Source organism: Mus musculus, chromosome 18 (genome assembly GCF_000001635.26).
Source record: "Mus musculus strain C57BL/6J chromosome 18, GRCm38.p6 C57BL/6J".
In the NCBI taxonomy this organism is placed as follows: Eukaryota; Metazoa; Chordata; class Mammalia; order Rodentia; family Muridae; genus Mus; species Mus musculus.
The window spans coordinates 64,326,430-64,470,608 of record NC_000084.6 but is presented as its reverse complement, the minus strand read 5'-3'; the positions used below and the strand labels follow the sequence as shown (position 1 = coordinate 64,470,608).

Here is a 144,179-nt window from a genome sequence, read left to right as displayed (position 1 = left end):
ATTTGAATGGCAAATCTGGACCGTCTTCATTACACGTGAGAGGCTAGGCCAGTGACTTTGAAACTGCATGCTTCGTGTGCTTCTGGAGTTATCGGCCAATCGGCTGAGAACTAGAAATGGTGGGTAGTGGCTGTGCTTGGTTACTACTGCAATACAGCTGGTTAACAGATCACTTTCTAGTTTTGTATCATAAACTTATTTTTATGTCTACCCTGAAGTTTTTATTAAAGGAGCAAAGGGAATACCGGTTTCTATTTTGAAAACAGAAGTGTCCTGGGATAATGCTGCTATTTTTATTTTTGTGTCTGTCTCTCCTTCAGTTATGGGTTACCGGTTAACTTAAAACTCCATCCTTGCCAGGTGTGATGGCTCACACCTCTAATCCTAGCTAGAGACAGGCTGGTCTCTATGAGTTTGAGGCCAGCCTGATCAACTTAGTGAGTTCTAGGACAGCCAAGGCTCTAAGTAGGACCCCAATCTCAAAAACAAATAAACCCAACAACAAACAAAAACAGCAACAACAAAACCAATGTGAGGCCTTGAGCTGACATTGTACAGACTTTTCTGTGTTCATTACTCCTTGCAATCCTCTGTATATTTGACTGAAGATTAAAAAAAAGAAGAAGGAGAAGGAGAAGAAGAAGGAGGAGGAGGAGGAGCAGGAGAAGCTTGGGAAACTGTCTATATTCATGTTCGTTTGTTTTTTTTGCTTGTTTGAGCCAGGGTCACACTATGTAGATTATGCTGCCTCGAACTCACAGAGATCTACCTACCTCTGTCTTCTGAGTGCTGAGATCAAAGGCGTGCGCCCCCACTCCCAGTTACTCTTATTATAGGTAAAGCTTCTGCTATTACCACAAGTAGAAGTGCATTTTCTCCAGGACTTAGGTCAGCGCAGTTATGTTCCCAGTTTCTTTGAATATTAATGTTATTATATCTATAAGGAGAAGTAAAAATCTACAGCAGAAACATTCCTAGTGTTGTGTGCCTTAAATACTGAGGCGTACAGGTGTGTATGTGAGTGTGTGGAGAGAGAGAGAGAGAGAGAGAGAGAGAGAGAGAGAGAGAGAGAGAGAGAGAGAAAGAGAGAGAGAGAGACTGTTAAAATACCCAATCTTTCTCCTGCGTCCAGAAGTTTGAATTGTGATTTACTTAATCAGATCTTAGTATTTTCAAGGGATATTTTTATCTTGCTTCGCAAATTGTCCCTTAGCCTACAAATGTCTGCTCTCAAAAGTTATGTAAATTAAAAGTGGTTATTTATATGGCAACAGATGCACTCCTTAGCTCGCTGGTGACTCTCACTGTGTGGTCAGAGCTCAGAGTACACTGCTCTCCTTAGGGCATCTCATGTAGAAGCCCAAGCATTTAGGCTCCTGGGCTGTGCACGGTTCAGGAACCGCATTTCTGCTTTGAGGCCAGTGGTCTCCTTTGCCACTCTGTCTTTTAAACAGGCTCTGTGTATTTCTCATAGCATCTTCCGCATTTACATTCCCCCCCCCTTTAACTACTTCTATAGTTGGTTGACTGTTGTCCACTGACACTCAGGAGCTAACGTGGCTCGCAGAAGCCCTCCTGTCCATCAGAAAACCACGCCCACGTGTGCAGTAAGATCTGCTATGTGCAGTAGGATCTGCTATGTGCAGTAGGATCTGCTATGTGCAGTAGGATCTGCTATGTGAAGGGGATGGGATGCTTTGCTTTCTATTGGGGAGTATTTTTGACTCCCAAGCTTGGATTCTCTTACTTCATTATATTCCACTCATTGACGTTGAACCCAATGATTTTTTTTTTATATATACAAGTTGGATCTTAGCCTGACCAAACAATTTGAGCTAAACTATATCTGTGTCCCAAGTAAGCTTTTTAAACTGGCAACTTAACTGGTTCCTATGGCAAGAATCCCAGGGGACTGGTGATGGTCAGCACAGACCTGTTGGAACTTGTTATGTGCAGGACTGAGAAAGGGGGCCCTGTCAGGATTGGGTTTATAACCTTAGGATTGACCCCAGTGCCAGCTTCCCCAAGCTGGGGAAGAGCTGCGGCTTCATTCTGCCAACCCATTTCTGGACTTTGGGTTGTCATATTCACAGCAATTTAGGAACACAACTTTTGTTTAGAGTGTAGTGTCAGCTTACTTTATTCCAGGGTAATGATGCATCTTGTAAAAGTTGATTAAATACAGGGCCTTTAGACCTCTCAATAGGCCGCTTGCTCTATGATGGCATCTTTAGAAAAGGTGGTTCTGCTCCAGACATAGAATTATTCATATTCTAACACAGAAACTTGGTGAAGTAAAACAGCTCTAAAGGAGAATGCCAGGAACCGGCTCCTCTAGAATGAAACAGTGCCGCGTCAGCATGCTGAGATAACAGCCCACTTGTGTCTGTCTTCCTCACCCCCTACACTGCGTGTAATGAGGCCGATTCTGACCACAATAGGGACGCTTTTCTTCACATGCCCTCCATCATAAGACCTGCTCCTTGCAAGTTCACAATGGCTTCTATTGCGTAAGCTCAGAGCCCTCCCGTTTCTCGGTAGAAATGGCCTCAGTAATCTTTGAAGGTCTGTTGAAATTGATTGCTCTTTAGTGATCTTCATTCGCTGGGTTGTTAAATCTATATGCATTTTAGAGTATTGAAAAGATTGTAATTAGACTGGGTTTCTGTATGGATGCAGCTGCCCACTTTGAACTCACAATTATTGCCTTTACTCGTCTGCATTGTTTCCACCACGATCAAGTGCATCTACTAAATGGCTCCCTTGTCTTTTAGGCAGCAGCTTAAATGCCATTTACAGATACTATAACGAGGTGGGCCAGAAGCCCACCATGAAGTGGAGCACAATCGACAGGTGGCCCACACACCCCCTCCTCATCCAGGTGTGTATGCTCAGGGTAGCCTCCGTCCTCCCAGCACCCAGTGCCACCCAGCTGCTGTGGGGGGTGCTCGCTGAGCCTGCGTTCTCCTGCGTAAACTGCATGCTGCGAGTTAACACCACTCCGTTAGCCTTCTCACTTACCATGAAAAATGACAATAAATGTAAAGGCTAAAAGGGTCAGACCCTTTCCTTTCTTCAGATTATACTGTAGGACCACAATTAGATTTTGAGTTTGTATTTCTCAGCGTCCAGAACAACATTGAGGATTATATCCATTTCTGCTAACTTATATGTCTAAATTGAATGACCAACATATTACTTAAATCCTATATTTTTAAAAATCCTTCAAAAACATCAAAGGATTAAAAACAGTGAAGGCAGTGTATAGGTACATGTTTGGAAACATGAAAGTAAACAGCACTCTAATGGAAAAGTTTTGTACATCAAAAGAAAATTTTCATTTCTCCTGTACACTTACCTTTGTAATAAATATTCTGTCAGTGGGTACTTTTATTCTAGAAGAATCAGTTAAAATTACAATTCAAAAACCATTAGCTTTGAATTGGTATTACCTTATTTAAAAAACAAAACAAAACAGGAGAGTGAAGTTGATTTTAAAAATGAATCCCAATTAATTCAGATAATGTTTTGAGTCTGTAGAAGTTTTTATTTTTGAGTTATTTTAGGTCTAGATATATGAAGTGGTTTGGATTTATTTTGTATTTTATATACTTCATTCATTCTGTGCTCTTTGGCAAATACCTGCAAAAATTGGCAGCACTTAAAACCTGTGACCACTAGATGGCAGTAGACAGCATTAAAATCAGACTGACTTCCCCAGAGTGTTGTCCTATGGGCAGGGAAAGGGTTAAGGCTTGTGCAGGAGTAAAAGAGGTCCCCTAGGGATGGGTGTCGCTGTGGGCTGCGCGCCTGTGTCCAGCGTTCAGCGTTCTCCTGGGTCCAGCCAGAGGTAGCTGGAGCGCCTAAGGCCCAGAATGCTTCTATTGAAGCCGTGGCTGGGAAGGAGGGGTATTGCAGGTCTGAGCTGACATGTGGCACGGGAACAGGGGATCTGCACAGCATCTGCCTGCCCTGATCGCGGGAGTAATTAGATTTGCATTAAAATTCAGCCCTTTGAAAGGGGGAAGCAGAAAGATGGAAAGGTCTCTTAACCGAGGAAGTCTCTGTTCATAAAAGGAAAGGGAATTTTAGAGGCATTTATCTGCCCTCCTGGCTGGTGTGATTGAAGGCTCTGAGAGGTCTTGCTGCTTTCATTTCGCACAGGGGCTGTGCACAGAAAATCCTGCAGATGGGTCTTAGGTGATTTAAGTAGCACTTCTGTTTGCCCATGCCGCTTGAGTTTTGAAGATGGCTTAGTGACTCTCGCAAGCCCTGAGGGATTGTGTTCTTACTTGCAATTTTACAAGCTGAGGAAAGGAAAGGAAGGGGAGGGTCAATCCCCTAAAAGTCTTACATAGACTCAACTAAAAAATAGGACCTTAAATCTCATGTTCCTGCATGTTATCAGTGCTAGTTACTCAAAAGAGTCAATCTTACCACCTTTTCTCTAATACTGATATTTATCTAGCTTTTGGAGGAGTTGCAGTAAATGTCTATTCCAGGTCTCCACATAAACTTTACAGTGACTTTTTTTTTTTTTTAATGTAGGCTGGTCTCTAAAAATTATCCTTTCTGAGCAGTCTTGCTTCCTAGACATTATGAACACTATAAAAATACAGCTTTTGTATCACACAACATGGAGATGAGGAGGAAGGGAGAGGGAGGAAGAGAGCATCAGATGCCTTCTCTGAGTCCCATTTTCTTCATTAGGGCATTTACTTACCCACACTTGCGAGTTCTAGAATGAAAGATATTTTAGTATTCCTAGGGACTAGTTTGGAACTTACAGTATTGACGGAACACTCATATGTATCAAAACTGCATCAACTACAAGCTTGTACGATTCTGTTCTTTAAATTTTATTTGGAAATTATTTCTGACATGCAAAATAACTACAAGATTAAAAAGGATAGTGTGTTGGAGAGCTGGCTCATTGGTTAAGAGCACACCACTACTCCAGATGAGTTCCCAGCAATATGTGCGCACATGCGCGCGTGCATACACACACACACACACACACACACACACACACATAATTAAAAATTAAGCTGCAGAGATGGCTCAATGGTTCAGAGCACTGACTGCTCTTGCAGAGGACCCACAGTTTGATTTCCAGCACCCACATGGCAGCTCACAATCATTAGTAGCTCTAGTCTTAGGGGATCTGATGGACTCTGGCTTCTGTGTGCACCAAGGATACACATGGCACACAGACATACATGCAGACAAAATGCCCACACACACAAAATAAGTAAAATCTTTAAAAATGATGCCGTGAGTTGCCATCTTCTATACCTGTATTCCTGTGTTATTTGTATCACTTGACCTATCACTTACATGTTCTCTGTATGTGTATATATGTGAGATAGATATATATATGTATCTATATTTATATTTTATGTATGTATATATATATATACATATATATATATATACATATACATATATAAACTACTTGGGAACACACATACACAACCTTAAGGTCAGAGCTACTCTCTTAGCATAACTATAATACAAAATTTTGCAGAAGTTTATTTAACACTGATATCAACTTCTGTCTGATTCTCAGCCACATTCAGGTTTTATCAGTTGGCCCATTTCTGTCCTTTGCCACGTTTTCCTTATAAGCCCGACAAGAAATGATTCAAGTGTAAGATGAAAGAAAGTCTCTTCAGATCTGGTGTTTCAGCACCTACCAGTGAGAATCAGCAAGTGCCAGCTAAGAAGCAAGGGAGCTGGTCTGGCGGGCAGAGGTGGGGAGGCAGCAGGACCTGGATTCTAGTCCACATTCACACATATGGCCAGCTAGGCCTCCCGTCAACTGCAGCCTTCCCCCCTGTGTGTTTAATGGGGGCTGCACAGCTCATCATCTGTCATTAGGACGCTTGTGAGGAGGAGTGCTTTGGTACAGACTCTGGACTCGTAAGGAAGATGTCATAAAAATAGAAGAGTATTTTCTTATTTCTCTCCTATTTCTGGCTAATGTATTTTAATGTGATAGGCCTGAAAGCCAAAGTAAGGGAGATTTAGAAAGACCCTGTAAGCTGTTTTCCTGCTAACAGAGCAAATGTGAGGTCTTAAAACAACCTCTCCTTCCCATCTGTGTTTCCTTTCCATCTGGAAGTGTGCCCCGCTCTTCCCGAGGGGAAGCAGCTCCTCCGAGTTCATTTGCAGAGAGCCATTAGTGAGCTTTAGAAGTTTCCCATCAAATTCCCTAGGCCCCTGAAACCATTGCGAGCCATTTTGAAGCTAAACCAAAGCAAAGAGACTGTGATGTTTGCATTTTTTTTTTTTTAAAAGAGATGGGGTTCCAGATTTTGAAGACTGCACTAAGGTGTTTGGTGCAGCTCTCATTTCTTAGATCCTACTTCTGTTCTTTGCTCTCTTCTCACCAACCTCTTCCCCATTCCTGGGGTTCCCACAGTGCTTTGCAGACCACATTCTGAAAGAGCTGAACCATTTTCCAGAGGAGAAGAGAAGCGAGGTGGTCATTCTGTTTTCTGCCCACTCCCTGCCGATGTCTGTAAGTACGAGCATTTTGTTGGTGGTAGAGGACTGGGTCATTTGACTTTCTCAATATGTAAAGTGGATCTGGCTCCGGTCTGTGCTCAGCTCAGTGCAAGCATGAATTCTAAGCTCCCAGCCTTAGCTTGCTCATAGACACTTTCTAAAACCTCCCAGCAATTAATTCAATGCCCAATATCACAAATAGATCTCTTATTAATAGCCTTCTTTAAAACGATAACTGGAAGATTCATTCAGATATTAGAGTTTCTAACAAATGCACACGCTGAAAGAAGCATGCTTCTGCCTGCTGTCTGGGAGGAACACAGTGCGCAGTTTCCTGATACTGAGCTGTGCAGCCAGCTTTGCTCACACTAAGCCCAAACTCTGTCTTCAAACCTTAGCAGAAGCCTGTGCCTGATAGGAAGCCTGTATGGTTTCTGATTTGCTAAAACTAGGGACCACAGCCTGGCCAGAGAATATACAGCAGACAGTGTGTGATCCTTAGTTCATTGTGTGATACCAGCTTGCCCATAAAATGTCACATCCTTCATGCGGGTCCCCCAACAACTAGAACAGGAGCTGTCTCTGAGCCTGTTGCCTGCCTGCCTGCCTGCGGATCCCAAGTCCCTAAATGGACTGCCTTATCTGGCCTCAGTGGGAGAGGTTGTGACTAGCCCTGAAGTGAGTTGATATGTGGGGTTGGTGTGTGTGTGTGTGTTGGGGGGTGTTAGTTGTGGGGGTGACACCCAGAGGGGGACTTCCCCTCCTCAAGAGAAAAGGGGAAGGTGAAATGGGGGGAGGACTTGTGCGAGGGGGTCCTGGGAGGAGAGAAAGGACTGATATGGGGTTGTTAAGTGAATAAATAAATCATTGAAAATTCAAGCCACACATGTAGGGAAATATTCAGTCATATAAATATGACAAAAGTTTGTATCCAGAATACATTGTTAAAATTACTTCTACATGTAAATTACAAAATGACAAACAAATCAATGAGAACATGAAAAAAAAAAAGTCACCTCCTGAGTCACAGGAAACTCGGAAATATCGGACTTGTGTGCTGTCTGATATTTGAAAGGTCTTGGGCACAGTCCCCAGTTCTATCCACTCAGAAGTAGCGTCCCATCCTGAGAACGCTGTTTTCCTAGTCATGGAGGTGGAAGATTACATTTTCTTAGGTGTGAAACACACGATCAATTGGGACCAGCCATCCTCAGGTGGAGGGTGCCACCCTTGGTGGTCACCAGAGTCAAGCCCTGGGCAGCTCACCTGAAGACGCAGCCATTACATTAATAGCAGATAGCTTTAGGGAGAGAGTCCTCTCACTGGGAGCCTGCCTGTTTCATTTCAGTCTCCTTTCTGGTGTCATGCAAATCCTTTCTGAGGGTCCATTCTTGGTGTGATGAGACCTGAGGTACCAGAGTGAAGCTCCAGAGAGGGCAGGCAGATTTACACTGGGACATCCCGCAGCTGTAGTGGTGGATCCTTCCTGCAGTGGTTCTTGTCATACTGTGCCAGAGGCAACCTTGTGTTTCTCTCATCCCTTCTACAATTATTCTTCTAATGATCATTTGCCCACTAGTACTGTCATCAAATATTGTCTTAGTATTTCATTTCACCAATGCAGTATTTATTGGGTGCCTACTGCACACATCAGATGTGAGGATGAAGTAGACAGCGAAGCCTTTATTCCTGTACAATTACAGGAAAAGATAATCAAAGTCTGGGGCCGAGGAACTTCTCTGCCAATGCTCAGATCCAACTGTCATTAGTTTGAAGGAGAGCAAGGGAGGGGTCTAGCCCACGTTCATCTTGTCCCTGTATAGCCAGTGGTGCTTGATATCCTCACAGTGTTGGTGACAGCATGTTATTTTGTCTCTACTGCAGGTTGTCAACAGAGGGGACCCCTATCCCCAAGAGGTAGGAGCCACTGTCCACAAAGTCATGGAAAAGCTGGGTTACCCCAACCCCTACCGACTGGTTTGGCAGTCCAAGGTAGGTCAGCACCTCTGGAGAACATCTGTTTGATCCCTTATCTATAAATGGGAATTTGGGCTCTTCCATGCCAGCAAGCTTTTCTGTATGTTGACTGCTCACTGTGGGCAGAAAGAACTCTGCAAAGAGCAAGCAGACAGAAGGGGAGATGGACAAGTGGTAGAGCTGTGTCAGTTACTATCTGACTTTTAGCTTTAATGAAAGAAAGTGTTTATTTGTATCATCAGGTCAGGCCAGCCTCTAGAAGGATTCAGACCTCAGTATAAAAATATTCAAACCTATCAAGGAGGCCTAAGAGTGACTCTCAGCAGGATGGGCAGATGTGGGCGTGCTCCTAGCGTGTGTTGGGGCCTGATAATAATATGTTGTTAAAGTGTCAGGAGAAATGTTCCATTTCCGTGGTGGTCGTCCTTTCTCATAGGTTGGTCCAGTACCCTGGTTGGGCCCTCAGACAGATGAGGCTATCAAAGGGCTTTGTGAGCGGGGGAGGAAGAACATCCTCTTGGTTCCAATAGCATTTACCAGTGACCACATTGAGACGCTCTACGAACTGGATATTGAATACTCTCAAGTGTTGGCTCAGAAGGTAAGCGGGCCTATATGGCTTCTTAGTCCCATCATGGTTTGTTTTAACAGGATTTTTTTTTCTACAACTACCAAACTATACAAAAATTACTGTTTATGGGGCTGGGTGTAGTGGCACACTCCCTTAATCCCAGCACTGGAAGGCAGAGGCCAGCAGATGTTAGGGAGTTCAAGGCCAGCCTGGTCTACTTAGTGAGTTCCAGGTTAGCCAGGCTACATAGAGACACCCTATCTCAGAAAAGGCAAACAAAAGGAGGAAAGGAAAGAGACAGACAGACAGAGACAGAGATAGATAGACTTAGTGTGTTTGTATATATTATATATTCATCATTTTGAATAATACTTTATAAATTAACTCTATATCAGCAGTAGAGAGGATATTTATGTCTTTATTAAACCATGTTGCCCAGTATCACTGAAACTAATACTTTGTTCGGTCTAAGTTACCGTACCGTCCATCTGAAGGTGAAATCTTTAGTGAAAAGGGCTTGAATCTCTCCCCAATTGTGAGGGGAACTGTTTATCAGTCTAGAATTAATTCTCTACACTTAATACAGTCCTTGGGCGGATACACTGTTTCTGGTTGGGCTTGTGGCCTAGGCGTCTTTGACATTTCAGAGGAGCACAGAACAAACAGGAAGCAGTGTGTGCTGTAATTCTGTTGACCTCTTCAGTGCACTCACTTAATTAGCTGTTTGCTAACAAGTTGTGATCAATCTGACTATTGAAATAACAAATACCACTGTTGGCATAAGATGGATGGGACGTGTCACTCAGGGTGGAAAAAAACTGTTGCTTACCTGTCTTGTAGCTTCTGAGGGCTGGCCCGGAACCTTCACTGGTTTATTGATGTGTTTCTATGCTAAGCTTGGAAGCACGGGGACTCAGGAAGTCCTTTTCTCCCTCTCATCTTGGATGTGAACTCATGGCCTTCCCATAGGTGACTGGTGGAAGTCTGGCTCCACTGAAATCTATTCCCTTTGTGGGACTGGGTGTCGGTGAGGGGCACAGTGGAGAGTGGGTAGGGTCAGCACTGGAACCAGTTGTCAGGTATTAGTGTGTCTCTTGTTACTAGTGTGTCTAAGCCAGTCAAGCATCAATAAGTTAAGGGGAGCCTATAATGTCTAATCACTAGGAGTTAAGTTGTAACTGACAAAGATGAGGCCTCATTGTTCTCGTGGGTTTTATTTACAGATGCTTCTGTTTGCACACCATGACGCTGGCTAATTTTAAACTTGCTAGAGAGACTTCAGTAATAAGAATAAGACTTGGGCTGGAGAGATGGCTCAGCCGTTAAAGGCTAGCCTCACAACCAAAAGTCTAAGAAGAAGACTTAATTAGGATAAGATGTTTGAAAATATGTTTTTTTCTCTATGTTGAATGATAGTTTCCATTCGTTTGTATTATAAGTGAAGGCTATTAGTTACCAAGAGGATTATTAGTGATTAATAAATGAATCCCTGTAGTGAATAAAGAGAACTATGTAACTATCATTATTTTGATATGAAAATATAGCATGCTTAAAGCAACTAACTTTAAAAGTTTAAAAAATGTTTTACTCCAAAATAGAAACAACTTTTTGCCTTTTGCTGATAAAAACAATAAAGTTCTCAGATGGTACCAAACGGTGCCACGTCAGGAGTGGGTCATGTTTCTCCTCTGACCCTCAGAGAGGGCGTAGGTTAATGTTTTCATAAAACACCTTCCTCTTCCCTAAGCGTGTCTGTTTTAATAATAATAGGCTAATGACGTCTTAGCCATACATTTCTGTGATCCCCGTTTTCTCTTTTTAAATATATATCACGTGTATACGTGAGAGTAAATGCAGTCAAATGCCCGTAGCTGTTTTTAGTAAATCCTTGATTAATACTCCTTTGAATTTTTAAAACATTTTTTACTATCGTATGCTGCATGACCATAAACCCTTGTGTTGTTCCATGGACAGATTCGTGGCCTTGCATCCTCCTCGCCCACCCACCCCTGCTGATTACTGACACTGCTGCTCTATTGCCGTGGACACGTGGCGACTTTTTTTCTTTTTAAGTAGAGCCGGTGTTTTCTGATGGGCTTCCCGTGTGGGCTCCTCCTGTAAATGTCAATCTAGAAGATAAAGCGACTGACTATGTATGTCTCCGTGTGGATGGGAGAGAGATGAGCCTAGCCACATACACAGTTCTCTATTATCTGGGAATAATTAATTGGTTTTTTTTTTTTTAACAGGGAAAAAGAATGATACAGAACATACTCAGATTTTTTTCTTACATTTTTTTTCCTATATAAAAGTTTATTTTAAAATCCATTCTACATTGGGTCCAATTTAAAACCAGTATGTTTTAGAGTCCATAAATTAATTTCCTTCATTTTAGCACTTACTTGGGCTCAAAGTAAATAGGAAATTTTTACTTAATCGCAGCAACATTGATGAGATGAGTCTGCAAGGCCTGCATTAGGGAAAGGGAGAAGGACAGAGGGATGTGGGCTTGGATCGCTCCCGAGACCCATCCAGCACACACAGCACTGTGGGAAGGACAGGGCCAGGGGAACACAGGGATACAAGAACAGCCTCTGGTAGCCTGGTCAGTCTGACCATCCACTACCCGACCACAACTGTCAATTAGGAGCCTTCTGCAACCATTCACCATCAGGCTGAGTGTGTTCGTGTGTGTGTGTGTGTGTGTGTGTGTGTGTGTGTGTGTATTTCTGTGCATTTATTCTTTTGTGGCATTTAGTGTCTTTAAAAAAAAAAAAAAGGAAAGGAAAGGAAAAATAAAACGTGTCTGTTTTCTTCCCATTCTCCTTTGATTCAGTGTGGAGCTGAGAACATCAGAAGAGCGGAGTCTCTTAATGGAAATCCATTGTTCTCCAAGGTACCGCAGTGTTACAACCATTCTAGTAGAACACAGCGCAGAGTAGTCCTCTGAGAAACTCCTGCAGAATATTGGTTTTCTCACATATTAGTACATTTAGAGTTCCAATTAATTACAAAACTAAGAGCAGATTTCTTCTCTGCTCCTTTCTCCTGCAGGTAGCCCCAGTCTCCTTAGTTTGCCCACCCACAGCTGCCTAATTTGCAGTCTGCTTCTCAGTGAACAGCTGCGGTGGGTGGGGGAAGAGGATCCACTTTGTCTGTTTTAGCTCGTCCTAAGCTGATGATGTCCAGAATGGGCAGTGTTTTACACTTCTGTCCAGCTCAGTTTAAAAGAAACGCCCATCTGGAGCAATCTTCCCGGGACAAGCTCAGGGAATACTTGCAGGGAGGGCCCTTGACTCCTCGCCTCAGGTGGCTCTGTGCTCTGTCTCGCAGGCCCTGGCTGATCTGGTGCACTCCCACATCCAGTCCAACAAGCTGTGCTCCACGCAGTTGAGTCTGAACTGTCCGCTCTGTGTAAATCCTGTCTGCAGGAAGACTAAATCCTTCTTCACCAGCCAACAGCTGTGACCCTGCCTGAGGACCCGTGGGATTTGCAGATGTGCAGCCTCCAGACACCTGCGGTGGGGACGATGGGGACAGAAGCCACGTTTGTCTGGGCACAAACTGTGATTTCTCTCTTGCCTGTGTTTTATCTTATTTTATCTTATTTCTCGCTTGCCCTATGTAGGCCAAACTGGCTTCCAGTGTGCCTCCCGCTCCCGTTTCCTGGGCGCTAGTTAGCATCACAGACATACAACATTGTGTTCCTTGGAGGATAGACTCGAAATTCTTACTGAGATTTCTATTTTCATATACAAGTATAGTGACTGATCCTGGGGTCAATTTATCAATATGGAATATCTGTCTACTGGGACATCCCAGGAATGAGTTTCACAGTTTTATTTTATGAGTCGCACACAAATTCTACACTTATTGCCCAAAACAACTTCCTACAACATTGTGGTGTGTCTCCTCATGTGCTACCAGTGGTGACTGAGATGTTTACAGTCTTATGGATATAGCTATCACTTAAGTGAGTATTGTGAGTTTATGAAATGTAATTTGTAAAAGAATTAGGCTGAGCGCACAGCTTGGGATCATGTGCTCACCTGCATCAAACACAAAACACGATGGTACCTACTCTTTTCCCGAGTCCATGGCTACGGGAGTGTGAGTGAGTTGGAGCGGTCACCTGGCACTGCTTCTGTTGACAGTGTAGCCACTGTCCACTGCCACTGTGGTGACTGCAAGAGTCTCATCTCCCTCCCTGGAAACTGAAACAAGTGCATGTTTCAAGAGTGCTAAGATTCCCCGGGCGCATAGCCTAATAAACGTGTGCAAGTTCAGTCTTTGCTGTGTACGCCTTCATTTGAGTCCACAGTGCCTCAGGGAAGGGGACTCTGCCTTCTTCCTGTCTCCAGGGACAGTGCCACCAGGAAATGCTACTGATGGATATGGGCTTAGCTCCCCAGGGGCCAGGGAACCTTCCAGTGCCATCCTAATCTTGACTGAGTGCTTATTTTATAAAGTTGACTGTGTCTGATAGCCTTGAATTTTCTTTGTGAATAAGTTCTTAATATAAAAATTACATGGTTATAGACTAGGCCATTTGTAAAACACAAAGAAATAACTAATGTAATAATTATCATTTTATTCTAATCTTTTCCTGCATATATGTGTGTATACACACACACATATATACATACATATATATATGTATATATATATATATACACACACACATACATATATATACATACACATATATATGCACATACACATACATGCATGCATATATAGACATATATACACATACATACATATACACATACATATATGCACATACATATATGTATAGTCTCCAACATATTTCATCATATCAACCTCCTTTCCCCTCATAACTAATTCTTGCCTGAATTTGTAATGAAATGTTATTCTAAAAATGTAAAAACTATGTCAAAGCAGAATCTGCTCTTCTATATTTGGATTTAAATGGATTTGAAAGTCTTTGGGATCCTTGAAGGATTTGTAATAATCACTTTCTCTAAAACTTTGCTCTTCAAACAGAACATTTCTTTGAGTTTTTTTTTTCTGATAGAAAAACGGCTCATGAAATGAAAGCAATTAGTAGGATGCATAGATATTCTATACTCAGGATTTACTGTTAATAGACGGTGAGCTTTAGCCGTTTGATTTGTACTGTCTCCTGAACACAGGAAATTCACTTTGTAATCCAGCAGCGAAGCCTGCTTTCTGCTCCAGGTAAGAGTTTCTTATGCTGATAGCGGCTTTCTAATTTGAACAGCATCTATTTTCTGTGTCTGAATTGGCTCTATCTTCCTAAGTAAGCAGTCTGTACAGAAAGAACAAGGGTCTGGGCACTTTGGAATGTCCCTGTATCCATTTCATCACCTCTGGGGATGAGCGTCAGAGTGGCCTGTGAGGGACTGTCCCACAGTGAATGGACATCTCAGGGCTAGTGGCTCCTGTTGGCAGACAGCTATGCACACAGCCATTATCCCTTCCCCCAGTCCCCTTTCAGGGAACTTGCTTGTCATCAGTCTTGGCTCTTGAGCAGCTTTTCAGATGAAAACATTGGCATGGGGATATTGCGGGAAGTGCCAGCTCACGAGTCCCCGCTGGAGTCTATGAAGCCCCCCGTTTGCCAAGCAAACCCTGAATGAGTTGTCTGGAACTGTTGCCGGCACTGAAGTGGGAGCAGACTGGCCTCTGAGAGGCACTTACGGGAAGCACTGCCTGTGGCATCTTCAACTCCTAAAGATGCGATTCCTTTGACTGCCAACCACAGATAGGTGAGGGTGACATACCAGGGTAGTGTTCAGAAGGACGGGGATCTTTTAGCATTGATGAGTCTTTGAGAGTTGTTATCCTGTCTGTCAGCTGTGAAGTACAAATGTTTGTCATTGTAATTAGCAGTGAACTGCCAGTGCTGTCTCGAGCTGCTCTGTGTACAGACCTGCATTTTTTTTAACTGATCCAGAAGATCTGCGGGTGCTGGGAATGTTCACCCCACTGCTGTCGTTGCGAGAGCCCGGAGGATGACAGCCCAGGGGAAGGGGCTCTCCCGCAGACCTGCGTGAAGGACATCTGCCTCACGCCATGTCGTCAGCAGTGAGTTAGTGTTGACAGTAGAAACCCATGCTTTCACATCTGATGCTTCCTCAAGGTGCGTCGGCTTCCTCAACTCAGCAGCACTGAGCGAGTCTTACTAGTTTCATCATGTCTAGAATTAGTTTGCAACTATCATCTATGAAGAAGTGGATTTTTCCATCTCAGCGTGCCCAGACTAAGCCTGTCAACAGCCCTAAGGTAATATTAGGGCTTTTACATTTTCAGATGATCTTGAAAATAGATTTCCCTCTCTTCCTCTTGAAGCGGTAGAATAGATCCTCTAGAATAAAGTCGCTGCACCTGGCTTCCTTCTTGACTCTGTATTCATACTTTGGGCGTTTAATTCAAGAAGCCACAGTTGAAGGCACACATTTGCTTAGTGTGAGTAGATTTATCTAAACTGTTATCACACCATGAGGCAAGGGAGCATACTGTCCCAAACGCCCAGCAGGGTCACCAGAAAGACCCACAGCCTGCTAGAGGTGAAGATGGCTGTAGTACCTACAGGTGTAGGCTGTACTGTCTGCTCCCTTGTTCTAGGGAGTGACCATTTGTGCTGCTTCAGCTGGAGGGTCAAAGATGAGCTGGTAGCCATTAAAAAAAAAAAACAGCAAGCAAGGGTATGGTCTCTCTTGCTCTCCACCACATCTGCGATTCCTGCTTTGGTGTCCGCTCAGTAATGTCCTAGGACCGGGAATTAAAAGCCAAATAAACCCTTTCTCCCCACAGTTTCCTTTTGCCAGGGTATTTTGTCACAACAACAGAAGCGAGACTAAGACAAGCATGCAGTAGTCTCTGGCCTCACTGCCAGGTCTGTCCCAATCCTGAACACAGCACAGACTGGTGCGTCCCAGTCTTGTGGGAAGAAGAAACTCATTAAGAAGACAGAGTTCTTAGCATTTACTTTGATGTTGGCTACTGGTTTGCTCTAGATTGCTTTTATCATGTTTAGGTATGGGCCTTGAATTCCTGATCTATCCAAGACTTTTATCATGAATGGGTGTTGGATTTTGTCAAATACTTTCTCAGCATCTAACGAGATGATCATGTGGTTTTTGTCTTTGAGTTTGTTTATATAATGGATTATGTTGATGGATTTCCGTATATTGAACCATCCCTGCATCCCTGGAATGAAACCTACTTGGTCAGGATGGATGATTGTTTTGATGTGTTCTTGGATTCAGTTAGCGAGAATTTTATTGAGTATTTTTGCATCGATATTCATAAGGGAAATTGGTCTGAAGTTCTCTATCTTTGTTGGGTCTTTCTGTGGTTTAGGTATCAGAGTAACTGTGGCTTCATAGAATGAATTGGGTAGAGTACCTTCTGCTTCTATTTTGTGGAATGGTTTGTGAAGAACTGGAATTACAATTCAGGTGACAGCAGATGCTGGCGAGGATGTGGGAAAAGAGGAACACTCCTCCATTGTTGGCGAGATTGCAAGCTTGTACAACCACTCTGGAAATTAGTCTGGCGGTTCCTCAGAAAATTGGACATAGTACTACTGGAGGATCCTGCAATACCTCTCCTGGGCATATATCCAGAAGATATTCCAACCGGTAAGAAGGACACATGCTCCACTATGTTCATAGCAGCCTTATTTATAATAGCCAGAAGCTGGAAAGAACCCAGATGTCCCTCAACAGAAGAATGGATACAGAAAATGTGGTACATTTACACAATGGAGTACTACTCAGCTACTAAAAAGAATGAATTTATGAAATTCCTAGACAAATGGATGGACCTGGAGGGCATCATCCTGAGTGGGTAACCCAATCACAAAAGAACTCACATGATATGTACTCACTGATAAGTGGATATTAGCCCAAAACTTAGGATACCCAAGATATAAGATACAATTTGCTAAACACATGAAACTCAAGAAGAACGAAGACCAAAGTGTGGACACTTTGCCCCTTCTTAGAATTGGGAACAAAACACCCATGGACGGAGTTACAGAGACAAAGTTTGGAGCTGAGACGAAAGGATGGACCATCTAGAGACTGCCATACCCGGGGATCCATCCCATAATCAGCTTCCAAATGCTGACACCATTGCATACACTAACAAGATTTTGCTGAAAGGACTCTGATATAGCTGTCTCTTGTGAGACTATGCCGGGGCCTAGCAAACACAGAAGTGGATGCTCACAGTCAGCTATTGGATGGAACACAGGGCCCCCAACGGAGGAGCTAGAGAAAGTATCCAAGGAGCTAAAGGGGTCTGCAACCTTATAGGTGGAACAACAATATGAACTAACCAGTACCCTCCAGAGCTCGTGTCTCTAGCTGCATATGTATCAGAAGATGATCTAGTCGGCCATCAGTGGAAAGAGAGGCCCATTGAACACGCAAACTGTATATGCCCCAGTACAGGGGAACGCCAAGACAAGAAGTGGGAGGGGGGGAGGGGAGAGTGGCGGGGAGGGCATGGGGGACTTTTGGGATAGCATTGGAAATGTAAATGAAGAAAATACCTAATTTAAAAAAAAAACTATGACTTTCAATGCAAAAAAAAAAAAAAAAAGAAAAGAAAAAAAGAAAAAAGAAGACAGAGTTGACACCACAGTGTTGCTGTTGCTTATAGTCCTTTAGGTTTTCAGTTGTACTAGCAAGAGGGAGGTGCGTTTCTCAGAGTAAGGGGCAAACATGGCTTTCACATTTCTAAGTTTATAACCCCCCCAGAAGCTTCATGAATATTATTCATACTCTCTTTCCAATTGTCTCATTACTGAGATTCTCCAGGAGTCCTCCCCGCCACCTTGGTAACTCCTCCCAGTCTCAAAGGTTTTCAGTGACATTCAGATTACATTTATAGAGACCAGTGTCACAAAATTTCTGAGTACATACGGCAAGTAGGTTAAAACAGAAGTTGCTTCGGCTCAACAAGTGAATCACTTCCAGTTAAAATATTTAATGAGTTCCCTACCTGTGTTGTGGCTTCCTGAGCCTACTTTGTAGCGTGCCTGCAGCTAACTCAGACCATAGCACCTGGAGACTTCTGATGCTTTGCCAGCTTCCCTCCAGCTGCTAACCCACCTTTGCCTTCACCTCGTGCTTCTTTGGGACAGTAGGAAGCGTGCAGAGTTACATAGCGCTGGGCCGAGGGCTGTTACATAGCGCTGGGCCGAGGGCTGTTACATAGCGCTGGGCCGAGGGCTGGATGCCCTTGAGAAGCCAACCAGTCTGCTGCCACTTGCTGTGTATCATGTACAGAGGGACACTGGGGGTCATTTGCCTCTTGGGACCGCAGTTGTAACACTGTAGGGTTAAGGAAGGGATGCTGTTGCTTTTTACATAGCAGTCTCTCTACAGGAAAAAGGTGAAGAAAATGATAGTCAGTTTTGTACAGTTTTTTTTTTTTAATAAGACTGCATGGTTGTTTTTAGCTGAGTTAATAGCTTCCATTTTTACCGCAATAAATTAGTCTATAGTGGGCTATTGTTATAGAACGTTGGAAGTACTTTTTAAGATTTTTATTTTTGTGATTTTTTTTCCTTTTCTTTTTCTTTTTCTTTTTCTTTTTCTTTTTCTTTTTCTTTTCTTTAGTGTATGTGTGAGTACATAAGTGCAGGTGCCCACAGAGGTTAAAGACCTTCGATTCCCTGGAGCTGTAATTATAGTGTAAGAGGCCTGACATGGGTTCTAAGAATCAAACATGAGTCTTCCAGAAGAATAGGACGTGCTCTTAACCACCAAGCCATCTCACCAGTCCTGGATGTCAGAGTTAAAAACATTTAGTGGAGCTGGGGTCATGGCTCAGTTGATCAGCACTTGCTGCTCAAACATGAGAACCTGAGTTCAGATTCCCAACTCCCAAAGCAGAGTCAGCTATGGCTGTGTATGCTGATAATCCCAGTGCTGGACAGGCAAATCCTAGGGGCTCATTGCCCTGCTGGTCTAGCAGAATCATGAAACTCTAGTGTCGCTGAGAATCACTTTCTCAAGTAAGTGGGGGACTGAGGATGGCATCCTGTTGACAGCCTCAAGGCCACATGGATGAGTTCATCAGTATGTGTATACAGCACACACGCATACACACACACACACACACACACACACACACACACACACACACACACAGAATGAATATGTATGTTCTGGGATAAAGCTTGATTTGAGCTTTCTTATAAGCCCGTGGGCAGGGATTAGGTTCTGTTTCTGTGTCTTGCAACTTCTCACTCTGATATTGTTTCTGGACATTCACCCTTCATGGGCTGCTTCTACCCACACAGCTTGAGATGTCCCCTCCTTGAGCTGTCCCCCTCCAGCCTCCCTTGTGGTTCATGGGTTCCCTTCAGGTCACGTGAAGACAATAGGGGGGGTGTTTTGCAGCTCAGTGGTGAGTGGAGCTAGCTGTATGTTAGGACAGCCCTGGACTCCATCCCCAAGCTTGGAAAAATGCACAAAAGAGGTTTTAATAGACTTCATCCTGATAATTCATGATAGATCGTGTATTTTTCTCGCTTCCTTTATGCACACGAACGCATACGCATGTAAGAAATGAAAGTGACGGCACACGATGGCTCACAGCTGATGGCTGCTTCTCAGTCTGCAGCAGTGACGCTATAGTAAACTACCGTTACCATAGTAGCATTCAGATCCTGTCACTTATTATTTACTACGTCATTGCTTCGCTCTTTATGGGACACAATGGAGAAAACGTTAACATGGTGTAAAGTTAGTCTTATAGCCACCACATCAATCCTTACAGACCGATGAAGAAATGCTCTCCAGTTGTCTCTAGTTGTTTGAAAAGTGTTATCCAGTTTATCCAGCTGACATTTGGACATATCAATAACTTATCTTACATTTGAAGTACTCACTAATGAGATCAAAAACACCAACACTGGGGCTGGAGAGATGGCCAGTGTGTAAGAGCATTGGTTGCTCTTCCTGATAGACAGGGTTCTATCTGCAGCATCTACCTGGTGGCTCACCGCTGTCTATAACTCCAGTCTCTGGGGAAATACCACTTTCTAGCCTCCTTGGGCACCAGACAGGTACATAATATACTGACATGCAAGCAAAACACCTTACACATAAAATAATTAAAATAATAATAAAAACTAGAACAGCAGCACTTACCAGAACTATACCTGTTGATCAGTTGCAGATCAGTTGGCTACTGAGACAAAATCTTTTTTTTTTTTGTTATGCTTTGTTTTTCAAAACAGTGTTCCTCTGTGTAGCCCTGGCTGTCTTGGAGCTCCCTCTGTAGATGAGGCAGTTGGCCTTGAACTCACAGACATCCACTTGCATCTGCCTCCTTAAAGGCATGCTCCACCACTGACTGGCACAAACTCTTGATAAAAATGAGCAACAGTGGGCTGGAGAGATGGCTCAATTGATGGTTGCTGCCAAGCTGGAGAACTGGAGTTTGATCCTAAGGCCCTGTCTTAGTTAGGGTTTTACAGCTGTGAACAGACACCATGACCAAAGCAACTCTTAAAAAGAACATTTCGGCTTACACAGTATGGCCGGCGACATTAGCTAGCGCTCGCTCAACTCTCCTAACGGGAAAGCAGCGGACTACAAGAGACTGAACTGTATCTGCCTCTATTTCCAACAGACTCACGTTCAACTTTCGCTCACGAAAATAGCCGGGAAAATTTTATTAGTCCTTTTTTTAAAAAAAAGTTAATATAAAATTATAGCAAAAAAAAAAAAAGGAACCTGAACTTTAGTAACACAGCTGGAACAATCCGCAGCGGCGGCAGGAGCGGCGGGAGAAGAGATTTAATTTAGTTGATTTTCTGTGGTTGTTGGTTGTTCGCTAGTCTCACGGTGATGGAAGCTGCACATTTTTTCGAAGGGACGGAGAAACTGCTGGAGGTCTGGTTTTCCAGACAGCAGTCCGACGCAAGCCAGGGATCTGGGGATCTTCGTACCATCCCAAGATCTGAATGGGATGTCCTTTTGAAGGATGTGCAGTGCTCAATCATAAGTGTGACAAAGACTGACAAGCAGGAAGCTTATGTACTCAGTGAGAGTAGCATGTTTGTCTCCAAGAGACGTTTCATTTTGAAGACATGTGGTACCACCCTCTTACTGAAAGCACTGGTTCCCCTGTTGAAGCTTGCTAGGGATTACAGTGGGTTTGACTCAATTCAAAGCTTCTTTTATTCTCGTAAGAATTTCATGAAGCCTTCTCACCAAGGGTACCCACACCGGAATTTCCAGGAAGAAATCGAGTTTCTTAATGCAATTTTCCCAAATGGAGCAGCATATTGTATGGGACGCATGAATTCTGACTGCTGGTACTTGTATACTTTGGATTTCCCAGAGAGCCGAGTAATCAGTCAGCCAGATCAAACCCTGGAAATTCTGATGAGTGAGCTTGACCCAGCAGTTATGGACCAGTTCTACATGAAAGATGGTGTTACTGCAAAGGATGTCACTCGTGAGAGTGGAATTCGTGACCTGATACCAGGTTCTGTCATTGATGCCACACTGTTCAATCCTTGTGGCTACTCGATGAATGGAATGAAATCGGATGGAACATATTGGACTATTCACATCACTCCAGAACCAGAATTTTCTTATGTTAGCTTTGAAACAAACCTAAGTCAGACCTCCTATGACGACCTGATCAGGAAAGTTGTGGAAGTCTTCAAGCCAGGAAAATTTGTGACCACCTTGTTTGTTAATCAGAGTTCTAAATGTCGCACAGTGCTTTCTTCGCCCCAGAAGATTGACGGCTTTAAACGTCTTGATTGCCAGAGTGCTATGTTCAACGATTACAATTTTGTTTTTACCAGTTTTGCTAAGAAACAGCAACAACAGCAGAGTTGATTAGGAAAAATGAAGAAGAAAAAACGCAAAAAGAGAAGACACACAGGAGGTGGTGGCTGCTTTCTAGATGCTGATCCTGAGGGCCGTGCTGACCATGACCACCACCTCGTAGTTGCAGAAAGCCCTAGGTGTAATGATAGTGTAATCATTTTGAAGTGTATGCATTATTATATCAAGGAGTTAGGTATCTTGCATGAATGCTCTCTTCTGTGTTTAGGTGTTCTATGCCACTCTTGCTGTGGAACTGAAGTGCATGTAGAAAAGACCTTTGATTGTATGAATCTTTACGACACTTGTGAAAATGATACAATTTGGTTTATGCACAGTGTAATATTTCTGCAGGCATCATCCAAAATTCCCCACAGACAAGGCTTTCGTCCCCATTAGATGCGGCCTCAGCTGACATCTGTGACTGTTCTATTAAATTGCTGCCAGAGTTTTTACATCCAGTTACCTCCACTTTCTAGGGCATATTCTCTACTAATGTTACTCAAAACCAATTTCTACTTCATACAGGTGTTTTATGCAATGGCAATTAAAGTTTTTCTTCCACAAGTTGAAAAAAAAAAAAAAAAAAAAAAAAGAACATTTCATTGGGGTTGGCTTACAGGTTCAGAGGTTCAGTTCATTATCAAGGCAGGAGCATGGCAGCATCCAGTCAAGATGGTGCAGGAGGAGCTGAGAGTTCTACATCTTCATCTAGAGGCTGCTAGCAGAATACTCACTTCCAGACAGCTACAATGAGAGTCTTATTACCCATACCCACCATGACACACCTATTCCAACAGGGCCACACCTTCTAATAGTGCCACTCCCTGGGGCGAGCACATACAAACCATCACAGAGCCCAAAGAAGTTGGAAGGAGAGAGTCAGCTTCACAAAGTTGCCCTCTGGCTGGCCACCACCATGACACACTCAACCTGCCAAGTCACGCTGTGCACACAAGCTATCAATAAAAAAGGACTTCCTTGGAATGAGCGAGAGAATGCTTTTAGACAAGTTACATTTATGAGAAAGTAAACTCACATTCTTGCTTAGACTGTTGGGTTGTCTCCCCTCAACCCCTGTACCCAGATTTGTAGGGGTGACTATTTGCCAGTCTCCTATACTGCGCCCTGATAGAGTGTTTTCCTAGGATGTCAGAAATGACATAGACATCCTGTTCCCTATGCTCTCTAGATTTCATTTTCTATAGAGGCAGCTCTCCCTGTCAACTGCCTCTTTGGAATGAGAGCTGCTTCAGGTGACTGCTGTCTGAGATATATACTTTTTTAAAGATTTGTTTTATTTATTTCATGTATGTGGGTATACTGTCTCTGTCTTCAGACACACCAAAAGATGGCATCAGATTTCCATTAGAGATGGTTGTGAGCCACCATGTGGTTGCTGAGAATTGAACTCAGGACCTCTGGAAGAGCAATCAGTCTCCTTAAGCACTGAGGCATCTCTCCACGTCTGATACTTTTAATACGATTCCCTTGGTTTCCAACGCATGCCCATGGGCCTGTTAGGGAATGTCTAGACAGTGGATCTTAGGAGGAGTTTGAGTCACGGGGCTGTGAAGGAGTTTTCACACATAGGAAGGGTCTGCCTGAGAAGTAGGCTTTGTTGTTCTTCCCTTGTCACTTGGCCCTGGAAAACTGTCCTGGGGAATACACACAGTAGTTGGACCTTAAGATGAAGCCCTGACTCTGTGTCCTGCTTTTGATCCCCCAGACCCATCCTTCATGTCCCTTCCTCTGAAGGACCAAACCATACACTGCCTGTCTCCACTGAGATGAAGTTGAGGGACTGTTGAGAGCAGGGCTGCTGACTTCTAGCAAACTCGTGAGGCAGCCCAGCAGTCCCCTGGTTCCAGATACACCCTCTCTATAATTTTACTATCATGCCCAAGGGCCTCTGGTTTCATGATTCTTGATTTTTCCTGAAGCAACGCCACTCTTTCTCATACCTAGCCTCTGAAGACAGGGTTTTTTTGTTTTGTTTTGGTTTTTGGTTTTTTTGTATTTTTCATCTCTGTCTTTCTCATGGCATGACAGAAGAGAGAGAGCTGTATCACACTTGCTGGGGGTGTGGCTTAGGTGGTACACCACTTGCCTGGCATGTGTGAGTTCCTGGGTTCAGCTGCCAGTTTGTGGAGGGTACCAGCAGCCTGCTCCTTTCCTTCCTAACTTAACCAAATTCATGAACTGTCTGTGCCTCTTCACACTTGGTCCCAGCCTCCCTGCAGGAGCCGAACCCCCTTCTTTTCCGAGATGCTTTCTTTTGTTTCCTGGAACAACCTTATCCCTCACTGCAATCCCTTGATCCTCTGGAGCTAGGACTATCTCTAGGGATTTTACTCCTGATCCTTTCCATAGCCCATAAAGGCCAAGTGCCAAGCTAGAGCCATTATGGTGTCCAATACAAAAGGCTAGCCTGGTATTACCCACCCCAAAGACCAAACGACTCTTCAAGAGCCTGATCAGACATCTCGTAGCAACTGCGGAGCATGAGGTACAATCCCTTTTTGAAATGCTTCAATGGGTTGCCCCAGACTAAGGACACGCAGCAATCGCTCCTGTCTGTGTTTTTATCCACACTGTCACCATCTGAACCAAATCTCTCTCCATCCTGTTGAAACCTCAGCTGTGACATCCTCAAGTCTAGAAAATCTAGAGAGGTTTGTCCAGGAAGGAGGGCTCCCAGAACTGGGCACCTGCAGGATGGGAACAAACATGCCTTCAAAGTCTGCCCCTGAGCAGTCTCACCTGGGCACAAGACTGGAATTAGCCTGGCACCGATGCGTATGCTTGCCCCTAGCTAAAACTCAATTCTCTTACTTCAGGGGTGGCTTAGAGCCACCAAGCTTGGACATAGAGCAGGTGTACTTGACAATCTAGGACTCTGCAAGAGGTACCCATTTTCTAAATAAGGTGTCAGAAGAGGGCATCGGATCCCATTACAGATGGTTGTGAGCCACCATGTGGTTGCTGGGAATTGAACTCAGGACCTCTGGAAGAACTCAGTCCGTGGTCTTAACCGCTGAGCCATCTCTGCAGTCCCAGGTGTCACCAGTTGTAACTCGTGTTCCTCGTTGGTTTTTGTCCCACTGACATCAGGAGTCTGGGTGCTGGCCTTCACCCCAGTGCATAGGTTTCTTTTCTGAGAGTCTCCAGGGAGGAGCTAGCAAATGTTTAACAAGTGGCTCATTCTTCCTGGGAGAAGAGAGAGCTCTGCTCTGCAGTGTATAGTGATTTCCATCATGCAGATATGCCCACTACAGTCATTCTGGGTCCCTGATCATAGAGCTGGGATGAGATGCCAACTGCTGACTTTACGAGCCAGCACAAGCTAACTTCAACACCACTGCTGATTCTGTTCCCTTCTGTATTTGTGTTCTGGAATGTTCCACCATTTCATTCCCTTGCTGTCCTAAACAGAGCAGAATCCTTGAGACCCCACGGATTAAAGGGGGTGCGGGGGAAGCTAGAAGAGGAACAAAGCAAGTTACTTTCAGAAGGATTCAAGCTGTAGCCTTTCCTGTGACAGAGCTCAGGGAAGCCTTCCTGTGGCTAGTGACCCAGGGCAACCATCTTCAGAGAGGCGTAGGTGCTGGTTGTTATGGGCCATGGAAGGGGCCTGTGTTCTATGTTCAATTCTCTTCAACTTCTGTGTATGTTTGAAATTCCTTCAAATTATCAAATAACCGGTCTGCCCTCCTCCTGAAAATGTTGGTGTAAAAAAAAAAAAAAATCAATTGAGACAATGTGTGTGAAACCACAGCTCAGACTAGAATGGGCTACTCTGTGTGTGCAATGGGGGGCCATTCTCAAGTTCACTGCAACCGTGAATTTTTATGTACATTTAAAGCTATGTGAATGTAATTGATATATTTTATACATGATTTAAACTTACAAAAATGTTCACACTGGTCCTGCCCTTCTAAAGCCTAGATTGCTCACTGAAACCCGGACATGACTTCCTTGTCACGGGATATTATTTTACAATACATTTTTCAATGGCTGCAGCAATGCTAAGAGGCTAAGGGTCAGTTACTGGACTGTTTATTATTTCCATTTTTTTCTCATATTACTAAGCAGTGGTTGGATAAACATCCTTAGAGACAAAATCTTTAGGCATAACCTCAATGATTTCAGAGGAAAGACTCTGAAGGTAGGTAAGTTTTCTCCGACTTACAGATTTTTTTTTGGGGGGGGGAGAAGGATGAACTGTGCTATGTTTGAAATCTCTCTCTCTCTCTCTCTCTCTCTCTCTCTCTCTCTCTCTCTGTGTGTGTGTGTGTGTGTGTGTATGTGTGTTTTTCTGTACATGTGTGCATGTATGTATACAGTAATGACTCAGTTATAAAACAGGCCCAAAGGCCTCTTTTATTTATTCAGCTATCAGACTGCTGTGGTTTCCACGGATAAATATTCTAGAAGGTAGAAGAAGTCTCTGGTTTTTAAAGAACAGTTATGAAAAGCATGGAGTCAGGATACTGTGAGTTGAGCATACACGCGGAGCATCCAGCAACCTAAGAGATCAACTCTTTTGTCTCGCTCTTTCTGTTCCTTATTGCTACTAACTTTGCTCCCTTGCCCTGACAGGCTCATGGGAAGAGAGAAAAGACTCTAACACAGTCGGTCTCTATTCACCAGTAAATTTGTGGAGATTTTGAATGGCAGGAGACATTGGAAATTCAGGTTGGAAAATTTGAGGGGATTATGTGTTGCTCTCACTTGCCCTTTGCAGACCTGCAGGTCCCCAAGTATTGCCCATGTGTGTCACTAATGCCCTCCTGCCCCTGTGGGGCTCTGAGCCGTCCATCACAGCCAGGCATGCCTTGGCTCAGGTAACCACCGTATTAAAACAATTGTCCCTTTACAGAAGGTCAGCAGGGAACATGTTCCTTCCTGTTTGTGTCCTCCTGAAGGTTTTCATGTCCACGCTAATCCACAGCGGGCCTGGGCCAAGGCCAAGATGCCCATCAATATTTTAAAGCAGTGGTGTTATAAAATTTATGGAAGACGCACAAAGGACAAATCCCTGAAGAGATGAGCCCGCTGAGAAGGGATATTGGCTAAAAGGAGATTTCCCACTTTGAAACAGTGTGAGATCAAGTCCCATGCTGAAGAGGCCCTTTCTATGCACGGGGCTCAGTGCTTGGTATGGAGCCTGACCTGTTTTCCAATCCCACCTACAACTGTTAATTTATTTGGTTATCTATTAACGGTCTCCTGGCAGCTTACTTTTATGTTTAAAATTAAGTGCTTGATTGATTATTTTCTAGAACCGTGATGGGCTGTTGTTCTATACTTAAGCCAATCCATTAGTGGGCTCCCTCATTACTGATCTCTCTTGCCTCCCTAGGTTCACTGTGCTTGTGTGTGTGTGAGCGTGTGTGTACCCGAAGGTGGTGTGGGGCTAAGATGGGGTGCAGAATAAAGATACCTTCGTTGTTCTGAAAGCAGAGGAAAGTATAGCTTTCCTTTTACAATCCTGATGGAGTTTTCAGTAATCAAGGAATCATGTTTAGAGAAGGAAGTAGTGTGCCGGAGAATTTTATCGTATCCTTATTTCATATATCAAAATTTTTAGTATAGGCTTCTATTACTGCTCTCTCTCTCTCTCTCTCTCTCTCTCTCTCTCTCTCTCTCTCTCTCTCTCTCTCTCTCTCTCCTGTGTGGTTTTGTTATACTGCTATGGTAGCCCCACACTTGTGATTCTCCTACCTCAGCCTCGTGAATTCTGAGACTACAGGCGTGCGTCACATCTGGCTGTTCATCTTATGTTTAAATATGTTTAAAACCTCTATTGTCATCCTGCTAGAGGCAGTTGATATGTTTCTGTCTTTCTGGGTTTTGTTCCAATGATTGAAGGTTTATTACATTTTTTTTTTCGAATTTGGGGCTTACTAGATATCAAATAGAAAGAAGGAAAGCCCTTGACATCAGGCAGAGCTCCTGACTCTGTGCTTGATTAAAATTCCCAAGTAACTCAAGAGCTTCTTGGTTGCCTTCAGCCCTTGGAACTGTGAAGGGTGGCATAATATTTCCTGAGGTCCAAGCTGGGTCATCTCTGGCCACTCAAAACAACAACATCACAATGTAGGATCTAACCCACATTCTTCCCAGAGAAGCCTGGGAACACGGGAATACCATGTAAAGGATCATTTGTTTAAGAATCTATTCCCCCCTCCCACCCCTGTCCCCACCCCATTCACGGCTTCTGAGAGATGCCAATGTCACCGTGGGGAATAAGCGCTGTTCTGAAGCACGTGGCCCGATAACCTGTCATCTTGGCTCTTCTGTGCAAGGAAGCTGTGGGTAGACACCACCATCCACATTGTTGGACTGGGCTTTAAGTATCAGATGAACTAGGGAACCATGATTCAGTTCATGGGTGTGAAGTACGAAAACATTCTCACCTCCCATCTGCGTGCTGAGAGTTCTGTCTCGGAGCCAGCAGGTCTCTTTGAGGAAGTTCTCCTGTGTCTCAGAGTCTAAAGGTTCATCTGGAGCAAGTATGTATCTTTGTCAAAGTGTGTTCCTAAAAATGTTCAAGGAAATGGAAGTTTTATCGCTCTTAGTACATGGGACTTATGTTGGGAGGTGGGAGGGTTTATTAAAAAAAAACTACTAAAATAGAGAATCTTTCTCTAGGTTGGGAAGATGGTTCAGTTAGTAAAGCACTTGCTATTCAAGCATAAGGACCTCTGTATGCCAAGAACTCATGTGATAAGCTGGGCGTGGTGTTTGCTTGTAAGCCCAGTGCTGGGGAAGCAGGGAGAGGGAGATTCCTGGAGTTTGTTGGCCTGCCACCTTAGGTCCAGGTCCCAGAGAGACCTTGTCTCAAAAACCAGGGAGGAGCAGCATCTAAGGTTAATTTCAGGCTTGTACACACACTCACATGCACACACACACACACACACACACTCACATGCACCCACACACACACACACACACACACACACATCTATACAAATGCATACCTACACATATATACACAGACACACACAAACATACAAACACAGAGGCACACAACCTTTCTCCAACACCCTCTTGATTTAGCAAGTTTGCTCATTTAGATTTTAGACCCTCACCAAAATGTCACAGAATACTTGCTAAGCTCACGCGCACTGCATCCTTCTGACTTTGTGCTTCTATGTCAAATACCCAAGAGAATCGGCTTCCAAGAGGGGATTTGTTTCAGTTCACAGTTGCAGAGGGGCTGGCTTCATCGCTATGAGTTTGAGACAAAGTGAACTGTCATGGTGGAAGAAGAGGCTGTCTACCTCATGGTGGTAAGACATCAGAAGAGAGGGGCTGGAAGAGGCAAAGCAGAACTCACCTTCTAGCTTCCAGGACCTCTTCAATAACACCGAGTCATCAGTACAAGACGCTTTCGGGGGTACTCAACACTACCACTGTCATAAACCCTAACACTGACAGGCACTGGAGTCCATGAAACAAAGACCTTCAAGTCCCAGAAGCTCTAGGAATGGTTAGGAACATGGGAAAGATGGGCTCTGGCTGGAGCTGCCAACCTATGAGGTGGCCTTTCTGTCCCTCTTACTGGGTGGGCCAGAAGCTAAGGAGACTACCTGACAGACATAGCTACAATAACGCTATAGATGGGATCAACTGTATCCAGATACACACGTAAATGTGCACTTAGGCATTCTGAAGACAAACCCACTTCCCACTCTGTCTTTGCTCCCTGGAGCAACTGCTAAAGAACCACAAAGTCTGTGGTTCAAGCCATGCTTGCTCCATGCAGTTCTGGAGGCTGACCATCTAAATTGAAGGGGTCAGCAGGGTCATGGTCCTCTTCAAGACTCTAGGTAAGAACACTATCAGTTACTTTCTGGATGCTGTGGTAAAAGACCATGACCAAGATTACTTATAGAAAAAGGGATTTATTTGTACTTATGGCTCCAGAGGGATAAGGTCTATTACGGTGGAAAAGTGTTACAGCAAGCAGCGGGCTGGCGCTGGATGCAGAGGGCTCATATCTTGCATTGCAAGCAGGAAGCAGAGAGAGCAAACTAGAAATGGAGTGTACCCGTCAACTCCTAAAAGTAGGTCCGGTGACATACTTCCTCCAGCAATGCTACACCTCCTAAATCTACCTAAACAGCACCACCTACTGGGGACCAAATATTCACACATCTGACCCTATGAGGGACACTCTCGCTTAAACCTTCTTTTGCCTCCCTATAACTGGGGGCTCCAGGTGTTCCTGGCCTTGTAACTACATCACTCTGACTTCTCCCACTGTGGCCATCTCTGATCTGTGTCATCCCCTATTAAATTCCGATAAATTCCCACTGGTGGGACTTGGGGCCCACCTATGTAATCCAGTATGACTTTGTAGAAAGGGAATCTGACAGGTCTCGGCCATGGCTTCTGGGCTGTAAGATGTGGATAGATATAATTCTGCATAGTTTAGAGATAGACAGTTACGAGTTCTGAAAGCGGTGGTGCCTTGCTCTAGTTACAGTTGAAGGGTGAGGAGTTGGGCTTGGCTTCTGGGTTCTATAGAATGCAGGCCTCTGCTGGTTACCACCGATCTTGGTCCCGAGATCCATTTCTATACACTAAACATATGGTTCCTTTGGGGCAAGGGATAGGAACCTTCCAGAGCCTGAGGAAAGTGTGGGGATAGTCCTGGGGAAAGCCAGAGGGGGTTGAATTTGTATAGTATGTTTACTGGAGTTGCCTGGGTTGGGGAAGGAGGAGCCTGGGCCAGTGTCTTCCCCATCACTCCTCCTAATGGCCCCCCTCTCTTCCTCACCTCTGGCCCCTGCTAAGACTACCTCTCAGGGCCACGGTGGTGGAATGTATAGAAGCAGCAGTCGGACAGAGCAGTTTCTCCACCTTCCAGCCACATTGCCCCGTGCCCCTGTGCCCTTGTGCTTTTACCAGGCATAGCCTCTTCCTTTGCATCAGCAACTGCACAATTCATATGTATTCCTGAGACCAAGCTTCCAAAGTGGCACGGAGTTGTTGTTGTTAATTTTTTCAAAAATCAGGTGTTTTTCCTTAGTATCAATATGCTTCTTCCAGGAAATTGTGGTTCATCTCTAGAAAGAAGGAGGGAAGGAGAGAAGCAGAGAGAGAGAAGAGAGAGAGAGAGAGAGAGAGAGAGAGAGAGAGAGAGAGAGAGAGAATAGAATAGAGTCCCCGAGTGAGCAACAGTAGAGAAGGTACCATTTAATCCATTCTCTTGTATCTAAACACAGTGTTCCTAAAACATAGAAGTGCCAGACTAGTAAGTCTTATAGGAAGGAATATACCCTGGAGCCTGGAGAACATGTGTACAGAGGACCCTGCCCCCAACCTCCGCCAAAACCAAAACCAAAACCAAAACAAATAACAACAAGCGCAAATGAATGTACAAATGAAGGCAGGAAATTCCAGAGAGACGAAGTGGTTTTCCTAAGGTCACCCAGAGCTAAAGATTCTCTAAGATCTTTATTTCTTTCGATACTGTGCTGGTATTCCACTCTAACAGGGCACCTTTTAAAGCTATTATTAGTTTATGTTTATGAGAGTTTGTTTGCACCTATGTCTGCACACCACTTATATACCTGGTGCGTACAGAAGCCAGAAGAGGGTGTCAGATCCCCTGGAGCTGTAGTTACAGATAGCTGTGGGCTGCCATGTGAGTGCTGAAACTTGAACCCAGTTTTCTGGAAGAACAGCCAGTGCTCTTAATTGCTGAGTCATTTCTCCAGCCTCTCTGGGTACATTTTTACTAGATACCATCATGCTACTTTTCCAGACACAGTTACCAATTTAACCACTGTTTCAGTGACATAAAATGGGGCAAAGTTGGAAGGAGGAGGTTGGAGGAGACAGAGCAGTAAGATCTTTTATCCAATGTAACACCTATAATTAAGGTTTAGGTCTCAGACATTATATAGTTCACCGTAGGCAAAGGCACCTATTTGCTCGAGATCTTTTCCTCACACGAACTATGTGACAAGATTCTCAAGATCAATTTCCTATCATCAGCATCTCACTTAGGGAGCTAGACACACACACACACTCAAGTATTTCTTTTAAGAAACAAAACAAAAGAGATTAACATCATCATGAAAAATAAAGAGTTTGTCCTGTTTAGCTCTCCAGCTCTTCCAATGGTATGGCTCATCAATTCAGAAGTTAGGTGACCTTTGCCCTGGGAGCATGTGTGCTAGGTATTAAGGACAATTGAGGGATAATCTGTGTAGTACGGGAAGGGACATCTGTTCAGCAGAGGGAGACTTGTACACCCACCCACCCCCGCCCCTTCCACATAGATAGCAAGCTTTCATCTTCTTCCTCCTCTGCCGCTTCTCTTGAGACTCGTGTACCTAAGGCTGGCTTCAAGCTCTGTGTAACTGAGGTGACCTTGAAGTTCTGCTCATCCTGCCCCCACCTCCCAAGTGCCGAGATTATAGGTCTGCTCCACCACCACCCCCCACCCCCCAGTGTCTATAGTCCTAACTATCAAAGCCACAGCTAGGGAGGCACTCTACCAACTGACCTATATCCCCAAATCCTTGTTTTTCTATGGCTTGCCTGAGCCTCTGCTTTTCAGCCTGTCCCTAAAGGCTCTGGTGGCCAAAGGAAAACACATGCAACCATCAAAAAGCCTTCCTACGCCTGGCCATAGCAAGCTTAGTCACCAGGCAAACCTTTGGAAGAGTTTGATTTCCTGCTGGTGGTGAGACGGCACTGTGTGTACACACACGTGTTAGTGCATACGTGGGGGCAAAGAAGGGGAGGAAAATGGCTTATAAATCACTTCCTGCAAATCTTCCCATTCAGAGCCCGTTGCAAACTAATTTCCCTGTTTTTCTCAAGCTTTGATTTATGTATTGGGCTCCTGGGGTTTGTGTCCCATCTTCTGGCTATAGCTTTGGATTTAGCTGGGTCCCTCCGTAAAAATGTGAGGTGATTTGCATGCTCTGTGCTGATTGAACTTCGTTCTTTATAGGATCATTTTTAGATGGATTGTCTCTGAGGGCGTCTGTTCTTTTGTTTGCCCGGGTTCAGGGGTTACATCAAAAGCCTCCGGGCCTGCTGCCTGATGTGACCTTTGAACTCCAAAGGGCACAAGATCAGGAGGCTATAAAACAAGGCACAAACACTAAAGGTGTCATTCTGATGGTCCTCAAAGGACAGGAGTTTAAGGCTTGGTCACATGACTCAGAATAGGGGCAGTATAAGAAAACAAGGAGCCAGGATCAGCACATCTTAACCTCAATTTATATCCAGGGAGATGTAGAGGACCCTCTGGGACTAGTCCCTGGGTGAATTGCTAAATCTGTTGGCTGTGTCTTTGTGCAGCCATGTTTGGTGTGTGTGTCTGTGTGTACGTATAAGTATATGTATATATGTGTGTTTTATATATATGTAAGTATATGTATATATAAAAGTCCAGTAAAGCTCAAACTACAAACCTGCAGTCTGTGAGGTGTTGTTTTCAGTGCGCCACAAGCAGGTTCATTTTTCCTATCGCTGCAGTGAGCAGCATCAAGACAGGAGAGGTTACAAGGAGGGCCTGTGTGTGGCCACCTTAGGGTTCAGGCTCACAGGAAGGACAACGGAGCAAAGCTGAAACCTGAGAGCAGTGGCGATGGTGGCTTGGAAGAGCTCTGTATTTGATGCTGGTTTTTTTTTTCCTTTTCTTCTTCTTCTTCTTTTTTTTTTTTTTTTTTTTTTTTTGTTAAGGGGTTAGAAGTGCTGGCTGTGAGTCAACCTCCAAAGAGCATGTCGTCAGAAAGGGAGGATCTATTTTGAATAATGATAAAAGTCTCCTTGTGCCTGGCTAGCACTACAGTGCCAACAAGCGTGCAGAGGTAGTGCAGCCAATGGAGCCTTGCAAGGACTGGGGTAGAACACTGAAGGCATGTAGGTGTGAATCCTTCACACCAAATAAATGACCCGGAATCCTCTCAGACAGTATGCAGAAGTTTCCAAGGTCTTTTGAAAAATGCACCGTGAGGACATTTGCTCTCCCTGGTAGCACAGAAAATGGTCCATGGCAGCAGGAAGGAACAAAGCCAAGGCGGGCAGAGACCCTTCAGCTACAAATAAACTGTTGGGCTGGGGAAAAGCCCATCCATAGGACCTGACGTAGGGGAGGGACAGCCTCGGAGAGAAGTCAGAGTCCACTGTGGATTGTACCATAGTCCCATGTAGGTTGACTCGGACACATCTATCCTCAGATGCTACCCTCATGCCCTAGCCAAGAGGAAGGTGCATTTTTATTATTTCGTGAGAGTGTGTGTGTGCACGCACGCGCGTGCCCTACATGTTTGCCAGGCCCATAGAGGCCAGATGAGGGTTGGAGTCCCCTGCACCTGGAATTATAGGAGGCTAGTGAGCCACTGGACACGGCACTGAGAATGAAGCTCGGGTCCTCTGAAGAGTAAGGAGCAAGGGTTCTTGGCTGCTGAGCCATCTCTGCAGCCCCAGGAAAGGATGCATCTAAAAGTGAGGCACAAACGCAGAGATCGGAGCTTCCCCCGAGAAAAATGAATCTTCTTTACTGGGGACTTACACCCAAGGCTGAAGTTTGAAGGCCTTTGCAGGGCCCCAGAAGAGAGTCGTGGATTTCAGGCAAAACTCTTGAGGTTCCATTGCAACTGTAGAATAAGGCAGTCTGGGTAGGGATGGAAGAAGGAATGGAGGCAGACTCAGAAGGATGGCTGGTACTTCTGAGGTGGCAGGGAGGTTGTTGCAGATATAGGCTAGAACAAAGGAAGGGCTCTTACTTCTAGATAACTGGGTTTTATATAGTGTAGGTCCTCAACATTCAGAACCAGGGCCTGAGAAGGTCTGAGCTCCTGTGTTAAAGTGGTTGCCTGTTTTAAAGGAGGGACCTGGTAGGTTGCCTGAGGATTTCCAGTGTTTGGTGTACCTATTGTGGGACAGTAACATCGCTACAGAGATGCGTTCCAGCCTCCCCACATCTTTATTCACTTTCTTGTCTAGTGTCCAAGCAGTCCGGGGACCATACCTGAGTTTTATGTCTGTTTGGATTTGAGCCTGGTGGTCATTTAGACCCTTGGTTCTCTCATCTTCATGATGAGGAAGGAAGTCACCTTGTGGAAGGGAGGCTGAGTCCCAAGACAGGGTCTTTCCACATCAGAAAGCCTTGGATGGGTTTGGCAGTTAGCACCCCAGTGCTTTGTGGGAGAGAAATTAACAAAGGCCATTTACATGTGTGGAGGGGGTGGGCCAGAGTTCCTAGAAGAGAAGTATTATTCAGCAGAGTAGAGAGAGATTCTCTTCTCCTTCATGAATCTAAAGAGTTGGATTGTCTGCTCATGGGTCTGTAATATCTTGCCTGCATTCTCTACTTCATAGGTCATTCTTCATTTGTTTCTGTCTTTGAAAGACCCGGTTAACCCTGCCAGCTCCAGAAAGTCCTCTTGGACCAGGGTAGCCCAGAAGGGCCTTTCCTTTGGATCCTGTAGAGTGCCAGCCATCTGTCATAGCTTGCTTGACTTCTTCCTGATACCCAAACAGTATGCACGGTGCATATTCATTTATATACTGAGATATCTACAGCCACCTCCAAACCCCCTATCCAGCTAAATTAGAAACTGTCCTTCCTCCCATTCATCTCCTTCACTAAAAATATTTCTTGCTTAATCGATGTATTGACTTCTTGGCCACACTGCTCATCTTCTTTTGATGGACATTCATTTTATTAGAAGTTTAGTTGGAGGACGGTGATTAAAAATGGCCCTTAACCCCCACAATGCCAAGTTCCGTGACTCTGTGAACATGTAGACTATCTACAACAATTTCATCACTGCCCCTTGTACACATCAAACTAGGACAGTTTGGAGGCTGTGTTGAGAGAAGGGGAGATGGGACCAGCCCAAGAAATTCAGTTTTGAGCGGTGCGATAGTTGAGGTGGTCTGAGCAATTTCTAGGTCACCAGCAGAGACCCAAATGAAAGTTGTCTGAACTGGAGCCCTGACTTGCGTTCCTTAAAACCTCTAAAGTGACTGGACTATTGAGCTGGCATTGGGGTCATAGGTCTATATGGAAAAATCAGGCTGACACCTGATTTTTGTGGTCTCTAAATCTCAATCCCTAATTAATTGAATAGGAAATTTGATCGGCTAAACTGGGTACCAGGTGTCCACCTTGGGGGGGGGGGTAGTAGGAACATGAATGACAAACAGACTATTGAACAGCCTACTCCCTCTGTAATATGGGTTATCTCTCAAGAGTGAGACAATTGCGTGTTTGGCAGACATTCCCCCAAGGTCACTGGAATAATTCCTTGTGACATGGTGATATCAAATCTCACTGTAATTGTTGGTTTTGAGTTCTGTGAACTCTTTAAAAGCAGAGATGATCATTTTTCTGAAATGCTATGTATTACTCTAGTCACTTGTTTTCTATATTTTATGATGCTTTGACGTATTGGGGCCTTGTGGAAGAATAGCCTCTGCCAGGCTTAGCACATACTAGAGATGCCAAGCAATTTATCTGCAAGAAAGCCTTTGATATGAAAACCAGCTGACTTCAAGTTTCTACCCTCATCCACCGCCCTTTCATCAAGTTCAGGAGGTTCTGACACATCCTCCAGCCCCAAACCACCTAGGAAGGAAGATGGCGCTAGGTAACTAGACCACTCCGTTAAGCTAGAGTCCACCAAAGTTCTTCAAACTATCTATTCCTAAACGGGCTGCTCAGGACAGCACTGCCTCTGTATGGATCCCTCCACGTGAGTCCCCACAGCAAAGGCTTCTGCTTTGCCTTTTTCTTCCTTTTCCTACCCCAGAATCACCCTGCTACTTCCTGGTGTGGCTCTGTGGGGCTCCTTCTCAAGAGAACTATAAACAGTAAATTAGCACGTGCATGTATGCATGCATGCATGCACACACACCTCTTCCTTCTTTCCTTCCTTCCTTCCTTCCTTCCTTCCTTCCTTCTCTCTCTCTCTCTCTCTCTCTCTCTCTCTCTCTCTCTCTCTCTTTCTCTCTTCCTTCCTCCCTTCCTCCCTTCTTTTCTTTCTATTTTGACATGGTTTTATGGATGTCAGGCTGACCTTGGATTTTCTATATAGCCAAGAATGACCTTGAACTTTTTCTGACCCTCCGGCTTCTACCTGGACATACATGACCTTTTTTTTTTTTTTTTTTTTTTTAATCTCTCTTTCCGTGAATGCAAACAAAATTCCCAGTTTATTTAAAAACAAAAAACAAAAACAAAAATAAAAAACCAACACTGGGTACAGAACCTACCATATAGAAGGTAAGTGATAAATATTAATGGCAGAGATGAAAGAAGGATTGGATGTGTGGGTGGATGGATGGATGGATAGATGTGAGGATGGATGGATGGACAAATCTTTGAGAATTTAGTAGGAAAAGGGTGTGGTGTCATATACTTGACCCAACCCTAGGTGTTGTATGTCTGTACCTCATCCTGCACTTCTTCCTCTGTTATCAAAAAAGAACCATAATTCCAGCAGGATAATAGAAAGGGGAACAGTATGAGTCCCTGAAAAATAACAATCAGATTGAAGACTCAAAACAGAAGAAAAAGCGTGAGTCTGACATCCCTGCTTTCCTGAAAGCCCTCCATAGTGTTTGTAAATAGAGATGATGAATGGGCATGCCCTGACATTTCTGTCGCCATGCCAGGACTTCCCCCTCTTCTTCTCTACACATTTACACCGTCTCTCCAGTGTAGAAAGGCTGAGCAACAAAGAACTGTCCCTTCTAGTCAAAACTAGGGGAAACTGACAGACTCAATACTGTTCATTAGACCTGCAGATGAATTATGGGACGTGAAGGTAAACCGAGCTTGGCACGCACATAATGAACCCAGGATCTCAAGTGATGGATGGATAGATGGAGGTGAACATTAATCTACTCTCGCTGGCTCAATGATGTCATTCTTAACCAACGGGCAAACTTCACCCAGAAAGTCAGTCTGGAGACAGAGCAGCAACACTGGGGAGTAAGGTTGCTGAGGGAAGAATGTGGGGGTGGAGTCCAGAATCCTGACAGCCAGTGGTGTTATGAGTTCATTTAAATGCTCCGTTTAGCTCTTTCTTGAATTAAAACAAGACAGGGCTAAGACTTTAATCAATCCAGTTCAGCTGCCGCACTCAGGCACGGGCAGGGAATAGAATGAAGGTCACAAGAGAAGTCCAGGAGAGAGAGGTTGACAGTCTGTGTAGATGAATGGGGTTCTGCCAAATGGCCTTGGAGATGAAAAGGAGGCTGGAGCTGGAGTTCATTTAGAACTGCAGTGGCCATCTGTCTATGGCTGGTCCCAGATTCCCGATCCCTGTGTTTCCTGGGGGTTGGGAGGAAAGTGAGATGCATGAGATGTGTGTTCACCTGCCAGGGTGCAGAAACAGGGAAGAGGCTGTCGCAAAGGAAAGCCTCCTGTACGTTCATCAGTTAGAGACTTATTTGGGGGTAGTTCATGACCGGCGTCTACAAAGAGTTCATTTAAGATAAGTGTAAATGTCGCTTTTCATAATAGGTCCTTTGGCCTCAAGTCTTGAGCTACAGGCATGGGTAGGATTTAAGCCTAGCTCACATCCCAGTAGACTTAAGCCGAGGTGAGGGAACAGACATGGGAGAAGGTTTTATAGGCATGGATCCTAATCCAGAGAGCACCCACTGGGGTGCCCAGAGGTCTCATGGATGGTGATAGGTCAGAAACGGTCTACTGAGGAGAAAGGCATGCCTAAGAACAGAAGTGGGCTACAGAGCTGATGTAAGCCCAAGAAGATCAGGAGTCTCGCTTTTTTATCTACCTAACACCACTTTCTGGTGTCTGGAGACCCGGGGATTGTTTGCCCATCCTGTGTTTTGTTATATGTAGCTTATAACTGGGGTGTAAGGGGTATTTCAGCCTTTCTCTAGCATGGTAGCCTTGCTTCTCCCCTACCCCATATACTACAATTCTGGCCCCCCAAAAGTGCAGGGGTCCAGAGATCAGCTTCTCCCCTGAGATGTCCTCTGCATCCTATAGATAACCTCCATGGGGTCTGGAGAAGGTAACTGTGTACCGTGTGCTATGTGCTCAGAGGTCAGCAGAGAAAAGGGAGCTATGAAACAACACAGAGACCTGGGGACATATAAGGTATGTCCCTGGGAAACCAGTTCTGACACTCTCCCTAAATGGACACCCTATGCTCATTGCCTTGGCTCCTCAGAGTCCTGTGGGCCTTAGACAAAAAAGCTCGCTCACAGAAAGATCAGCATTAGAAATGGCTGCCTCCGTCCTTTCTACCCAGACGGCCTGCTCCCTGCTCCCTTCCTCCCTGGCTTCTCTCTCCTTCTCAAAGATGCTGTCATACTCACCCCCTAACAGATCTTATGTACCAAGCCACCATATAGATCTTATAGAAGGCCATTCTCCAGGCCTTTGTGCTTGGCATTCTCACTTCCTGAAGTGCTCTGTGCTGAATTATGTTCCTGGCTCCCTTCCCCACATCACTTCTCAGCATCCAGAGAAGCCTGACCTTATCTTATTTAAAGAAACACTGCCATCCTTCATTTGCCCTCTTTAATCCTTCATTTGCCCTGTTTAATTTGTCTTCTGAGCACTTTGCCACCACTGATGGTGTGTATGTCTATATGAATGTGTGTGTGTGCTAATACAATGTAAATGTGTTATAAATAAATATACTAGTTAGGTAATAATGGTAATTATTCTGCATATATTTGTCTAAATATACTTTCTGCCCCTCAAAACCCAGTGTTCTGATTCCGCGTTGGTTGGTTTTATAGGTCTGGGGCATCCAAGAGGCCTTAAGTTGCAGTGACGGCCAAACACAGGAAAAGGTTTTATAGGCAAGAACCTGGGTCCAAAGAATACCCACTGGGATTCAGAGAGCTGACTGCACATGTGTGCGCATGCGTCCCATCACGATGCTACCCCAAAGGAGCCCCACCTAGGTCTTTTCTAACTACTGCTGTATCCATAGTGCTCAGCACATAGTACTGCCTTAGAACCTTCTGAAGATAGACAGACACCCCCAGCCCTTTTAGGGTCAGGTGAGAGGGTAGGGAACCCGGCTTCTGTCTGCCCTCCTCGGCTCCTATTGCATCCCTGCTTTAGCGCCCTTTATTTTCTTCTCTGATTCTCCTTTGCCTCCGTCCAGAGCAACTTTATCTAGCCTGAGGCAGAGTGGACTGACTCAGACCGATCACGATCCCGTATTCTTCCAAATCTATTATTAATGCCTAAGCCTTTCGCCCTGAGTCCTTCAGCCCTGAGGCTTCTTATGCTCAAATGCCAGGCTATGAAGCAGCAGGACCGACGTCTCCTCTTAACTCTGTGGTCTCTGCTGGGTTTCCAGACCCTGTTTGTAATGTAGAAGGGAAAGCTCGATTCCTTTTTATTGCGTTTTGCGATGTCATCACTTCCTTAAAGCAGGAAGTATGAATATCCCCGCGGGGCGCGGCTGCCTAAGGGTGAATGGGGGGAGGGGTTGGTGGGTCAAAACTACTATCTAGTGAAGGAACTCTCACCAAGCACTGCACTAGGAATGCCCTTAGTGAAATCTCTTTAAAAGCATTTCTAATGGGTGCCGCAGCATTAACAAGTTAAAAAGAACGGAACTCAGTGTTGCTGGGGCTGGAGGCCCTGTAGACACTGCTGAGGTCATAGTCATAGGCTCAGTGTTCCTAGAGAGCAGTCAGCCCACAGGGAAACAAGAGCTATGAAATAGTCCATTCCCCCCGCCCCCATAATACTTTGGTAATCTCCCCCTGGTAATTTTCCATGGGGAATATGCTCTGTGCGTACAAGCCAGAGGAGCAAATGAAAACATGCAACTAGCTCAGTGATAATTATGGAACTATTTAGAAACAACAAGACCATTCAAGACAGGAGACTTGTTATTAAACAGAGAATGATCTGATGGGATGGTAGTTAAAGCTTTGGTCTCCATGGAATGTAACTGGTTCAACAGCCTCGGACGTTGGTGGCATCATCGGATGGCTATTCCTTGCCCACATCACAAGCCAATGTGGCTCCTGAGGGAAAGGGATTTATTCCCCCACCCCACCCCCCCTGTCACTCAGGGATCCATGCTACTGCATACGGAGGCTCCATCCTCCATCATCCTCCAGATCCAAACGGCTTCCCCTTCTGCATCTGGCTGTGAACGAGGAAAAAGAGGGAGGACAGGGAGATTGCAAAGACATTTTTCCGGAACCAGAACTGCAGATCTGGGGACATTGATACTTCCATCTACATTGTCAGAGCAAGAAGCCAGTCACTGGTCACACCTGACTGCAAAGGAGCCTGGGACGTTCATTTCAGTCTAGGTTTAGGTTGAAGAGTATAGCAGTGATAGATTGACATATCACTAACATGATATACATGTTGGTTATGTCAACACACGGGGATTTAAATATTAAATACATTAAGCAGAAGGGCAGAACAGAGAGCACTAATTGGGGTTATTAACTAATAACCCTGTAATCATTTCTCTCTCTCTCTCTCTCTCTCCATATATATGAATTCAGAAGGGATTTTAGATTAATTCAGACTTTGTAATTATATATATGAATATGAATATATATATGAATTCAGGAGGGATTTTAGATTAATTCAGACTTTGTAATTATTCAGGTTATTCTCCTGTGAGAAGAAAATGTGTGATGGGGGTGGGGGTGGGGGAAGCAGTTGTAAAATCATAGAGGCTAAATTCCATGTTAATTTACCATTTCGAGTTTTTTTTTTTTCATTAACAGTATGAATGCTTATTTGTGACCCAGTGGATGAACCTGAAGGATGTTATGCTACATGAAATAAATCAGACGACTTACATACAATCATACAATAAATACTGTCTGATTCCATTGTTATGTAATGTCTGTGAACAACAGACTCTCAGTAGCAGAGCAGAGCAGTGGCTGTAGGGGCCGGGGTAGGCTGGGAGGAACTGAGAGATGTTAGCTGAAAAAGTTCATAATTCTCAGCTCTAAAATTAATAAGTCCTGCTTCCTATCCGGGCCGCCATCGGAGAGCAGCAGCCATGTCCCTGCGCTACCCCATGGCCGTGGGCCTCAACAAGGGTCACAAGGTGCCAGAGAACGTCAACAAGCATAGCCAGCGGCACCGCGGGCGCCTCACAAGCACACCAAATTCATGCGGGACAGGATCCGGGAGGCGCGCCGTGGCTTCGCGCCCTACAAAGAGCCATGGAGTTGCTCAAAGTGTCCACGGACAAGCGTGCACTCAAGTTCATCAAGAAGAGGGTGGGCGTGCACATCCGCGCCTAGAGAAAGCGGGAGGAGCTGAGCAACGTGCTGGCAGCCGTGAGGAAGGCGGCCGGCCGCTAAGAAGGATTGAGGAACCCTCCACCAATGAAAGAGCATTCCTACACACACACACAAAGAATAAGTCTTGGGATTCTAGGATGGTACTGATAGATAAGTCAATTATTTTGATTGTGGTAATCATGCAATGTATGAATAGATGTTACCTTATACACATTCAATATAGTAATCTTTACTGTCAATGAAATCTATTTTTAAGATTGATTGATTGATTGATTGGGTGTGTCATCTGGGTGAGGGATATGCTGCGGCATGTTTGTGGAGGTCAGAGGTCAACTCTTGAGAGCCACTTCTCTTCTGGAACCTGGGATCAAATCCAGGTTATCAGACCTGCCCACACAGGCCTCTATTTGCTGAGCCATCTATCTAGACCTATCAATTAAACATTTTAAATTAAAAAAAAAAAATTAGAGTAAAATACGATGTTAATGTGAAAAAAAAAACAGATTTTTTCCCCTGGAACTCTTTCTTATTATAAAATAATGCCTCTTGTGGAAAAATTAGAAATAAAAGCATATTACTATTTAACTCGTTGATGTTCACTCACTTTGCCAGTGTTTCCCCTAAGTATATGCTCACACATTTGAGATCTTATACGTTTTGCAGTCTGCATGTTTCATTCAACGCTGTCCTTAGAGGTGTTTCTCCCTGCCACTAGAGCTACTTTACGTCTTTATGATAGTCTGTGTTAGTGATCCAGCTCAGTTCAAACCACTGTCTTGGCCAACCTTGTCTCCATATTGTGCTGGTCTAACCTGTTCTCTGAGATTTCATACAAACATCTCCAACTGCCTTTCTGGTTGTCTTTTAGGATAAAGACCTTAATAAAGCATGGGCACACCAGGCGGCAGGGGCCTTCCCAAGGCTGCGCAGTACAGCGAGCCTACTGCAGGAACGGCGGCAGGATCTAGGCTCGTCTTGTGCATCCCTCTCTCTCTTCACCGCCAGTGGTGTCTACTGCTGTCGATATTTCTCTATTCCTTTTTTACTCACTTGATAAGCAGGGAGCGGTATCTGGTGGCTTTACATTTAATTTCCCTGATTATTTCTGGTGACGTATAGGCTTCCTCCCTACATGTTCTTGTCACACACGCATATTTTCTGTTTTGTAAATTATCCATTCATGGCCCTAACCCAATTTTTTTTTCTATTTCTGTCATGTATTGATTTGCAGAGATGCCTCATATAGTAAGAATATCAACCTTCCGCCTGTCAGGTGTGTGGCTAAGATCTTTTTCAGTCTATTGTTTGCTTTTTTTTTTTTTAACCTCTAGACATTTGAAACCTTTGTGTGATCTGTTAGTCTACTCAGTGCCTACCTATGTTATTTTATGCTTTTAATGCATGGATCTGATAGATATGTAGCTGCATTTTGTGGTAGTTTTCTCCTTTTCAGAGGTGTTATAATTTTTGATATGCTTGGGGTTGATTTCATCTTAGGACACGAGGTGAGGACTTGGGTGTTTTCCCACCTCCAGGAGATGCACAAGTCTCTCCTCCCCACTGACAGACAAAGCGTCCATCACGACCGATGGATGCTTACCGATGCAGAATTTAGAATCTAAAAGATGGACATAACCACCTCGTGCTGACTACCTCGAGTTCTCCCTGAAATAGAATGTGATAGGCTCCACATCTGCGTGAAGCTTTGCCTGGGACACCCAACAAGAGCGGTGGTGGCTACGGAGAAGTCAGAGAGAATGAATGTCATGGTGGTTATCCCTTTGAGAAAATACCAGTTAGACGCACTCAGTGCTGATCACCTCGGTTCTGAACTAATGGGGGTGTTGCAAGTCTTTCTGTTTACCTTGTCCCATTTAATAATTGTGGCTCTGCTCACACTCACGTCACGGGCTGCCCCTCCCCCAGGTCTTAGAAACATGGGGAAGAAATTGGTTTCTTTTTTCCAGGATTTGGTGTATGTGTAGGTTAAATGCCAACAAGAACAATAAACAGGGATCAACTTGGGACATTGTCTAGAAGTTTCAGTCCCTGCCTACAGGCCTGGCCTCCCCGTCTCCTGATGGGAAACAGCACCGGTGCTACCATGGAGGAACTGGACGGTGGTTTTCCGAGGTCCCGCTTCGAGGGTAGCTCACAGGAGGAAGAGTGTCTCATGAGGAACCCCCAAGGCCCACGGTGGCGAACAGCGAAGAGCCAGGGTGACTCAAGAGCTCCAGGCAAGGGGAAAGCAAAGAGAAAATGATGAATTTGAGTGGAGTTTCTGGGAGAGAGGATGGCTTAGAAAGGAAGCTGAAGACATGTTCGGAGTACGCAGGTTCAGATTAACAGCCAAGATGGCCGGAGACCAAGGCTTTCGATCTCTTTTAGGACCTGGACAGAATGCTTCCACGGCAAGCTCAAGACTCATGGGGAGTACATAACTGACCCATGCATTTGCCGGTCCTTGGCAATCTACTTCTAGGGAGCCAAAATTCATGGATAGAAATGGGCTTGAGGTGAGAAAGCAGAGATGGGCAGGGGTCACTGTGGGCATCCCGATAGACACTCTGGCTGCACTGTATTTCCTTAAACAGACATGAGCTATCGTGTCTCTGACTAACTTTGATCTGCTACCTATCTGGGATTTTGTTTTACCTGAATGGTAGCATACCTTCTTTCTCTTTGCCCATGGCTCTGGCTGTGTCTGCAGACGTAATGTAAATCCTTGTGTTCTTGTGTGCACTGTCTTCCTATTGTCCTGGCTCCCCCCCCCCGCCCCCTTCTATTTTTAAAACAAAACGGTCATATCATTCAGTATTCAGAAGGCTATGTGTTTAGACAGGGGATTATTAAGTTGGCTCCCCCCCCCACCCCAGTGGTGAAAGGGCTAAGACCCATTCCATACAACCCTGAGTGTTTTTTTTTCCCTGTCATCTTTAAGGATGATGCTCAATGTGTGAATATGGCCCACAATTGAGGCTAATTATGACTCTCCAGCGATCATGCTGTGTTTTGAGGAAGTCTTAAACGAGCACTTAAGCTGTAATGCCTCTGAGCACACCGCTGTGGGTCTGACAGAGCTCCAATTCCCGAGCCAGGACTAGCCCCCTCCCACGATGCTCCCACAAGCACTTTTATCACCAAGTTATTAGACCATTATGGTCAGCAATTGTCTTTTGCCGCCTTTGATTCCCCACCCCCCCTGTTGTCACACATGAGGAAAGTGATGTGTAATGTGATCCAAAATGCCCTTGTTTGTTTTAATCCACCATTTTAATATATTACGGCTTCCTGCCTCTCTCCTCTGGCTGGACCCTAGGGCCCTCGAAGATAGCTTGAGCCTTGAGTGTGCTGGGCACTTTGGGGCTTTAGTGCAATGCAGGAGCATGTGCATTCTTGGCAGGTGGCAACACAGACCCAGGAGTGACTCCAGAGGCCGTGGTAGTCTGGAGTAACAGAGTAGCCTAGGGACTGAGCACGTGGATACGGTCTTCCAAGAACTCCTTCCAAGTCCCGGGTTGCAGGAAGCACTTGTACGGGATTGGAGTCCAACCCCATCTTCTGTTGCTATAACTGAACACCACAGATGAGGTATCTTATAAAGAAGGCTGAACCGCCTAATGTGTAGGGGCTGCACGGGATGAGACCTTCTTATTGGTTTAGTCTCTTAGAGTTTCAGAGTGAGACAGGCAGAGTGTGAAAGAGTGAGCTTGTGTTTAACAAAGATACACCCCAGAATCAGCTAGAGAGAGAGATGGCTCAGTAGAGCTCTTCTAGAGGACCAGAGTTTGATTCCCAGCACCCACATGGCAACTCACTATCACCGGTAACTCCAATTCAGGGGCTCCCATTCTTCCTCTGACCCCGATAGGCACCAGACACCCACGTGGTGCACAGACATACATGCAAGCAAAACACTCGTACACATAAAACAACAACAAAACCGTTAGTCACTCTTTAAAAGTTCTTAGTGACTCCACCCTTTAATTTATCATGATGGAGATTAATTTTTAAATCTGTACTTGCGTGTTTGTGTGTGTGTGTGTGTATGTTTGTGTGTGATGTTCCAACTGGTAGAACACATGTTATAAACAGAAATGGGGAGAGCCAACTCTACTGTAACTTTCGTTGTTTTTGTTTTAGGATTTAGTTCTTGCCTCGTACACCATGTATTCCAGGGAGGGAATTGAACTAGGATCTTCAGGCTTGGTAGCAGGGTCCTCAACTGTTGACCTATCCATCTTCCTGAGCTTATTTTATGAGAGAAGAGACTGTGTGTCAATATGATGGAATCAAAATAAAATAAGTTGCGTGTATATATAATGTAAAAGTTATAAAGGTATGTATTTTGCCTGAAAGGATAGTGACAACTACTCAAAAAAAAATAAAAGAGAGAAGAAGAAGAAGGAGAAGGAGGAGGAGGAGGAGGAGGAGGAGGAGGAGGAGGAGGAGGAGGAGGAGGAGGAGGAGAAGAAGAAGAAGAAGAAGAAGAAGAAGAAGAAGAAGAAGAAGAAGAAGAATTAATACAATTAGCAAAGCCTAGAACAGACAGAGGTAGTTGCAAAAGTAAGTAATTAAATTTTGTTGGTGAGTCTAGCAGTTACTTGATGCTATTTACTGATCACAGGCCGAGGAATTGGGATATCAACATATTGTTCATAATTATGGTGGTAACCTAGCATAGTGATGTATGCTAGTTATCTGAGGCAGGGGGGCCCACACTAAAGGCCAGACCCAATCTAAGCCAAAGAATTATGGTGGTGACTTCACAGAATAATTAAAATCTGAAAATTATGAGGACATCCTCTGATGTGTGGGACTAGGTAGGGGCAGCTCATTTAACCACAGCCTGCGCCGCTTGAATTCTTTAGCTTTGTGCTTATTTCACGTTACATATAAATTTTTGGAAATATATTTGTGAAAATTTGGTGTTGACAATAGGTCTAAAGAAAGGGCCAATTAAAGAATGGTTCTTTGCTGCTGGTGACATCTGCTAGCCTGAGTCTTTAGCTAATGATGTATCTACTTGTCCTTTGGGGAATCTCTTCTCTGCGGCTGAGTTCCTGTTCTTCGCATGACACAATCCATCATTCTAAATCAGCATGTGCACTTAACAGTGCTATTTAAGCCTTAATAAATATTGTATCAACATTCACAGGGGACGATATGGAGAGAAACAGGAGCTTATATAAGAGAGTGACTCCTCTTGTTAGGGCGTGTGTGTATGTGCGTATGTGTGAGCGTAATTTGAGAATTTGTGTGTGTGGGGGGCACACATATGTATGTCAAAGAAATGGATGCCAAGAGGAAGCAAATTTTCATTGCTATATTTAAAATCTTGGTGGAGAAACTCACAGTACCTTTCTTCATCTCCTCAGGAGTAGGAAAAGAAGGTAGGGCTTCTCCAGGCTGCTCGGGGCTTGGACCTCTAGCCCTACAGCTTTGTTTCAGTCCGTCAGTTTCTCATTTGATGTGTGACCTCTCTAATCTCAAAAGCATGTTACACTCTAGAGTTCCCTAAAAGACTGAGTACCCTATTGCTAATAATCTTATTTTTAATCATAAATATAGACTTTAGTAAAGTTGTGTGTCTTAATTTTTACCAATGGTATATTGCAAAAAAGAAACCTTATACTAAATTGTAAATGTCAGTGTTTTATAGCACATTATCAATGTTCCCTTTTGCACACTTAAAATATTCTCAAATATTTTTAACAATACTTAAAATGGATAGTATCCCAATTCTATTATTTTTAGCTTTGTTTTGTTTACAATAAATTCTGAGAACAGATATTGAATTAAATCTAAATGAAAGAAAAAAAAAAAGCATGTTACAGAGAGGATCTAGGGTCTAGGTGCTCCTCAGAGCGTCCCCTCGAGAAGCGAAGCTCTTGTCCCTGACACCTGGTGCTGCTGGTGGGTCGGACCTGACCCAGGTGTTTCCAGCTTCTTGACCTCTTATCCACACAGACATGTGAACCATCAAGGTAATGTTATTTAGAGCAATGTGACAGTAGCATACACTGCCAAGGGTGACAGTGAGCCACATGAGTGAGAGCACTCAAAGGTCCCCAGAATGTAGCCTGGGCTCTTTTTACCGGACCAAAAGGAAGAAGGATTGCTTACTATGGAGCATAGATTCAGTGGCTCTCTTGCTGGTCTGATTAGGTTAAACTTTTTTTTGTATAGGATTTATGAGAATTGGCTTGTGTACATCTAGTCACCAGCAGAGTGTTGGTAAGAGCCCTGGAGACCGAAGGTCAGAGACCTTGGAACTCTGCTGTCTAAAGCCTGGAGAAGGATATCCAAGCTCCAGGAGAGACAGCAATCTCCCTTTTCTTGGCCCTTTGTTCTTCCCAGACCTCTAGCTAATTAGACAGTTCCCACCCACACCGAGGGTGGATCGTCCCCAGTGAGTCCATTGATTCAAATGCTGAGCTCTCCAAGAAACACCCTCACAAACATGTCTAGAAATAGCACTATACAAGCTACGGGCATAGCTTTGATCCAGTCATGTTGATATATAAATCTGTATTCTTCTACTTTTCCTTTCTTTTTTAATTTAAATAGTATTTTTGGTTTTGAGACTGTATCATTCCCCACTTCCCTTTCCTCCCATGTACACCCTCTCTTGTTCTCTCTCAAACTCACGGTCTCTTTTTTCATATAGCCATTTATCTTACTGTGCATTTCCTTTCTTACAATACATTTGTTTTTAATCATTCACATGCCCAGGTATGCATAGACATAAAGGAATAAATAGGAGATTCTCCCTAAAAGGTTACCGGAGGACACGCTTTTGCCTTCCTGAACTTACATCTTAAACCAGATCAGGGCAGATTGTTCTCGCTCTTCTTCATACCTGGATACACTGGGAAGAGACCTGAATAGCATCGGTTTCAATGTGAATGACACCAAAGGTTGGGAAACATGTAGTTGTTCAGAGATGAGAGTACCCGTAGGCCAATACACACAGGAGTCTGAGGGATTCGGAGGTTGCTGGATGTATTGTGTGGAGAGGGGTGTGTAGGCATAGTAGGTGTTAGTGAAGACACTAGGCTGTAAAGTGCATTATCACCAGAGGTGAGTATGTGCATAACCCAAACCAGATGCATATCCCAGAGGACTAAGCTGTCTCTCCTATGCTTGCTCCACTACTGGCATCAGGATTTGCCTTGGGTATGGGAAAATGTGCTCCAGTGGCAGCCAGTTCTCCACAGCAGTGCAGGGCCCATTTCTCCACATCAAGCTCTTGCCTTCTGCAAGACTTTGTTCAAACATGTGTGTACAGGTATGCACATACAGGCATGCAGGCACATGCGCACACATTATAGTAGACATGCTAATAGAGCGTGAACACACAGTGGGAGAAGATGAGTTGTTAAGGAGACATCTGAGCATCTCTTTAAAAGACAGACAGTTTGATTTTGTGCCTCAGCTTCTCTTCTCCCTTTGTCTTCAAGCCTACTTTAGTTGGTTCCTGTTATCGTCCTTTTTTTCTACTTTTTGATTTTAAAGTCTACATTCTTTTCAATTCATGAGAGGTTTCTCTAGATATCAACCACACACCTTTGAGTCATCAAAGTCTAATGCTGATTCCTGGGTCCTGGGAATCTTGGCTGTCTCTTTGGTTCTGTGTAGGTCATTGCATTTGAACAACTGCTTATATAAATATATATGAATTCACATGGTATTATCATGTTTGCTTTGCTTCTGCTCTATTCCTTGGAAATGCTAGTATTTTGGGTAAACAATCTTAAGGCAAATTCAGGGCTTAACCTCTTCTCTTTTGAACAGATAGATGACCATTTGAGGACCGGTTTACTTCCAACTCTCCGACTGACTGTGGTATACTGCTTAGCTTTTCATTGATTGGTGGGTTTCCACTTTTCTGTCTTTTGTTCTCCCAACATTGGAAAGATTTCCAGAAGCACAGAGCAGCAACCTAACAGTCTCTTCTACATTAGCAAATGTTCCAGGGCAGAAGCTGTAGCGAACGACATGCTTCCCGCTGCTGTGTTTAGGTAGTTGTTCTTCACCACCTTATTGGGTCTTTGATGCTTTTAATATGCTGTTCTTATGTTTCATCCATGTGCCTTGCTGCTTTCTAAGGAAGGATTCATCTGAACTGATTGCTTCACCTTTACTGGTAGACCTGACTTAGTGAGTGGGTTCTAAAGGCTGTTCCAGGCAGTGGGCAAATGGGGAATGTGGTGGTTAATCTGCATTGTTAACTTAGACTAAAAAAAATTGCCTAGAAAATTATTAAGGCAGATGGAGGCAGATACAATTAGATCATAAGAGTGCTAACATAGAGAATGGTTTAATTCATTAATTCACTAATGGATTTTAAATTTGAATAGGCTACTGGGATGCTGTGGAACTGTGAAAGGTGGAGCCTAGTTGGGAAAAGTTGATCTGTCATTAGAGGCTCTTTGTCTTCCCTGAATCCTGTCCACCGTGAATTAAACAGCCTCCTCCTCTCCACATGTTCCTACCATCGTGATGTTCAGTCTCAGGCTGGGCTGGAACAATGCTGCTGACCATCATGGGCAAAGCCCTGCAACTATGGGCTCCAAGAAACCCTTCCTCCCTTAGGTTGTTTCCATCGGTGTTTTGTTGTGGTGACAAGCAAAGCAGTGAACACGATGAACAAGTCCATCGACTCGAGAAGGTTCATGGAGGTGTCTGGAGGACTGAGGGTGCTGTGCTCAGCTCAACACTCAGTTTAGCATGCACAAGGCTGTGGGTTCAGTTTCCCAACACTACAAAAGCATTAAAGAACAGGGAAGGCCAGATGGGAGGTTAAAGGGCTAGCCTCTCTCCCTGCATCAGGAACTCTTGATCTCTAGATTTCACAAAGAGAACTGACTTCCTAAAACCATCCCCTGACCTCTGCATGCACATCAGAGCATGTGAACCTGCACACACACGTACACTCACAAACATGCAGACACACATGCATGTGCACACACACATACAATATTAATCATAAAATTTTAAAATAAATGACATAATCTGTAAAATATATAATAGAAATGATAAATTGAAAATTATACAACCATCATACCCAGTCACTATTGCATATGCCAGAAAGATTTTGCTGACAGGACCCTGATATAGCAGCTGTCTCTTGTGAGGCTATGCCAGTGCCTGGCAAATACAGAAGTGGATGCTCACAGTCATCTATAGGATGGAGCACAGTGGCCCCAATGGAGGAGCTAGAGAAAGTACCCAAGGAGCTAAAGGGGTCTGCAACCCTATAGGAGGAACAACAATATGAACTAACTAGTACCCCCCAGAGCTGTGTCTCTAGTTGCATATGTAGCAGAGGATGGCCTAGTTGGCCATCACTGAGAGGAGAGGCCCTTGGTCTTGCGAAGATCATATGCCACAGTACAGGGGAATGCCAGGCAGGACCAGGAAGCAGGAGTGGGTGGGTTGGGGAGCAGGGCAGCAGGGAGGATATAGGGGGCTTTGGGGATAGCATTTGAAATGTAAATGAAGAAAATATCTAATAAAAAATAAGTTAAAAAAGAAAATTATAAAAAATAAATAAAAATTTAAATTAACACATAAAACAACAAAAATAAATCACCATAAGAATATTTGGGGGAAACGGTGCCTTGAACACCAGGCTTAAGATGAAATAAAACAAACAAACAAAAAACCAAAAAGTACAAAAAAAAATATGGAAAGCAGGAAATGGTCACTGTTAAGAGCTTCCGGTAGTAGTTTACAGCCTTGTGACTCAATTGTAAAACTGTCTTAGGCAAGAGGAGAGAAGATGAGAAGAAAGCGAGGCCTGTTGGGAGACTACTTCCTAGTGTTTGCTCATAAGCAAGGGAAAGAAATGGGGGCAGTGAGGAGAGGCAGAAAATATCTTAGAGGCAGAGACAAGAATACTTACTTACTGGCTTCCAGAAAATTCCATGCTGAGTGTCAGAGGTGAGTGTGAGGTTGCTGTTGAGTCCTGACACCTATGTAAGAACAACAGGGTACATTTATAGAATTCCCTATAATCAAATCACTCTGGAAGCTTGAATAGGCAGGGAAATTAGCTCACTCTAGCTCTAGGGCTGTAAAAATGAACGTGGCCACAGAGGAGGGAGAGAGCAAGGGCACCCACTCTCTTGGGAGAGTGTAGGGGTTTCTGTCATCGTGACAAAGATTTTTTTTCCTCCTTTTTAATTTGGAAGTAGAATTTTTTCCCCCCTTGGGTAGTGAAGCCTGAGAAAAGTGAATTTAGTGTTCTGTGATGGAAGTAATTTCCAAGCTCAGATAGGAAAAAGCAAAAAATCAATCGGAAAGTTAGTTGTCATGAACTGGGGCTTAGAACTGGGGCTGACTCCCCTTGACCTTAGAAAGAATTACCCTGATCGAATTCCCAGCTTTCCTTGCGTTCGCTCCTCTCAAATCTAGGTCCTTAGAGATGTCATTCAGCAAAATAATTTTAGATGATACCTACAGTGCTCTTCAGGGCTGTTTGGACTGGGTGACAAGAGCTGCGAGCAGTGTGACATCACCTGTAGCCAATAATTCACAATAGGAGGAAATCTGTGTTGGGAGCTCTCTTGGAAAAGTCTTTCTAATGACTGCAGCCCATTGGGACTTTGGAAAGGTTTAGCAGAGATCCTTGGGGCCATCTGTAAGATGGGGGATAGCAATAGCTTCTCCCTTGTAGGTTTTTGGTAATAATTAAACTCTGGTTAAAGCCTTTTGGGTAGAGCCTGACACATAGTAAATTCTCCATACATACTGGCTCTTATTTTCCATTACATGTCTTTAGCATTATCCAACCTTTTATTTATTCAACAAGTAGCTTTTTAAGTGTTAACCATATATTAGAAGACATGTTAGTTTCTGGAGGCTAAAAAGGAGTACAAAATAGCACTTGCTTCTAAGGAGCTCCCAGTGGAGGAAGGAAGTTAGTGAGCAGAATTCAGGCAGGAAGAATGGGCATGCAGGAGACTTCTAGTCCAGTGAATCATGAAGGATTTCTCAACCTAAGAAGTTCCAGAAACAAGAAAGGCTATATCTGAAGGGCAATAGGCAGAAGACTAGGCATAGCCCATAAGTGCTTCTTCCACTCTGGTTGGCTGTAGGATGGGAGGTTGGTGAGAAGTGAGGCTGGGGCGTTAAGCAGATCCTTGATGAAGGAAAGCCTGGTGTGACATGATAGACTTCAGGCTTGATCCTAAAAACACTGGCGAACCACTGACCTCGTCAGGTAAAGAAACGACAGGATCCCTTTCTTCTCTCCCTGTCCTTCCTCCGCCCACTTCAAAATTTGCAGCTGTAGAGGCCATAACACGCAGAGTAAGTAATGTCAACTTTCAATTTCACCTTCAATGGAAGCCAGTAGCTTCCTCCTCACACAAGCCATCATCTCTTTGGACCTTAAGATGTCAACTCAGGCTGCAGAGAAGGCACAGTGGTTATGAGCAGTGACTACTCTTGCAGAGGTTCTGAGTTCAATTCCCAGTAACCACATGGTAGCTCACAACTGTCTTTAATGGGACCTGATGCCCTCTTCTGGTGTGTCTGAAGACAGCTAGAGTGTTCTCATATGCATAAATAAATAATTCTTTAAAAATATGTCAACTCACCTGTGTTGTGCTAGAAAGCTCAGTTGAGATCCCTTTAAAGACTCTGTAGTGAAACATCCAGAGAGATGGCTCAGCAGTTAGAACACTAGCTGCCCTATTATGAGAACTGGAATTCAGATCTCAGCGCCCATGTTGGGCAGCTCACAAACACCTGTAACTCCAGGAGATCTAGTTTGTCTTCTGAGTGCTATGGGCAAACACACGTGCACAATATTGATACATATACATAAACAAAAATATAAGTAAATAAGAAATGGCTTTGTTTTAAAAATTCAAAAATGAAATGATGGATATGAAGCCTTGAGTCAGGTTGGAGATGGTGGGAGAGGACAAGAAGAAGATTGGAGACATATTAAGTAAGTGAAATTGTTATCAATCAGTAATGAGATTTAAAAAAAGAAATCAAGGATGAGTCCAGACAAGTGTGGTGATACAGTTCTGCCTCCACCATTTGGAAGTTGGAGCTGAAGGGTCAGAAGTTCAAAACTTATTATTGGATACAAGTTGAGTTTGGGGACAGCCTGACCTGTGTGAGAACCACCTTAACAAAACAAAGCAAAATTTAAAACCTGAAAATAAAACAATGAATAAAAGTACGACTCCACGTTTGTGGTTTGTGGATGAGATGATCCTGTGTCCTAGTGCTACTTATTATGAAGAAGGTAAGTGCCATGTTTGGGGAAAGGGAGACGTTGAATTTTAAGTGAGGTTTAGGAATATATAGGCATATGTATGTTTGTACATGCATACATATGTACGTATTTCTACAAATCCCAGAGGAAGTGAGGATAAATGACTTACTAATATGTGGGTAGGATCAGCCAGAAAGATCCTATGGTGAGACAGAGCATGGGAGGACCCCTATGGCTGTTCCCAGGAAGATCAGCACCCGGAAAAGACGAAGTAGCAATGATCAGAAATATAGGGAATCATGAGAAAGGACAGGTGTTTCAGAAAGGAAGGCACACTAGGGCTATTCTGAGAACAACACCTGATGCCCCTGATGGACGGCAGAGTGCTGTGAGGTAGAGGAGGGGTGAGGGGTAAGGCAGCAGTGGTGTGAGAGCAAGCTATTGCTTCAAATACCCTCATACATACAGAGAAAGCGAAATAACTACCCTACTAGGCCGATGCCAGCAGAGATCCAGGAGGAGAGGAAGAGGAGCAGACGTGTAAAACAACGGAGGAGGCAGTACTGCGTGAGAACGGAGTCATTAACACAGCCCAGGCTTACTCAATTAAAATGAAATCTTAAAAAAGAAGCAGAGCTGGGGAGAGGCGACTCACTCGGCTTGATGCTTACCTAGCAAGCATAAACCATGGATTTGACCTACAGCATCCCATAAACCAGGCATAGTGGGGCAGGCCTGTCATTTAGGTACTTGGGAGGTAGAGGCAGAAGTCCACCATCATAGTGCGTTTGAGACAATCTTGGAAGGACTACGTTAAAACCTGACAAGAGATGGGGAGGAAGACTTTACCACATAGGGTATAGTGGAGAGTGAGGTATAAAGGTCCAAGGACAGTAAGCCTGTGAGATAAACCAAGAGGTGGATCTGACAACGGGCAGGAAATCATGCCTCGTGCTACTGTTTGCTTGTGAGATGTCTCTCAAAGGCTTATGTATATGAACAGTTGGTCCTCAGCTGGTGGTGCTGTTTGTGGAGTCTCTGGGACCTTTAGGAAGCAAGATATATCTGGAGGAAGTGAGTCACCCAGTGACAGGCTGTAGTGAGTGTCCTGGTCTGTGGAAATGCAAACAAGTGTCTCATACTCCTGCCACAGGCTCCGGATGTTATAGAGCCACCCACAACCACACTTCCCCTGACACAATGGACTATCTCACCTCAAACTGGGAGCCAAATAAAAACCTTCCTCTTTTAAGTCAATTTTTGTTGTTGTTGTTGTTGTTGTTATTTCTTCACACCAACACATGTGTAACTAGTTGGTAATAACTAATATGCTGTGCCCCTGTGCAGAATGCTGATCTGAGAGCCCCCACCCCCACCCTGCCCTAACCAGTGTTAGTGCAAATGACTGAAACCCAGGCTGGAGGTGTGAGGGGTATGAACGAAAGGTAGCAGAAGCCGGAGGTTGGAGATCTTAGCAAGTGTGTCACCAGGAAGGCAGTTAGTGCTCTAGGCTGGATAGAAATCAAGATGGCCGGAGACTGGCAAATGAGGAAAACAGAGGGAAGAGGCAAACATCAGAGAGACTAGATAAGAAGCATTTTGATTTCAGTTTAAGATTGTTTCCAGTCAAAGCTGAAGATGGTTCAGGCTATAAAACAGGAAGCAGCAACACTACAAAGCCAAACTAGGGCATGGAAATAGTTCTTTGCCACTGTGACTGTTGGCCAGCCCAGGAGTTAGTCTGAAGACCCATGAGCAGCCTGCAGAGAGGACATGGGAATCCTGAAGAGTTTGCTTAAGTCATATTACGGGCTGGAGAGATGGCTCAGTGGATAGGAGCACTGACTGCTCTTCCAGAGGTCCTGAGTTCAATTCCCAGCAACTACATGGTGGCTCACAACCATCTGTAATGAGATCTGATGCCCTTTTCTGATATGTCTGAAGACAGCTACAGTGTTCATAGATATAATAAATAAACAAATCTAAAAAAATAATCATATTACTTTAAAAACTTTTAAAATATGTTTCTTAAACTAAAATATAATTACATCATTTCCTCCCTTCCCCTTTCTCACCCCAGCCCTTCCCATGCACTCTGCTATTTTTTTTTTAAATGGGAAAATTTTAAAGATTTATTTATTTATGTATTTATCTATTCAATTTATATAACTACACTGTAGCTGTCTTCAGACACACCAGAGGAGGGCATCAGGCCCAGTTACAGATGGTTGTGAGCCACCATGTGGTTGCTGGGAATTGAACTCAGGACCTCTGGAAGAGCAGTCAGTGCTCCTATCCGCTGAGCCATCTCTTCAGCCCTAAGCTTTCCTTTTTGATCTCTCTCAAATTCATGGTCTCAATGTTTTTAAATCATCGCTATATACACGCATGATGTGTACATTTTCCAAATATATAAATACAACCTGCTCAGTCTGCATAGTGCTACTCGATGTAGCCAGTTTCACAGCTGAGCATTTGGTATTGAATAACCAGTTTGGAGACTTTTCCCTGGGGAACACTCTCTCTCCCACTCTTGGCATTCCTTAGTTTCCTGTGGTTCTTTGTCTAAGGTTGAGGGCCTATGAGATTTTCCCCGTTCATGTTAGCATGTCCACTATGGTTGTCCTTCTTTAGATCTTATTTGGACAGCCATATTATGAGACATTTTTGGTGTCGCTTCTCTGACATTTTAAGGAGACAAAAACCTCACAGCAAAATCTCTGATCCTCTGACTGCTATAATTTTTCTTCCCTATCTTTTGTTATGATCCTTGAGGAGTTGTTTTGTACATGTTTCAACTGGTGCTAGGTTCAACATGGTCACTTGTTTGTTCTCTGAATTTTGATAGATTGTATTTTTCTGTAATGGTCTCTTTCTGTTGCAGGGAGACATTTCTTTGATGAGGGGTGAGGCCTGGATTTATCTGTGGGTATAAGGAGAAATATTTAAAATGCAGTTAGAAATTATATTGGTTTAGGAAAGTGGCTCTTAGTAATTCTTCCTCGAGACCCATGTCGATAACCCTGAGTAGTTGGCTAAGTTTCCAGCATCAAAAAAGGTTCCCCACTTGTTGAGTGGGACTTCCTTCCAATGAGGGAGTTGTTGGTTACTGCTAAGTTGCATATGCCACTGCCACAACCTTAGAGTTATGGTGCCGTGCTGGTCATTGTGTTTTATAGGTTTCATAGCTGGGTATGATTACTTTGCTGTATGACTTAACCATGATGTATGTTTTCTCAAGTCCTAGTTGGACTATCAACTTCTGAAAGATGGTAGACTCTCTTAAATGTGTGTGTATGAGTGTGTCTTTGTGTAAGTGTTTGTGTTGGATGCATATGTGCAAGTGTGTGTGCAGGTAAGACTCACCAATGTGGAAGTCAGAGGTTTCTCTCAGTATATATTCCTCAACTGTTCTTCTTCCCACCATATCTTTGTGTGACATTGTCTTTTTGTGACCCTGTAGCATTTCAGTTAGGTTGGTTGGCCAGCAAGACTGCCGTCTTCAGCCCTAGAGCTGTGGTTTCAATGTTCACTACCATTCCCTGGAGAGTCTTTCCCCAGCCTTCCCGATATAGTTTGTTCACGTTTGGTTACCAACACAGATGATGTGAGAGGCAAATGAGAGTCCTCATGATTATTTGTGAAAGGAAAAAGGAGTCTGTGGGCGTCTCGAGAGTAAGCAGGGCTGCACGGCCTGGGCTTCTACCAGCATTTCAACACTCCTGACTGCAATCATCGAACGAATCATTGAAATTCAACTGCAGTATCAGCACGTTTGAAGGAGGTCTGATGAAAATGCAAAGTTTATGCCGTCTCCAGTGACTTCCGCTAGGTAAAATAAGCCTAGAGGGGAAAATAAACCGCTTTCTAAAACTTCACACAGGGAGAAAGCAAAAGCTTTCAGGAGTCACAGGCAATGAGTAGTATTTCCAAAATGGAGTTTGATTAGGACCTTGAGAAGCCAGAGGCGGGTTATGAAAACTAATGGGGCAATGGGGAGGTGCTGGGTCCCGTAATCAGCTCTGGCGAGGAAGCCACAGAAATGCAAATCCAAAGCTGCCCCTGGACCCCTGGCTGAGTGCAAACACCTAGAGGCAGAATCAATTTTTCCCTGTTTGATGGTAGCCGCCTTTTCTATAGGGTGAAGGCAGAGGGGTAGGAAGCTTTCAAAGTTCTCGGGGAAATAACAGGTAAGTAGATGATGAGCAATTACTGCTGGGGCTGACATACACTCCCTAGCTCTTTTCTCCCTCTGGAGACGGGTTGGTACCCACTTTCACACTTCCTGTCTTGGTCGCAGTTGGCTTCCCCAGCTACTAATTAGCTGTGATTGTTCCCATGCTCAGGAGGGAGGGCAGGAAAATAAAGGATAGTGAACCAGGCCTGGGTGAGTTCAACGTTGGTCTGGGGACTATAGGGGGAAGTCAGAAGAGGCAAGTAGTTGCTTTTTGGTTTTTGTTTTTTTTGTTTTTGTTTTTTTTTTCTGAGGATTCTGCCTGCTTGAGAGTTTTGATGAGCACTTGCTCTAGATCACACACTGTGTGTGTGTGCATGTATATGCAAGCATGTGCATGAGTGTGTGTGTGTGCATGTGTATGTAAGCATGTGCGTGTGCATGTGTGTGCGCCTATGTATGTACGCATGTGCGTGCGTGAGTGCGTGTGCGTGCATGTGTGTGTGTGTATGTGTGTGTGCGCGTGCATGTGTGTGTGCATGTATATGCAAGCCTGTGCGTGAGTGTGTGTACGTGCATGTGTATGTGTGTGTATGTGTGTATGTGTGTGTGTGTGTGTGTGAGCCTGCTGATGACTATGCTTTTTCTCCTTTCATTGAAGATGAAAGCAGATCTAGGGATGTGGACTCCATCATAAGAGAAGAGGAATAGAGCTTTCTCCCAAGGCAGAGAAAGAGGGCCCTGCTCCCTTGGCCAAGCCTAAAAAAAAGCCTAAGGGCGAGAAGGAAGCAAGGTCTCTCTTGGCCACTGAAAAGAGGCTTTCTGTCTCAGGGTAGAATCACAGTGATGTGAAGATCTGACCATTGGAGCTAGAAATCTGAAAATTGCGGTAATGTGGGGCAAAAGGTGGAAGGAGGAATGCTACTCCTCAAGTGTGGGTTCCACATAGAGACTTCCATGCTGAAAGCATCTATAGGAAGGGCAGAAACTGACAAGCTCATCAGGAGAGCAAGGACAGCGTCAACAGCCACAAGTTGTGTTGATTGTGTGATACCCTCTAGGGTTGCTGAAACAGGCCTATCTTCTCTCCCAATTAAAGAACTAAAAGGTGGGACAAGTTTGACAGTCAAGCAAAGCCACTATTTACTCAAAGAGGACAAGTGTACAAGTTTAAAAGAGAAATCCCAGTGCTGTGTCCAGGGTCTCGGACTTGACTAGGGCAGAGACAGAAAGAAGAAAAGAGAAATGTAGATGGACAGATGGACAGAAAACTGGGGCTGGGTGGCCCGTGCTCTTTGCTGGGAGGCCAGTGTGTTTATTACATAGAGTTGGACAAAATATATAACTGAGCCAAAAAGATTTTTTTTTATTTTGTTTTGTCTTGTTTAAAAAAAACCTTTTGAAAAGATAGATTTTAGAAAACGTGTTGACCTAAGAGTCAGAGCTCTTATCCTAAAAAGAATAAGAGATAGTTTATTTTGGAGCCATCATGAGTGAACACAGATTTAGATTATTCCCAAACCCCATGGTCCACTGTGAAAGGCTTTTATATTGTTACAGAACAAGGAAACTCACAAATCGAGGCAATGCATCTGTGTGTACTTACGTGTATATATCTGGGTGTACTTATCTGTGTGTGTGAGCCAGAGGTCAACCTCGGGTTTTGTTCCTCAGCCACTGTCCACCTTAGTTTTCAAGACAGAATTTCTTACTAGCCTGGAACTCACCAAGTAGGTAAGGCAGGCTGGCCAGGGAGCCACAGGAGCTGCCTGGCTTTGCCTCCACAGCACTGGGGTTACCTGGACACATCACCACATCTGGCTTCGTCTTATGTTTCAGTTGTGAGCCTAGCCTTTAATGGCTCAGCTATTTCTCCAGCCCAACCTGGATTTTTTTGTTTTCTGGGGTTCAAACTCAGGTCTTCATCCTTGCATAGCAAGAATTTGACTAACCTTAATTTTTTTCTTCTTCTAAACTTCTTTTCCTGGATATTTGGCCATACATGTGTAAAATTAACCTGTATGAATGTGTAGGTATAATTTTCATAACCTTGGGTTAGGGAATGGTTTCTGGATTGTAGTTCATTCCAGATGTAATCAAGTTGACAACTGTTGTGCCAGATCACACAAAAAACATAAAACAAAAAAAAAAAACACACACACACAAACAAACAAACAAACAAAAAACCAAGGAGACTACCAGGAACCGCAACTCCGATCACCAGGAATCACAATTTCCAATGCAAGTACATGAGAGTCTTTATTCAAGCTCGAGCTTGGGCCACAAACCTTCCTGATGCATCAGGATAGGAAACACTCCAAGATCTAGGTGAAGGGGGGTTATAAAGGAAAAACTGCCAAGTGGGGGTTTCTAAGACTTGGTGTTACATGAGAGGGTAAAGGAATGTTGGCCTTTAAGCTCACTGTTTTACAGCACCTGGTTAAACCACAAGGAGGGAGCATACATCAAAAAGAAATGTTTTGGCCTGGGAACTACTTATGCTTTTTTAGCTCGCTCTGCTGTTATCAGCTAGCTGCAGCTGCTGTGTCTATTTTGCAAGTGCCAGGGACATTTTGAGATGTTTCCCACACCTCAAGGGTGGCGGGGGCATCAAGGTGACTAAGACATGGTTGAAGATTCGAACCCTCAGCATCCTGGTCCAACCTGCTGCTTGCTGCCACGCTTCGCTGCTTTGAAGGACCCTCGCCCCTCTGGAACCATAAGTCCTGTAGATCCTTCTTTCTATAAGTTGCTTTGGTTATGATATTACCAAACTAATATAGACGCTGGCACCAGAGAATGGGCAATTGCTGTGACTAGACTACCTATGTTGGTTTTTTTTTTTGTTTTGTTTTGTTTTGTTTTTTGCGGGGGGAGGGGGATTTGGAAGACTTTCAGAACTTTGGGCTAGAAAAAGTCCTTGAATGCTACTTTTCAGGGCTTAAGGGGTAGAATCCTAGAAGACAGTGCTAAGAAGCATGCAGCCTGTGGGGGCCCAGACCAGTTCAAAGGGGAACAATTATTAGCATCTGGGCTAGAATCCTTTATTGTGGTGTGTTGGAAAAGACGGTGCCCAGTTTGTGCTCCTGGGAACGTGTGAGACTAAATCTAAAAGCAATGCACTGATTTCTTTGGCCAAGAAGATTTCAACGCAGCCTCATATCAGTTCTGTCCTGTGGTTATTCGTAATCAGTCCTGTATACTTCTACAATGAAAGGAGCCAATGGTGCAGAAGAATACACAAAATGTACAGCTTAAAGAGAACAAAAGCACCAAGAAATGTAGTGTTGTCCTTCTCTCTTCTTCCTCTCTTTTCTCCTTTTGTCTCTGCACACACACACACACACACACACACACACACACACACACACACACCCCGCCCCAATAAACCTCTGCCATGTGAAGGAAAAAAGAAAAAGAAAAGAAATGTAATGTTGTAGTCAAGGATTGCACTGATACAGATAGGAGATTAAGGAAAGGCTGGATCTACCTTGGAATAAAGGAAAGAGTGCCCTTAGGGCAAGACCTCGCCCATCGAAACTCCCAACTTATGAAAGGGAAAGGCCCGAGAGCTTTTCTGTTCCCATAAAGTAACAGCAAACGAAAGCTGCTGATGTCAGGTTCAAAGGGGCCAGGATCCATCCCAGCCGTAGCTGAAATTGGCAATGTCATGAAGGTGAAGGGGTCGTGGTACTCTCAGGTTGATGCTGAGGCCAGGCAACTTGGGACAGAGAAGTTCCTGAGTAAAGGTCCTGAGAGGATGAGAGGTTTTGAGAAATCATTGTTGGAAGCTGTGGAAGTGAAGTCTGGGTTGTGTTGGAGACCCCAAGATGTTGGAGATGCCAGAGACATGAGACATCGTACCACTCCAGTCTGTAGTAGCTTGTCTCTTAGTAGCAGTGGTGGTATTAACTCTCTCCACATCTGGTTCATTAGCTCACCTCATCCTCTACATTTTGCCCTTTTAAAATCTCTTACCTTGTATAGCCATTCTGTAACCTACACATATATATTTGCAACACACACACACATACACACACACACACACACACACACAACTGTTTTGCTTTTGTCTCTGTGTGTTGTTATTAGACTGCACTATTCTCCCAACCAAACTGGCGCCAGCTTAAGAAGTTCTCCTGGGTCTGCTTGCAAAAGTTCTTAACTTCTCCTAGAAGGAGGAGATGGGAGGGTTGTGGGACCCTCACCTGAGTATCCAGCCTCTGGTCCCAACTGGGTGAAAAAGAAGATGAACTAAAAGAAGGAGGACTACTCCTGGACTAGGGAGAAGATTTTTTATTATAGCCTAAGGGGAGAAAAGCAGGCAGAGGGAGGAGCCAGGGGTGAATATGGCTGGCAGACTAAACAGGCAGACTAGACAGAAACCAAGAGAGAAGGTGTGGCCCTCGCCAAAGAGGCCAAGACACTGGCATAGCCCGAATGGTGGAGATCCCCAAATGGATTCAGGGTGGGGGATGGGAAGCAGAAGCTTAGCCTCTGTGAGGTTTAGGGTAGGGAGCAGGAGGAGGAATGCTGGGAACTTTTTGTTGCCAACAAAGGGGTGACATAATCTCTTCTCTAACTACTTCCTGCTGAACTTGGGGTGTCAGTGTTGGGGCTGGAATGTTGTTAGACAACGCTGGGAAGTGAAAGAGGAATGCAGTCTGGGGAACATCTGTTTCACTTGCTGCCCGGGTTCTGTGGCTAGTGAGGGTTTTGGCCATTTTGGAGCCATCTTGGATGTAGGTTCCATGAAGCACTGGGGCTGGCCCACTGCAGGCAGTTGCGGAGCAACCTGCAGTTTGGAAATCTGCTGGGACAGATCCATACTAGGAACACAAGGTAAGTTAAAGAGGTTGGGGGGAAGTTTCGGGGTATACATTTGAAACTTTCAGGCCGATGGTCTTTGGAGTTAGGAGAGGGGAATCCCAAGACCAGGGAAGAGAGAGAGTTGGGACCCCACCTTCAGGAGCAGACAGGTGAGGAAACTCAGGAGTAATTACCAGAAGCCATTTGACCTGTGAGAGGTGGATCCAAGTCAACATCCTGAAGCCTACAGGAAATTCTTTCAATTTACAAAAAGAGATAAAAAGTTGTATATCTGTGAGTACTACCACTCTTTGTAATCTGTACTGAAATCCACATTGTAGAAAAGGCTGTAGACTTTAAGCCATAGAAAAAGCGATTCTGGGTAGAAGTTTGATCATTCTTTTCAGATGGCTGGTATATAGATTGGACAGAGATTTATTTTATTTTATTTTATTTTTTATTTTTAAGCACGATTGAGAAACACTTTTAAGTTTATACTTAGAAGACAATGAAAAGAAATTTGGACTTTTGAGTTTGTGTTATCAGAACTCCATTGATTAATGTTAAACGTCTGAAGACTTATTTATTTAATGTATGCACGTGAGTGCATAGCTGTCTTCAGACACACCAGAAGATAGCATCAAATCCCACTGTAGATGGTTGTGAGTCACCACGTGGTTGCTGGGAGTTGAACTCAGAACCTCTGGAAGAGCAGTCAGTGCTCCTAACCTCTGAGCCATCTCTCCAGCTCCAACTTCTGAATTTCTAAAGTCTTAGTATAACAACAGCACACAGAGGGAAAGAAATCTGAAGCATTTTTTTTCATTTATTTAGAGCTTTACAACTTGGATTATACACATTAAAGCAGTTTTTAAGATAAACTTTAACACACACACACACACACACACACACACACACACACACACACACACACCGCCAATTCTCCAAACCTAAGCATTTACCATGAGCTTGAAGTGGTTGATTACTGAGATCCATCATTGCAAAGCAAGTTCCTTTAAATAAAGGAATAGTAAAAAGTTACATTGAAACCTATTTTTGTGAGTTTGTCTCTTTAAGAGTGAAGTCTGTCAGCAAGGTTAACTGTGCCTATGTCTGCCTTTCTCTTCTGGAGACCTAGTAGCTCTAGAAAGGTGAGGCAGATCCTTACATGAACTGAACTGAACAGGAAGCTGCAGTCTTGGCCAGAGGAGCTGGGCGCCTGCTTCTGTTAACATAACATAAAGCTACAGTTAGCCATCAATATTCTCAGAGACCTTAGGATACATTACAGCAGGAAGCATAATCCAAATGGCCTATGGATCAATTAAAATGACAGAGATTTACAGCTACCTGGGTGGTTACCTTAAGCTCCTGTGGTACTGATGGCTTCACTGATGCAGAAGTAGTTAGTTGGTCCTCAGCTGCCACACAGAACATTGGCTTTCAGCTGCCAGACCCAGAAGGTCTGAGATTTTCCTGTGGAGGAGCAACTTGGGGAAATTGACCTACCTTGAACATTCAACACAAAAATGCCCTTCCTGTTAATGAATTGGGTAGGGTCCTGCCTGCAGGTAGGGCATGGGGCAGTTGTGGGCTGCCATGTGGGTGCTGGGAATTGAACCTTGGTTTTCTGGAAGAGCAGCCAGTGCTCTTAACCACAAGAGTCATCTCTCCAGCCCTTGAGATAACGTTTGTTACAGATATTACAAATTCTTTTACAACACTCAAAGAATTTACAAATCCTAAAATAAAAGACTGTTAACACAATAGTCTTAAAGGATTTTTTTTGAGAGCAGAGAAGTCATAGAGATAAAAGATTTTTAAGATTAGAAAGTTGGGAAACATTAGCGATAAGAGACTTTGGGAGTATTTGCTTATGCAGTGGCAGAAGTTGTTACAATCTTCAAGAACTTGGAACTCAAGTGTGCCATGGAGCTGTACTGAAGCCAAGCTATCTTGAAAGCTTGAAAACAGAGACCTAGTAGCTCTAGAAATCATACCTTATTCCTAGTAGCTCAGAATCATACCTTGGTTTGTCATTAGGACCATAGAAGGAGGAGGAAGAGGAGAAGGAGGAGGGGGAGGGAAAGGGGGGGAAGGGGAGGGGGAGGGAAGGTGTTGTTTACATCTCCCCCAGGGAAGGAATTTAAACAATGAGTGTATATCTTATAAGCTGTAAGGACAGCAGGCTTTAATGAAATCTCTGAGTTCAAGAAAGCAATTGAGTCTTTGGAGAAAGGGAGGAAGGATTGTGACATAAACTCCATCATAGGGAGGTTCCAACAAGCTCCAAGAGAGAGTTGAGAGATGGAGAACAGTGTAGTTGTGAGGGACAAGGAGGACAAGCAGGGAGGGTTCCAATATCAAAGATGCTACAAGGGCACAGAGAAACTGTGTACATAGTAGCAGGCAGCTCACAAGAAGGAAAACAGGGTAAGTGTCTTATGCCCATGAGGTGAACATCCTGGAGAGGTTAGCAGGAAGATGCCCATGAGGTGGGTACCTCAGAAGATTTAACAGGGACATACCCATATGGTGGATACCTAAGAGGGCATAGCAGGAGCCAGAGAGACAGAGAGATGCCCAGGTGATGGGTGACCTGGAGGATGTAGCACATTTTAGGGGTCAGAGATAGGACACTTACTGAGTAGGCGAGGAGAGACCAAAGGTTAGGTCAGATGGATTGCAAAAATGGCTGAAGAGGATGACTCTAGAATTTGGAATTAAATATGGTGGATAGCAGAAGCCAGCAGAAACAGATGATCCACACATACCGTAGGGTGGTCAAACCAGCAGCTTGGTTAAGAGAAAGCAAGTGCCTTGTAAGAGGGCTCATGTATGCCAATACCAAGTTTTGGCACCAGATGAATGAGAAAATTAAATAAAAGACGGGCACGCCTACTCCTAAAGTATGGAGACGACTTTCATTGTAGCTATAAGGGAGAAAGCAGGAAGAAGGGAAGAGTCCAGGCTGAACATGGCCAGCAGACTAAGTGACCCATGAAAGAAGAGAGAGGGAGAGAGAGATGCAACTCTGCGTGGAGAGGCCCAGAAACCAAGAGTCCAGAGTAGCCAAAATGGCCGAGTTATGTTGCGATCAGCCCCGGGGCAAGGGAAGCAGAAGACCAGCTTCTGAGAATAACAGGTTTAAGGTAGGGGGCAGGGTGAGGAGAGCTGGGAGGAGCCAAGAGTACTGAGTGGTGCTGGGAGAACTGGGAGGAACCACAGGTGCTGGGTGGAGCTAGGAGAGCTTGCCTGCTTTGATATGTTAATAAGAGCCATAGTTAGCTATTTGTTCCTTGTTTCTGAGACCTAACACCAACAAGTTGGATGCAGTTCTGCTCCTAGAACTGTGGCCTTGGAGTCTTGGGGCCTTGGGGCCTTGGGGCCTTGGGGCCTTGGGGCCTTGGGGCCTTGGGGCAGGAGCTCTAAAGAAAGGTTGAGGGAAAGGATGAGGGGTGAGGTCTCTATGCAACCATGGGGAGGACATCTTCATCACTGGGTTCAGATCTTCCAGTGTGGCTGTTATAAGGTCACTTATGCTCCTGGAGAACCTTCACTACTGGTCTACAATTAAGCCTAATAAGCTGTATGAACTCTGGTAGACTCATACCTTCAGATGTCATTAGGAGGTGCTGTTTACATGTCCCCCCAGAGAAAGAATTTTAGCAACGGATGTATAGTGTGTGATCTGAGAATTAGTATTAATAATTAAAATCGGACTGAAAGAACCTATGTTTGCTTTAGCCAGGACTGTCAAGGGAAATGGTACTGTCTGGCAAATGGCTGTCAATGAGATACCGTACCTAATAAATTTATTGATACTTAGTAAATTCTGACATTTTAGAAAGACACAAATATGTTCATTTATATTTCTGACATAGCACATTCAAGTTCCTGGGTATAGATCCTGGGCATCCAAATGTTTTTCTTTTTCTTTTTAAAACTTGTTTGTTTATTATGTGTGTGTTTGTGTGTGCTCCATGCAGTGCGTATAAAAGTCAGAGGACCACTTGCAATACTTACTTGGCTTTCCCCTTTGCCATATGGGTTTTGGGGATTGAATTCAGGTCATCGGGCTTCATGAGCACCTTTACCCACTGAGTCATCTTGCTGGTCCTCCTTGATTTTAGACATAGTCTTCCATGCAGTGCATACTGGCTTCAAAACTTGAGCTCTTCCTACCTCTGCCTCCCTAGTGTTAGATTATAGGTTGTGCCAACACATCTGACAACTCAGAACTTTTGAGCAGCCACAGTTAGTCCAAAAGATATGGATTGGTTAAACCGATGCAGCCAGTTCATGGCAGTCTGTATAAATGGTTTTTATAAGAACAGCAGGCACATTTTAAAATTTTTCTACTAGTCACATTCCTATTGTCAACGCTAATTGTTTAGCTAGGTGTCATGGTGGGCCCCTGCCATTCAAAAGGCTAAGACATTAAGAATTGCTGTCTTTATTCCATTACTGTGTTATCTAAGACATGGTGCATAACTTTTCAGAGTTCAGAATTAATTAATTAATTAATTTTTATTTTTAAAAGGGGGTCTTGCTAGACACTAGGAATTCTCAGTATTTCCCCCTTCCCTTCTCCCTCTTGTTCTACGCCCCCACCCCCACCCCTGCTCCAGCCCATAGTTTTTTTTTAAATTTGTTTCTTATTATGGATGGTTGTAAGCCACCATGTGGTTGCTGGGATTTGAACTCATGACCTCCGGAAGAACAGTCAGTGGTGCTCTTATCTGCTGAGCCATCTCACCAGCCCAGTATGGGAATCCTCAGGCTTGACATATGCCAGCAGCCATCACAGCTTCCTGTTCTGAGCAACAGCGGTTATGGAGACCAAGGGTGGCCATTGTGGGAGGGTCTGGCTTGACCAGTCTTGACCCAAGCTGGGAGGGGTTATGTGTTCTCTAAGATGCTTCTCCCTGTCAAATAGACCCTGGTGTTTGGAAGGCTTTTTTAATTTGAACGTGTACCAGCCCACACTAGGTGATATCTGCTTTGCAAGTCTGATAGCTGTAAATCATTTCTTCACAAGCGAGTTCTGTGGGTGATCATGACTATGGCATTCGGGGGGGGGGGGGGAGGATCGGCAGATAAAGATGAGGGTTGGTATGTATTAAAAAAAAAACTAAACAAAACAGACAAGAAAAAAATCAAAACCAACCAACCAACCCCCCAAAAAACCAATCCCCCCAAAATATAAGAATTTGCTGTGTTTTGAAATTTTAGCTGTGCATTTTAATCCATGGGAGATCTTTTAAGATAATCCTGAATGTGATAGATTGCAAACATGGCCACACCCTAGCCCTCTCTTGGTAGCTTGATTTTGCTGCTTTCCCACTGATGAGTGAGGTTTCTCATTTCTCCCTTATGAATCTGGGCTGGACTTTGATTTTTTATTTATATATTTTCTGTTAACAGGCTACAGCCAAAGTGACCTCACCAGCTTCACATTTGGGCCTCAAGGAATTTTTGGTGCTTCCTTTGAATCCTAGAATTCAACTGAGCCCGGCTATCTGAGAGATAAACAATTAGAGTCGTCCAAATGTAGGCCCATCCTAGTCTAGTGAACTTCAGTCAAAACTGATATAAGGCAGATACTGTGAATGAGTGAGCACAGTCAAGATCAAAGAACCACTCAGCTGGGGCCAACTGGAGCTGGCAACCACTAGGAATGTGAGCTATCTATTTTGGCAGGAACTAGGTTCCCTGTGAGGCTTCCTAGATCTATATATGTTTGTCTATGTGTTTTGATTCTTTCATAGGTGACAATACATCCTCCTTTTGGGGTTCCACATTGTGATACCATTTGCACAAGGGCAAGGCCAGATAGAGAAGGTTATCTCCCAAGTTCTAATGGGTGAAGAGTAAGAAAACTGACAGGCATCAGTTCTTTTATTGATAATGAGAATGGCAGGTTAGTTGGTCATAGACCTTGATGTGCATCCTGCAAGGTACCAAGCAGAACAACTTTGCTGTTTTTTATGAAACCACAATGGGAGGAATAATATACCTCGTTCTTTCTGTGAAAATAGAAAGAAGGGCCCGAGAGATGGCTCAGCTGGTAAAGATACTTGTGGCCAATCCTGATAACCTGGGTTTGATCTCTGGAACTCACATGCTGGAAGAAGAAACACACCTGCACACACACGATGTAAAAAGAAAGAAAGGAAGGAAGGAAAGAAGAAAGCAAACTGAGCCACGATCAATGAATTAAAGCAGTTTATTTGACATTAATTGTAGAATTTACAGCACTACCATTTAATGATAGGGATAAAAATAGAAAGAATCCAGTGTAAGCTGCATTGCAGACCAAACGTCAGGGTGGGAAATGAGCCTTTACAAAAATGCAATCAACATTCAAAGAAATCTTCCAAAAAGAAAGGACTGGGAACTTAGGAGGGCTGAGCACCCTCTCGGTAATGAAGTGTGACCTTCACTCCCACCAGGATTTCAGGGCAGCTGCTGAATAAATACCCTGTTGATTATCCCTGGAAAGTCTTTCAGCTCAGTGTGACTTAGTGTGTCTGAGATGGGGTAAAGTCTGGGTCTAACGTGCTTGGAAACTAAGAGGGCAAAAGGAAGATCGTGGATCAGTGTTGGGGCTTATTTATCTACTTCTTTATTTCTTTATTTTTCAAAACAAGAGAGAGTGTGTTTTCCTGGTTTTCAACACAGGAGGGATTGAATAGAGGGACTTACAAGGGGTTGACTAAAAGTCCCCCACCTCCGATTTCCTGGAGATAATGCCAGTAAAGACAAATAGACAAAACAAGAGGTGTGTGCATGATCTAGGTCTCCAGGCCAGCCCTAAATCTGGCTGAAAATCTATGACTAGGAGTTGGGTTTCCATTCAAGGCTTAGAGTCCTGGATCCACCACCCACAGCAGGAAAAAGAGCCAAGTCTGTAGCAGGCAGACCCATACTCCACATCCCTGCTCTTGTCACGGCCCCTGTGACAACATAGGTCTCTTCCATTTTCAAACTTTAAAAAAGAGGTGGGGGCAAATTCTCTCCCTACCTCCTCCTTTCTCTCATGACAGTCACTTTTAAATACCACCATAAAGCAGTCAAAAGACTAGAAGGAAGGCTCAAAGCCATATAAGCTAGGATGTAAAATTAAATAGTGTTTTTTTTTAAACCAAAAATAGACATACCTGAGGCCAAGGCCTAATGTCAGATTTGGATCATGAAAACAAAATTGGGCAAAAGGAAATATATTGGAACTTGTCTTCCCTTCTGTTTTGGTGGGAGCAGTAAGAATTCGCTGGGCAAGAAAGAGTCTGGCAGATCTATGCTAATAAAGCACAGGCCTGGTAGAAATATTCAGAGGAGCAACAGATGGAGTGGGGGAAAGGCCAGGATCTTTCTCCATCATCCACTGGAACATTTTCTTTGAGAAAAGCAAAGGATGCAGAAGAGAAGTCACTAGGAGGTTAGTCTGTTCCTGATTCCCCGGGCCCATAAAATTCTTTGGTATTGTGGTTTGCAGAGAAGAGGCTGAACTCTTCTAGAGACTGAGAGGAAAAAGAAAAGACATATTGTCTGAAGACAGGGATAGAAAGCAACCTAAGAAACTGCTGCTGCGTCATATCAGCCCTTGGCTCCAAATTTCAGGAGCTCTTAACGTCTCCACCCAGATGCTTGTATTCTCGTTTTGGGAAGTCCAGTGAGAGCCAAGTGCTTTATAATCTTTCATGATGAGCTAACTGCTGGATCATACTGTTTGGCCTTGAGTGACTCAAGGTGGTGATGGTGGGGTGTTGTATTTTACATTTAAGGAAGTATATTCTAATTATGTGACTGTTAACTGGGTGGTCTGGGTATACTTAACCTTTCTTCTCAAATAGCAGACTTCCTGACTTTATCTGAAGAAAGAACGGGGACTAGATAGATACTAAGGTGAATCAAGCTAAGTGCCAAATGGAGCCAGAGGAAGGAAAATGGAAGACTAAGCCAAGTTCTATAACTTTTTGAAAAGGACTTTCAAGCAGAAATAAAATAGGCATTAGTGGGCCATGTTTTTGGTAGGTTCAGTCGCTGTGACCCTAAACACAGTCAATAGCCCGGGTGACCTGCCTGGCCCTGCTGAGATATAAGAAGGCAACAGATCTTTTTTTCCCATCTAAGAACCATGAAGCTAAAGTGACGTAGGAATAAAATACTAGGAAACCATATCTCTGATTCTCAAGGAACTGCCTCAAAAATCATAGATGTAAATGTATGCAGATAATAGGAAAATGATAGGCGGGGGTGGGGGTGGTGGGGGGTGACTGGGAACTCTACCGGATCTGTAAGAGTCTTCTTTCTGGCTTTAGTGAGTAACTGAAACCCTTGCAGGAGTCAAGATGGAAGAAAGTCCTTGCGTAAAGGACTTGGAGACACAAGACCACCAAGTTCCCACCATGCCCTTTACTGTATGAATTAGGATCTGCCTTCATGCTGGTATTCGCTCATGGGTTCTTAGAGAAGTGTTGGGATCCTAAGAGATTGAGGCTGGAAAATGTGGGCCCAGGTCTCTTTAAAGCTAGCTGAAAGATATGGAGATCTCTTCCTAGTGCCCCAAACCTACTTTCTAAGGCTAGGCATTGTCATTTATTTCCCAGGCAAGGTCCACACACCTCAGCAGGAGGAAAATCCAGGTCAAGTAGAGCTAATTTCGAGGTTGTGATTTCAAGGAAAAGGACATTCATTGGCACAGAGATTGAGTAAAAACCCTTTAATAACAAAATAACATTCACAATGAAGCTACTTCAGTTGTCTGGAAAACTCAGCTTACACTTGATTCAACATATCACTTTCCACAGTTTTCTTTTCTTTAAAAAAAAAAAAGGAAATAAAACAGCATAACAAAATATACCTCGAATTTCATAAGACAAGTCTTCTTGGCAAATTCTAGTGAGCCAGATCCCAGGCTTGCTTGTTGTAAAAAGGGGCTGGGCATGCTCCTGTCTCACACACCCTTTTGTCTGTTTTGGACCCAAAATACATTAGAACATTGTAGGTATTACCATATCTTCATCAAGAGGAACCGTTTGCGGGCTTGTAAGTATAAGAGGAGAACTTAATGCAAACAAATAGTGGCTTGACTTATTGCAGAGGAATATGTAAAGCTTTCCGGAAGATTAAACACTATTACAATCAAAAAACTGGCTTGCAAAAGCTGATTTTAAAGTTTTTATATCCATTTCCATCTTTGGCAGATTAATAAAAAGGGAAAACAAAAAGGACTACATTACAAAGCTGCCATCACTGCAGCCTACTTATAAGGCCGTTCCTTCTCGTTATCAATGAAAAGATGTCTCCAGCATCCTCACTGACAGACATGTGCGATGCTCTGCTGTCTGTTGGTGAGTTCCAGAATTCTGCATGGCAGACTGTTGAGTCCATCATTATTCCTCATCTCCATTCTCAGAACTGCAGAACCTGGTAGCTGATTGGGTTTTACGGGGAGCATACTGGTATAGGAAGTAGGTATGAAACTCAAGAACGGATCTCAGAACCCAATTATAATATTATGTTCATTCAATCCACTGGGTCTGAAAAATATTTTTTGAGATAAAGATCTCAAAGACTGGGGAATTCAAACAAAATGGTTTCCGTGAATTGGTCTTCAAAACAAACAAACAAACAAACCCAAAAACCCCTTTAGAATATAGATATAGCTTTGTAAGGATCAATCTAGAGTCATTTCAGACCCTAAAGAAGAAAAGTATGATAGACCACATGAGTGAAAGTTTAGGGAATGACCACATCTTTTTGTCCAGATAACTGGAGGGGTTATCTGGGAGAGTGTACAAATAGGTCAGGGATGGGTCACTGATGTCAATGCTCTGTACATGTCTACTGGGAACTGACAACAGAATCTAATTCCCAAGGGGAAACCCAGAAAAGTGAGGCCTAGATGAACTAGCTGTATCATATACATGGCCCAAAAGGTCTGAGACCATGAACATAAAGCTAAGATTCCCTTTAGTGGAAATTAAAAATCTATAGTGATATATCTGGGTTATGAGGCTCCAGAGTTGTGGGGTTCTAGTGGGCTAATTCCAACTTGGGTGACTTTTCTCATCATAATACAAACCTGATTCGATCTGACTCATGTTGAAATCCCAACAGATGTGAAGGTATTTGCCAAGGTAATACATTTCCCAAGAAAACTGGTATTATCACTGTCTGAGGCCGAACTGTGCACATGTTCACAGTTTAATGTATACACAAGGGTTCACGACTGCTAACAAACAATAGGCACCCATGCATAAATAATGTCTGTTGAACCAAAGGGAAGGATCTAGTACAAAATGAAAAAATGTTGCTATTAAGACCACAATGCATCACACTGCTAAGTTTTTAGCCTCATGCATAAAATTATAGCACTGATTGGCAGTTGCTAATTATAATATTACACCGTTAACACAGAACAATTAGCACACATGTAGAAAATAACTTCTTTTTTTTTTTTTTCAACAGAGCAAATGAACACAGATTGTTTCTTCAGCAAAATATGAAACTGTAAACTTTGGGCTCATTCTGCAACTTTCCCCAATCCAGAATAAATAAAATCCAAAGGGGGTGGGGGGAGAAGAAAAATAAAAAGAACGTATGTTTCTTTTTTTTTTAAGCGCACATTTTCATCTATTACAAAAGCACAACCTAAACTGTATAAAGCTTTTTTTTTCCTTTTTTCTTTTTTTAAATCACAGTTACCAAAAGAAACAGTGAATAATTTATTACATACGCTATAATAACATTACTCTAAACACTATTATCTATGAGGTATATCTGAGAAAATTCGGTAAGGAATTGCGCGGTCTGCATTGCCAACATGCCCAGGTTCATGTTAAAGCTTTGGAACTGTGAGGGACTAGAAAAGGGGGGACAGTGGGGAGGCAGAAGGAAGAGACGTAGAGAAAGAACCTTTGGTATTAGTACAAATCTTGTTCTTTGCAGGGTTGCATTGCAAAGCACCACAGTACAATAAGCCTACCAATTTACTGTTTGGAGGCCCAGTTGAAGCTGAGGTAATCACAGGAAGAATTAAGAAAAGCACAGAGAGGTCCAGACTGGCTAAATCGTTGCTTTGGTTCAAGCAAGGCACTCGTCCCGTGGTAATGTCACACTTTGCAAGTGAAGCATGAGGCTGGGGGGGGGGGGTTGTCGCTGAAGAGGGGTCTGCTAATGGAGATATTTTCTGTGTTCAGGCTGCCATTGCTCTTTCTAGATCCTCCCTCCTAGGGTCTCAGTGGTAGGAAGGCCAGAAAAGGTGATGTTGCTTATGGGGAATTACCCTGCTGCTTGGTGAATTTATGTTCTCCCAGGTATTCTGGGAATTTTTATTGCCAATAGGAATTCGGTGATCAACTGCTTGGAAAGAAGACCTTGCAGATTGGCCTTGATAGGGAGGTCTATCTAGGTAGAAAAGAACTTTCGCATATGCCGGCATGGAGCTTGCACACTTTAGAAAGAAGATAACTGGCCGGACATGGTGGCTCATAACTGTAAGCTCACCACTAAGCACATAGAGGCAGAAGGATTGGGAGTTCAAAGCCATCTTCTACACAATGAGTTTAAAGCTACCTTGGAACACATAAGACCCTGTCTTTTTTTTTTTTTTTAATGGGAAGGATAGAAAAGAGAGGTAAAATGGAGCATGTTGAATAGTCTGTAAGTCTGTTGTAAATTCCTCTACCGGCTACACTCTGTTGGTGTGTGACAGAGGGGTAAATTGATCTTCCCTTTATCTAAGAGCCTTTTTAAATGCTCAGTGATAACTATTATGTGAAATGTAAAAATGCAGTATTCAGTAAAGAGCTCTGTAGAGTAGAGAATGGAATCAGCGAGTAGCTAATTCCTGCTTGACCAAAAGCTAAGAAGGATTCACTGGCTAGCATTCTCATCACTTTGGTGAGCGATCCTAATAACGACTTAGTCATTTTAATAGACTCTAAAGGAACTTAAAGAAGACCAGTGAAGTTTTGATAAGGGGAAAAAAGAAAGAAGTAACTTAAACTGTTATTTAAATTGGTATATCCATTCATCTGATATTTGAGATATTTTTTATTTGCAAGGAATACGCTTTAGCAGCAAACAACATAAGGCTTATTGCATTTCTCTTGGAAATAGAATTGATTTAGCAATGAAATGGGGACTGTTAAGTAAAAAAATAAAAAAATAAAAAGCTGACAGGAGGAATCACCTACCAAAAGTGAGAGTCAAGTATCCTGGCTTGATAAATATTGACTTTAGAATAGCCATGGTAATTAAACTCAATAGGTCAAGACTGGGCTTTCTCCTCCCACCGATGGCAAGGCTTTTTATTTAAAATGTTGTAATGGGTGCATTCCACAGTCATATTACTGTTTGAGTCAATATGCTTGCCAGGGTAGAACCCCTGAAGAAGCCCTAGAATGTCAAGGCTGGCCACCTTACTAAGCAAAGATCATACACAGCTCTGGATACATAATTTATGTATCGGGTGTCAGAGTGTGAAGATTATTCTTAAAAGGATGAAAATATTAATCCATAAACTACAGCTTCTTTTCACTGCTAAAGGATTGCTACTTTCCTACATTCAGATAACTACTCCAACCTGGGCCCCAGTGGGGTGACTGTATGGGTCCTAGGGTCCCTTCCAGCTCTCCTACCCAATTCTTATTCCTGTAGTTGCAGTAGCTTGGGACACTTTTCCCTGTGATAGCTCCAGGACACAGAGTGGGGTGGGGCTAGGATGGCAAACTATTTCCAAGCAGTGTTCTCTACCAAATTGGAATGGGAACTTTAAAGATCCCAGTGACAGCAGCGTCCCAACTGGCGTGCTGAACATGTGGGAGGAGGCAGCAGACAGATGCAAGAGACACAGAAAATATCCCTCTCCAGGTTAGCAGCCGCCTTCGTCCGCACACATCGTTGTTGTTTCTTTGGGGGAGTCTGAGCTGTGGCTGTCCATACCATACGTCAGAAAGAAGAGCTCAAATCATAATAGAGCAGAAGCGAAATGCAGACCGCACAGAGAAAGGAATCTTTGGTATCTTTGGTGTCGTCAACACGATTAAAATTACAAATGGAAAAAGTCAGTGAGGTAGCCTTCTTTGGTTCTCACTACAAATAGAAAGTTTTTCCAGTTCTTTTTTTTTTTCTTTTTTTTTCTGCTTTTTTTTTTTTCCCTTTTTTGTTTTGCTACTTTACGCACACTGAGTTCTTTCTTGGAAGCAGCTAGTATAAGGGTTCTCTCTTTTTGGTTTACGATTTCTTATTATTTATTTATTTATTATTAAATTTTTTTTCCAGTTTCCTTTATAGAAGCCCCGAAAATCCGGGCTGATGACGTTGGATCTCAGCTTGAGTTCTGAAGCAGGTTCAGGCTGATCAGTCACTGCTTGTCCACAAATCTGCTCTGTTGTTCTGACAGCAAACAAACCGCAGTGCTCTCTGTTGTTTTAAATAATAAACGCAAACTATACAGCGCATCCGTCGCAGATGCTGAATAAGTTAAATAAATAAGTTACAATAGAAAGGCTCTGAGGGCCCCGGTAATTAAGAGGTGAAATTCGCCTGGTACCAAGTGGGGCTGTGAACTTAAATTAAATAATTTAATAACCATTAAACCATTTTATAAATTAATCCAAGACGGGAAATACACCCAGATTGTTTTTCGTTTTCATTGTAACCTATGTTTCTTCCCTGTAACAGAAGTTCACCGCTTTATGAAGCACGCTACACTAGAGCTGTATAGCAGCCAGGGTTTTGCATCTCAGATGCACCACTGCTACAGATTTTGATAAATAAGAACAAGGAGTAAAATCAAACTAAAAAAGGAAAATTAAATAATTACCCGAATCCTACATGCTAGCATACAAAAACTAATTAAAATAAATTAATTATATTAACAGCTCGTTGGGTCACAACTGAAAGAGAAACGTTAAAATACAGCTGAGGGGTGGGGAGAGGTGGTCTTCTTTTTCTTTTTCTTTCTTTCTTTTTTTATTTGGTGGACAAAAATGGATCATTTCATTCTAAAGTCTAAATAAAATAAAGCAGCAAAGTATAACGTCTAAAGCTTTATCACATTAAAGACCACTTTGATGTGACAAACATGGAGGAAAAATCATCACACACACACACACACCCAACTAGCTAACACAACCTCCACAAGACCACACCTTTGTTCTTTCAACCCTGGAACCAGACCCCACTTTCTGCCATTGGTTTGTACTTTATTCCACATCACCCCCAGTTCCCCCCTTTTTTGTTCTTTTTAAGGTCTTTGGATTTCGCTTTAGTTATGAGAGATCCAGAATAAAGCTATTCAACCAAAGTCATTAAACATCTAACACAGACAGTGAAATAATATCCAACATTCCACCTAAAGTTGTTTGTCGTGGCTGCACCCAACTAAAAGTGATTTCAAGTATCGTGATGGATGAAGATGGGGGGGATCCTTCGCTTACATCTCCACACTTTGGTTTTCAGCATTACAAGAAACAACAAAGACAAGGTACATTGTCAAAATATCACATACATGTTGCATGATGATTTTAAATTTATTTATTGTAACAGATTACAATTTATGTATGTATTAAGCACGTCTGTACACACTTGTGTGTACACAGTCTAGATACCTCTAGGCAATGGACGTGGATGTAAAGTCAACTCTGAGGGTATATGTTGAAATAAGTATCTAGATCTGTATACATTCAAGCTCACAGACTGTATAAATGACAGGCAAACTTATCTAACAAGGACAAGGTCTATGCCATGTAAAAATGACTGCTGCTAAAAATGGAGCCAGATGGAAGATTCCCATGGAATGACTAACCTTTGGTGATTCTTTTCCCCTACATACATTTTTTTTCCACTAAAAAATGTATAGGCTGGGTAATGTCAACTAACCTAACTCAAAGTCCAGAGATATAGAGCTCGGAGTCTTATCTTTCACTTCCCTGTGGCTGTTATGAGAGTAACTTGAGGTCAATGGGCACTTCAGGACCTGTGGACTTATAGCAAAACCCATGGGCACTAATGAAAAGGTTTGCATATATATATATATATATGTGTGTGTGTGTGTGTGTGTGTGTGTGTGTATGATCCTATGTTATTTTAAGACTAAGTTTTGTTTCATAAGTACTTGGGACTTTCTAAGATAAATTAACCATCCATCTACCCTTACCTCCTACCTCGCAAAGAAACAAAGCATTGATAGAAAAAAAGGACTTAGGACATCCACAGTTCAAGTAACCACCTGGGGAAACTGCTCTTCTTAAGTGGGACTTTTTTTTTCCCCACAACTGTGGTCTCTGCGGTTAGCAAATGACACAGAACTGTTAAACTCTTCAGCTTTGCAAATAACCATCAGAAATGCTCTATCCTTTCTTCTTCACCTGCTCCCTGCTCACTCACCTGGTAAGACTAGCAAGTTTGAATCAGAGCATTACTCTCCTAATATTGCTACAGGACAGTAAAAGTTAGCCCCGATTGGGTAGGAATCTAGAAAAGATATTGACAAAGTAGTGTCTGTGCCATGTGGTCAACATTAACCACAGATTCCTACTTTTCCCTGTTTTTAATGCCCCTATTTATTTTTTAATGACCTTGGAACTTACTTTGTTTATAGATTTTGAAAAATTCCAATTAGACAAGCTCCCAAAGACCCATTTCCTCCAAAAGTGTATTTCCATATTTTGATATTATCAAGCTAACAGACACATCCATTAACATTTTTGATAGAGGAAAGGTTACTTTCTGTACCTACTGAATAGTGACTATTTGTTTGAAAATTATTCAATTTTAATTTCCTGGCATTAAGACATGAATGCCCAACATAATGTTTGATTACTTAGATTTTAATTGCTAATATTTGACTTTGAAACTCACTGCTTGCCTTAGGAAAATGTGTGTGCGCATGTGTACATTTGTGTGTTCATGCCTGTGTGTATTCAATTTACCTTCCTAGGTTTTGTTATGCTTTAGTTTGAAGGGACAACGAGATTGGGTTCCCAAAGCTGAAGCTGCTAAGAGCCTTTGTAAAAACAGAAACCACGTATCCAATTCTGATCTTTCCTTCCTGCCTCAGAATAGCCTGTACCGCTATGTGGTACAAACCAAATACTCTTTTTTTTATGGGGAAATCTTTTAAATACTGGAATTCAATTTTATTGTTGTCATTGTACTTTTAATATATTAGCTGTCCTTTAAAAGAATTCTAAGAATGAGGGAATTGAATCTTAGAATCATTAAAATCACATGGGAAACAAAAATAGAGCTTAGTTATAAGAAGGCTTAAGGAAAAATATATCTTTCACTCAATATTCTTTGGGTTTCTGTCACCCTATGAAGATAAAATTTGCTTGTGAACTATTCTTTCCCAGCATCCCACTGTTGGTGATGGTGGCAGAAGCCTGGAACTTTTTTTGGATTAAGAATGTAGACTGTAGGCTATATTCAAGTCCAAATGGTTATTTTCTCTGAGACTGTTATTTAAAATAAAAAATTTAAAGGCTTTGAGAAAAGACAGTGGATTAAATTCTATAACCTTTCAGTATACTACTTTTTCTTTCAGCTACCTAGCAAAACGATACTTTGTATGACCTGAAATTTGGATACATATGTGTACAGATGCACATACACATATAATGTGTATACACATTATATGTGTATGTGTGTGTATAAGCAACTTTTGAACACAAGTATTCTCTGAGATAGAAAAGACATTTATCAAGAGTTCCTAGAGGGGATTTCTTGCCTTTTTCCTTCATGCCATCATCTTCCAAGGATGCAAAGCCTCAAATGCTGCTAATTAGTGTCAGTCACTAACCAAAGCAAGATGCTTTGTTCTGCAGTCTGTACTCAAGCAGAACCACCCATTCCATTGTCCACAAGTCACAAAGACTCATTTAGTAAGATCCAAGTTAATATTCATCTGACCCAGCTGAAATGGGAGCAAGCCTCTGAGGAAATACGCTTTTTCTTGGTCATTTGACCATAAGTTCATGGATTATAAGCAAGGAACAAGGGGAAAGTGAAAGGAGCACTCCCTAGATAGGACAAATTAGAAAAATAACACAGGGTCCTATTCTCTCAGCTCTAGATATGATGTGCCCACCACAGAACTGCCCACATTGGGTGAATAAAGAGGCAAGGCAGAGGATGCGGCTCTCCAGGGACAGGAATCTGGAACTCTCCTCACAGTCTACTGAATGCCTTTTCTCCAGGACTGAGATACCTCCCTTCAACAATCCCGATCGACCCCAGTGCCAGCTATGGTTGCACTCAAGCTTGTCAGTGCAAACTGGTAATTACTACCTCGAGGAGACCTGATCGACCTATTGCAATAGAAGTTGGATTTCCCCAGGAGAAGCCTCGGTTGGATCTACTCACTGAGAGGAATCTAGAATACTCTGGTGGATAATGGTATCTACTGGAAAATGGATTTCTGGTGTTTTGCTCCACAACAGATGGGAATGAATCACCAAGCCTTCCCAATGATGATAGATGGTAAGTTCCCTACTGCCAGCAGCACAGCTCTGAGCTAGTCTGATGGATAAACCTTGCTTATCATGGTTGAGGCATAGGATAGAGATGACTACAAATAAAACCCACTTACATCATGAATCCATTCATCAACAGGTTACATGTAGAAATGCTTAAATGGACTTTCAACTTTTACCATAAACTTACATAGAACTATGAATACTGCCAGACAACCACAGTGGCTATTTAACTCTGGAATGGCATGAGAAATGAGCACAGTTGTGAAATGAATGCTTAACAAATGGTGCATACGAGAAAACAAATAGTTGGACAACAAAAATTTTGGGTTGTCACCAATGCGGGTTAATCTATACGTGTACTCGTACATTTAATATATATATATCTATATATCTTTCTTTAGAAATGCAACTTTACAGCTGATCTTTTTTTTTTAAAAAGCTAATAGAAAAGTAGAAACTGGCGATTCTTTTTACATGTTTCCCCACCCCCAAATGAAGCCCTGTTAACATGTGGCAATCACATGAAGATGAGGTTGTAAATTTCTCTATAAATTCTTTGGTTCTGGAAAGGGCGGATCACCTAGACTCCTACCCCTGATCCTTGCTCCCCTTCCCTCCCCTAATGACAACACTGAACACAGAAGCAACCAAGTCTAAGGGTTAAGCCACAGACATTCAAGCGACAATCGTATTTCCCATGCTCTGCTGAGGAGAGAAAGGGACACCTTTCAGTATCCCGACATCTCAAGTTTGGAGTCCATGGAACTTTATGTGTAGGGGGGAGATTCCATGTTGGGTAAAAGCCATAAAACAAAACTAAAGGGAAACAATAAAATCAAACAAATGACCCTTTCCTTTTGTTGCTTAAAGAAACAAAATCGATTACCTTTGTACAGATCAATGACGCTATAAGTATTTTAGCCAGGCAAAAGAAGGTAATGAACTGAGACAAAAAGGTGTGAGAATCCTCATCTTTGGTATTGTAGCTGTTGAGGTTTCTGTTGCTCTGTTTCCATGTTCTTTTGAAAAACTGCATAGGCACAAATTAAAGACAATCTTCAACGTTAAGATTACCGAGTGAGTTGTCATATGAAGCAGCAGCCATTGAGGCTCGTCTGTTGATTTGTGTCTCAACCCTTTCTTTCAAATCTGCTTCCAAAAAATAAAAAAATAAAAAATAAGAGCGTCCCAAAAGGTCTGTTTGAACACAGTGTGTCTTCGGTGGTTTTGTTGTTTCTTTCATTCTAGCGTGCTTTTTCTGTTGATGGTGATTTCCAGTGATTGGTGGAACCATTTACTCATTCAATGGGACAGTTCTGTTTGTTGCAGAAGTAGGTGCAGAAAAAAAGTTTCTTTGGTTTCAATTAAGCAATTCATACAAAAGTCAGTCTCAAGTGTCTGTAAAGAGTCATCGAAGCTTTTGGCTTGCTCCGAACACCCCTTGGTGCCCACCTGGGGCCATTCACTGGTAAATATGCACATAGTGACCTTTGTAATCTCCCAGAGTTCTGTGGGCCCTCTTTCACTTGCTATGGGAAGGTGACCAACCAGGGCTGGCGTGGCGAAGTCACTGCCCGGATATTTGGCTAATGTCATTGATGTAGCTGGTCTGCTCAGCCAGGTGGTGAGCCCAAGACAAGAGCCGAATGCCACTCGGAGTTACAGAGGTGCTCTGATCTCTAAAAGTAATCACAGTATTTGTAGGCTAGAAAATGGCAGGTAACAAATGTCTTTGGTTTGCAGTATTCTGCTTCTTTGGTGTGCTGTGTTCTCTCCAGGTTCTGTCAGCTGTATTATAAGGATGAATCAGCAATGGAAGAGAGTTAGGAAGAGACGACAGGAAGTGGCTTATTAAACTGTTTCTTTGTAGAAAACAATAGAGACATCCCAACTAATGGGATGCGATAGGGAACAACACGGATCAGCAAGAACAAGAACAAACCACACTTGTAATGCACATAGGAGGACCTGGGTGACTTGTAAATCAAGGGCACAGTAATGATCTAAAAAAATCTAGATCTTCTTAAATGATGCATTTGCTCCTGTACTGTAGCAGTTAAATTGGCCTCCTGAGTGTGCATCTGCGCAATGTACAAACAGAGTTTGTAACAACCTGCAAAATGTGCTTGAAGCCATATTCCCAATAATTCCCTAATGACTTCACAACAGTAAAGACTGATGTAAACGGCCTTGTCAAACTGGATGCGTTGAAACCAGAGCCTTCCTTATTTCTGTATATCTTCGTTGTGCTTGATACTTTGAGCTCAAGTGAATTGACTTTTTTTTGACGGATCCAGAAGACCACATGAGATTTCCAGGAGGTAAAGAAAAGAAAAATCGTAAACTGAAATCAAAGTTTTCTAAACTATCCAATGAAAAGATGCCTGAGTTGGAAAAACATGTCCTTGGATTTTTTTTATTGATTTCCATATTTAAAACTTGTGCTCAGTAATTACCATTCTGATTTTTTTTTGTAATGTTATGGCTGAGAATTTTTAATGTACTGTGATATAAAGAGGCTAAGCACTTGGGGAGCAAATGAGGCCTTTCTTGTTAAATTCTTCTGTAGTGTTTTGGAATCCTGTGTCTATACTCAGGCCAAATATCCACTATGACTTGCAGGAAACTAGTGTTAGCAAGAGGTTGACAGGGCCTGAATAGGGCTATTGATGCTTACAGCTGCACTGAACTTGGTTGACATTGTGCTGTGATTAACTCACTCCAAGAAGGCCCCATTTGGGTCTCTGGGATGCTTAGCATACTCAGAGGATAGTGTCTGGTTCAAAGAGATTAACTTTCAGCGTGTACTTGGACTCTGTAGCCATTTAAAATGAAACAAAAGAAAATGGACACCTGGCCTATGATTACAGCTAGATTAGAAGTTTCAAGAGAATTGTGCTTTCAAGTCACCAGTGAAGGGCCCCAGCTAAGAATCTGATGTCTTTGTGATTTTTTTTTTTTTTTTTTTTTGGTTTTGGTTTTGGTTTTGGTTTTGGTTTTGGTTTTTGGTTTTGGTTTTTGGTATGTGTTGTCCTCATTTGGAGATGACTTGTGCCCAGGTGGAGAGTCCTTGCATCATGCTTTGGTACAAGTGCTGGAGGTGGATGAAGAACCCCCTGTGCCTAGGTCATCTTGCCATTTCTCCAGGCTGCGACGCCGGGCATTCATGAAGAAGTTACTGACAGTGGTCAGCTCCAGCCCAAGTTGCTGGGAAATGGTGATCTGCATCTCCTTCGAAGGGCGCTTATTTTCCTTGAAGATGGCGAAGAGTGTTCGGCGTTGGAGGTCCGTGAACACCAGGCGGGATTTCTTCTGCGAGTTGTTCCTGTCTTTGTTTGGTTCTTGCTCTTTGCGTTTGCATGCTTCAGGGGAAAGAAGAAAAGAAAAGGGAGAGGAGTCAGTGGTACTGGGAGGACCCAACAGGGAAGGCAAGCCATTGAAAACATGGACCAAGTCATAGAGGGGATGGAAACTATTCAGCTTTATTGAATGGATTGCCCACATGTCAATAGCAAGCCAACCCAGTTCATCTTGGTGATGGAGGACATCAGTTAGCAAGCGGGGATTGGAAGAAAGGAGAGCCATGGCTGCTTCACATAGTCTAGTATGGATCTGACTCAACTTGTTTCCTTTCTCTTTTACTCCCATCCCTCTGTGCCTGCTTAACTCTGAAGTCAGCTGTGGTGAAAGAGGTGAAGAAGCCATGCACCAGATGGAGAACTGGTATGGGGGAGGAGGGTAGGGCCCTTTACACATTCACCTTCTGGAACAGTTGGGCTGAAATCACTCTCTCCAGACACACAAAACAAGGCTTACAATTCACATGATTCCAGACATTGTGAACAGGATGGGAGTCAAGGTGATGAAGGCATCCTAATCCAAATGCTGTCTATCTAAACATTTATAAAGCAAAACAGCAGTAGCAGCAGCAACAGCAGCAGCAATAGCAACAACAAACAACAACAGCAAATCATGGGAAATTTGATTTAGTCAGTTCTATTTTGGCCACTTTAAAGACAAGCCAATACCAGAAAACAGGTGTGTGTGTGTGTGTGTGTGTATGTGTGTGTGTGTGTGTGTGTGTGTGTGTGTGTTAGGTTGGGAGTAGGAAAAGAAACCAAAATCACAACAGCCTTTCGGGTCCTAGGTATGTTTATTACCATGTGCTTAGATGTGAGCAGGTACATGTGAATGAAATATGTGACCAGGACATTACTTTATCCATCAGGATAAAATGCTCTTCCTAAGTCTGCATCCTCTTAGAAGGCAGTGACCAACTCTGTCTGATATGCCTAACTGACCCTTTGGAGTAGGGCTATAAGTTATACTTGGCACAATGGGGACAAATGATACCTTGATTCAGGAAATTAGTATTTTCCCTCTGAAACTTCACAAGCCAGACCATTATCTGCACTATCCTCAACATCATTAACTTCCTGACTCCTACAGAGCATCGCACTGAGCTCTTAGTACTCAATGGCTTTTCTAGCCCAAAGTCTTCCCCTAATCCTCCAAAAATGAACATGGTTAGGTCATTATGGCAACACCCCACTTCTGCTACCAATTCGTCTTAGATTGTGTTCTATTGTTATGATGAAACCCCCTGACTAAAAGCAACTTAGGAAAGAAAGAGTTTTATTTACATCACTATCAGAAGCAGTGAAGGCAGGAAGTCAAGCGGGGTGGGAACCTAGAGGCAGAAGCTGATACAGAGGCTAAAGAGGGATGCTGCTTATTGGCTTACTCCTTATGTCTTGCTCAGCCTGCTTTCTTATAGCACCTAGGACTACCTCCAGCTCAGGGATGGCACCATCCCCAATGGGCTAGGCCCTCTCCCATAAATTACTAATGAAGAAAATACATTACAGCTGGATCTTATGGAGGCATTTTTCTCAGTCGAGACACTCTCCTTTCAGATGGCTCTAGGTTGTGCCAGGTTGATATAAAACTAGTCAGCACGCATGGTTCTCAGACTCATAAGGGGTAAATAACACGGCTCATAGCAGTCACAATGCTGAGACATGAAAACACAGGTTACCATGATTTGAGAGAGTCCTAAGCTTCCTAGGAGTGTTGCATAGCTTCAGTGGTGTTAAACTGAAGCTTCCCTCACCTAACTTGAGGACACTATCTATGCTCCATACAGAAGCAAAGAGGACTCACTCTGGAAGTAAATAAGACTTGACAGTATCCTCCAAGGGCAGCAGGAGTAGAGGGGCGTCTGGTGGGAAAACTGTTGGGGCATGTCAATTTTGGCAAAGATTTTCTTCCTGGTTTGTCTTTCTCTCATTAAGAAGGAAAAGAAGGAGGAGAAGGAGGAAGAGGAAGGAGAGGGGGAGGAGGAAGGAAGGAAGGAAGGAAGGAAGGAAGAAAGAAAGAAAGAAAGAAAGAAAGAAAGAAAGAAAGAAAGAAAGAAAGAAAGAAAGGGAAAGGAGAGGAGAGGGGAGGGGCAGGGTAGGGTAGGGTAGGGAAGGGAAGGGAAGGGAAGGGAAGGGAAGGGAAGGGAAGGGAAGGGAAGGGAAGGGAAGGGAAGGGAAGGGAAGGAAAGGAAAGGAAAGGAAAGGAAAGGAAAGGAAAGGAAAGGAAAGGAAGAAGGAAAGGAAAGGAAAGGAAGAAGGAAAGGAAAGGAAGAAGGAAAGAAAGAAAGAAAGAAAGAAAGAGAGAGAGAGAGAGAGAGAAAGAAAGAAAGGAAGGAAGGAAGGAAGGAAGGAAGGAAGGAAGGAAGGAAGAGAATGTGTCATGCCATCTTCCAAAAGTAAGGCTATCCACACAAGAAATACTCTCTTGGAGGGCTTAGGATTTTCTCATGAGGGGATATGATAAGAAGGCAGTTACAGAGACTTCCTGACACTCTGCCCTTGCACAGTTTCCCTTGCACACTTTTTTGTGCACAACTGCCCCTACCCACACCACCAGGTTCTCACAATTTGTTGGATAATGTAGGCTCCCATCTGGCTGCCACAAGCTCATGGCGAGACTCTCATGTTATGTTTGGGTTCATCTGTCAAAGTGATTCTGCACTTAAGGGTGTGCCAGAGTCACCTGAAGAGCTCTTTACAAATACAGATGTGGATGCAACCTGGCTTTATTGGGGTGGGGAGCATTGGGATTCTGCATCATTCATTAGCTTTTAGATGATGCTGTCTCAGATGGTCCCCATGCCTCCAGTCTGAATATCTTGTGTTCTAAAATCTCCCAAGAGCCCCTGCTTATGTTGAAAGCTCTGTGGCCAGAAGTACCTGGGTTCAAATTTTGAGTTCCACTTCTTTTTTTTTTTTTCTTTTTCTTTTTCATTTTTGGGTTTTTTTTTTTTTTTTGTTTTTGTTTTTGTTTTTTTTTGAGACAGGGTTTCTCTGTGTAGCCCTGGCTGTCCTGGAACTCACTCTGTAGACCAGGCTGGCCTCGAACTCAGAAATCCGCCTGCTTCTGCCTCCCAAATGCTGGGATTAAAATTGTGCCGCCACCTATGTCCAGCTTGAGTTCTATTTCTAAGACTTGGGACCGTAGAATCCCCTAACCTTTCAGGGTCCATGCCCCGGAGCCCAATAAAGAAACCAAGCACCAGTTTCCACTCACTGCACTACCCCAGTAACTCTGAGCTATAGATACCAGGCAGGATGATCGTCATCTTAAAAGGAGATAAGTGACAACTAGGCAGTGAACTTGATGACCCTGAGACTGAGCTTCCTCCTCTCCTTCCACAGACCCCTCCCCCTTCCTTTTGCAGGGGGAGGGGTCCCTGTGGGGGAGGGGCAGTGGTTAGGACTCCTCTCCTGAGATTTAGACCGGTGAGGTGCTCCCCACAGGCTCTTCGGAGATGTGAGAAGCAATCTGCACCACCACATTGCCACTTCAGATCCTCAGACCCCAGCTCTGCCCCGACCTCCTTGGGGTGGGGTTTTCATCTGGAGGATTCATAATAAATATCGATGTACAATTATCACCTGATAAAATCTGAGCAAATAGCTTCCGTAAACATTGGCTAAAGTCCTCTGTCAACTCACCCTCCTCCGGATTAGTCACCAGCCCTCAGTTTTCATCCAGTATTGATCATCCTTCAGATAAGCCTCTGTTTGTGTTTTAGAAGGCTGATTAGGATGTGTGGGAGAAGCCTGCACTGGTTTGTCAGATGATATTTGGTGAGCTCCAGATAAAATAGATATTAGATTTATATGCTTAGAAAAATATTAAATGCTTAAAATGTTCAGCACCACACAAAAATAATAGACCAATATTTTCTTCCTTTTCCCTTCTGGTTGCTTTCTGAAGCCTCTGGATTCCACACCAGCAAACGGAATGTTACAGCCTGGTCTTTGTCAATGGACAGCAAGTCCCAAAGGCCAGAAAAATGACGTAGCAGGACTGAACTTGCTTGGGGTATTAACAGCTGACAACTCATGATTCTAACTCACAAAGTCAGCTGGGCACTGGTTCAGATGTGGAGCACATGTATTTGTGACATGGTCAGCCATAAATGAGACATGTATATCATGGCCCCATCACCCAGTGCTCAGGTAACCTAGTAGAAGAGGGAGCAGAAAGACGACAAGAGCTGTAGCTTGAGGCAGGCTAGGGCCAAACTGTGTCACTGGACACAGCAAAACCACTGTCCTCATAAACTCCCAGCAACTGTTGGCGTCTGTACAATTTCAAGCCAGTCATGAATGGGAAGAGCTCATAAACCCCACCCCTGGCTGAGTAGCTATTGGCAGTTGATGGCTGCCAAGAGATGGAGAGTCGGTTTTCTTTATGAGTGTGATAAGTTAGCCACGCTTCAGTGGATGGCCCCTCAACCATGCGTTGTAGGGCATTGACTGGATTCCATTGATGAGCTATAAAAATGAAGACATGAACTTGGGAGAGGGATGAGAAAGAGAGAGAGACGTGGAAGGGACTGGAAGCAGGGACCGGGAAGGGTCATGATCAAAATACATCATATGAACATATTAAATTCTCAAAGAGTAAATTAAAATATGATGTTAAAATAAGCAAAAAAAAAAAAGGCAGTTGCTCAGAAACAGAAGGAAATAAAGTTTTACTTGCTTTGAAAGTCTTAAAAAAAAAAGTGGACAGATGCAATGACCTGTGAACCCCAGCACTCCTAAAACAAGCCACTGAGCCAACTATCCCCAGAGACACAGGTCATCTGCAAACGGTTCAGGGATTGTTAAGATACTACATTCTACTGTCAATATATACCCATTTCTGAATGGCTAGGAAAGTGCCAAGTGGCTCTCGACAACTCAGGAATGTGTCAGAGACCACAAATAAACAGCAGATGTTCACAGGCGTCCTTGATGGAGCCTTGCCACAGCCCAATGCTGGTCAGTCCTATTGGGCTTCCAGCTGCCCGAGGGAAATTTTGTGATAGATAGTAGGTCCAATCTCATCCGGACTAACCGTATCCCTTCCTCTTCCTTCCTTCCCAAGAGAAGAAAGCAGGGGGAACATATAGTAACTGGACTTGGTGCTGGCGAGCCAGTGTGAATCCAGGATGCTTCCAGCTGTTTGTGGCCCTGCCTCCTTCTGTGGATTGTAAGGGAGTCCCAGCTCATTTCTAGCTCAGCGATGGGAATAGTCATTTGGTTTACCTACCATGAGGTGAGCTCCCCACGGCACCACGCCTTTCCCCCCTTTCCAGAAGGAATTCTATGGACTCAGATTGGTAATTTTAGACCAGGCCAGGCAGGGACAGACAAGAATCCACAGATCTGTCCATAGCCTGTGACTAACAGTAAAGAGCAACAGCCAAATAGCAACCTACAGTGGAAGGCTCATTGGCAGATGGAGTTTTTAACTATTTGTTTCTAAGGGAGTGTCTGATCCAGGCATAAGCCAAGTCTTATATCTCAACAAGTCAACTTACTTTTTACCTGGTCACTACCTTATTTGTCCCCTTTATGGTAACAGGGATATTAATAAAACAAAGACACTGTAAATCTGGCTATGTGGTACTTCCTCATAGCTATTCCTTCTTAACTAGGAGGGAGAGAGAATTCTCTCCTGACTGATGCTCTTCTAGATATCTCCATCCTAACTCCCTATATAGCTGTATCTTATTATTTGCTTCAGGAGGGGCTGCTCATGGAATTCTGGGGTCTCAGTTGTCCTCTGGTAATCAGATCTTTAGCTCTGCCCTTTGCTCACCATGGTCAACATGCAAGAATATGGCCAGAGACCTGAGGCAGAGCTTATCAAAACAGAGATAATTTGTGAAGACATCACGAGTACATTTGGGAGTGCATACATTCGTGTATGTGTTTGTGTGTGTGTGTGTGTGTGTGTGTGTGTGTGTTTAAAGCAGTGTCTGGCTGATTCTGGAGGAAGGTGTAAGTGGGTGGGGTCATTCTGGTACCATACACTACCTTGACTCATGATCTATCCAATAGGTTCAGTACCTTTAGCTTCTTGAGCACTTAATCACTGTTTTGGTTCGCTTTAGTTTTAATAAAAGTTCCATGTAGCCCTGACTGGCCTGGAGATTGCTGTTTCGATAAGGCTATCATTGAACTTGGGGCGATCCTCCTGGCTCTGATACCTGAGTGCTGGGATTCTAAGCATGACTGGTCACCTGGACATCTTTTATATCCTGTAGCTTGGTCCTTGTCACACTCAAAGATCTTTAGGGTCCTTGTCTGCTAAGAGTCTATCCATTTCATGAGGAAGATGAGAAGCCCAGAAGATTGAGTACCAACAGATCAGTTCCAAGATGTCCCCTTGGACTTTCTTTCCACACATTTTAGAGAGGAAGATAGAGTAGAGGTATGGATTCCCATTTACAGTTCTTTAAAGTTCAGCAGATCCTCTTTGTTGGGGGTCAGCAAGCAGGCTTACAAACCCCCTCCTCAACCTCCCTAGTAGCTCTGTGAAGTAAAGAAACCTAAACCAAGGCTTCATACTGTCTGGATTTTGCACCTGGAATTCAGATCTCAAGTGAGTGCCCTTCTTGTACTGGGCTAGAACTGGCTGGTTTTGTGTGTCAACTTGACACAAGCTGGAGTTACTACAGAGAAAGGAGCCTCCCTTGAGGAAATGCCTCCATGAGATCCAGCTGTAAGGCATTTTCTCAATTAGTGATCAAGGGTAGGAGGGTCCATTGTAGGTGGTGCCATCCCTGGGCTGGTAGTCTTGGGTTCTATAAGCAAGCAAGCTGAGCAAGCCAGGGGAAGCAAGCCAGTAAGCAGCACCCCTCCATGACCTCTGCATGAGCTCCTGCCTCCAGGTTCCTGCCCTCTGTGAGTTGTAATCCTGACATCCTTTGGTGATGAACAGCAGTGTGGAAGTATAAGCTGAATAAACCCTTTCTTCCCCTACTTGCTTCTTGGTCATGATGTTTTTGTGCAGGAATAGGAACCCTAAAACAAGGCTGGTACTCTCTTTAAGCCTAGAGATCTGCAACAGAATTATTACTGTGAAATAATGATAGAACCCCTGCTCAGTGGCCTCATTAAACATTAAGAGATATTTTCATCTTTCCTACACTAGCAGCTTCAGGGGATGAGTGTTTAGGGAAATATACTGTCTTAGTGGAGGCTCATGAATTATTTGCTGGAGAGAGCGGCCTGAGCAAGTCCTGGCTACCAAGCGATAGCGGGATGAATGTGGTCCAAGGGATCCCAAAGTTTGGGGACCCTTGTTTGTCCCCTCATCCCTGATTTATATTTCTTCTAGACTTGTTTCTGCTTCCCTCCAGTTCTCAAATATGTTTTCTGGAACTGCCTTGTCCACTTTTGTCCTCCAAGAATCCAGCTGTCCTTTCTGTTCCTGCATCCGGCATTCTCTTCTTCCTCCTGCCTCCCTCTCCAGCTCAGGTGTCACCTCCACGTACCACACAGTTTCCTGTGTAGATCTGGTAACAGCCAGGATCTTCATAAATAGCTTTGTCTTTTAACCCTCTCCCCTCTGAAACCAGGAACACATGTACCAAAAAGAGGTTATTACAGTTTGGATATAGTTTTAGTGTGTTCTGCCTTCCTAAGGATTTTCAGTGTGGAAGCTTGGTGCAGTGCACTGAGAGGCAACACCTGGCGGGAAGGCCTGAGGTTATTAAGGTGTGCCTTGAGAGCAATTAATGTAATTCTTGTAGGATTCCCATTGGTCTCACATGTTTTCCTCAAGCTTCCTGCCCCGCTAGCTGATCTCTCTTTCCCCCTTCACTTGTCATAAAGTCTGTCATAGAGCCTTCTTCTCTACACTCTTCATCCTCGTTAAAGCCACACTGACGTCAACACCACGTCACTGAACCTCCAGAAATTACGTAAACGCACCCCTCTTCTTTGTAAAGTACCCAGCCTGAGGTATTTCATCATAGCAAAGAAAACAGAGGTTACTACCGAGAGCTGAGATAAGGCCCTGGCTCCATCAGCAAAATGTGGTGTCAGCCAACGATACTCATGGCTGAGTGACAGGAGCTAGTCTTGTGGCTTGTGATTAAGGGCCTAGGTTTAGCAAAATCAGACGGGATAAAAATTTGTCTAGGCTCTGAGAACTCTACCTACACACTGAGGCTGGCTATAGGAGGAGATGGTGTGACCCAACTCCAGCAGTACTAGATCACTCCCAGCCAGCCCAGCAGGTGACTGCAGAAGCTTGGGTAAGTCCAGTTGAGATCAGCCAAATGTGGCCTGGATCAGCAAAACAGTCAGGCCAACCCACAGAGTTCTGGACAGAAATAAATGCTGACTTATGCCACCAGCTTTGTGGTTATGTTATGCCACCTAATGTGGTGAGACACAGCAGACACTAAAGCCAAGAACAACCTTGGCCTTTCTGCTCATGGGGTGAGTCAAATGCAGGGGAGAAGCCTCATCTTGGAGCCAAGCCCTTTTCCAGTCCTTCACTATCTACTGTCAGCCTTACTTGCCTTGCGTACTAGGCACTCTGATGCCCACCGCTCTAGATCATCCACAGGCCAGCTGTGGGTGGAGGAAATGACTTGGTCAGGAAAATGCCTACCATGCAAACATGCGAGCCTGAGTTTGGATCACCAGCTCCCAGGTAAGAAGTAGAGCAGCACATTGGTGGTGTCTATTTCCCCATGGCCAGGAGGACAGAGACAGGAGGATCCCTGAAGCTCATTGGCTAGCGGGCTTTGCTGAATCAATGAACTCCTGATTCAGTGAGAGTCCCTGTCTTAGGAACCAAGGTGGAGAGCAACTGATACTTGACAATAGCATCTGGCCTCCACACACATGTTCATGCACACACACACACACTGACTGTTCCCCAACACACAAACAATGCTTGCTGTCACATTCAGTACACAGATGTTCAGAATATGTGACTCTTCTTCCTCTTTCATAGAGAAAGGGGATTGTACTTTCAGGAGGTGAGGTTTAGAGTTCACAATCTGTAGGGCTGGAGAGACAGTTCTGTGATTAAAGGCATTGGCAGTGCTGGAAGATGACCATGTGAGACCACCCATGATGGCTCTAGGCACTCTCTTCTAGCTCCTGTGGGCACATATGATATACACTCAATACAGAGACATACATACACGTTTTCAAAAAACTACTTCCCATGTGCTCAATAGTACATGAACTTGCCACAGGGCTAAAGGCAAGTAAAAGTTTGTGGGTTCCATCCCCCTTACTTTCTCACATAGGTCCCAGCCTCATGCAAAAGAATAAAATAAGGCCATGATGCACTCTTTTTTTTTTTTTTTTTTTTTTTTTTGCCTGTGTCAGAGGGCCTAAAAGGCTTTTGAGCACTGGCATTTCCTAACATTACTAATTTACATTCAAATACATCCTATCTGGGATGATGGGTCTCTTTAGTCCCTAAGAAATAATGCAGCCACGCTGGATCCATCTTGCAATCAGTAAATACTCCCCTGATGAGTTCATTATGATGGTCCAGCACAGTGGATAGAGATAGGGAGAAGAAACCCTCAAAGTCATGAGTCTGTCAGCGCCTGCAATTCTGTAGGTCTGAAGCTCACGGGAAAGGCCCCTTTGCCTTTTCAGCTGAAGAGCCTGAAGCTAGGGATTGTATAAAGGAGGGTGGGGGTGGGTACTGACCTTCAGCAAGGAGGCACATCCCATGAGAGGTCCAGAGAGACTGGGTTGGAAAACATCAATGGCAAAAAGTTCACCTTTGTACCACTGGTCTTATTCTTTGCAAAGGCTATGGGCTCTTGAGTAAAGAAGAAAGGAAATTAGCTCCCTTCACTTCTCTGCTGTTAAGAGGTGACTCTTCAGGACTGACAGAATAGCAAGCTAACCCTTTCTTTAGATCTAATTTGCAGTCAAGAGTCTCTACAGGAAGAATAATGAGACCCCTTGCACTCAAACAAGGAAGCAGGCAGGACCCATACACTGTGCTGGTACATATTTAATGTTCACTCAGCCATCAGTGCTGGTAAATCGTAGTCCTGCAGGCTGTTTGGGCCAGCAGAGGGACGGGTGCCAGCACATTGCTAAAGGGACATGGGGGAAAGAGACTGACACACAAGAGACTTGGTCTCATGCTCCAATACATTCTGTTGACTACCGATGGCCAGATGAATCCATCTTGGTGGAGGAAGGACTAACTTTGGGGACAGGATAATTTAAAAATTATTATTCTGTTACGTTTTGTTCCATGAATTTAGAAAACTATAAATAGTTTTCAACTATTCCCTGCCTGCCTGATTCCTGATTTGTCAATAAGCCACATTACCGCCCAGATGGTCATAGACTCGGTACTGTGAACTCAGTTCTTGAACGCTAAACTCTTATCTTCACCTCAATGCTCTCCCTTGATCAGAGTCAGATGGGAAGCATGTTGGCTTTGTCTCAAAGGAGAAAGCTGCTTTTCCTTAGAAACTCTGTCTCCACAGACCTTATGCCAACCCTCTGAAGCGGTAGAGTCAGCTATATCTAAAAAAAAAAAAAATAAATAAATCTATCTGGGATGCCAAGAGAAGAAATGATGTGCAACAACAACAACAACAAAAGGAATGGGGCATTCACAAGGCGCTCATAATTGCTAGGCTCCTCTCTTCTCATATTCGTATCGTTGTGGATTTAAGCAAAGCCTTGGGAAGAGGAGCCTCCAATATTAAGCCAAGCATCCTTGGCAAATGAACTTGTCCATATGCTAGGCTCAGAGCTACAGCTCAGCTTATCAGAGCAAATATAGTTGGGAGGTAAGAGGAGCCAGTAGGGAAGAGAGAAAGAAAAGAGAGCAAGAGGAGGAACATGGGAGCTAGAGAAGGAGGCTGAGGAGATGACTCAATTAGGGACGTTGTAATTACTCAGTCTGTAAGAGCCTGGCTCCCAGAACCCACATGAAAGTAAGCAAGACATACTACTGGTGCATACTTGCAATCCAGTCCCAGTGCTGAGGAGGCAGAGACAGGTGAGTTCCTGAGGCTTGCTGGCTAGCCAACCTAGACTTCATTGGGAATCCTAGGCCAGTGTGAGACCCTGTCTTAAAAACAAGACAAATGGCACCTGAGGAATGCCACCCAAGGTTGACCTCTGGCTTTCAAATATATGCACACACATGTACATGTATATGTATGAACATTCTGGGGTCCAGGCAGAGGTTTGAGAGACTAAAGAGGCTTGGTGCTGCCCATACATGTCTTCTCTGGGCTTTGAACATAGCCATTGACCCAGGGCACATTTCTTACCATGAAGGTGTTTTCAAGCTTCTCCTCACCTGATCTTTTGGAAAATGTGGGTGCTAGATGAACAGCCTTCCTTCACATCCCAGAGTCTCTGCTTTCACACGAGTACTGGACAAGTTATAAGCAAGCCGGTCTCAATAAGCATCAAGGCAGGAGTGCACTGTCCATTCCTCATCCAACAAAAGGCAGACAGCCCCGGGACTGAGCTCAGTTCAAATGCCTCAGAGGCAGTCTTTGGATGAAACCAGCTCTATTTCCGTTCCTTACTTTTTGCTTTTAAGACAAAGTCACTGAAGGTCTAAGAATCATAAACCGAGAGAGCTCAGATGTCTGGCTCACCACCAGCAGCCGGCTCCATTGGCAATTAAGAATCTTGCACTGAGAGAATGTATGTTTTCTGCTTCTGTTCTCCTTTTCAGTAGAAGTTTAGAGAGCAGAAACAATGAATACCAAAACACCAGGCTGCTAAAGCCAGATAGATGGTCTAGCTTGGCTAATGAAACTGTGCCGTTCAAAGATGGCGACGTTCAAAGACTTTACAGACCTCGGGGATGAGTGAAGGAAACTAGAACTCCTAGAGGTGGCTCTGTTTACTTGGTCCTTGGGAATGGTTAAGAATGGAAGTGCTTTGAGAATCCCACTGTCTTCCCATCAGATCCAACCAAGTTTTCTCATTTACCTACTATGACAAATCTTTGGAGAACCCGTTCTTGGAAATCACAATGGTTGACCATCCATTCTGCCCAGCAGAATACTATCCTGAGGGCATCTCCAGCTCTGCACATAGCTAAAGATAGCCAGGGACAGCGTTCCTCTAAACCACCCAGGAAACTAGGAGCTGCAAAAACAAGCAGGTGATTCTGGAGAGGAACTGATTTCAAGTGGCTAGAAGACCCAGGGCAGGCTCAACCTCCCAGTAAAGTCATTTCAAAGACCAAAAGGAAAGCTGAAACTTCAACTGTAGTAAAAGTTATAATGGGGAGAAGGGGAGGAGAGGGTATCAACATGGAAGGAGAAAGGAAGGAAGGTAAAATAATACCAAAGAAGTCTGAAAAGTCCACAATGAATCATAGCAGTACTTATTTGCCTAAGTTACACACACTACATATAAGTCTGTACACACACACACACACACACACACACACACAGAGGATGTTATCCCCACTTGTTTTGATACTACTCTTCCAAAAACCATAGACTACCTAAAAATAATTAAAATATTAGACATGAGAAAACTCTTTTTGAATCTTTGGTCAAGGGAATAAAAAAAGACTCTCAAAATGAAATAGTCTATCGCTGTTGCTCTTGATGGCCTCCCCAAGGTTGAAGATAAGTCTCTATTGCCGAAGACACCATGAATCATGAATTCTGGACACAAGATCCAGAGATCTGAGTTGGCTATGACTGGAAAGTCTCCTCCCCGAGGACGAGTTTCCATCATATCTGCAGGTTGCACGCAAACTTTCAAGGGATGGAAGCATCCAGTAGTCTTACCCGGTTGTGATGTCTATGAAGCACAATGATGACCAGAATGGCATGAGAACATCTGTTAGTGCCATAGTGGCACTCATGTCTTGGTGGTAACTAACAACTCTCTAATTAGACTTCAGGCCTGCTCAACAGGAAAGAAATCATACCTGGTACTGAAAACCTATCCTACCCCCAGGGCTAGCAAGGTCACAGAGGAGAACCTAAGACTTTACCAAACCAGCACAATCCCTAACTACATTTTAAATAGCTATCATCAGAACTACAGGTAAATGTAGCTCTCTTCCCTCACCAAAGAAGCTTCCCGTGACAGAAGGAGATCATTAGAGGGAATCATAACTGATGAAAATACAGAGAACACGTGATCACAGGCTGTCAGTCCGAGTGGCTGCATCTACAACACAACTCCTGCACCTAAGACCTGGGGACCATTGTAGAAGAAGAGGAGAAAGAATAAAAGAGCCACAGAATCAGGAAAGCTGCTGAGGAAGACTGTGTCTTCTAGGAATAACAGTGGAGTGATACCCATGAAGTCTCAACAATATGGCTGTCTAAACAAGACCCGAATAAGTAGGATACCAGTAGATATGCTAACATGAAAAAATCTTATGGTGCCCTACCTATAAACAAAGAACTATAGGTGTAGTGGAGAGCAGTTGAGGCTTGGCACTATGAGAAGGCAGGAAAAGGCATTGGTGAAGGTACAGCCTCAGTGGCAGAAGGCCCAGGACTGAAGAGGCCATGCAAAGAAGTTGAGGCTTGGCACCACGAAGAGAGCCTGTGAGAGGCTCTTGGTCAAAGTGAAGCCCAGGTGCAGTGGAAGACTCCAGCATATTTGAGATGCCAGCACCATGGGATGACCACCGAGAGCAGCAGCAGCAGAGGAGTAGAGTCACCCAGAGCCTAGAGTACTACAGAGGGCAGAGCTGGAGAAATGACCCAAGCCCTTTGGAGGACCCCAAGGAGTTCATGTGTGGATCTCAGACATTGGAATAAGAAGCTATGAAGTTAAAGTTGCCTTGGAGACAACAACTCAAGCTATTAGAGATGCCAGAGCTCTGGGATACCTGCAGAGGAAAGCTGCTAACAGGGAGTGCAACCAGCCCAGGAGAAAGAAGTGTGTTGCAGTCAACAAACATGAAAGGAGCTGGAGTTCTGAAGAGCATGTTATTATCAGACATGGAGATGCAGAGTTTGGAGTTTCTTCAGCTGGTTTGTGGCCTTGCCTTGGTTCAGTATTTCCTAACTTTGGTTCAGTGTTACCATTTTGGAATGGTAATGTATATCTTGTGATGCTGGAGGTGTGTGATCTGCTTTTTGATTTTGATTTTATAGGGAATTACAGTTAAGGGCTTGGATGAATCTCAGAAGGGACTTTTAACATTGTTGAGACTCCTATAGACTATGGGGACCTTTGGAGTTGGACTAAGTGCATTTTGCACTATGCTATGGTTAAGTGTGTGCAGGTGTGCTTATATTTATGTATGTGTGCACTTATAGAGTGTACGGCCCCCATAGACTCATGTGTTTGAACAAGCCTATGAGTGCCAGGGAGTAGAATGTGGTAGTCTGAATATGCTTGGCCTGTGAGGAGTGGCACTGTTAGAAGGTATGGCCTTATTGGACGAGGTGTAGCCTTGATAGAGGAAGTGTGTCACTATGGAAGTTTGGGAGGTCTCATGCACATGATCAAGTCTGATCAGTGTGATCCAGACCTCCCTCCTGGCTGCCTACAGAAGACAGTCTCTTTCTGGCTGCCTTTGAATCAAACATGTAGAACTCTTGGCTCCTCCAGCACCATGCCTCCCTGCAGGCTACCATGCTTCCTGCCATGATGATAATGGACTAAACCTCTGAAACTGTAAGCCAGCCCTAATTAAATGTAAACTCCTTTATAAGAGTTGCCTTAGTCATGGTGTCTCTTCCAAGTAATAGAAACCATAACTAAGACAATAGGCAACTAAGAAGCGCTGAAGGTGGGAAAAATAGACTTCTCTGGGGATTAGTCCCCTAACTGGTTATCTAACACCAAGTGGTCAGGACTGAAATTATAAACACAAGTAATACTAAACAGACTAAGCGGACTCTATTTATATATTTAGGAGTGTGTGTGCATGTGTGTTTATACTTACGTATGTCTGCTCTTAAAGCATGCATGTGTGTGTGTGTACACTAAATAAATAAATGTTTAAAAACTGCAAGAAGACAAGGACTACAGGAACAGCATTGAGGCATCACGGATACAGTGACCACAGTGCTGAATTTTCATGCAGGTTAGATGGTTTTTCCTGTAGGAGCATTGTCTCTGTTCCCTCCTTGAAAAGATATATATATAGCTTGAAGATGTATTTCAGGTTACTAAGAGTCTAATGAGACACAAAAGCTCAGGAATTTGATACTATTCTCAAACAGTGGCTGGCCAGTGTGCATTGCGATGACCTCATAGTGAGCATCCTCGGGAGGTTTCCAACATCACAAAGCATGTTCTCTGGAAAAGTTATCCTAATAGCTGTCTAGGTGGGGAGGTGGGTGGATGGGGAGGTGCGTGGTCTCTCACATCTCAATGGCATTTAAAGACAATTTCAGTCCCAATGTTTTCATTTATATGTGAATAACACAAATCTCAAAGCTTAACACTGACTGCTTCAGCTACATCAAATATGGAAAAAAAAATCCTGCCCTACAACAAAATCAGTAGGATATGCTTCATTGCTTTTAGGTGAGGCCACAACTCTCCAGCACTGTTGGGAAAGTAGCCAAGTAGTCATTACAATGAAACAAATGAACAACAACAACAACAACAAAACCAAATGGGTAAGATGCTGAGATTTAGAAGGTAATGAAACCAGTTGGCGGCAGAAGTTAAACAGGTGCCCCTCTTTCTCGGACAGCTCTATCGGCCCTACATGAGAGGCTGCTTATACTTAGTGATACCAACATAAAGAGAATTAAGTAAATTACTTATAGTCATAGCAAGTAGAAAGCTGGGATAAAAGCTAGGGTAGTCTACAGCCAGGCATAGTGTTGAACACCTTTAATTCCAGCACCCAGGAGTCAGAAGAAGCAGGAGAATCTCTGTGAGTTCAAGGCCAACCTGGTCTACATAGTGAGTTCCAGGAGGGACAGGGCCACAGAGAGATCACGTGTCAAAAAAATAAAAGGAAAAAAATTAAAAGAAATTAGGGTAATCTGATTCCAGACTCCTCGAACTTACAGCTAGCCTATATTCTTTCCAGACAGAAACATTACATCCATCATTACATGATAATCTCATTTTTTACCTAGAGAACCCAAAAACCCCGGAGACAGAGTATTAGAACTAATAAGGAAGTTCAATAAGATGACCAGTAACAAGATAAACGTAAAAAAAAAAATCAATACTGTATCTATATAAAAAAATCTAAGAGAGTAAGCAAACTTTTAAAACTAATACAAGAATTAAAATTTTTTCTTAGACTTAGTAGACAAAAGTCAATGGTATTTTGATATAATATTACACACAGAATATTAAAAAGTATTGAGTATCTGGGATAGGAAGATGAGAAAACCTCCCTCAGTATATAAGGTGGAATGAAATCAAACAAGACACTCTACTGAAGCCTCCATCCGTGCATATATGTGTATGCATACCTGAACACATGCACCCATACACATGTGTTTGCATGCATACCACAAACACATACATATGTTAAAAAAAATACTGTCATACCTAAGGTATGATCAAAACAAGTACATAGACTCAACCTAACACCAAGTACTGTACAGGTCTACAAGTCTCTGGCAGAAAATGTCCAGTTGCTTAGAGGAATTACAGAGTATCTAAATAACTGGAGTGGCAGATTTGGCACTGGCAAGAATTCAGTTCTGTCCATATTGGTCCAAAATACAATGCTGTCTCCAATCAGATCCCAGTGACCTTTCATTCCTCCGTTCCTTCCTTCATTCTTGGCTGTCTTTGGAGTTTGATCAGCTAATTCTGAAATGTACAGGGGATGCTAAGCCGCTTGTGGTGGCGCATGACTTTGACCCCAGCACTTGGGAAGAAGAAGCAGGTGGATCTCTGTGGATTCAAGGCCAGCCTGGTCTACAGAGTGATTACAGCCAGAGCTACACAGAGAAACCCAGTCTTGAAAAAAAAAAATGCCCAGGATGGCCCAGCTGTTCTTCACAAAGCAGCATTGCATCAACTTCCCAGATACCCAGCCACTCAGTAAGGTGCCACATGGGGAAAACATACAAGTCTAGCTGCACAGAACAGAAGCACAAGCACAAAGGGAGATTCAAACACATCAGTACCTGATTCAGGGCAAAATACACCTGTAAGCTCAGAGATTCTCCCATCTCACCGTGGGAGCACAGACATGGGCTTTAATGTGAGCTCTGGATGTTCAATCTCAGACTCTTGGACTTACAGAGTAAATGCTTTACCTAATGAGTGTTTGCCCTGTGCCAGGCCAGGTGTATTGTCTACCTCTTCATTTCTTACACAAAACACAAGTTCTGTATGAATTACAAATCTTCATGTGAATACTGAGGGAGGGAGGGAGAGAGAGAGAGAGAGAGAGACTTAGAAAAGTAATACAGGATAATATATTATAATCCTGGGAAAGATCTCTTAAGACTCAGTAAGTATTAATTCAAAAGAAAATGATCTATTAGGACCCATTAAAATTAAAAATGTCTGTTTACTGGAGACTGTAATAAGACCAGAAAGAGAACCATGGATATTTGCCATACATGTTATTGGCAAAGGGCTTGGAGCCAGAATATATAAAGTCTACTGGAAATCAATAAGCAAAGCCCAGACATTTTAATATGAAAATAGGCAAGGAATCACAGTAGGCACTTCACAGAAGGAACCTGAATGTCCAATAAATATATAAAAAGTTACTAAAAAGTATTGCTAATCTAGGAATTACAAATTAAAGTGTCAATCACACACACACACACACATACGCACATACACACGCACGCACGCATGCACACACACAGATGCACACACACACACAAACGCACACGCACACACACAGAAACACAAACGCACACACACACAAATAGCAAGAAATTGTAAAAGTATTTCACCTTCAAGAGCTGCAAGGCTGGGCCTGTAGGGAGCTGACTGAACTCATGTTGGGAGAGCTTGACAGAATCTCACGTGGGTGAATATATGTGGGCCCCATGTGGTCCACTCTTGGAAGGCTCCCCTTGAGCAGCTTGTGTTGGGCACAGGCTCATGCGCCCCTAGGGGCCCTCACCACATGTTCATGCCAATATCACTGCCAATTGCTACAAGTGCCAGCTCTGCCATTCCCTTTTTGAAGCCTTTCTCTGTATTCAAGGCAAGATTCCCCTTCTAAAATTCCCCAGTCAGTGAATAATGAGGGCTACCAAGTGAACTTGCTTCCTTAGCTAGGACATCTCTGAAATGTGTGTGCATATATGTGTGCTTTCTTTTTCTCTCTTCCTTTCTTAAATAAATTTTATTATTTAGAAAAAAAACATAAACACCACACACCAAAATTAACCAGACCCAGGATGTAAACGTGCACAGCTCAGCGACTTTCTATACCATGCGAATGGGCGTTCAGAACACAAGCTGTGGAGCTTCACATTAAATGTCACCCTCAGTATCAAATACATTTTGTGCACTTACCATCAAAACAAAACCAAAAAATCCATAATATGTGGTTTCTATGGGATGCTAGAGCGTCACTGAAGGTCGAGCTTCAGTTGCTGACACTAGGAATGTATTTCATAAAACAGCTTTCTTTGGGCTTTCTGTCACCGTCCCAACCTTCTATGAGTGCAGTGGTTCTCGACCTGTGGTAGCAACCACTTAGGGGATTGAATGACCTTTTCCCAGGGGTCACGTAGCCAAAAGAGCCTCCATATCAGATATTTACATTACAATTCACAACAAAAGCCAAACTATGGTTATGAAGCAGCAAAGGAAATAATTTTGTGGTTGGGGGTCACTACAGCATGAGGAACTGCATTAAAGGGCCTCAGCATTTGGGAAGTTGAGAAGCACTGTATGAGTGTTTGCTAGGATCCCTTTCCAAGTAGACTACTCATCGCTAAGTCCTGGCTTCAGGGTCTTCTGAGGAAACCTAAAACTCTACTGAGATACATGGTGTGTACGTTTAGGGGATACATGCATTTAGAGGACCCAGGGTGGTCCTGTTTATGAGATGACTAGAAATGACCTAAGAGTTTGCCAATAGGAGAATGGTTCAGTTGTGGCATACTGGTTTGATGGGATGGCTTTGGTGAGAAGGGACAACTACCAATGAAACGACATGCAACAGCATAAAGACGCTTCAAAAATAACCTTGACACATAAACATCTATGTCAACAAAATATACACATGTGAGATTAATGTTAAGGGCTGGAGAGATGGCTCAGTGGTTAAGAGCACTGACTGCTCTTCCAGAGGTGCTGAGTTCAATTCCCAGCAACAGCATGGTGGCTCACAACCATCTGCAATGGGATCTGATGCCCTCTTCTGGTGTGTCTGAGGACAGCTATAGTGCACTCATATACATAAAATAAAGAAATAATTCCTTAAAAAAGATTAATGTTAAAACTCAAAAAGCTAAATTATACTGGCTAGGGATACACACATGAGTGATAAGTGTCTTGAAAGAAATCAGGAGGCAATACCCCTAAGCTGAACTATTGAGGATGCTGTTTGTCTCTGAGGAGTTTTGATAAGGAACATCATGTATTCTCTCTAGAGTGCTGGCAATATTCAATCTGCTTTAGAATGCAAGCATGTATTTGTCTAAGTTGTATATCCATTTCCTCTGTCTTGGAGGGAAGCTTGTAAAGGTACTGACTGTTAGCAAAGGTCAACCAACATAATGTCCTACGGAGAGGTAAAACATTCGCTCCTATAGGGAGGCTCCTGAAATTCAGGAAGTAAACAACACAGAGGCTCCTGGAAGTCCCTGAAACTGACCAGAAACACTAAGCTCCTCCCTCCGAAAGTATAGATAAGTAACAAGGACAGCTGTGAGATACTCTAGGGTGAACTCTTTCTGGAAGAGGCTCAGACCAATTGAGCCACTTGGAAAGGACACTTCCTAACTTGTTGAGCTGCCTGCAAGCTGCACTGTGTGGCTCTGTGTCTCAGCTTTTGTGAGCTCTTCCACACACTGGGGTGGGCCTTTGCTGATGTCACTCCGAGTCATTTCTGCTCCTGTAAGTAACCCCTTTCCTACACTCCTGTGAGTAACCCCAATAAAGCTCACTGTTCACCAAGGTAGGATCTGGTGGTCTTCTCTCTTTGGTTTGTCATTGATCCCTGCTTGGGGTAAGCAGGTATTTGTTCATGTCTTCCCAGGAACAGTGTTACCCAACAATGTGTTTTGTACTTCAATCTATATTTTACTTGACAATAATGCATTTGAAAAGGCCATACATTTTTCCCTACATATTACAAATAACCTATTTAAAAGGCAACAGAAAGATGAGCCTTTCATAACAGTCATGGGTAACTACAATGACTTTAACCAAACAGTGGAAAGGACAAATCTAAAACTCTTTTTTTTTCATTAAGGAAGAGATAAAGATTGGACTATGTGGGGTTTTGACCTATATGGAATCTGGAAGATGTAAATCATTTCTAAATTGCAGCCTGCTCTGGAACTCTCTGGAAGAGTGGAAGGGAAAGGCAGACAAAGCAAACAGAGAAACAAAAGATAGGAAGCAAAATAAGACCTGGCAGGGTTAGAGACACTTTTAGAAAAGGTCACTAAGGGCATGCTGCTGGCAGAGCAGCCAAAACACCCACAGGGCAGAGCAGATCTATGGGAATAGGCCCGAGCATGTACCGGAACCTAACGTGTGACATTTACAATAATAGGGAAGAAAATAATGGCCAGAAAGTAGTTCTGGACTGAGTAGTCCTCCATCTGAGAGGGAGGCTAGCTCCATGTCAACATTATGCTGCCCTGTCTCCCCATCCTCACAGCCTCTAATCCTCTAGAACTGTAACCCAAATAAACTCTTGTATAAGTTGCCTGGTCACGGTGATTTATCAAAGCCACAGGAAAGGAAGTAATAATAACACATTAGGTTCCATAAGATAGCATGGGACCATGTCCGATGGCAGACACTTATAATGCTAGCACCCTGAAGACCAAAGCAGGAGCATCTTGTGTTCATGAGTTCAGGGACTACATAGAAAATTCTAGGACAGCCTGAGCTCATCTCAAAGAATCAAAACTAAACTGAACAAAACCAATGACAACCTGAGTCAAACAACCAAAACCAGTTTGCACGGGAGAAAACCTTTTGCAAACTACAAAGGATTTCAATGCAGAACACACGAAGAACAAGAAAAATATTATTGAAAAGAAGTAGGGACAAAGGATGGGAGCAGGACACTGTCAAAAGGAAATGTCTATGGCTGGAAAGTATATGAGAATCTCCAGATTCACTAGAAGTAACCAAAAAAAAAGAAAACCCACAAAGAAACCACAAACTCTATTTTAACTCATTTACCATGAAGAAGATAAAGGGTAAGTGTGGAAGGCCAGAGCATCTCGCCTCTTAGTGTCTACCATAGGCAGCATTTGCACTGGTACACATAAGGTGTTCATGCAAAGTGGTTTATCATGAAAAAGAACTCAAAGGATCAACAGCCTTATCCCTTGGTATGGTTGATCTGTACCTATAATCCCAGCACCCAGGAGGCTGAGGTAGGAGAATATGTTCTAGACAAGCCATGACCAAACAAGAAGACTCTATCTCAAACAGGAACAATAGTAAAGGTTGTCCAGCTGCCCAGCAATATGAGACTGATAAATGAAATGCCCAGTCTTATGTCATACGGTGCTAAGGACTGAGACCGGAAGAGCCTCATTCTAAGTGGAAGCTGATAGACATTTTAAATGAAACCAAAGAGTCCTGGAACAAGGAGGCCTATGTGAACCCCTCTTCAAAACAACACACACACACACACACACATGCACACACTTGCATAATAAAATCTCTACAATTATACATAGGTAAATAAATGCATGCCTGGATTGGCAGACTCCTTTGCAGCCCAAACAGAGCTTACCTCAGAGAAGTAATGTGGGAGAAAGATGAAGGGGAGCAGGCAAAGGGAACTTTACCATGACTATTTGTGTTTTGCAGATTATTTATGTATTTTTACATGGAAAAAGTTTTATTTTATTTTATTTTATTTTATTTTATTTTATTTTATGTGTATAAGTGTTTGGCCTGCCTGTATGTCTACGTACCATGTGCATGCAATGCCTGCAGACGTCACAAGAGGGCGCTGGAGCCCCTGGAACTGGAGTTCCAGGCAGTAGTGAGCCACCGCATGGGTGCTGGGAATTGAACTTGTCCTCTGAAAGAGCAGCAAATGCTCTTAACCACTGAGCCATCTCCCCAGTCCCAACAAGATTTTAATGCATTGCCTAGGTAAACTGAAAGAAGACGAAGAATATTATAGCAGAACTTTCTTTTCTATTTTCTGAGTTTTAAAAATTGAGCACCCACTACAATATAATTACATTTTTCTTTATGTAAAATATATCATATATAACGTAAAATTTACCAACTTACACACACACACAGTCTCTTAATGTAGCATAGGCTGATTTGAAGACTTGATCTTACTCTCTCTGTCTACCAGTGCTAGGTTATAGGCCACAACACTAGGCTCTCCTGTGCGTAGGTATCAGTGTTACCTGTGTGAACATTGTGCAGACTTTTTCATCCTGAAAAACAGAAACTCTAGTCCATTAAGCAATTCTGTTTTCCTTCCCCCCCCCCCCCCCCCCGGCAACTACCATTCTGTTTGCTCTCACTTTCTTACCTTCTGTTTTTGTTGTTGGTGTTGTTTGTTTTTGTTTTTTTGTTTTTGTTCTTTTGAGCAGATTTTACATAGCCCAGGATGGCCTTGAACTTGCTATACAGTCAAAGAGAACCTTGAATTCCTGGATCATCCTGCTTTCACCTCCCAAGTGCTGAGATTACAGGCATTCACCACCCCACACCTACTTTCTGCTTTCTGTTTCTGTGTGTCTTACCACTCAAGACACTTTTTAGTAAAATCATACAGTATTTGTTTTCAGTAACATCCTTATTATGTCATTATGTCTTTAAGGCTCACCCATATCACACCATGAATCAGAACTAACTCTCTCTGTCTCTCTTTCTGTCTCTCTCTCTCTCTCTCTCTCTCTCTCTCTCTGTTTCTGTGTGTGTGTCTCTCTGTCTCTCTTATTAATATATATATATATACTCTTGCTCTGTAACCCAGACTGGTCTGTAAGTCCCAATCCCCCACCCTCAGCTTTCTGAGTGAATACTGGAGTTATCAACACGTGCCACCATGCCTGGCGCAATGTCCTTCCTTCCCAAGGCTAATAGTCCCATACATGTATGTACTGCATGGTGTTTGCTTATTCATCTGCTGACGAACGCTAAAGCTCCACTCTTTGTCTATTGCAGTAAACATAGGTGTGTCATGTGTGTACAAGCATGTCCTGAGACCTTGTGTCCTGTTCTTTCCAAGTATGGATCTAGAGGTGCATTGCCAAACAAACTCTTTAATTCAAGCTACCATTCTGCTTCCCCGCAGTCTCAGCGCTTTCCATTCCTACTGGTGGTACCTAAGCCTCTGCTCTCTCCACATCCTTTCCAACAGTCATTTTCTCCTTGATAAGCAGCCTTGCTAATAGGCCCCCTAAACATCTTACTAAAAGACAAAACAGCAGAGCTTTGAGAAGGAAAAGCCTAGCATGGCCACATGCATGTTGAGTTCAAAGCATGAATGCCCGCCAACTTTCCTTACTCCACGCTGCAGAAGGAACCAATGTGATGTTCATATGCCAAAGCTCCCTGGCTTCTCTCTCCTAGAGGCTCTGCTCCCCTCTGCCATCCTGGATGCTTTCCTAAGCATTAGGCCCTCACTGTCAGCGTCCCTTCTTCCTTCCCTCTCCCTGGACATCCACAGACCAGGGACCAGGGTGCAGCTGTAACCAGACCCCATCATAGCTGCTGGGCTGTGCAGGTGGATCAGAATTAATGGCATTAGGCGGTCACTCAGGGAATACAACTGTAATTACCCCTCGGATGCTCTTCTCCAGGATGACCACATGCAGAACACCGAGAGGGGAGAGAGGTAATGAATCATCAAGTGAATTAACTGGAAGCTGCCCTAATTAGTGTTGTAATCTTTCATGAAAACACAAATGAATATGAAATAATGTGGCCACGAAACCACCAGGACAATTAATGCTTGGGAGTAATTTGGGGTCAGGCAGGGATTCTGGAGGCTCTTTCCTCAAGGCTGGAACGTTGACAACTCAGAGGTCACGGCTTCAAACTCTTACACAAGCAAATCAGTTGTTGTGTTAAGAAGAGCAACAGCTGTATTTTCTTTTTTCTTATTGGGATTGGTGGGCATGGAAACAAAGACTATGGTGTGAGCGCAAACAGGAGAAACTCAACACCAGCTGAAACGGAGTTAGCCTGTTCGGTAGAGAGGCAGGGCTTGGACGAGTTGAGAACAGCAAACATGGGTAATGGGGAGCCATTTTCCTAAGGACCAGTAGCTGCAAGAGCCCCTTGGTGTTGATGAAAGTGGCTCTCAGTTAAGACCACATTCCCATGCTGGAATTGTTATGGGTAAGGATAAACTGAACCGGGTGCTTCGGTAGCAATTTCTGTATGCCAGGTGGAGAATGTTGCTTCAATTGGCAGAACACTTGCAAAATGAACTCATTCACCCCCAGCACGAGTCTATTAAGGATTCAGCTGGGCCCACTGTGTGCAACCTTGACCTCTGTTCTCGAAAGTGAACCCAGTGAGCGCCAGGAGACAGAGGCTGTAGCTAGGAGACGGAAGTGTTGAAGGGACAGCGAGAATGGACAGAGTGGATTCCGTGGAGGAGTGTCCAGCCTGGAGATCTCACTCATCATAAATGTCCACCACTGAAAGTGGTGATGCTCACTACTCGGGAGGACAGATGTGTCCAGATGTCTTTTCTAGGGATGCCAGAGGTGGATATGCCAGCACGGAGCATCCTCACAACATCTCTTTCAGTCTGCACACCAACTAAAGTGGGCACAAAAATCTCCTAGGTCTTTAGAGGAGGGAAGTGAACTTGAGGTTACAGACCTAGTAATGGTGCCAGAGGAAAACTTGGGTGGACTCCCAGGCTCATGTTCTCAGTGGCAAGCCATACCACACATATGTGCGCATGCGGGCGCGCGCGTGAGGGCACACACACACACATGCACACATACACACACGCAAGCACACTTGCAAACTCTCCTATGGAGAAGCCACTGAGGCAAAGTCTCTTGCTGCTACTCAAAGAAGCTATATAAGGTTAGCAGTGAATATTATCGGTATTAGCAATTAGCAACCATTTGCTACACATTAGTTGTTCTAAGCATCTATACGCATCTGTTGACCTTGTCTAAGCCCAGAGACAAATACACTAAGCCTTAAAGAGTTTATAAGACTGACTATTCTAATGAATTCTAAAGCATCCAAATGGAAAGGAACAGTGTACTTCTTTGGGACTATTTTGGAAGTATTGATCCAGTGCTTAAGGAAGGCCAGCAATCCAATCACATTGCTAACACCAAAGAGGACCAATGGAATGGTTATCTCAGTGAGTTCCAGGATAAAGGAAGAGAATTGCTTGCAGGAGGCCAGGCCCAGAGATAAGGCTATCCCTGTGTCTCTTTTCCAAAGATGGAGGGACATTGAGATTCACATCTCTTGTACCAAATAAGAGTCCTATGAAAACAATTACATGGCTGGTGAGATGGCTCAGTGGGTAAGAGCACCCGACTGCTCTTCCAAAGGTCCGGAGTTCAAATCCCAGCAACCACATGGTGGCTCACAGCCATCCATAACAAGATCTGACTCCCTCTCCTGGATTGTCTGAAGACAGCTACAGTGTACTTACATATAATAAATAAATGAATCTTTAAAAAAAAAAGAAAAGAAAACAATTACAAATTAAGCACCAAGTAGGCTGCAGGCACAAAGACTTTTGAATGCCAAGGGAGACAAGCTTAATAAAATGAGGCAGCATTTGTGAAGCCCTTTTGCATTCCTGATGTTCTGGTTAGTTGTTTTCACCAACTTGATACAAACCTAGACATATTGGGAAATAAGGAATCTCAATTGAGGAACTGCCTCCATCAGATTGACCTGTGAGCATTTACTTAATTGCTAATTGATGTCAAGCCACCCAGCCCACTGTGGGCGACACCATCCCTAGGCAGGTGGCCTGGGCTGTATAACGCCTTTAATCCCAGCACTTGGGAGGCAGAGGCAGGTGGATTTCTGAGTTTTAGGCCAGCCTGGTCTACAGAGTGAATTCCAGGACAGTCAGGGCTACACAGAGAAACCCTGTCTCGAAAAAACAAACAAACAAACAAACAAACAAACAAACAAACGAGTAAATCAGTAAAGTGAGTAAGCAGCGTTCCTTCATGCTCTCTACTTCAGTTCCTGACTTTGGGTTCTTGCCTTGAGTATCTGGCCTGGCTTTTCTTGATGATGGGTTATAACCTGTAAGGCAAATAAACTCTTTCCTCCCCCAAGCTGCTTCGTGAGATATGGTGTTTACCACAGCAACAGAGAAGCAAACAAGGTCACCTGGGAAAGGGGGCTGTGTATCTTATCATTTCCTACGTACCTAGAACAAAGTTATCTACCCGATGGAACTTGAAAATATTTTCCAATTTAATTTTAAACAGATCCTGAAGTAAAGAGTATTTAATTATGGGAGTTATATAGAGCATGGTGATATGTTTGTCAAAATCACTTCTAGGGGTTTAAAGTGTTTTCCTTTTTCAGCCAGTGGGTGAGAGCACCTGAAACATCCATGCCAGTATCAGGTTCCGGAATGCAGGTCTTGGAAATCAATGGAATCACCTCTCCGAATTAAGTATGCACAAATGGAAGCAGCTGACATCCATATAAATCAGCTCAAGTAGCCCTCTGTGTACCAGAGCATTAGGAGACAGGCAGAGAAGAAAATGCAAATGAACACGCTATCTGGGGCATGCTCACTAATGGGAGACATCCCTTAACACCTGTACGGAGAATTGTGACAAAACACTCCACTTTTTTTTTTTTTTTAAATCCTGCTTACCATAAAAAGTATGGTCTTGCTGGGTGATGGTGGCAAACGCCTTTAATCCCAGCACTTGGGAGGAAGAGGCAGGTGGATTTCTGAGTTCAAGGCCAGCCTGGTCTACAAAGTGAGTTCCAGGACAGCCAGGGCTATACAGAGAAAACCTGTCTCGGGGGAAAAAAAAAAAGTACGGTCCAGAAGTAGAACCTGAGGCTCAAACACAAAACAAAATTTGAGACACTTGTAGACTTATAAGTGAGTATAGTATGTCTTTTGGATACTGCCTCCAAATGCTTCTGTAGTCATCGTAAAACTGTACACAGCTTCTGCATCTTTGTTTTGGTTTTATCAATGCAGAATAACCGAGACCTAACTCCCCAAATAAACAACCGTAAAATACATAGCCAGCCATACAAAATCCTCTAGTAGTAGCTGGAAGGAAACTCTAATCCTATCAACACCCAGAACACACCAGAGCTGTGTGACCTTGGGGTCATTTAGCCACATGCATTTCCTGAGTGTTAACTAACCATGCCTCAGGCATTGTAGCAGGCTATGGAGAACAGAAAGCAGAGCAAATCTTGGGGGTCTCTGGCTGCTGTGATCCAAGGAGAGAAGGTCAGGTGTGTCCTACATTGGCACAGCACCCAAGGCTTGGTTTCGGTCCTTACTGACATCAAATGTGTTTGCTTCCACCTTTACCTTCCCCTTGCTGACTCCTTAGTGTTATTCTAGTAGACATCCCTTGATGTTCATATGTCACTAAGAGAGTGCCTTCCTATGTGAACAAGTGAGTCAAAATATGTGTCGGGAGGTGGAGTACCAACACTGATTTGAAAGCTTCAGTTTGGGCTGGTGAGATGGTTCAGTGGGTAAGAGCACCCGACTGCTCTTCCGAAGGTCCGAAGTTCAAATCCCAGCAACCACATGGTGGCTCACAACCACCCGTAATGAGATCTGATGCCCTCTTCTGGAGTGTCTGAAGACAGCTACAGTGTATTTACATATAATAAATAAATACATCTTTAAAAAAAAAAAAGAAAGAAAGCTTCAGTTCCTCGTCTTCTTCTGTACCCTTTTGCCGTGTAACCCAATAATGGCCTCCACTCTATATCTGGGTTCAGCCATGTGACCCGCTTTCCTTATTGGGAGGACAGAGATCGTTACTGTCCAAATATTTTAGCTCTGCCGTTATAGTGCATGGGCAAACCCATCTGGGGCCAGCCTATATTAGCTAGTTCCTGCAGATACATGAGAAATAAGTGCTAAGTGTCAGGTCACATGAGTCTGGAGGTGATGTATTTCATATATTTACTGTCCAACAGTATCAATATGGACACATATTTTTGTATATTTACTATACAGTGTATTTTGTATAGTAAATTCTATATTTACTATCAACGTATCAATAAAATTTATTCTTCTTATATTTTCTTTCCCCTCAACACCCGAAGGCATTTTGCCTCTTGGGTCATCGAGGCAGGGGTTTCCGCGAAGATACATTACTCTGTTACCCAACAGTTACATCAAGTCTGATACATGTGCTCTTCATGGTGGACATATTATTCCCATTTTATAGAGGAGAAAACAGAGGTTCATGGAGATTAAGTTAGAATTATACAAAGGCAGAGTTACATACCTGAGCCTGTGTGATTCTAAGCCCAAGGATCACTGCACTGTGCATCCGCTACTCTTTTTTTTTTTTAAAGATTTATTTATTTATTACATGTAAGTACACTGTAGCTGTCTTCAGAGACACCAGAAGAGGGCGTCAGATTTCGTTACAGATAGTTGTGAGCCACCATGTGGTTGCTGGGATTTGAACTCCGTACCTTTGGAAGAGCAGTTGGGTACTCTTACACTGAGCCATCTCACCAGCCCGCATCCGCTACTCTTACTGTCTCTGTAAGATCAATCAGGGGAAGGGCCAGCAAGATGGCCCCTGAGACCCACATGGTAGAAGACAATGAACCAAATTCCACAAGTTGTCCTCTGACTTCCATCCACATCACAGCACATGTGTGTGCTCATGTGCACCCAAACTCATACCACAGATACACAAAGTCAATAAGTAGATATGATATATATATATATATATATATATACACACACACACACACACACACACACACACATATATATATATATTAAAGATCAGCAAGAAGAGAAAGAAGAAAGGAGGAGAAGGAGGAGCAGGAGGGGACAGGAGGAGGAGGGGCAGGAGAAGGGGGGGCAGGAGAAGGGAACAGGAGGAAGAGGGGCAGGAGAAGGAGGACAGGAGAAGGGGGGCAGGAGGAGGGGACAGGAGGAGGAGGGGGATGTTTCTTTTAACCCCTAGCAGCCTAGAAGAGACAGTGCCTCAGGTGGGGCTCACCAACTAGGAAATGGATGGTCCTATGTTCCTAGCCTTGGGATTTAAATATAAACTTAGGCTACTGATAATTAAAATGATTTACAAGTCAGTCTCTCTGGTTTGCTAACCAGGCTTCTGGCTCTGCAGCTCCAAGATGTGTGGCATTTCCAGCTTTGAATTGAGGCAAAACAGCCTTTACCAGTAACCAAGCTACCATTTGACCCACTTAGACTGGCTTATGTCTAGCTGCAGGTTAACATTGAAATCGATTTTTTTAATTACATAAGCGAATATTTCTATCAATTATCTCACCACCTCTAAAAGAGAAGACAGGTTTTTGAAGAGCTGCTAGAAAGCTAACAAGGGGCTGTAGATGCTTGGCATGTGTAAGGCCATGGGTTCAATCCTCCGTGATGACAAAGGAAAAGGAAAGGAGCAACAAGAGACGTGTGCAAACACACACAATCTACTCTCAGGATGACTGCACTTCATAGATGCTCAAGTCCAGAGGGATGGGAAAAACACTGCTGTGGGGATGGCCACAGACGGCAGTGGGGGGGGGGGCAACAAGGATATTACTTCCCCGCCCCGCCCCCTCCCCCGCAGCCACAGAATGGTGAGCCACAGTGGGGGAGGGGGACGAAAGAGGATGGTAAGATGAGCTAAGGAGCCATAGTGTGCTGTCTGGGCAGATGACTATATTTAGATGTGCAGGGTTAACTCAGCTGGAATGACGTCATTAAGGAAGAATGGAGGAGGTGAGGAAGGGCGAAGAAGGAGAAGAGGGAAGGCATCCGAGGTGGGGAACGCAGTTATGCAAAACACGGGTTTGATAAGCAGGACTGCGCATGACCGGAAGCAGAACTGCCAGCTGGAGCTGGTTACCTAGGGGAGAGAGGCATTGGGGGGGGGGGGGGATGGTTCTTTTTTCAAGTGTTTGTTACTCTGTATTCCTTGTCTCACTGTTGTGATCTGAAGTCCTGGTTAAGATTTAACTCTACAATTCCCTTAAAAATTAATCTTCATTAATGGTACAGGTGAGAACTTGATAATGAAAAAATACTCAATACTTCTAAATGATGTGACAACTCTGATTAAGTTCCCTCCCCAGAATATTATGTAATAACTCAGGGGTGTCTATAATGGTCAGAAAAAGTATCCTATAAGGTATTTCTAAATGTAGTCACAAATATTTATTGGCCTAGTGTATGTATCTAGCGTCTGTTCTCTCAAACTTGGTCAAATAGGATCACACTGCCAAGTGAACAGGTGGTCCTTGCTGTGTTCCAAACGCAACAGGAAGGGCAGCTCACAGGTATCCCAATTTAGGAGACCAGGAAACACTTCCTAGAGCCAAGACCGGAAGTTGGGTTCAGTCCACTGAGTGAGGGGGAAACACTCTGGGTCAAAACATTAGCCTGGTGTTTGAGGAGCTAGGGCAGCTTGTGTTTAACCCAGAGTGAATGTTTGGGACTATAATGGGAGGAAAGCACAGATCAGAACACACAGGGGCAGTGTGTTCCACTCAGGGATCTGAACATGGCTAATTTTTGGTTGACAGATGGAAAAAGAAGGAGAAGGAGGAGGAGGAAAAGAAGGAGGAGGAAGGGGAGGAAGAGGAGGAGAAGGAGGAGGAGGAGGAGGAGAAGAAAGGAGGATGAGGAGGAGAAAGAGGAAGGGGAGGAGGAGGAAGAGGAGGAGGAGGAGGAGAAAGAAAAGGAGGAGGAGAAGGAGGAAGGGGAGGAGAAGGAGGAAGGGGAGGAGGAGGAGGAGGAGGAAGAGGAGGAGGAGGAAGGAACAGCTGATATCCTGACTTGTATATTAAAAGTTTGTACACGGGCTGGTGAGATGGCTCAGCGGGTAAGAGCACTGACTGCTTTTCCAAAGGTCCTGAGTTCAAATCCCAGCAATCACATGGTGACTCACAATCACCCGTAATGAGATCTGACTCCCTCTTCTGGTGCGTCTGAAGTCAGCTACGAGTGTGCTTATGTATAATAATAAATCAATCTTTGGGCCGGAGCAAGCAGGGACTGAGTGAGCTGGGTTGACCAGAGCAAGCAGAGGTCCTAAAAATTCAATTCCCAACAACCACATGAAGGCTCACAATCTATACAGCTACAGTGTACTCACGTACATAAAATAAATAAATAAAATAAGTCTTTAAGAAATCTTAAAAAGTTTGTACACATGTTATTGTTATTCGAAGACTGAATAAAACTCTCAGATTCGATGGTGGCGAGGAAGGCTGAAGCATGAGCAAATGAGATCTCCCAAAGACAGATTGTGTTTGTAGCCAGTTAGGCCAAGATGATCCAACATAGATGGAAACAGGTTCCTGGGGCTTCAGAGAGGGGGAGAGAGATACCAAGGCTGGAGAGAGACCCGAAGTCCTCAGTATCGGGAAATAATCACATTGGTATGAACTTCCTGAGTGAGGTGAAGGAGACAAAAATGGCCAATTAATATTTGAGAAGTGTTCAATGCCCTTAGCCATCGAGAAAATGTGATTCCATTTCACCCCAGTCCAAGGGGCTTTCCTGAAGGAGACACAGGGTAGTGAACCCCAGAGAGGATATGGGGAAAGAGGGACCCTTATGAACTGCTGCAGAGATTTCAAACTAGCAAGGCCGCAGCAGACATCAGTGCGGCGCCCCCCTGCCCTACTTCCCCCAAGACCCCTGAAAACAGACTGTAGAAAATTGAGTGTGTGAGGGTCGGAATGAGGGTAGTTGAGATGGGCTGACCATGTCAAGGACCCGAGAGCTTCAGATCCATGGGGAAATGGCAAAGCCTTCCCTTCTGGTCTCTGTGTAGATGTTGGTAGTGTGTGCAAACAATGTCCACCATAGCTTTCTCCCCTGGAGATTTACAGCCGGAACACTGCTCCCTATAGAGGCTGCTCATACCACAATTAGCTAAACCTGTTCCCTCGTTCCAGCTGTACACCCCAAACCCCACCTCCTTGCTCAACTCTGTGTGAAACGTTGCCACCCAGTACAGCTCTGGGCAATGAACACCCTGTGTTTCAGGGATGCCATGCTTTCTCCAACCAAAAGCCTAGACCAACCAACCCCAGCGTCTCTGTGTGTCTGTGTTGTGTTTTCTTCATTGCTTGCCACCCAGTCAGATCTATCTATGGAGTCATTCTGGGTGTGTCGTAAAACTACCACATGGTCCAGCTATCCCATTCCTGAGTATACCTGAAGGATTCCAGATCCTTGGACTACAGAGATACTGCACAAGTATGTTTACTGCTGCACTTGCTGGAGGGGAATTTAGATTTACATGTGTGTACATACACACAGAGACACACATGCACACACACAAACATACACACATAGGCATACACACACACATACACACATACAGATACACTAAAACAAGCACACTTACACAAACACACATGCACTCATATAACCACGCAAACACACAGACACACAGAGAGACATACATACACACACAGACACACTAATACAAAACAAACACTTACACAACCACACATGCATTCACACAACCACACAGACACACAAACACATACAGACACACACTAATACAAAACAAACACACTCACACAAAAACACATGCACTCACACAAAAACACATGCACTCACACAACTACACAGACACATACACATGCATACAGACATACACTAATACAAAACAAGCATACTTATGCAACACACACAGACACACACCCACAAAAAACACACATGCACATAGAGCATGAAAAAGAAAGAGGAGAAGAGGAAGACTAAAATTAGTGTGGGCAAAAGAAATGAAAGGGACTGTCTGAGATGGAAGAAGGGAGCTTTTGAGAGACAGGGAGAGAGAAAAGGAAGGTGCTGAGGAGACAAATAAGAACAAAGTGTAGTGTCATACATTTATAAAATGTTACAGTGAAACTCATTATTTTGTATTCTATCTCAAAATTTAGATTAAAATATTAAAAAAGAAAGCTCTTCAATGTTGAGTATCATGAGTGAAGAGAATCACAGCCCAGGGGAAACTGCTCTACAAGGACACAGCTGAGAGGAGGCTGGAGTCGAGGCTGGGAAGTGTACTCAGTGAGAGAGTGGGGGAGGGGGGGTGAGGGCGAGGAGGAGAGAGAGGGAGAGAGAGAAGGAGAGAGGAAGAGAGAGGGAGAGAGAGGGAGAGAAGAAGAGAGGGAGGGAGAGAGGGAGAGAGGGAGAAAGAAGAGAAGAAAGATTTAAATGGCTATGCTGACTATCAATGTTTTTACCTGAAAAGATTTCAAAAGTATAGCCCAATACCTGCTTAGAAAAGGAGTCTGAACACTGAGATTATACAGCTTGAAGGAACCACTTTAGTCAGAGCTTTTAAAATGCTCTCAAACTAGTTTTTAGATATGACCAGCTATCTTCCTAAAGAGCCACCTACGACTTTAAAATGAATTGCCAGAGGAAAAGAAACTCCTGTATTATGCCATTGGCTTTCTTATGATGGAGAGACTCTTCTGTCACTAGGCTCTGCCTCCCCAACTTAGTAATAGATTAGGCCAGGACTAGGATTCCTTAAAATAAAGGAAAAGAGGGTTTTACATGTTAATTAGCTTGAGGAACTCAAGAGATATTTTACTAAAAGTCAGAAAGATGCAAATTATGTCCAGTTATTGACTGATGGGATGCCCCTGCTCCTGAGTACCAAAGGCCAGACAGAGTCAGAGGTCAGCACCTAAAGCCAGCTCTTGCCTTCTACTGAGTAGCCTCAGCATCTTGGCTCTTTCTGTGTTGGGGGAGTATCTAGAAGTAAATATCTCCTTAAACACAGCCCCATCACCAGTGGCAATTGAGCAGCTAAACTTGGACTTGAGGTTTATATGAGCTGCTGTCTTATAGTTGGGTCTCTGCTGACTCAGTGTGAGAATACTGCTTAACAGGACAACGATTTCAAAAAACCAGCAGCCCGCAGGTAGAGAGCCGAAGCACTCATTTGCATATGTACCTGGGGGAAAGGGGGCAACTTAGAAGAAATTCTAGATCTTAAGAGCCACATTGAGAATGTCAATCACTGCCTTTGAAAAAAAAAATGACATGGAGAAAAAAGCTACAGCTGGACAACCCCACCCTGCCTTCCTGCTCTTCCCCGTTGGGAGGCAAGGTGGGTTTTCTTGTTTGTTTTCCCAAGAAACCATCCAACAGCATAAGGAAAATCTGAGGCCTTATCGCCCCCACTCTCGCTCCCTCTGGACACATAAATCTACAGGGCTGGAATGATGTCCCTACTCAGACGGTAACTCTTTCCCCATCTCTGGTCTAGGGGGAGGGTCCTGGAGTCAGGCACGCAGCTGGAGGGCCTCTCCGTGGCGCTGTTCAAGGTGCTGAATCTCTTTAGGTGTGGAGGCTGCAACCCACCCACAGGCTCTAGGCTAGGGGCTGGAGGGTGAGGCTCCTGGCTGGGTGGATGGGAGGTGATGTTGGAAACAGCTACGTCCCATAAAGCTACAGCCAGCTCCATGCTAAGCCTTCGAGTGCACCTCATTGGCTCAGGTCTTTGCTCTTCTCTCCCTCGCCCTCACTGTATCTCCTCTCTAGTCTCCTTTACAATATTTTACCTTTGTTGATCAGCTTATTAGTCATGGTCTTCTCTGGCACCATCAACTATGCCATTCTCTTTCCATACATAGGTGGCCACTTCTCTTTGGTCCCACACACCTAACACCACCCCACTTAGCAGGATGTTGTTGCTCTATGACCCAAGACCTCACTCTTGGTAGAATGGTTGGTCGGTTTCTCCTTGACAATGAAGCAGAGGCCAGATTCACAAAGGATCATGGGAGAGTCCCTTATGATATATATCTAAGAAGGTAATGTTAGCAGCAGGCAGCAATGTGAAAGATAGGGAATGAGGCATCAATATGAGACAGGAAGTGAAGGAAGGGGCCTTCCTTGGGTGAGGTGAAGCTGACTACAGATCAGAGACTCCCAGCAAGGGGAACTGTAGTTACCAGTATCTCCATAGCACGTCTTGACTCTGCTCCTCCTCCAGTCTGTAGCTTCTGCTTGATCCAAGTAACGTATCCATACTCTGTTTATGCTAAAAGCGCTGTGTGCACAGTTCTATTTACTGTAATGCACAGTAATAGAGGGGACATAAATAGACTAGGGAGGGTTAGTGGGAGGAGTGTGTGTGTATGTGTGTGTGTGTTAGTGAACACGCATGCGCTCATGCTCGGATCAAAACTGTTTAATCAGCAATAACATGATTCAGCAGTTGGGAAATGTAAACAATCGGTGAAACTGCTTGCTTTGGTCAAAACCCTGGAGAGGCCCAAGAGACTGGGCCGAACTCCAAAGAAGGCAGTGCCAGCAAGATGCCCCCCTCCCTTGGACAAGGGGCAGAGGCTGGCTCCACCAGTAGATGACTAGTGTGACCTTTGGCTTTTGCAGCGCACACACATTTGGGTTGGGGTTAATGGCACTTTGCAGGGAGCTCCAATTGAGTAAACAAAAAATGCCTTGCCCTGTCCTAATGGACCACATTATTCCAGGGCCTAAGCCTTCATCTAGGCCCCTGCAGCTGCTCTGCAGGTCAGGCTACCAATAAAGCAATTAGCCAATGAGAAAACTCTTCTTCCCGGAGGGGGACTCTGAGCATTTTGCTGCAGTTGCTGCCCTTTGCTTTGGGGTGTTTTTGGCTTTTGTTTTGTTTTGTTTTGTTTTTTAACAGGCAACCCAAATCAATCGGAGCCTCTTACATCAGACTCCAGGATCAGGACAGTGAAACTGTGTGTTTGCTAAAAGTGATATTTTTAAGGGGCTAGCCCTTTGTTCAACACAACCTAGAGAGACCACTGCTTCCTGTTCAATTAACCTGAACCATAGCTGAACCCTGCCCTTTGAACTCAACTCGGCAGATAAATACATTAGCTCACCTACAGAATCATTAATATTTTTCAATCACATAAGACAAACATGAGTGTACAGAAACGATCTAAGAGATAGCCAGTTGAGAAGAGTCCGTGTGCCATGTTGAAAAAAAAAAAAATCACAAATAGATGTTACTTACGGAACAAAAAAAGGACCAGGAAAGAAAGGATGGAACTGTGCCAGTAATTCAAGGGACAAAGGGACTTTCATTTTCATATCTGTGAGTGGGAGGAACTCTAAACCGTATGTAGCAATTCCCACTTCATCTACAGTGCTCTATGAGAAGCCCTGTGCTCCATTCCTAAACTGGCTGCTGCTGCTTCCACCACCATGGCTCTAAGTCCCTTCTTCTTAAACAGTTTTGATGTCCACAATCATGTATGGAGTCCAAGATACTGCAACTGTTGAGACCGATTCTATTCTTGATTTCCCACAAACCAACCACAACAATTATTGTGGCAGAAACACTGCTTTTATAGGAACTGGTTTAAATGAGCCAAGTTAGTGGTTCGATTGAAATCACCTTACGTTAGGAAATGATGTTCATAAGACATGGTTAGTCTTTGCATAGAAACTCACTTTCATTTGGGGGGTAGGAGGAAGGGGAGTTGCTAAATATATCTAATTTATCTTTATCTCTGCATGTCATTTCGGAGTGATCAAAAACACGGCCAGCTGTGTCACTGTACATTTCGGTCTGATTTAATTTCACTTCCCACAATTCCACCTTCTGCCCCCTCCCCTTTCATCCCTCCCCCCTTTTCATTTTTTGTTTGGCTTGAAATGTGGGCTTAATGCCCAGCTATCCTCGATGAGAACACTTAGAGGAATATCATAGGCACGAAGGGTAAATCTATTGAACGAGGGTCTTTAACTATGTGGTTTCCTTAAAGGGAAAGGTTGGATCAATAGGATCAATATGAAAGGTTTCCCTGGCCCTGCATAAAAGGGTAAGGGCTTCGCTCTTCACTGGTTTAACTTTACTCTCTGACAAATGCAAATCAATGGATCTGTGTTTACAACAGATTCCCTAACAGACTCAGCTTGGGCAAAGCCCAAAGTCTCACCCTAGGAGGTGGGGAGACCAAGCTGCTCCAGGGAGATGCTCTAGGGTTGAATGGGAAGTTGCTGGTAATAGCCCCCAAGCAAGACCTGGCTTAATACACATCTAGACTCCACTGCTTGGGACCTCTTCACCGAGGGGCATAAAATGCAAGACAGACAGGTTCCTGTAAGTATGTCAGGCAATATAGAGCTCATGTTCTGGAATCTGGTGAGGTAGTCAATATAGCCTCTTATCAATACAGATCTAAGAGGCCGACAGTACAGAAGCTGTGCTGAGATATCTGCAATGAGAGAGGTTGAACATTTGCATCCTGTCAGGGCTCACATTTGCCCTTCCTTAGGTGGCAACTGGGGCTTCTTGGTCATGACAAAGCAAACCACGAAAATGGCGGTTTGCCTTTTAAAAATGCGGTGCCTTCCAGAAATTACAACGATCTCGAGTCAATACCAGTCACAGAGAAATTATTTTTTCTTCCTACAGGAGAAAGTATATGTATATTTGATTACAGGAACCAAAAGTCTGATGCTGATTAAATTACACTGGAGGTGTGCTTCCAACCCAAACAAAGTCTGCTTTCTACCGAAAGAGTAATGGACCCTCAGGTGGTGAGAGGTGCCCCCAAGGAGGCATGCAGAGCCTGCTGGCCCTCAAGGAAAATGTGTGTGGACTTGTATTCATAACAAGTGCCCAGAGCCTCCAAGAATCCTACTTCCCAAGTGAAGCAATCTCTCTCTCTCTCTCTCTCTCTCTCTCTCTCTCTCTCTCTCTCTCTCTCTCTCTCTCTCTCTCTCTCTCGGCTCTGTCTGTCTGCTCTGTCAGGAATATCCAGTTAAATCCCCTGTCTCCTACCCAAAACACCCCATGTGATCTTCACAGTCACTGCTTTGCCTGAAATCAAAAACACGCCTCCCTCAGAAGCACTAAGGTTATCTGAAGGGAAGGCTGGGCTGAAGAGCAGTGGCATGGTCTCTCACCAGGAGGAAGTCACTAACTCTGAACCAGGTACCTCTGAACCAGGCAGGCTGGACCACACAAGACTTCCTCTTCTTGCATTCGGGCTATGAAGAAGAGTTACCCGCTGAAGGAAATGACATTCCTCAGTTCAATGGGGGAGAAAAGAGTCCCCAAAAGGATGAAAGCAAATACTACCCAGAGAGTGTGCCCATGAAGTTTAAGCCTAAGCACCCCTGTCTCATTCTCTTCCCCAGGGCCATTTACCCAGACAATTATCTCTATTTATGCCTTCTTTGTTTCTCTTCCTTTGGCAAGAACCCAGAAACTAAATCTCTCTGCTTTTCCTCTGAGGTTTTCATTTCTCCGGAGATTCCTCAGGACGCTACCACTTTTTTTGCAAAGACATTTTTCTGACAACCCTAGCTACTAGCCATGCCCTAAGCTATACTTTCTGCCGAGAGAGAGCTGTCTTCCTCTGTCCTCTGGTCTCCTTGGGCACATGGGTATTTTAAATCCAGCGAATTTGAAGGGAGGGCTCTTCTTATACCCAGAGATGATCATTAAATGAATGTCTGGAAAGCGGGTCCAGGGTCTCGACAGTCTTGACTTAAGAATGTAGCTGCTGCTAAGGCATTATAGAGACAAAGAAAATGTGGAACAATCGATTTAATCCTCACCCTACACATTTCAGCAGGAATCCTGCTGTTTAGATTTTAAATGGGGGGGGGGGGGTAATCCAAGAGCTCCACTCTACAGGGACCCTACTCTGCCCTCCTAGAGGGGAGAGGTGACAGATAAGACAGATGTCACCCAGAGCTTATGAATAGTGGGCCAGTTGCCTTCCACTCCAAAAGGAAACCACCTATGCTCCTCCGGGAATCTTGTGACCATGCGGCTTTTAGAGACTAGGGCACTTTGCTCCCTTGTTTTAAGGAAAGCTACTGTTGGGAAGATAAGACATTACCACCTGACCTTTCCCACACTTAAAGCAAAACAAAAGATTAACACACCTTCTTTTCTTCCTCCTCCCCCATTTTTTTCCTGGAGAAAGTAGGAAAACACCCCTTTCCATCAAGTGTAGGACACTCTTGAAGGAAAATATTATTTCATTCATATATATGAATATATTTATCACACACACACACACACACACACACACACACACACACACACACACCGTCAATGCTCCTTCCCAAAGAACAAGCCACCATTTAGCAAGAAAACGGATTAAGAGTATAGTTCTTTCTCCTCACCCATAGCTGGAAAGAAAAAATTGTAGAGTTTTCTATCTGGTGGATTGGATGTCTCAGAGCAACTGCTTTCCCACCCCCCTCAAAGATGGGCCTGTGACCTCAGAGTCAGGTGGAAAAGTGTAGGGTGGGTGTTCCCCTAGTTACCTTGCCTAAGGTCTCAGCACGTCAAGATAGAGGACAAACTCTTTCCAGTGGTTGACCAATTAGTTCACAGCAGCCATTCTGAGTGATGAAGCCTCCTCGGCTTTTGGTACTGAGGCCGAGTTCAACAGTCCAACTAACGCATGGGTGCAAACTCTGCAACTCTTAGTACTGAAACTTGTAAGGATGGGGCCATGCTCGGCGGCGTTAAAGCGCTGCGGCGTTCGCTGACAGCTTTAGACACATATCTAAACTTAATTGAGAACGAATTTCAAAACTAAGAGGCTTTCCAGGAGGGTTTTGATGAAGAGGGGGAAGGAAGGGAGTGAGAGGATGAGAGGTAGGGAGAGAAGGAGGGAGGGAGGGAAGGAGGGAAGGAGGGAGGGAGGGAGGGAGGGAGGGAGGGAGGGAGGGAGAGAGAGAGAGAGAGAGAGAGAGAGAGAGAGAGAGAGAGAGAACACTAGCCAGTTTTACGCTGGATCAAGTGCGCTGGTCAAGGGCAGGGAAGACGAAGGTGTTTTGTTGTTGTTGTTGCTGTTGTTGTTTTAGAGCAAGATCACCAATTGTTACTTCAAGTAGTGCAGAGATTGTACAGTGCAGCGTGCATCGGTGGGTGAATGGGACCCAGGAGCCCTGTGCAAGGCCAAGAAAACATATCGAGAATGGAGCTGGCTCCAAGGGCTGCTCGTGGGAGGAGTTGCGGTCAGACCTAAGAACTGGGCCTCAGCTGGCGTGGCCCGAGCGCCAGGGATCCTGGGCACTGGCGAGCGCTCTTCTGGGAAGAGCGAGCCGGCCGTCGGATTTACTGGAAACGCGCCGGATCAGGTTCCAGATCAATGAAATCTGGGTCCACACGTTTACGTTACTGTTGCCAGCATTAATGCTCTTTTAATCTTCTAAACATTATCAGCATCGATCTCCCTCCATATACACATTTGTTTGAGAAAGTGACATAACCACACTGTGGAAAGCCTGGAATAAAAATAAATGCGCCGCCCCTCTAATCCACGGCTCCCGGCGGCCTGGAATACTTCTCCGAGCTTTGGCTCACTCAGCTCCCTCGCGTCCCGCCTTCCTCTGCAAGTAAGCTCCTGTCCGGCTCAATCTGTGTTAGGAAGGCGTTCTTTGGGGACTAGGGACTTGACACCAGCAAGGAATACTCGGTAGTGAGCTTTACAGTTATTAATCCGATCAGCCAGCAAGCTAACAGATCAGTTTGTTCTGCACCGGAGTGTATTGGGTTCGGCCTCCTAATTCGGATCCCCAAACTAAGGCCCTAGGAGAGGCGGGTTGGGTGCGGGACTGGACAAACAAGAAGGTCGGGAATGCTGAGTGGGGAACGGAAGGAACGTTGTGGCGGAGGCTCACTTCCAGCCCTTCATTTTAGCAAAAACTTGTCTCCCGGGTCATCTAAAAGCACCTGTACCGCGCGGCAGGAGACGCGCACGGACGAATGCCTGGGCAGGAGCTATGGGTGGAATCAATGACCACATCACCGAGGAGTGCGTCAAGTGGGTCCGACCGCATCGAGTTGGCTAAGGACTTTAACACCTCCGAAACTGAGTGGACTCTCTCCTGTCTGTTTGGGGGCTGCTTCCTCGAGAGGATCATAATGTCTTAGCGGAGCTGGCACTGGAGCACTGCTCCGGGAGGGCCAGCAGCGAAGCCTCGCTCCCTGAAGGCAGATACCTCAGTTATGACGGTAATAGCATCCATGCTATAGTTTTCCTGCGTTGGGAATAATAATGATAATAATAGTAATAACCCCTCATCGTTAAAGTCTCGGTTTTCCTCCACCAAGCGATGGACTAGGGAGGGGTTCTTTTCGGAGCTCTTGAGGTTCCTCCTAGTTGGCTTTTGTGCACTGTGCAGAGACCCTTGAGGATCAAAGCCAGATAAAGTGTGCTCAGACCTGCGTGAGTTTGCCCTCGGGCCAGGATGCTAAGAACGGCCCAGCGGGATCCCGTCTTGGGCCACTCCCAGCCTATTTGACCAGTTGTTACCAGTAGCCGTTCTCACCACCCAGTGAGTGTGCTGTTTCTTTCCCTGACTTCTATGTTGGGACAATCTGAACTTCCCTAACCTGGTCCGAGTCCTCTCTGCTGCATACATGAGCCTGACTGTATTCACAGCAGAAAGACTTGGGAAGGTTCATGGGCTGCCTAGAAGATCCAGCTTTCCGGGTGATTGGGTATATTGACCTAAAGATAGAGCTTGAAGATGGTAGCCAAATCAGAGAGTCCCTCCAACTCTTGTCCAGATGGCCCCAAAATGATGAGAGAGAGAGAGAGAGAGAGAGAGAGAGAGAGAGAGAGAGAGAGAATGAATGTGAATGGGTGGCCGGATGTGGCCCCAGGTTGTGAAGGTGCAGGGCTGGGACGGCCATCCTGGGGAGTTGCTGACTTGCTTAACCCCAGGGTTCCAAAGGCCTGGACTCCCGGATGCTTCCCAGCGGGGTTTCCCATCGATCAATAATAATCAAAGGCCTCCCTTTTCTCCTCCGGGATTCTGTTCCCTACTCTACTGAGCACGTAATACCTATTTACTCGTCCCCAGCTTTTGCCACAGTGTCTGAAGGGACTGATCTACTGACCCCATACTGAAAAGCCTCCTATAACCACTCAACGCACTTGTAGTTGCTGATAAAACGGTCAGATAAAAAAAGGGGGGAAGGCTCTTGTTCCCTTTCACCTAAGGTTATAAAACAGACTCACATTTAAATGTTTTAGCAAAGCCGGGTCCTCAGTGCACTTTCCCTGGCTGTGATCCCCGCCGGAATATCACGATGCATGGTCTGTGGTCTGGAAGGCTTGCCTCCAGGAGTCACCCAGCAACTCTCCAGGAGTTTGGGGCTGAGAGGCCCAGGTACCACACTCTTCCTCATCCACTGTATAAAGCTCGCTGCAAGGGGAGGCTTAACTTTCAAAACAGACAGAACACTAGTGTTTGTAAACAGCCCTGTCCTTTGCCGGACGGGCGTGAGGGGGCGGCAGCGCTCCGAGATAGGCCTTAGTGGAACAGCTGTCACCGAGCCATTTACTGTACCCCAAGGAGCAGCTGCTAAGTTCCTTGTGCCCCCCCCCCCCAAGCACAGGAAACCAACCAAAGCTTGAGACCCCTCGAGTTCCTATAGTATTGGGAAATGGGAAGTCTAAAACAAAGAGTTACCATACTGAGAGCAATCATTACGCCTCCAGCTCCAACTCGCAAAGCTTTATCTTTTTTAGGGACCAGGAGCAAATCCGAGGAGAGTGTAGAGAGGATGAAGAATAAACTAACGGAGAAAAAAGGTTAAATTAGACATCGAACTCCATTCAAAACAGTCCGCAGTCCACTGATTTTGAGGGGAGTTCTCTGGAAGAAATCTCTTTTCTTTCTTTTCTTTTAGATTGACAGAGGAGGTTGCTGAGTAGTGAACAAAACCCAAGAGTGGGCAAAGGAGGGGGCTGTAGGTGGAAACGCCTCCGATCAGTGGTCACACCGCGGGACACGTCCCTTAGTCCTGCTAGGCGACGGTAGGATGCACCCCACAAAACCCGGTTTGGTGGTGGAAGAAAGTCTTGGGGGACGGGAATGGATACCTGAGCTAGAAGATCGAGCGCTAGTGAGCGCCGGATTCAGAACCCTGCCAGCCCTAATACGGGTTTTATGCGAATTATGGCCAATGCTAATCGTTCTAGAGCACCAAGAAGCACTGAGAAGTCACCCAGCTATGTTTGCAGCTGGGTATTTTATGTCCTCACCAGTGGGAGGTCTGGACACCTTGCGCCTCTGGGTCCACAGTTCAGGCCTGGGGGCAGAGCAGTCGTAGCGCTCTGGGAGGCCGGTCTGCGAGCACAAAAGCTCGAAACTGTGTCCGCCGCAGCCCAGGCTGCGCCTTTCGCTTTTGCGCCCACCGCCCACACGGGAGGTTACAGTGTTCCTAGAACAATAGAGGGCTGTACCTCGCCTCTTGGCCACTAGAGGAGGCACAGAGAGCCGTGCCCGCTCCGGAACAATGTAACCAGCGCGTTGACCGGTCCCCTGCCGCCCGGCTGCCAGGCCTCCCCGCCACTCCACTCCGCGTACAATCAGCTCCCGCTTTAATGCAAAGGCGGGACTTACAGCCTGCTGAGGCCAAGAAGCTTTAACAAACTGGCATCTTAATTTCTCCGCACCTCTTTCCGAGAGCACCCTAACCTCTCCTGGAGAGCTAGCAAATCTCAGCCAACCCTAGTAAATGCTTGCAGCCCAGCAAGGGGTACAGCCGAGTACCGCAGCGAGTTCTTCACTCTGGTGTCTCTTCCCTCCTCTTCCCAAAGCGACGGTGGGGTGGGTGAGAAGGTTTGTGGCAGCCCCAAACCTTGGTCTTTGCACCCTCTTATCTGTAGGCAGTGACACAGAGCTGGCCAGACTCCGCTCTTTTGGTGGGTCACAAAGTCCTTGGGTGAACACGAAAGCATCAGATAGGTTCTGGCACCGGGGGTGTATCGGCTGTTAGTTTTCGTAGCTGTGAGGATGTACCTCCTGCCAATGACTAAAGAAGTTTGCCTGCTTTTGTGGGTAGGAGGTGAGTGAAGAACTTTTTCTTTTCTAAGAATCAGAACCCACTAACAAGTCAAAAACATCTACATAAAGAGACCAGGTATCAGGGAAAACTGAAATCTGTTGTCCTGGGAGTTCAAGTGCACAGGTTTTTGACAGAGGGCTGTTCTCGATTTTTTTTTTTTTTTGAGTCCCTCAAACAGGGCTTCGCGAGTCCCCAAAACAGGGCTCCTGGGGCACACTAGTCCACAAAACAGGGCTTCTAGGGGACACTAGTCCTCCAAACAGGGCTTTTAGAGTCCCCAAAATAGGGCTTCTAGAATCTTCAAGACAGGGCTTCTAGGGGACACTAGTCCCCAAAACAGGCTTCTAGGGGACACTAAGAGTCCCGACCCGCCTCGCACTGAAGAAGGAGAGGTAAAGGTTGGCACTCTGATATTAGAGAGAAGAAAGGAGGGGGTAGACTGGCAATGAAAACTCAGAGTCAAGGAGTGTGAAAGCAAGAGATGAAAAAAGAGAGGAAATACGGGTAGACGAGAAAGTGAAAATGGAAGAAAAAGAAGGAAGGGGACGGATATAGAGGAGAAGGGAGAAAAGCTAACTAGCAGAGCCCGCGCACAGACCAGCCCACAAGCACACTGGGGCAGTTTCCCCAGCAGGCTGGCTGCCGGCTGCTCTTGGGCTTACCTGCCAGGCGTAAGGCAGACATGCGCTGGAACTCGGGCTCCTGCAGCCACTTCCACATCCTGCGGAAGGTCTCCCTGCCAGATTTGAGTTTACTCCAGGGTTTGGGATTCCGGAGCAGGTCGGAGAGAGTCCCCTGAGACCGGCATAGAACCCTCTGTGCGAAGATCGCCTGCGGGATGCTGTAGCGCTTCAGCTCGGCGGTGATACGCTGGGCCACCTCTTTGGTGTTGATCTCTTCCAGCTGCCCGGACGTGGCCACCTGAGAACCCGAGGAGGACGAAGGGGGCCGCTCACGGCTAGGAGCCAGCACTGGCCCGTGGGACTGAGTGTGGCCAGGGTGGTGTAAGCCATTGAGGTGAGACATCATGGCCGCAGGCGGGGTGCCCAGGCCTCGGGACAGGTGTTGCTCACCGCGGGTCAGCATGGCAGTGTGGTGCGCGTCGAAATTGGGGCTGAGCATTTTGTCATGGCCCGGCGGACCGTAGTTGGGCAGGCTCTGCTGAGCATTGTGAAGGCCACCCAGCCCGTTGCCCAGCGGCGTGGCAGCCAATGGAGACAGGCTCTGGCTCATACTAGGCATCTCCTTGTAAGGGCTGTAAAGGTTGTTCATGGACGGAAGCCCGCGCTCGTCCCGCATGAGAGTGAAGCTGCCACTGACGTTGCCGGACAGACGCTGATGGTGATGGTGGTGGTGATGGTGGTGGTGAGGGTGGTGGTGAGGGTGCGGGTGGTGGAACTTGTCTGAGACCGTAGAGATGGGTGGCAGCGGCTGGAGCGGCGTCAGCGTAGTGTAGGTGTTGCTCATGCCCATGCCTGGCGGCGACGAGTCGCAGGACATACTCATGGCGTGGTGTAGCGGGATGGAGAGCTCTGGTCGGTAGTCGCTGCCGTCCAAGATCGAGGCCATACTGGTGACCATGGCCGAGCGCGACGCCGCGGCTGCCGCCGCCGCTGCGGTGCCCAGCTCCTGATGCGCGGTTGGCGGCGGCGGGCCGCGCAGCGAGCCGGCAGCACCGCGGCCCGCGTGGTGGGGGCTGGGGCTGGCCAGCAGCTCCTGCTCATGGCCCGGGCCCCCGCCCCCGCCCCCTCCGCCCCCGCCGCCTCCCCCGCCGCTGCCGCCGCCGACCGGCCCGTGCAAAGTGCCCAGACTTTCCATTGTCAGCTCCGGGTTCATGGCGCAGCCTTCTAGGTCTTTGGTGAGGCATCGATAGGCGGTGTAGGCAGCCTTCATTCAGTCCATCGGGGCCCGGGGGCGGTGGGAGCGGCGGGGGATGCCGGCGGGCTGGCTAGGCACGCGTGGCGTGGTTCGGCCACGGGCTCGGGGGGCGGGCGTGGGAGTGCGGGAGTGTGTGCTGGGGGAGCGTGCGTGCGGGTGTGTGCCCCGGGCTGCGGGCGGGCGCGCCCGGGGTGGGGGTGGGGTGGGGGCGGACAGGGCGTGCGTGCGGGAGAGGGGAGGGGGTGGGGAAGGAGGGAGGGATCACCGGGCCCCGCCGGTTGTGCGGGCGCGCTGCCTCGCCATGTCCGAGCCCACTCTGGCGCCGACGTCTTCTGTTTGGGTGAGCGGGAGCTGTCCAGAAGGGCTCTGCCGCTTGCGGGAGCAGCCAACCTATCCTCCCGGGCCCGGGGCGGGACCGTACTCGATGGGCATGAGGAGAAACCAATCGTTGGTGGAAGCTGCCTCGAAAGGCAGACCTTCTCTGAGCAGCTGCCAATGGCTATAGAAGGGGCGGGGTCGAACGTTTCAGGTTTGGCTGACAGCTCGGTTCCACCCCCCCCCCCCCGCCATCCCCATTTTTTTTTTTTTTTTTTTTTTTTTTTTTGCTCCTAGAACCAAGCATCAAGGGGAAGAAGGGAGGAGAAGGGGGTGATGAGGAGAAAGAAGCAAGAGTGCGGCGGACTAAGGAGTATTATGTGAGAGATGCTGCTTTCTGCCTCTCCTGAGCCGCAGCGCTTTGGGCTGATTGCTACGGTTTCTTTAGTCTCACCTCAAAGCTTTCTTCACTCTTGTAAGCTTGTCGTACGGTAAAAACAAACGCGCGCCTCCTAGCTAGCCACTTCCCGAGAGTCCCTCGCCGGGAGCTAGCAGGCTAGCTTTTAAAATGCAGGCGCTAATGTGTTCTAATGCACGGTAATTTTCCGAGACTGGTATGTGCATAATCTATGGGAGAGAACAACTCAGAACGCCTGAGCTGTTTGAGAGCTGGGGCCGCCGGCGGCGGAAGGTTCACAGGGACGGCGGCGCAAGCAGCCCTAATGCATGCAAAGTTAACACAATAACATCACTTAATTATTTGGCCAGCCCATAAATCTCTCAGTTATGAGGCTTCAGAAAGGGCCCTACTAGATAGATTGCAAAACGAGACTAAAATTCCAGCAGCTGCGGTTTCGAGTTGACCAAATGCTTGCTCTGTCAAAGAACGGGAAAAGGGGGGCAAAGCGTAGAACTCTTGGGTCTGAGGGTGAAGATTGTTATTGATATTCACAGCCCTACAAACTTCTCCTGGGGGCAAGGTGTATGCAATCTAATGGAAACAGTACCCGCGGATCTTTCCTCTACCAACACACACACACACACACACACACACACACACACACACACACACTCACACACACACACACACACCACACTCGCTCACATCGCTTTTCTGGAATCCTTGAAAGGACTGTTCACCCTAGCTTACTGCTGTGGGTAGGTAACCGTAGCCTCCTCTGGTATTTACATTCTATGATCTGAGCCTGGGGCATTGACTACCTGGGAGAAAGCTCTCGAAAGCTGTAGCTTTCAAAAGTACACTTCCTAGAATTACCTTTGTTTGACAAACCCAGGTCGGGAGGTCGGAGTGGAGGAGATTTCCGCGAACTGTGTGGGGGTTGAGGGGTGGCTGAAGACAGCCAGAGAGGCCAACGCGCTGCGCTGCACTGAAAGCCGTAAAAGTAATAGATTCTTCCAAAGCAGGTTGCGCTCCGTTTGCCTCCGAAGATTCAAGCTAGCTGAGGTTGCGCAGATGTTGCCTTTGTTTAAAGAGACAGTAATTAAGGACAGGGTGGACATAAGTTTGAGAAGCGTGACCTATTTTCTTTTGATCAGCTGTCAAAAGAAGAGCGGGGGGTCTTCTTAAGACAGCCCCCTCCGACCATTTCCAGCTGTTAGAGAAAACTTGATAAGAAATCAAGGACAGCCCACAATACTGTATGTGTCTTCTTGGGACTAGAGAAAGGTTTGATTCATTTGGAAAACAGTTCTTCTGGAAGTGATCTTTTCTGCTGCTCTGTTCTCTCTTCCAGCCACACACACACCCCACTACCACCCATGAATGTACGGTCGTGTTATTCATAGATCTACTTTATTGAGCTTTGGTCAATATGTTACCAGCTATTCTTTCACATAGCATCCTCCATGACCTCAAAACTTGAGTAAGAAAACAGCACACCCCAGTCTTCAACAGATCTCTGGTTCCCTAGCTGTTCACATCTTTATCGTCACAAAAGAGACAGGTGAGATAATGTAGTTTTCTGTCACTCTGGTTTCGTCCCGGAGTGCATTCTTCACTGTATCTATGGTGGCTGGATATGGGATAATTTGAATTAGCTAATGTCTGAAATACACACCTTGCCAAACAAAAGTTCTCCAGACAGCAACCTGCTTTGGTCCCCTAGTGCTCAGTGACAGAATCCCAAGCAACAGGGAAGGGCAGGGCTGGGAAAGATCTCTCTGAGGGACTCTAGTGCTGACGGTAACTTAGAATTGCTGTTGTCCTGGCTTCAGGCTCACTCAGGAGTAGCCAGTAACCCTTAGGCTGGTGCTGTGTACAAACAGAACCCAAACCATATAAATTTACATTTAATTATTTTTTTCAAAATGATAAAACTAATTTGCCAGACCACCGAGATAACTCTGCTCCAGGGAATTACATTTCCGTGCCGAGAGCAGCAAGGTGAGTTGCATTTTTCTTGATGCCTGGCTTCCTCCTCTCCCCCTCCCTCCTCCCTTTCTCTCCCCCCCCCCCAATCAATATTGACGATCTCAGGAAAATCATGAAATCGCACTGGGCTTCTTTGTATATAATTTCATTGGGTTAAATTAGAGCAGATTCCCCCCACACACACCCGCAATGTTTTTCTAATAGCTTTGATGTTTTATATTCCAACTCAAAACCTAATTAAAGGGGAAATGAAAGGACTTGTTTACTTAGCACTCTAATTTTTACTGATTTGGTTTTTTTTTTTTTTAACATGCCCCTTTCCTCTTCCTTCCTAAAAAGGGAACACTGCTTATCTCCCACTTATAAAATTTTAATAGTAGCAATACTAATGCAAACTTGTCATGCTTTGGTGTTTCTTTCTTATTATGTCCTTAATAAAGCAAAAGGGAAGGAAGGGCTGCTTTGTAATCCTCTCTTGTTGAGCCCCATGCTCTGCCTTAAGCTGACCAAGTTCTTTAGGCTTGCCTTTTAATGTGAACTTATATATGCCACTCTACCTCCTTCTCCAGCATTTGATTCACACATAGTCTATGGAAATGTAGTGCCACAATGGCCGTGTCCCTGTTAGAACCCAAGGCACTGTGTCAGGCATTGTGTCAGGACCTGAAGGTCTATTTCTCAGTACATATCACATCTGCAGGTCAGATGTCCTTTACATTCAGAAATGTGAATACGTACACATAAAACCTTCGACAGCTAGATTTTTTTTCACGGTAGAAGAAATAATAATTCTGACCTGAAGTTAGAAATTTCATGAAAGACTCTGAAAATATTTACTATCAAATTTTCATTTGTCTTTTTTTTTCATGTTAAAACTGGGGAGATTCAGTTAAAACAGCAACTCCATAAAGTAGTCACAAAAAAACCCCAAAAAACAAACAAACAGACCCCAAGTCAATACAATCTGGATAAGACACCATTGGCTTTGTTTTAAAACAAAACAAAACAGACAGACAAACAAACAAAAAACCCCCAAGAGTAGCTATAGCTCCGTCTAGGAAGGCTAGAAAACAAAAACAACACCCAAACACTCAGAATATACCCGGGATTTATGTTGGTTCCAACACATTCATGCTACAGCTAGGTTTATCTGAACAGTACCAAAGGGGGTGTGGGCATGATGGTGTGCTGTTTTGGGCTGTTTTATTTTTGCCCTTCCCCAAACCATCTGGCGTGTGAGTGTAGGGGTATTGATCAGGGTCTGTGAGCTGCAGACCCCATGCCAATCCATAGCCTTTCTGGGAATCAGCATCGCCCATGAATTGCAGCTGTCTGTGTAGCTCCGGGACAAAAATCGTCACACACACAAAAAGTACCCCCCTTATCAAACACATCCTCCATTCCTGGGTAAGTCAATATCATTTCTTTGTCATTGTTCTGAGGGAGGATTATGCAGGAGAAAGTTTTTATTGTCTCTGTAGCTGCTGCTACCTAGCCTTTCCTTTCTTTTTCTTCCTTTCTTTTCTTTTCTTTTTCTTTTTCTTTTTTTTTTTAAGGAAGGAGAGCAATTTTCTAGCCATTGAATGGTAATGGTTTTCCAGCAAGGCCTCAAGCATTTATATAAATCGTACAACAAACGCTGTTTCAATATTGTGGGGGAATTTCAAGAAGAGAAAGAAATTTCTTATGTTGCTGTACACAAATAATAGCAGTGATAATCGAGGGTTCCTTTTAACGACGGAGAATTTTCTTCCCTTTTCTCAGAGTCCCTTGTAATGAAGACCCGGGGCGGGAGAGGCCCGGGGGCGGGTGGGCGAGGCTCAGTGATTGCACGTGCAGATGCATGGTGGGTGTTTGTAGCAGAGAGGGAGCCTTCAGAATCGTGGCTCTGTTTGATATCTCCATTAGCCTCAATTTTCTTGTGTCTGAAAGCTCAGGCTGGTTGCACACGGGAAGGAGAACACTAAAACTAAAGCATAGGCCAGGTCTTTCTAGCTTCTCAGCTGAAAACCTACCAATGCTTTTCAAATGTCCTGCTGGGTCTAGGCCATCTAAAACAGACGAACAAACAAACAAACAAACAAACAAACAAACGCACCATTAAAATTTATTTTCTGTTGGCCGAGGCCATCGGTCCTTGAGAAAAATAAAATAAAATAAAAACTCTTGCCTCCTCTTATGATTCATCTGAAAAGTAAACTCTAGGCAGGCAGATTCTTCAAAAGCCTGCCCCTAACTATGTATTGTTGGCAGAAGACAGTTTGCTTAGGGATGAAGAGAGCTGGGGTTTTTTCCATCCCCCACCCCCACCCCCAGCTTATCTGGCCTTTGGGGGGGGGGGGATGGGGTGGGTGGGAATGAAGCTATGCAAGCCTGTGTCAGGAGAAGCATTTTCTTGGAGCCACAAGTTCAACCCTATGACTAGAAGGTGGATTTGGATGGGTTGGGGAGGTGGGGCTCTGCTTGAGAGTAAACTGGAAGGGTCAGCCAGCCAACCAGTGGGTCCACCTGCTTGGTTTTAAAGAAATCCGGGAATTTAGGTCAGTCAACCCTAATCTCGCTCGCTCTATTCCCATAGATTGGAGACTGCTAAAGTTTGGCGCCCAGCTTCTCTGTAGGTGTGCACTGGTGCCCTATCTCTGTCTGTCTCTCTCCCCTGTCCCCCTTTCTTTCCGGCTGAAGAAGTTCAGTGGGAAGTGGAGCCTCTGACCTGGACAGACCATAGCCGAATCTTGATAGCATAGACTTTGCCAAGACACCTTTCTTGTCCGGAATTCGAGGCCACGCTCTTTCCTGGTCTGTTTTTTTTTTTTTTTTTTTTTTTTTTTTTTTTTTTTTTTAGGCTGCCAACATTGCTGAAGCCTCTTGGAAAAACACTTTTTACCCCTGGTAGAAAAAGTAACGGTAACAATAGAGTATATGGAGGAAGTTAAGGCTTCTAATTAGAGGACTTCTTTGGGCCAGGGAAGAGAGTGTGGCATTTCCGGAGATGGTTACTTTTCTCTAAAACCTCATGAAACTTCTGAGTAAGCATCTTGAAGCCCAAGGGCGAGGAATTCCCCCAACCATACCTTACGGACTCCAAGTTCCCCAATCCAACTGCTCTGACTTTCAGTTCCCTTCTCAGGATTACCTGTCACCTTGGCCTCAAAGTCAGTTTGGGGTTGGTAAGTGACTTCCGTTGCACCTTCACATTAAAGAGGGTTTCCAGATGTACTACTTAAGTGGGTTGAAGATAAAGTTTTCCTTTTTTTGTCAGTTGTCACCTTACAAAAGGAGATTGGGCGTGAGGTCCCTTTGTCCCGGTCAAGTTGCCCGTGAAATCTTTTTGTTGTCTTTTCTAAAGAAAGGCGAAAGTTGCAGTTGGTTATAAAAAGAACAAATTTAGCTCCTTGAAAATGAAACAGTTTTTAAGTTGCCGGGAGACACCAAGTACGGCAGCACTGTTTTATTTATTGTCCTCTAAAAAAACATCATTTATTTGCTCTTCAAATAACATGTTTGGAGGGCTTAGCATTGTTTATTCATTACTACGAATACCTAGTATTTTCTCAATAAAAAAGGAGAGTTTAAAATACGTTTCAATTGTGTAGGTACCACAGGGAAAGGCTTTTAGCTTAAAGTATTTTAGACACGGGCCAGAACTGAAACTGGAGAAACAGAATTTTCGATTTAAAAATATACTTTTATTCGGAAACTAATAAATCAGAGCGGTTAAGAATACTTATGTGAATTCGTTTCGTTTATTAAAATCGTACAATTTTAAAGACTTTTTCACTCCCTGCTCTCAAGGAAATTAAAAAAAAAATCAGATCATTCTGAGTTATCTTTCGAGCCAACACTATTAAAAGGCACAAAGCACTGTGAGGTTGTTTTAGGAGAATTTCATGACTGCAAAGTTGTCTCGATGTCACCTTAAGAATTCTGAATCGTTTTTGCTTGCAAACGCTTGTAATTTGAAATCAACACTGGCGGTCCTGCGAGTTGCAGGTGGCCAGGGGGCTGTGGTCATTCTAGAAGCCGGACTTTCACTGTGAGCCAGAGTGCTCCCTGGCCGGCCTTAAATGGTAGGACTGCCGAGAAGAAAACTGAGTTCCGAAGAACCCCGGGCAGAGCGAACCAACCGGCCACCCTGTGAACTGGAGGGCTGGGGAGACCTGTTGGCCCCAAGGACGTAGCGTTTGCACCGCTGAACGCCCGACGTGGAGCCGACTGTTTGGGCGGCCCAAGCGTGGAGGCCTACCGAGTGGGCTGGAGATGAGAGATCGAGACCGCAGGGAGTGAGTCCAGACGGTGGGGGTGAGGTTGGAGATCAACTAGGAGGGCGTTGGAGGCTCTGGGGATTGGTGTGGGGGCGTTGGTGCACAGGAGCCAGGCTGGACGCCAGAACTTAAGAAGCCCCGCATTCTTCCGCATTCTTCAGAAGGCCAATACCGTAGGGACCCGGCACGGAGGCCCTGGGCGCTGGCCTCCAGCCTGAGGGTGATCGGAGGCCAGAGGTCCTTGGGGCTGGGGTATCAAGGTTGTGGGGGTGGCTGGTATGCAGGTCATGGTGGACATGGAGTCGGGGGAGGGGTGTGACTCCGTGGAGGTAGGTTGGAGACCCTGGGGGCAGGCATGCAGGCTGTCGGGGGTTGATGTGCAGTCTGTAGGGGCTTGAGTGAGCGGGTCTGATTGCCAGCCAGCCGAATCCGGCTGGGGAAGGTTTCCTTCACAAGGAGGGGGTGGCGCGGCCCAGCCAGTGGGGAGGAGTAGGAGGGACGAGGGAGGAGGTCAGGATTGATGTCTAAATCAATGCCGTTTCTAGGCGCTTCTATCTTCCTCATAGGCAACTGGCCTTCAGAGGGTGGATTTCCTGTCCCTTCGGAAAGTCGGTCTGGGAAGGGTATCTGCACAAAACGCGGCGCCGCAGCTCCGAGCAAGGGACTTGAGTGTGCTAGTTGGATCTGCAGCCTGAGACCAAAAGGAAGGGACTGTCAAGCCCGAGCAAGGCCTCTATGGAGCGCCCCACTTTCCCTCACCTTCCCCAGCAGCAAGGCCAGCTCCCAACATTTGCATTTGACCCTCCAGCCACATCCAGGAAGACGCCCCCTCCAGACAGCTCTCCCAGCCTAGGCGCAGGCAGAAGCCTGCCCGCTGGCCATCCTCTCAGCCTTCCCACCGACTCCCAATTTGAACGGATCTAGGAGGGGCCCCCCTATACTCCAACGCCAGGCAGGCCTGGCTGCCTCTGATTTAATTATTCACTGATGAATCAGACAGCTGCAATTGTGAAAAATCAGCGCCCACTATCGATTCCAGGGCCGAATGGGGGTGGGGAGGCTGCGGGGAAGGCAGGAGAGTGGCTGGGCCCTGGGGTGCCCTCGACCCCGCGACCTCAGCGGGAGGACGGGTTAGGCGCAGTGTTCCGGACCCAGGAGAGTGCTCCAGTCCCCTACGGGGCGGGCTCTCGGTACTCAGGGGGAACGGGGGTGGGGGGGGGGCAGCTGTCCCTACCCACGCCTGACCGGAGAGGGAAAGATGAACTCCCAGCAACAAGTCCCCGAGTCTCCGCAGCCGCCATGGCAGTGGGTGGCCTGGTACTCCTGTCCCAGTTCTGAGACTTGTTTGTCCTCCGGAGAAAGAAATGCCGGTGTCCTCAGAACAGGGAGCACGAGAGGAGAGTACCTACTAAAGGGCCCGTATAGTTAGAGCTGCGTAACAGATGCTACAACAGAGGAGGTGGTTTGATGAATCCATTGACCCAACGCCTTTGTCTTCCTATCTACACTAGACAAGCACGGGAAGCCAATCCATAGGCTTCAGGTCTCTTATTGGTCCACTGAAAGGCACGCATATGGATTTTCATTACATTTTGAACGTATTTTTATAATTCATTTTTATAGAAATCACGTTACGCACGACATCTAAGTCAATTAGACACTCCTTCAGTATTTCATTTCCCCCAGTCTTTTAGAAACTACTCTTAAGTGTTAGCAACCTTCTTTTGTGGGAAGTGTTCTCCTGGGTTTATTTGGATAGGGTTGAGCATCAGCTCCCGGGAGATCAGCGGACATCGCAGGAGTGGGGGTGGGGAAAGCTAGCACTGAATCCTCCCGCTGAGCAAGCAGAGTTTTCAGAGAATGGCCTCTCCTTTCTTCCTCACTTGAGTTGGCTTAGTGGGTTTTTAATTTGGAGTAACCTAGTTTGGGGGTTCGTGCTCACACCAACCAGCAGGACACGCTCTGGTAAATTCTTTATCTTGGTGTAAATTGATAGCAAGATAGTGGAATTCTTGGAGTCATTCTGAACACCACGTCTTTTACATTATAAACGTGTGCGTTTGTGACATGCCCTGTTCCGATTCTTTTAGGAGGCAAGGAGACCCCTTATGGTCGAGGGATGCGGATATGGATTCATGAAGATGTTTTTAAGAATCCAGATCAAATGGTCTGTCCTGGTTTGATAGAGCCAGACAGTAAAGGCTGGGGTGTGTGTGTGTGTGTGTGTGTGTGTGTGTGTGTTAGTGTTTTTGCCTTTGTAAGAAGCTGTTCTTCCTTCTCCCCTCCCCCTCCCTCCTCCCGGGTCCCCCCCCCCCCCCACCTCCCCCACTCCCCTCTCCATCCATACACTTAGAACACCTTCAGACACTCCCTTGGAAAACATCTGTCTCTCCTTCATACCCCTTCTTTCCACTCCCCAGGCAAAATTCGAAGTCTCTCTTTTTCTTTGTTTTAGTCATCTGGAGTGTTAAGACAGGCATTTCACAGTATGCTTGGGGAAATAATATCAAGCCTAGTTTAGATTTTTAAAGTTTTTTTTTTGGGGGGGGAGTTGGTTTTGTTACTTGACTCTTGTATCAAGAAGAACTTGCATTTGTCAAGTATGATAACTTATCTGGAATGTAATTGGAACGCGGTCAAAAAAAGGGTAACTGGAAACTGTAGTGTGAGACATAACATTATAATAGGCAATTGATCCTCTTGGCTTAGTTTTCCACCTACGAAATAGTTGAGTGTCTACTCTAAGTCTACTAAGTGGTTTTGCTCCTAAGTAACAGAAGGTGCCTTACGATAACTTCAGAGGGCAAGGATTTCAGTGAACTAAACCAGACAGCAGACAGAACTATAGGGAAGCCGGAGCACAAGCCATGGAGGGAGGACAAAGCACAGGAAAAAGCCAGGATCTTGACACAGGCTGCTTAGCAAGCCTTTGCTTATGTTTATTTCAGTTGCTTCCACGAAGAATAGCTCTCATCTCACCCTTTAAATTTTTGTCACCTTTATAAGAGCGTGCTCTCTCTCTCTCTCTCTGCCCCTCTCTCTCTGTCTATCTCTCTGTCTCTCTTTGTTTCACTCTGTTAATGTAAAACAACAAAGAAGTACCCAGATCCCATTTATAAAACAATAGACTATTTTAACCTTTTGCTCTTCTTTGATATGACTATCTGTTCATCAGGAGAACTTAAAAATTATTGGTTTAGGAAGCTCATATGTCTAGTCAATGACCCTAAACCTCAAGGTCAAAGTGGGCAGGGACTAGCATTTTAGTCCTTATTATTGGTCAGCTAGTTGATGAAAGGGTCTTGAGGTTCTCCAAGGTCCCTGTATTTAAAACCTTATTGGCATGGGTCAACTATTACAAAAATGAGTCTTTAAGTTTCTCTATATTTTTACTTTTTTATAACAGTATTTTTATCACATTTTTGAAAAATTCATACAACATAATTTGACCATACTCACCCATGCCTCAATTCCTCCTGTAATACACTTCTCCATTCTTACCCCCCCCCCCCCACCAACACTGAGTTTTCTTTCCTTTTACACTTCCAGTCCAATGTGTGGTATCTAACTAGCCTTAGGAGTGAGGCAAAATAGGGTCCAGATGATTGGCCTCATTTTTTGTGGTCTCTTTAGGTGTTTTGATCCTGAATCCAAATGACTTTTAGGACTTCTGGCCTTAAAAAGTTATTTCTGGGGGACTGGAGAGTTGGCTCAGCAGTTAAGAGCACTCGTTGCTCTGTTAAAGGAACTGGGTTTGGCTCTCAGTAACTGTGATGTCTCTCAGCTGTCTATGACTCCAGGGGGATCTGATGTACATTTCTGGCCTCTTCTAGCACCAGACACACATGTGTACTTACATACATGCAGGTAAAACACGAATACACATAAAATAAAGTAAAATGAACTCCCCCTTTTTGAGACAGGGTTTCCTTGTGTAGTCTCAACTGCCCTGGAACTTGCTCTGTAGACCATGTGAACCAGGCTGGCGCAGAACTCAGGGATCAGCTTGCTTCTGCCTCTGGAGCACTGGGATTAAAGGGGTGACCACAACCACCTGGCTTAAACCCCCTTTTTAAAAAAAGTTATTTCTGATGAATAAATTGTAAGAAATGACTTCATATCCTGGAAAGCCTTCAGCATTCATTTTTTTTTTCAAAAATAAATTTTCTTTCTAGTTCCACATGGTTTATGTCAGTAGATATGTGTTACTTTCAGGTTTCAGTTATAACATTTGGCTTTTGTTTTCCTGTAACTCATTTTCAGACTAAAAAGGCAGAAATAACGAACAGAGGCTGTGAGAGAATCAGAGACTGTCATAATTTAAAGTGATTGTCTCAGTTCATGCCACTTCTTGGAATTTACTATAGATTTTTAACTATTTCTTTGAAAAAGAATTTTAAGCTGTTTGTGTGTGTGTGTATGTGTGTGTGTGTGTGTGTGTGTGTGTGTGTGTGTGTGTAAACCCCTACTTGATAGGGTGAAATCCTTCCCTAAAACTCTTGTTTCCTCAACATAGAACTATACTGATATTTATTCTGGCATCAAAGTACCTTGACTGGAAAAGGTGAGGGAGCAGTTGCAAGGGTCATGTTTAACATCAGGTTTGTTACCCAATATAAGCAAACAACACCAGCCCTGGATACCTTTACATCCTTGGCGTACAAAAAAACATGGGCATTGACCAAATAATCGTTCCATAAACTTGCCTTGTGTCTTAGTCCTCCGTATGACCCATTTAAAAAGCGAATGATCTCTTTAGACATCAGACAGACATCTAAAGATACAAACACTTAAAATCCTGATTTCTACATAACGGAGTGACTTACAGAGGGTGAGGGCTGGGGTGTCACCTTGAAGCTGGCAGCAGGAGGTGCTAAAAGAGCCTCTTGATTCTTTTTTTTTTTTTAAAGATTTATTTATTATTATATGTAAGTACACTGTAGCTGTCTTCAGACAGACCAGAAGAGGGCATCAGATCTCGTTACAGATGGTTGTGAGCCACCATGTGGTTGCTGGGATTTGAACTCTGGACCTTCGGAAGAGCAGTCGGGTGCTCTTACCCACTGAGCCATCTCACCAGCCCCCGAGCCTCTTGATTCTTAACAGGCTGAGATCTTTCCTCCTGGTTTGTTTGCCTGTTCTCTCATCTACTTCAAATCCATTAATAGCGCACTTGCCAGCTTCCTGGACGAGATCCATAGTAGGAAGTGAACTTATGTTGCCATCCTAGGACATTCTCTCTCTCTGTCTTTGTCTCTCTGTCTGTGTCTCTCTGTCTCTGTCTCTCCTCTGTCTCACTCTCTCTCTTTCCCCTTCTCTACCCCACCTCCTCTTTCTCCAGAAAGGATCTTTTTAATTTTAAAGATTTCCCCCCTTAACGGACATTTATTTATTTAGTGTGCATATGTGCAGGTCCCTGGAGGTCAGAGGACAACATGTAAGCAATCGTTCCTTTTTGCCCAGTACCATGTGGGTCCCTGGGACTTAACTCAGACTTGGGGCTATCGAGAAAGACCTCACCTGATACAGGACATCTTACTAACCTGAAAAAAATGTTTAAAAAATCTTAATTGACAGAAATTTTATATACTTATGATGCACTACATGTTATTCTGAAATATGTGTATAACAGAATGGCTAGATGAAGCTGACTAACATGTGTATTAACTCATTCTCTCTGTGTGTATTAAGAATGTTGCGTTGGCATGGTGCATTATAAGTTTTGGGTTTACTCTATCAAACTGAAACTTCAGAATCTTGGACTAAGTCTCCCTGAACCTTCCCAGCTGCCACACTCCTGACTCTGGAGATCGCCATTACACCTTTTCTTCCCAAAAAATTTGACTTTTTAAGATTCCACATATGAGGGCAACCATGCCTGTCATCCTGTGTGCAACTTTTTTTCTCTTAAAGTAGTTCTGCTAGGTTTCTCTCTATAAACCACAAAACATCTATCTCTTATGCAGTGTATAGTAGCACACTATGGACTATTTGTGTATCTACCACAATTTCTTTATCCACCCATCTATTGGTGGACACTGAGGGTGAGTCCCCGGTTTAACAATATATCCCTTTGATATACTGAGCTCATGTCCTCTGTAAATTTCTGGGACGTCTGGTAGTTCTGTCTTTTACATTTCCTAAGAAAGATGCCTCTTAAATATATTCTTGTAGGAAAACTCACAGTTTAAATGAATTCTGATGCTTCAGGAACATGCTATCTTCTCTGTGTTGGGTTCTTCATGTTCACAGGCTCATTTTGCACATGCCATCTGAGGCTTGGCCTGGCACTGCTGTTTGTGTCTATGTATTGACCGTTTTGTTAGCTGATACTTCGTGATGCTGCCTCGCTAAGATGCTTCCAGTGGCAAGATGTTCTCGGTCCTTCTTTGTACAGTGCTTTCAGTAAGATCCAGGCTGCAGATTAGAAGGGCAGCTCAGCAAAGCTGCAGGAAGCAGAGAGTCAATGCAGTTGTCACAGCCAACACACGGAACACAAAATTAGGGTTCGCAAGGAAATACCAATGTTGGGACTGAAACACTATGGTCTAATTCAGCCACAGACGATTGAACATCCTTTATTTAAGTTGAAAGAGTAAATATAAACCTGGACGGTGGCAGTGATGCATGTGAAATATACAGTGGTGGTAATTTGTTGTAGGTTGAGTGCCTTATTTCAAGTGTTCGTATTGTGTGATTTGGGATTTTAGAGTATATATTCCGGAATGTCCAAGCACGGAATTCACTTATGCTTTACATACAACCTAGAACCTGTAAGTGACCTTATACAATCCTTTCAGTGACTCTGTAGCACATCATAGGAGTTTAAGTGTGGAATTTTCCACCTGCTGTACCATGTTGGTGCCCAAAGATTTTTAGATTTCAGATTTTCAGATCAAGCATGCCCAATCTGTGTTAGTACAAGCATAGTTATCTTTTGCTGCACAATCAACCTCAGATGGCATTTTGGACACTATGGTATACAGAATTGGCTGG

At 44.4% G+C, this 144,179-nt stretch overlaps 2 protein-coding genes and 2 pseudogenes across 5 annotated transcripts in view; 3 read left to right on the top strand and 1 right to left on the bottom strand.

Annotated features, from left to right (window-relative positions):
* The window catches only part of Fech (ferrochelatase), a 32,557-nt gene extending 18,490 nt beyond the window's left edge, over positions 1 to 14,067 (top strand). For 2 of the 3 annotated variants that reach the window (NM_001348055.1, NM_007998.7), the window contains 6 exons: positions 2,775 to 2,881; positions 6,425 to 6,523; positions 8,395 to 8,502; positions 8,924 to 9,088; positions 11,895 to 11,954; positions 12,392 to 14,067. In NM_001348055.1, coding sequence (NP_001334984.1) covers positions 2,775 to 2,881; positions 6,425 to 6,523; positions 8,395 to 8,502; positions 8,924 to 9,088; positions 11,895 to 11,954; positions 12,392 to 12,526 — 674 coding nt within the window. In that variant the 3' untranslated portion in view covers positions 12,527 to 14,067. The remainder of the gene's footprint in view (positions 1 to 2,774; positions 2,882 to 6,424; positions 6,524 to 8,394; positions 8,503 to 8,923; positions 9,089 to 11,894; positions 11,955 to 12,391) is intronic. The other variant, XR_385974.4, reaches the window with a different exon arrangement.
* Positions 20,595 to 22,484, top strand: Amd-ps3 (S-adenosylmethionine decarboxylase, pseudogene 3; annotated as a pseudogene).
* Positions 41,925 to 42,591, top strand: Gm36804 (annotated as a pseudogene).
* A 29,529-nt stretch (positions 42,592 to 72,120) lies between these two features.
* Onecut2 (one cut domain, family member 2) lies at positions 72,121 to 130,577 on the bottom strand. Of its 2 annotated transcripts, none has more exons than NM_194268.2 (2): positions 128,999 to 130,245; positions 72,121 to 84,264 (listed from the first exon to the last, which is right to left on the bottom strand). In NM_194268.2, exons 1-2 carry the CDS (start codon positions 130,227 to 130,229, stop codon positions 83,978 to 83,980), a joined length of 1,518 nt encoding a protein of 505 aa, NP_919244.2. In that variant the 5' UTR covers positions 130,230 to 130,245; the 3' UTR covers positions 72,121 to 83,977. The 2 variants fall into 2 exon arrangements, with proteins under 2 accessions (NP_919244.2, XP_030106301.1); XM_030250441.1 differs by lacking the exon at positions 72,121 to 84,264 and adding an exon at positions 106,267 to 106,448 and having other exon boundaries at positions 128,999 to 130,577.
* Between the last annotated feature and the right edge of the window lie 13,602 nt (positions 130,578 to 144,179).

Excerpts from the sequence above, each read along its gene's own strand:
- Onecut2 (NM_194268.2), bottom strand. The coding sequence starts at position 130,229 with ATGAAGGCTGCCTACACCGCCTATCGATGCCTCACCAAAGACCTAGAA. Across the intron at positions 84,265-128,998 it reads GTCTGCCTTACGCCTGGCAG|CATGCAAACGCAAAGAGCAA; the intron begins GTAAGCCCAAGA and ends TTTCCCCTGAAG.